This window comes from Aythya fuligula, chromosome 2, assembly GCF_009819795.1.
Source record: "Aythya fuligula isolate bAytFul2 chromosome 2, bAytFul2.pri, whole genome shotgun sequence".
In the NCBI taxonomy this organism is placed as follows: Eukaryota; Metazoa; Chordata; class Aves; order Anseriformes; family Anatidae; genus Aythya; species Aythya fuligula.
Genome location: NC_045560.1, coordinates 99,205,621 through 99,349,799, shown reverse-complemented (window position 1 = coordinate 99,349,799; position 144,179 = coordinate 99,205,621).

The window sequence follows — 144,179 nt, the reverse complement described above, 5'->3', positions numbered from 1 at the left end:
GTATAGCTCTACAGATAGACAGTACAGATGTAATACAAAGGAGTGCTAGATAATAAGATCAGACTGAGCATAATCCTACAAAAACAGTGGAAAACAAGCCCCCATTTGAGACTGTAGCTAGGAGGATAAATGATTGTTTAGTGTATAAATGAGGAGAATGATACATGGAGGAAAGAGGTGGCATTGACTATTAACATATCAATATATTATGCACCTCATACTTCCATCTGTGAGATTCTGCAATGAAGAGTAAATTTCTTGGGTCCACTTCAGCAAGAAACTTTATAAGCTTCTGCAGTTAAGCCCTCTTGCCTTTGCAAAGAAGCCGCTGTTCCCAAGGATAAGATTCCTGCTTATCAGCTATGACTGCAATCAGAAGGGAAGACCAACTCAAGTCTGGTCACTTACTGTTGGTGTTTTTCTTGCTACTTCAACAAGGTTAAGTACGATTAGTTGGATGACAAAAAAAAAAAAAAAAAATAGTATGAATATGTAGAGAAATTTAGTTGTGAAAGTCAAAAACATTTGGAAAGTGCTGATTAAAGTGTTTTGCTGTTGTTCAGATGTAAATGCAGTGCCATTTGTATTACCACCACAGGAATATTTAAACATGACAGGCTCCAGAAAAATCAACAGACAGTAGAGACAGTAGTGAAGTGTAAAGGCAAAGAGGTAGCTGAAGAGAGTCTTACTTCATGCTCTAAATTTTTCATTTGCAAGGTCTTCTGCATTTCTGAATGCTTTTTTCTGAGAGAGAGAGGAAGAGAGAGAAAGAGAAAGCCAAAATAGTATGTTATTTCCTTGCATTTTTGTAAATACACTGGCTTGCATGGAAACAAGGAAGATTTCTTTCAGTTATATTTCAAGGAAACAAGGATGGTAACAGTTTCCCAGCTAATCGAAATCACTGCAGCATGCCACTAGAAACTCACTATTGTTATAAATGAAGTCTCAACTCAATCTGAATTTAGGAATATTTATAAAATAAATATTTATAAAAGGTATAAAAGGCAAGTAAACAGCGCTGGGTGTGCGGGGACTCTACACTCCACCAAACATGCACGTACGAACATCAAACATTCTAAATATACAGAACATTGCTTTTACGTACTAAACCCGAGTATGCCTATACATACGTACAATCAGGAAAGGTAACAAGCAATCCTTTAAGTTCCATGACTTAAAAGTTTCCATTTTCCATTCCTCTTCTTGATTACAAACAAGTCTCCATTTTTCATTCCTTTTGAACATTATGTCTCGCTCTAAGTTGTCAAGCAACTCAGTCTTCAGGCCTTATGTATCCCGTTCTTCCTGGATCGAAGAAAAGCTTCTTCTCACAGAAGCCACCCCTATGGCCCCCTGCTACCAAAACCTTGCCACGTAAACCCACCAGAGCAACTCTTTCGGTGAAGAAATGTTTTGTAATAACCAACCTAAACCTCCCCTGGTGCAACTCAAGGGATTTTGCTCTTGTCTTGTCACTTGGGGCTTGGGAGAAGAGAATGATCCCCACCTCTCTGGAGCCTCCTTTAAGCTTATTGTAGAGCACAGGAAGGTCTCCCCTGAGCCTCCTTTTCTTCAGGCTGAACAACCCCAGCTCCTTCAGCCGCTCCTCACCAGACTTGTTCTCTAGACCCTTAACAAGCTTCAGAGCCCTTCTCCGGATACGCTCCAGCACCTCGAGGTCTTCGCTGAACACAGTGCTCGAGGTGCGGCCTCACCAGAGCCGAGCACAGAGGGACAACCGCTTCCCTAGTCCTGATGGCCACTCTATTTCTGATGCAAGCCAGCTGTAGAGATATTTAGATACATACATATGCAGCACTAGTACATGTTCCTTGGAGAACAGGTCAAACTCTCTTCAAACCCCGTAAATTGATGGTTTCCTCTAACTGGCACTGATGCTTTAGCTGGATCCTCTAAATCCCATTTTACTGCTTCTGCTTCCTGATCAGGTGACAGAAACTCCTAACCGGAGAGCAGAGAGAGCAGAGGAGTTGTAGTTCTGTATACAGGCAATATCTGGAAGTTTGGAAGATGCTTCCCTTGCTCAGCTGCCATCCCGATGTTAATCAATCACCCGATCTTTTGCCTTCCAGCAAAAGTCTCGATGCAGTTCTTAAGGAAAGTTATTTCTGAAAAGCCTCAGCCACCTCTGTGCACGCCAAACCTTTCACGGCACTGTGCAAGGCGCGGATGGCAGCGATAAATCAGGTTGTGGAATGAATGGCAACGTGTGGGGAAGGAATTTGCAGGTGGCGTGGCGCTGCTTCGCAGGTGCCTGAGTTAGAGGTAATGAGGAAACAAGCGGTAGAAACAAAAACTTGAGCAAGGCTGAGATCAAGAATTGGCTACAGTGTTAAAGAGGACCTTTGGGCAGTGGGCAATTGCTGGCTGGCTCCAGGCACGTGCCTGAGGGTCTCTGACCAACTGTGGGATAGATTCGGGTGCATGGACAGCACGTGGGTCTACGCGGAGAGGATATGTAGGAGTGAAAAAGGGCAATAAACACCTCCTGTTCAAGAGCCATCAGGAGTCCGTGTCTTGCATCCCTTCAGCAACACAAATATTTGGCTCCAGATCCAAAATGTCATGTATTTGGCAATTTTATTTATGGTAGCACTCCCCACCCCTCCCATCCCCTCTTTTCCCTTCCCTCCACTCCCCTCCCCTATGCTCCCTGTCCCTACACTCTGCTACACTCCCCGCCACTATACTACCCTACACACCCCTATACTCCCCTCCCCTACACTACCCGACACTCCCCTTCGCTACATTCCCTTCGCTACACTACCCTACATTATCCTATGCTCCCCTCCCCTATGCTCCCCTACACTCCCCTCCCCTATCCTACCCTACACACCCCTATACTCCCCTCCCCTACACTACCCTACACTCCCCTTCGCTACATTCCCTTTGCTACACTACCTTACGTTATCCTATGCTCCCCTCCCCTACACTCCCCTCCCCTATACTCCCCTAAACTCCGCTCCCCTACACTACCCTATACTTTCCTACGCTCCCCTCCCCTCTACTACGCTACGCTACCCTATCCTATCCTATCCTATCCTATCCTGCCCTGCCCTACACTGCCCTCCCCTCCAATCCCATCCCCTCCCATCCCCTCCCATCCCTTCCTTTAATTCCCTCCCCTCCCCTCCCCTCCCCTCCCCTCCCCTCCCCTCTTGTCTTCTTTTCTCCTCTCTTCTTTCTTTCAGGTATCTTCAGATCCCTTAAGTCATTCTCATAGCTCCTATCCCTGGCTGATTCACAGGAACCCATCAGCAGCAACCAGAAGTGCTCCAGCTGCTGTGTCACTGGTCGAGCAACAGTCTCCAACTGGGAATCGCTGACTTCGTTCTGTGGCTCAGACAGGTGCCTTTCAGTTCTACCCTGGCCTGGATGTGTCCTCTTGCTGTGTCCCCACCTACATTGCAGTTCTGCTTAGAAGCGGCAGCAGGGTTTTGAAGTAGTCCCACTACTTCCATTTTCAGTGGTTTAGCTTGGCTAGCTGGGTGGTGTCTTCAATAGAAGACAACAAAGAGATTTGGGTTAGAAACAGCTAACTGAGTAGTTCCTTTCCACAAGGGCAAGGAATATTTACCCCTTCCTAATGGAGACTGCAGTGTCAGAGATAATGATAGGTCCTTCAGAGAGCTTTGAAATATCCCTTGGAGATGCTGAGTCCAGAGTACCAGAGGAAATCTGTCTAAAGTACACCGTGGAATCACTCTGGATTACTTCCTAGCAGAAGCATGTGTCCAATACGGCTTCAGCTGGCTGCAGTGTTGTTCTTCACCTAATACCTAAAGTAAGATAAGAGGTCTCAATGCAGATGGAAAGATTGAGAAATGTAGAAATCACTGATGCGCTTTGAGAGAACTTCTAAGAACTGAGAACTAAATAAATCCAATGTTGTAACATTAAGGATTGGTTAGAAAAGTAAACGTTACAAACAAGTAAAGGAGAAGAACAAGTAAGCTTTCTTAAAGTACCTATTATATTTAAAGGATCTTTAAATAAGTAAATAAGTAATGAAATATATATGCAGAGAGATAGATAGATAGATATACAGAAACCTAAGTAACTGCTGCACAGGTTAGCTTCTTGCTCTCTTTTCTCAAAGTGCTAGTGAATACAGCATCTGTGTGCGTTACAAGCATTACCCTCAGTCCACCACGGGTACACACGAGAGGACAGCCTGCAGGTTCCGGAGGCAAAGAAACTGCTCTGGCTGGATGTGAAGAGCCAAGACAGAAGTTGTTGTCAGGGAAAAGATGCACAGAGGGGATGAAAAACACAGAGTGCGCTTCCGACCTTCACAACTTCTCAGCAAGTGGAGATGAGGGTGTGGAAGAACCAAATGAGCTGTTGATCGAGAAGCAGCCTGAAGATTGTCCTTAACCAGGGCCTTGCATTCTTTGTTTTTATAGCATTGCTTGCCTTCAAGTGCACGATCACGATTTTATTAACTTTTATTAACTTTTATTAACTTCTACCACTACAGAAATGCAACAGATTCTTCCACAATACTTACGGGTGGTAATTGGAAATATTGGTCTGCATTCTCTATTTCCTTCTTCATCTCAATTCTCTTTTGGCCTGTGAAGCTTTTCGGATCAGAGGAGAAGATCCGCTGAAATACGGAGTTTTGGATACTGCAAAGGAAACGAAGAATCGTACTGACAACTCTTGTCAACCTCACCTGCAACCATCACAGAAAAGAATACCGAAAGAACACCGCTTTATCATGGGAAGCATAAATTTGAGCATAGGTGTCCTATAGCCGAAGCGAGGTTAAGCAGGTTCCAAACAAGGTGAAGGAGCACACCCAGAAGCATTTCCATAAAGCTGTGTTTTCAAACAAATGGTTTAAAGACTTAGATTTTCTTACAAGTGAAGAATGAAACAATAGATAAACGAAAATTACCTGGACATCCAGTTTTCCTCTAGCTTGCTTTGCTTCTTTCAGAATCTGAGTCTGGAGTGACAGTCAGGGAGCAGCATTGTGCAGAAATGCCAAAGCCTCCCCAGCTTGTTGTACCTTCATCAACAAGGGCTTTGATACTGCTGCCTCCTCAGCAACATCAGCAATTTCCTAGGAAAGCTGGTGTCCACCAGGTCAAATAGGAATGGGAAACCCCTCTTGCCACAGCTTCACACTCACACCAGAGTTGGCAGGACAGGCCGATGGACAGAGAAGTGTCTGTAAGAATGTTAGAAAACAGACTTGAAACAGATTTCCGTCAACCCAGGACAAATTACTTGCTCATCTCTTCAAACTGAACTCAAAGTAGAAGTAGGTGATCCCAAGCTGCACTCCTGACATCTACGCTGCAAAGTCATCGAATGTGACATGTTACTGTACCAGCCTGTTACGAACAGAAACAGGACTTTGAAGGTTATGCTGTCCACCAGCTTGAATGAACTCGGTCATAGGCGCAGTTGTGTCCAAGCCATTCTGTTGCTAGACGTGTTGTGAAAACAGACAGCTAAGTAGTGGGGAGAGGACGTGCTGCTGTCTGCAGTGTGACCTCAGCGCTTACCAAACAGTAGGGAATACACAGAGAAGGGCGTTAGGAAAACTTCAAGCACCAGATACATTTTATGTGGAAACTATGTTTCCCAAAATAACACTGGACACAACTCCATAATCAAAATGTATTCATTTCTTGGTTCATCCAGCTCCTAGGTTTTAGGTTTAAAAAGTTTCTGTCTTGGCTTAAAGCACTCTTCCAATCTCTATTTCCAGTTACTATGATTTCCTGAAATAGCTAATCCCACTTTTTCTTTTTACAATCTCACAGTCTCTTCTTTTTTACCTCTCCCCAAGAAACTTAGAACTGCTCTCTTCATACTTGACAACTAGATATGGAGCTGTATCAGCCAGAAGGAAGTTTTCTTCACACTTTCTGCTTCTTACGGTATCTGGGCTCTCACCTGTACTCTTACTCGCCCTTCCTACATTAGCACAAAGAAAGCTGCTTTGGAGATCTGATGTCTTGTTTTCCAGAAGCTACCCTGAATCACCTTTACAAGAGCTGTCCCATGCTGCGAGCATAAGTCTTGCAGTTTGGCCAGATATTTGCCTTCCAAGTCAATAACCAAATCTGTCAAGTTAAGAACATGTAATTAATGGAAAGGAAATCCTTTTATTTTTTTTTTTATTATTATTATTTTTTATTTTTCCTAGACCAAGAAGGAATGAATTGTGGGGAACAAACAAAACTCATGTGAAAAATGAAATGAAAAATGTTAAGGTCAGGCAGCTTGCCCACTGCAATTGCTACCCTGAAAGCAGATGGAGTGCATCTTCATACACCACAGCCTGAGACACTACTCGACAGGCCAGCCCATGTGATGAAGTCCATTGCTGTCCTGAATTTTAACGTGACAGGGGTACTCCCAAGCCTCTTGTTTATGCTTTAGTACTTGAGGTCTATGGGAGGACCACAGCACACTCTTCTCTGTCTACCTTTATTTCTTGATCACCTGTAGGAAGAAGAGAATGTGCAGAGGCCCTCACCCGTACATTGGGTCTGTTCTCACTCTGTGCAGCTACATCATTGAGCAAAGTGCCAAGCTTGATGCTTCTGTAAGGACTTTACACAAACTACAGAATACTAAAATGAAGCATTCGCAACAAAACCACATTTTTTTCCTCAGCCAAGCATCAAAATACTTACAGAAGGGCATGGGCCCTCTCTGTGCACCTCAAGGTGGGATCCACAAATCCTCACGTGGTTTCATCACATCCAGCACCCTTCTCTGTCCCTCCCAGCTAAACGTGCACAGAGGTAGCTGTTCCCAAAGTGCTGTGGTGACATAATTCAATTCTGTTTCTGAAGTCATCACCGCAGGCGCCTCGCAATGACAGCACAACACTCCCTGTAGCTAATGTGTATGTCTCAGAAACAGCTAGAGAAGTACCACTATGTCCAAACTGACTTTAATTAGAGTAGTTCCCAAATTATTCTCTGCTCCCCTACATCTGTGGAAGGTGTGGGATAAATCTGTTCCTTGAGAAAGGATTACAGACAAAAAGAGCTTGATTCTGATACGTTGCCCATACTTGTAGAGCAGTTCACCTTTGATTTCCATGTAAGAAAAAAGAAGGGGAAATCAACAATTCTCTTCCTCCGAGCTGGCAATATGAAATAACCCCAATTCTCCAGGAAGCCTTGACAAGGGAACTATGCATTTCCCTGTTAAACATCTTGTTTCTTCAGAAAACTTTTCCAGTCCTTTGCAACTGCGGTGGTCTGAATCGGGTGGGCAGCCGAGTTCCACCACGGCCGTTCTCTCACTCCCCCTCCTCAAAGGGAAAGGGGGAGAAAATACGGTGCAAAGGGCTCAAGGGCTGAGATAAGGACGGGGAGATCGCTCAACAATTATCGTGACAGGCAAAGCAGACTCAGCATAGGGAGATAGTAAGAGTTATTGCCTACTACCAAAAACTAGACACGTGAGAAACAAAGGAAAGAAACCAAAAACGCCTTCTCCCCATGTGCCCTCTTCCACCTCCTCCCCCTTAGCAGCACAGGGAAATGGGGGAATGGGGGCTGCGGTCAGTCCCTGATGCTTTGTCCCCGCCGCTCCCTCAGGGTCCCTCCCTGCCCCTGCTCCCCGTGGGGTCCCTCCCACGGGATGCCGTCCTTCCCCAGCTGATCCCACATGGGCTGCCCACAGGCAGCAGCTCTTCAAGCACTGCTCCCACATGGCTCCATACCACGGGGTCCATCCATCCACCCCCCAGGAGCAAACTGCTCCAGCACGGGTCCCCCTAGGGGCCCCCTAGGGGGCAGCTCCCCCTAGACCCTCTGCTCCTGCGGGGGCTCTCCATGGGCCGCAGCCTTCTCCAGGCCACATCCACCTGCTCCACCGGGGGCTCCTCCATCCACAGGGGGGCTGCAGCGTGGAGATCTGCTCCATGTGGCACCCATGGGCTGCAGGGGGACAGCCTGCTCCACCAGGGGCCTCTCCACAGTGTTATAAATGAAGTCTCAACTCAATCTGAATTTTGTAATATTTAGACTTATATATGATTCCCCATAATGCGCAGCTGCTTAGCAGCGAAGGGCAGTTGTGTGCATGGGTACACTTCTCTCAGCTCGAGCTTCTCTCCAGCTCCAGTGCACCCATTTCCAGTGACTTTCTGGATGAGCTTCTCTGAGCGGTTTGCTGAGTCTGGCTGAAACTATCTTCATGAGGTGATCAATGTGCCTGTTCTCGTTCTGGTCTCCGTTCTGCTAGCCTGTTCCTTTTCATTCCTTCTTTCTGCTTCTTTATTGATGACATAACTTCAACACATCGTGTTGCCTTTCTTTTTTTTTTCTTTTCTTGAGGGCAGGCTCCCCTCTTCTATCCTTCTCTCCACAGCAGTTCTTTTCAAAACAACTTTTCATTGGTCAAACAACTTTGAATATAACAACAACAGCAAACACCCAGAAACTTCCATGCCTTAAGGGCTGGAGAACAAGAAACCAGAGACTGCATGGAGTCTCCTGAATCACCCTTCTTTGTTCCCTCTAAACTCTTTTATATTCCTGATGGCCTCGTCCTTAAGAGTCTAATGTTATCTCAACCACGGGGCTTTCCAACCCCCATGGCCACATTCCCAAATCTCCCCCTTCTTTATTAATATCAACCATTTTCTCGACACGAATTACCACTCCATATATAACACTACGTACTTTGGTTCAAAATTTATCAGCCAAGATAAATCAGGAATTAATGTGAACCCGGAGTAACATAAGCCAGATAAATTATTCATTTAAAAAGAACAGGTAAATAGATAAAAAAATGGTTTAAACAATTACAAAAAAAAATTAACCTCATGTCAAATGCTAAGGAGTTTTAGATTGAGTAAAGTAAAGGTTGGTAAGGCATAAAAATGCTTTAATGAGTTAAGCTAGTTCAACTGACAGAAAATATAACTCAATCCATTATAATAAAAACCATTATCAATACTATGATAGAAATCATAGTTTTGCAGACATTTATTTATGCATTGTACAGAAGATGTTCAACAGGTAAGAACGTTGACCTGGACTGACATTCCTATTCAGAGACATTGCAGCTATAGAGAAAATGATCTTTCAGAGCAATGAGAAAAAAGATGCATTTTGCCATTTAGGACCCATGTGTTTCAGAAGCAGAAGAAACATTCAAGCTGGACAAGTTCACTCTTTGAATCCATCTGAGTCTGATTGAACTGACAAAATCAGATTCTGAGATGTATTTGCTGGTTGTGTTCTGACCTACATGTTATTTTTCACTTTTAGCAGCTTACTCTCAGATGCTTTTATTTGAAGTGTTAAACCCTGAGAAAGGTTCTAATAATGATGACTTTATCTGCTTAAAGCTCACTGTTATTTTTTCTTCCATGGCAAAAGCACCACTTCTTAAAAATAAGCCAAATTAACAGCTTATTGGAACTCCTGAGGAACTTAGATAATCAGAGTACTGCAGTTAATAGAAGTATCATTATGCAAAAGAATAAATTGAGATGGTTAATCTAATGTACCTACCTAAGGGATTAGGCTTCAGATACAGCAAAGCATTTAAATATACCTTACAAGATAGTTTTAAATGTCATCCCATCACCAGCAAGTCTTTAGATGCTCTGGAGAAATCAGGCTGAGATAAAGGATGTAGGTAAATGAAGCGGTTTGACAAACTGAAGCAAATAAAGACACAGTGTCTGACAAGACAACAGTACACAGAAGAACATGTAGCACACAGATTGGTACATGCTGACTTGTCAGTATACATGAGCAAAATGTAGGTGAGTTTTCATACTCATACATTTATAGTCTTTGGAAACACAATGAACAAAAGCACACCAGTACATCTGCATTTTCACAGCCTGACTCAGAAATTTTGTTGCCATCATTATGTAACTGTATGGGTATGACATAACATATAGGAAATACCTACCTATACACGAAACAAGTAGTTGTCAGTGGTAAAATGAAGTCACACCTTGTACATTGCAAGAACAGTACACATACAGCCCCTTTCGTCTCCTGGTCTGATCTGTACTCACAACCCTCTTGAAACCAGTAAGATAACTTGATCATACAAATGACAAATATATTGCCAAAAATACCAAAAACATCTTATTTGCAAAGCACATAGAGAAAGCCTTATTACCTTGAGCAGCAAAAGACCTCAGAAGTAACCCTACTTTACAATTTTAAAGATGTCTTTCAGCCAGTGCAGCTCTCTGAGCTGCCCAAAACAGCTCCTTGTTTACCTGCCATCTTGTGGGTGGCATTTCTTCCTGTTTCCAGCTCAGACACCTACAAACACCCTCAGCACCAGTCACTCAAGTAGTTGAACCCATTTAGTATTTGGAGAGTCCCACTCGGGAGCAGTGGGAGGGCACCACCATGCAGTGTGCAGGATCCAGGCTGAAGGGAGATGGCTGCTGGGCAGGCCCAGCCATGGTGACCAATATGCAAGGGGCCAGCCTCAGCTTGAGCCATGGCAGCCATTTGGTAAGGCAAGGCCAGGGTAGAGAGGGACAGCACAGGCCAAAAGCCCCCATACAGCCTCTCAATGACCCATGCTTACACTGAGCTGCTTGCCTGGCAGTGTGGCACCTTGAGGCACTGTGTTCAGCATAGAGGAGCCCCAGGGGCCCCAGCAAAGACCAGGAAGAGGCCACAGCGTCTGCTGGAGCCCTCTCCCACTGTGCTTTCAGCTTTGCTCACCTCAGGTGTTTGCCTGCGTGTTTTGGTATTGTAGAAACAATACCTTGGTTGATCAAATGCTTGCATAAGAATGTTAAAATTTTGTTTTCATCTCTCGTGTGTCTTCCATCTCTTAGAAAGAAGACAGCAGCAGCTGTCAGGTGATCAGTCTAAGTCAGGTGCATTCTCTTTTCATTTGGAACTGTCCCTCTCCCGGGGGCTGGGGGAGAAAATAAAGGTGAAGAGAATAGAATACGGAACTTGAGTCCGTGTTCTTGTGCCGACAGGGAGACCAACATAGGGTGGAGAATTCCAGGTTCTGGTTCATGCTTACAGGACAATCTCCAGGTTCTTCTCAGTGGCCACTGAACCTAAAATCTGTAAATTGTTGTGAAAGTGGGACTAGAAAATGAGATTCCCTTCCTTCACCACCCCTCAAGGTATAATTCTTAATTGCTGGACTACAGAGCATTTCTTAATTTCCTCTGGCCTTCACTGACTGCAGATCATTAGGCAAAACAGGTTACTTGGAGACTGTTCCATTGCATATTTTGACAGAAAGAAGACCTGCTCTGTTCTTTCACAACAAACACCAATGTGTATCTGTCATGGGAAGGCTTTTAGTCCCCACACCTGTAAGCAGAACAGTTTCTAGCATCTGGAAGGAGCAAGATTTGAGACAGACTCTTGTGCTTTGCATCTTCTCTGGCTTTTTGCCTAACATTCATGGTTTTCTACTTGCTTTTCAGCAGGGAACATCCGAGTGTGGGCAACATCCAACTTATTGTAATTTTCGCCATTTTTAAATTTCTCAATCCTAACAATCGTCTGTCTCCAAGTCTCTTATTCCTTATGCATTTTGTATTGCCATCAGTTTTAGCAAGGTCTTAGACTGTAGATGAAAGTCACTCACATTTTATGTCCTAATAAAGTGTATGCCTTTTTCACTATGCAAAGGATTGAAATGATCACCAGTAGCAAAATAAAAGAAAAAATAATAGAATTGGACAAACATTGCAAATAATATCCATGATAATTTTTTGCCTCTTATGGGATTCTGATGTCATTTTTTAGCAAACAAAGTCAAAGTGAATTTACTAAATGTCCGAATGGACTGTTTGGCATATATATAGTATTTACTATACAGCTGAACAATAAAGCAAAAAGTCCCATTTTCTTTAAATGGGACTTTTCTCTATAAACAGCTGATGCCACCTAAGTCCATCTTTTCATATATTATCAAATATATCCTGCCTGACATACAGTGCTCTCTTATCATGCCAAAATAGTCTCCAGTATCAATACTATATAGGCTATAAACTGACTGGCAGGAGAATCACACTGATGACTATTTCCTCAGGAAAAGGCAATTCTCAAGCATCCACTCTGTGTGAAAACAGAGAACTAATGATGGGAATCTGCAGTATTCTCTGCTTGCAAAACAGCTGTTCATATATTTGTAAACAATGTTTTGCACTCTCCTTCTTTCTTCTATTTAACTCTAATGTCTTATTTGTAAGATAACGAGAGACATCAAGAATATTGTGTTTTTATCTCCATGACAAGCATAACTTGGAGGGGAATAATAAATCTAATTTAATTTGGTTTAACTACAAATGGAAATACTCCCTCTGTAGTTCGTCATTACACCTTCATATATATCCACTCTTTCCTGTACAGGTTCATAAAAAAAAAAAAAAGATCTGCAGCTACTAAAACTATCACAGATCACGTCACCCACAGTACCGTCATACTACCAGCAAGAGAAGCTTTGACAGCATTGAAACACACAAACAGTAACTACCAAAAAACACAGATTCTCAGATTCTAGTTTTTGGCATTACTATTGCCTCAGACTGTCACAGGGAGAGAAGTTAACACGAGCTGTGTCTTCTCTGAGGTGCTAAGCATTCCCCAGAATGTATATGAAGCTGAGACAGTCCAGTTGTCTATCTGCAGGGGCACTCCTGGGTGCTTTCACACATCTGTTGGATAGTTATTTTTGAGCCTTCTTTCATGATGTGAAATGCAAACTGACAAAGCAAATAGGTCTGAACCATTGTCACAATATCTCTTAAACCACGGAGATCATCCTAAAATCAGTATTTCTATTTTTTCGGGAACAAACAACTCCTAGCCTTATAAAAAGAAATAACACCAGGAGGTTACAGGTCACTTTCTCTTCCTGAAAAGGAATTAACAATGGGTTAGAAAATGCACTAGGAGAAAGAAAAAAAAAAAAAAAAAAAAAAAAAAAAAAAAAAGGGCACAAATGTTCATTTTGTTTAAAAGAAGAAAAAAATCAATTTAACTTGGTTGATAAATCAGCCTCAGAAACTGTCAGATTGCAGTCAAAACATATCAGTTTCCGAAATCAGAATCCAGTGGATTTCTAAATGGATTTCTTATTTCTAAGCAAATTTAATTCAATTATCTGACAGGTGAGAAACTACCACCCTTAATTGCATGCATTTAGTTGCTTCTAAATAGAACACTGATGTAAACATAAAAGAGAATAAAGATACTGATATGAAGGAAACTGAAAAAGCTAGAATGTTAGAAATGCAGTGAGGAAATAGGAAAGTGAAATGTCATTGGGAAATGAAACTCAATGCAAAACTGTGCAGTGAAAGGAGAAGAAAAGCTGAGAAGAAAGAGCGTTGACAGTAATTTATACATATTTAGAATTCAACATAATGAGGAAGCTAGAGGAAGGAAATGCAGGTGTAAACTGTTATCTAAAAGACATTGCATGTCAGAATCAAAGGGAAGGAAAGCCTTTTAATAGGTAGCAGTAAATGCTGCCCAAGAAGGTGACATAACAAAGACAGTTAGGAAAAGCAACATGTTATTACTGGTAGAGGAAAGTCTCCTCCTGCTGTTAATCTATGTTACTTTTGCTTTCTCCATCACCCAGCCAACCCATTGACTGTTGAACTTCTGTTTACTATGCCTTTTTGAACAAGGATTTTTAGGCTGGCTGGGAAAAGCTGCTGTTTTCATACCTCATCAGCTAGGGAAACACACATTGGGCAGTTACTATGCATTAAGCATGGCCCCTGGGTGTGCATTTCCATTCATAATGTGAAGACTGAACCAGAGATAAAACAAAAAGAAAGAACAAAAAAGATCCAAATCAGTGGAGAACTTTAAGACAAGTGCTTGTTTTTAAGGTGTAATGATCAAGGAGGAGGAGATCACTTGATTACAAGTACAGGAATGTAAATCACAGAAATTTCCTAGATGACAGGTAATTAAAACTAGATTTATTAGAAAAGAAAATCAATATAATATGTGCTTTATAGTAGTACAGTATAAATTTCAGAAATGTTCATAGTATGTTCGCTGAGGAAAACAAAACAATTGGAAAATTCAATCTTGGCAATGTATAGGTGTAGTCCAAACAACTTTTCTCTTTCTAAATCATAATTTTCAGAGTTATACAAGCCCTGCTTTAGCAATATTCTTCCTCTGATGCTTTGCAATATAAAGGCAGACATCTCTGGTTATCTTCAGAGCGGATATGAGTACTGTGCACAGTGAAATAGACAATGTTCAACTTCTTTAATTAGATCCTTCTGTATTTAGTTTGTGGATGATGCTAAGAATGGTTCTGTGACCTTCTCATTTTGAAGGTTAAAGAATTCACTTGTAAAGCTTTTTTTGGCAAACAGTGTTTTGTGCAATTTCTATCAGGACATTTATGCACCACTGACAAAGCAGATACTAACAACAAAGAGGAGAAACGGGAGCAGCAGTGTATCTTCCCATCATCTCCTGCTAGTACTGACAGCTTTTGCTGTGATGGAAAATGTAATGGGATATACAGGTAATACTGGCTTTCTTGTTTAGATTTTACATCTTTTACTTGTTCAGTCAAGTGCACTGAAGCCAAGATGAAACAAAATGACTGATCCAGAGAGTTCCAATTTATATTTTTTTCCCCTCAAAGTCCTGATTTCTCCCAAATATCTATGAGAAAAGAGTGGAGCAGAAAAGGAAAATAAAACAATGTTATTTCTTTGCCAACAGCCAGTCCCTAGATCACAGAATTCTTCTTTAGAAGACAATATTGCTATATTTTATATAGGGTGCAATAAGAAAAGCAATTTCTGTAGGCACTTTCATGGATTCAGGTTGAGCTTTGAAATTTCCACTTATGTGAATAGAAGTCATGCCAGTAAATCCTAATAATGTCCACTGGAAAACAGGAAAGAAAACAATAAAAGAGAGTTGAATGGGAGTGAAACAAAACAACTACTCTGAATTCCTGCTCCAACTAACTGAAATACTACTGCTTCTCCTGCTTCTTCTGTGACACAAGGCATATGGGTCACAGAACCCACATGAAACCACAACCCCTATCACGCCTCTTTTGTCCAAAGCTCTAAATCATGAAAGAGATTGGGGGGGGAAAGGGTGGGGTGTTAAGGAGGAGGAAGACATAAAAAGCAAGGTTGGATAGCCCTGTGGAAAAGAGGCAAGTAGTTTAAAGAAACAGATATGTTTATCTAAGTCATCCCTGGCTAAGTTCAGGCACTCAGTGTACCCCCTGCCCATTGCCCAGTTGATATAATTAACCAAAGCAGCAGAAAACTCATTTGCCCAAAGACAAAGGAATATATGTCCAAATGGGGCAGCAAGTGGAACTGGTTCAGAGAAGAGCCCACTGCATTGTCACTGGGGAAGGAGTGTGGCTGACCCTTCTGGCAGCAAAGAACCCTTAGCCTAACTCAGCTGTGCATACCTTCACGGGACAGTGAACTCACCAGTGATACCCCTAGTAGAGAATGTGTTCTCTAAGGGCCTTTTCATTTATCTTAAGGCTCTGTTACATGGAGAAATGCAGGAGAAGCTGTAAGTCAAATCGAAGTCAGAGATTGTACAAACTGTATTCAAAGCACAGTAACAAAGGCAACTATTTTGTGTCTAGCTCAGAACACCCTAGGAAATTGGTAGAGCACAGCTACTGAAGTAAGGACTGAAAAATACGCTTAAGCCCTCTTTACCATGAAATGGGACATCAGTTCTGCATCTCCCCATCTGTATTTAGTAAGCTCTGCACTACAGAGCAAGGTAGGTGTCTCTATGTCTTTCTAATGTAATAATGTTGTATATAATAACAATAATGTCTTTATAATGTAGTAATGTCTTTATAATGTATAATGTTGTAATACAACTCAATTGTATTAAACATTTAAGTAAAATTCCTAAAACAGCCTGGGAGCAACAACCAAAAAGACAAAAGAGATGAAACTTTAAAACAAAACAACAAAACTCATTTAAGAAAAAAAAAAAAAAAAGTATACATATAATTAATACGTTATTAAAATTATACAAAATATACATTAGTACATATAATAATATACAGTGATTGCATAATATATAATGTAACAGTGTGGTTGAAAAAAATCAGGGAAGGAAAAGAGGAAACTTCAAAATATTACTGGTATTACAGAAATCATTAAAGGCTCTTTGAGATGTTTCTTTTATCACTATTTAAGGATCCTTTCTAGAACACAACATAATTTTATTCTATGAGAAGAAATTATTTATTAATTATTTTATTTTTACAGGTCATGGAAATCCTAAAATCTCTTAGATAAGATCACATTAATAAAATTGTTTAAAAACAGATACACTGTGTCATCACCACGTTAAATTCTGGCAACCAAGACAAGATTTTTTCTAAGAACTGTGCAGAGAATTTGGAGCCATTTGAATATAAACGTTATAAACCATACTAATTCAAAGATCAGAGAGATTCCTATATGCAAATATTGTCAATGAGTATGTAGGAACAAAGTCTGAACACTTGCTGAACTAAAGGATAAAGAAACACACAGATGTAAAGTTCAAGGATGAAGGATGACATCCCAAGTGACTCACTTGAATACATCAAAGCCCAGCCCCCTAAAGCATCTACATTTTCATTTACATCAATGGAGCAGTAATTCTTTCTATATTGTTAGCGAAGCATATAGCAGTTAGTTGAATGCACCAGTTGCACCATTGCCATTTTCTTGTATGTTTCTGTTTCATGAAATAGTTTGCTTTCATTCCTACTCATTCCAGCACTTAAGCATGTATACTGAGTTCAGCTAATGCTAAAATATTCTCTTGAATTGAAATCTGAAATCACTTTCCTGTCATTCTGTTAAAATCATTACAGCAAACTAAGCAAGATTTCAGCACAATGATTTCATACATTTTTATGTATGTATATACATACATAAATATTTCATTTATTTAAAAACTAGATACATTTCATTGAGGCAACACCCATGGATACTAAAAGCCATGCACACACGTGGTCAAATGGAGAATGCACAAATTCACTCCACCAGACAAGGGAGTGGAATCACCAGAGAAAGCTGCCGTAAGAATTACCTTGCCATTGCTCTTAAAAGTCATGCTCCAAATGGCCTATGACAGCTGCAGGGAGGTAAGCCTATTATTCAATCGAAAATAAGTTGCTCCTGTTACTGTGAGGAATACTTTACATAAGAAAGGTTTGTGAGAATGGTAAGTAAAATGCAGAATGGCCTTGGAAAGTATCAGCAGAGTTACAGCCTACCATGAGGGAAATGGCTCTGAATGCAGAGACTTTAGATTCTGCAGTATTCAAATATAGCTCCTCACTATTCCTCCTCACACAGCACTATTGCTGTCAAGGTCCAATCAATTAATGGATGAAGAACATTCGTTTGAAGGACAAGAGGAAAGTTTTGCCACTAGACAGAGAAAAATGCTTGCTGTAGCACTTTCAGACCTCATGAAGTTTACTGTAGTCGAACCGAACTCCAAATCTGGAGTTTAGAAGTGTTCCTGGATTCCCCTCCCACACTAAGCTAACACATCCCCCAGATATGCTTTCTGCTATATTTGACTGGCTGAAAAATCCATCCCATACAACTTCTCAGTCTTTAACCATGTGATGACAGACGTGTTTTCCTGCTTGGCTTTAGAAATGAATCAATATCACAAAAAGTTGGAGGTGTTCATCTACAGGAGCTAAAAGTTGTGCAGGAGGCATGGAGACAAGAAAGAAGTGGAAGGTAAAGGAGCCTCAGGTTTTCCCTGCTGAATAGAAATGTTGTCACGGTGGGTTTGTGTGCATAAGCCTAGAGGAAAGCCTTGGTTTGTATTCCAGCATCACCTGTTTAAGAGCTGTGAAGCTGCAAAGAGGCAGGGTCTTGGCAAACTAGAGTTAACAGTCGAAGGAAAACCATACTACTGCCCCAGTCACTTATGTGAAGTGGGATAAGAAAGAGTGATTTAGGAAGCCAATCATTATTGCCTGTAAATTTTTAGCTGCTGCTTTTCAGATCCTCTCTTTCTCCAAGTTGTGTTTCTGAGTAATAGCAGACTTGTGCCATTCACACAATAGCTGCCTTTTCCCTCTAGACCTCTGGGCCCTAGCACTTCAAAGCTGTACAATGGAATGAAAGATTAGTATACCAAGATGCATATATTTTTATGTGACACCAATGCTTTTAAACATTCACAACAGTACTGAAGTCCCCTTTCAGCTGCTGATTGCGTATTTATGATCATAAAGACATGTCATTGTGGTTTTAGTTGTAGCATGTACCTCAAAGATATAGCATGTTTTGTTATAAATCTGCTTACACTATACTGTAGACAATTTATATCATTTATCTTTTGGCAAATTTACACAAGGTGCTACTGTGAAAAACAAGCTCACTGAGTAGACCAGTGTCCATGACCCTTTTATATAAGACCATTTTTATCCTTCCACAAAGCTTCTAATTTAATATCAGAAAAAAAAAATATATATATATACATATATATATATATGCAGCTGCCATTGTCCAGATAAGGCAATGTTTTCCTGACGCTCAAAGTCATAGTTTGTTTGATAGGTTAACATTTCAATCTAAAACATTTTTTCTCTGTGCTGGCCTGAAAAGATATTTGATACAGAATTGAACAGGCAACACATCTTGTCTTTATCCTCATGAAATTTTCTTATACAATCTCCAAACTTCTAATCTAAGGTTCTATTCAAATACTGTAGGTGATATAGATGAAACGGCTTATGCTGCTGAATTATGCTTCATAAATGTTTTCTTTGTTATCTTCATACCCACTTCACTTTTGGCTCCATACACCTCAGGATTAGTCAGGCTACATTAATTCCAGATATGGAGACATTAGACTTCCTACTAAGATAGGAAAGTTCTGTGATTACAGTGTAAGAATGTGATCATGAAATCTGCTTCAACAGGCAATGATGCTATAGATTTTCTGTCAATTGCAGTCTAAGCTCTTAAAAGATAAAATCAGAAAGCTGCTTAAAGATAGGTATGTGCTTTAGCATTTTCCTGCAAGAGGCTTCATATCAGTTCTCTTCATCTGTAAAACGGAGGCAACATAATTTCTTCACAGTTACAAGGGTAAATTTGTAGAGTTTTTTTCTCATTTATATGGTTATTTCATGTTTCTTTAGCAAAGTTGAGGGTGTATGTGTTATTCCAATGCCCTTTTCAGACTGCTGCACACTAGTTGTGCATAGTGGTGTGTATTAAGAGGCTATTGTTCTACAGATTAACTGGGTTCTAACAAATATGACCTCATGATACCTTCATAAAGCAAAGTAAATTGTCTCAATCTCCAAGAAATAATATAACATGAGTCTTCAGACTATTAGGCTGATGACTTTTGAAAAGCTATGAGTGGTTGCTCTTTTAAGGCATTTCAGAGTGTCCTCTAAAGTTCTTAAAATCCTAGTATTCCATTAGCCTTGCAGGAGAATTTTAGCACCGAAATGCTTGTGTGTGACATGTTTTTACAACAGGCATGAACATGGACTGCATTTGGATTAGCACCTTTTACACATCTAGAGATATGTTTGCATATACAGATAAATAGAGCATACAGATATGTCAAAGGCATGTGTTCACATAACACACACACAGAATTGTCCCAGTGGGTAAAAAGCCAGGGGGGCTTTTCAGATTTTGATATCAGCTGGAACTGCGAGAAAAATCAGGTCATTCTGAGTTCATTCCTTACCAGTTTACATGCTAACTGTGAGCTAAGGAGATCTTCAGCTACTAAAACATTACCAAGTATATTACAGATTTCATCTGATATTTTGAAAGCATTTCCAGCAACATTATTTAAAAATAAACATTCAAAAAAGTACTTTCCGAATCTTTCTTCTCTTTATAGAGGGACATTATAAGTGAGCACACTTTCTGAAGCAGATTCACATCCGAGCAATACTCATTCTATTTGTTATGGTGTCTGTTGCTTCAAAGCAAAAGCATATAAAGAACACAAGAGAAGACCTGGGCCATCAAGCTCAGTCCTCCAGAATCATAGAATGGTTTGGGTTGGAAGGGACCTTAAAGACCATCTATTTCCAACCTCCCTGCCATGGGCAGGGACACCTCCCACTAGACCAGGTTGCTGAAAGTCCCACCCAACCTGGTCTTGAACACCTCCAGGGATGGGGCAGCCACAACTTATCTGGACAAAAGAAGCTTGAGATCCAGAATCTCATGAAGAGAACCAATTTGTAATACAGAGGCTACAGAGTACCTGTTACACCTCCAGAACACTTTCTATCACTCAAAAACAAACATAAAATTTATAATAGACCATAAACAGACATTTGCTACACCTTTATGCCAGGAAAGATCACAGGCACTGTTGTGTCTTCTGTCCCTGCAACACAGTGTGCAAAACTATGGTCCAAGTGAAGTTAAGGAAAAATCAGATAAATCATTATACATAATGTCACTGTCCGTGAATAATGGCCTGAGAAGGTAATGACATCAGTTTTGCATCATATGATGTATACAGACTCTCAACGTATAACACAATCTATATAAAGACTGTCAGTGTATAACACTGTTATACAGTGATGTGACAAATCTTGGCATTGTCTGCCCTATTTCAGCTGGAAAAGCCCACTTTACTCAAAAAAAAGTTCCGTTGTTTTTTGATCTGTGGACTTTTTTCTATTGCAGAAATATGGATCAGTTTGGACATGTAGAGGGAAGGAGAGAGATATATGCATCGTAATATTATCTAATATCTGACAACCCAACAAATATTATGACTTTAAAAAAAAAAAAAAAATACTTGATCATATAAAATCATGTGTTGATATATAACAGACAAATTATGAAATGCATGAATTAAAGCAGCAAGGAAATGCTGGTTGTGATAGGTTCTAGATAACACAGCTGCTTCACCTCTGTTCTTTAACTTCAGCTGCATTTTTTCACACTACCAAAAAAAACAACATTATTTAAGTTCCTCTTTTTTCACTGTTATTTGCAACCTTATTCCTTAAGTCAGCTCTTGTATCTTTAGATCCAGCAATGTGCACAATCATTATAAGAAAGGCTGAATTTTATCATGACATTATACAAGGCACAAAGTGATATTTTGTAAGAGATAAAGAGAAAAATCACAAATAAGATATACAGAAAGAATATATTCTCCTTTGCAGACAGAGTTCCTGATCAACGATGAAGGATTAAAGTATACTATCTTCAGAAAATGCCAGCTTAAGTAATACTCCCACTGTGCAATAAAGAAAAAATACTGCCTGAAACAGTAATAGTTTATCCTTTTAACTGATATTTGCCTTCTCCTTTTAACTGATATTTGCCATACCACTTCAAAACAAATAAAATAAATACAGGTAAACTGTGCCACTCCAATCAAAATATATTATTAAGATGCACATATACCAAGAAGTGAAGAACAACTTATTTATTGCATGTTGTTGTAGAATACAACGAATGCAGTACTGTAAATGCATTTTAGGGTATTAGGAGGACCTGGTATTGAAAGGGAAAGAAAATATCTTACTAAAAATTTACAAATGCTTTATTTACAATTTATTTACAATGCTTTATTTTCACTTATAAAGATGGATTAAAATACAGCTATAACTGATGTGATATATGCAGAATGTGCAGAATATTCTGGCAAGAGCTACCTGTAATACTACTGCACTGGAATTGAAACCGCGATGAATAAAAGTGGACTAAAATCACCCAAATAATGATTGGAGCGATGAGTGCAACACTGAAATTAAAACAAACCAAAACATACTGTTAATATCTTGGATAGCATTTATTTTCTAGTACACAGGGCAAACATAAAGCATGTGCATTAGGAGACCATGCTATGTGACAAATAAGAAATGGAGACTATTCTGCCATCTTAAGTGCTTTAGAAAGGATAGAATTCTTGGTCTGCCTTACCATCAGAAAACCATACATTAATTTGTTTCAATGCCACTTTCCAAAAATAACAAGAAGAAATGGCACAGCTCACTCAAGGTACTATCCTGAGCTAAGAACTAAGTTGCCCAAGCCAGTGGCAGTTGTTGAGTCCTACAAGCATTAACCTTATTTATTTATTTATTTATTTATTACTGCGAACCTAAGTCACTAAATGTTCCTCACATCTTTTTCTTCTTTCGCTAAAAAAAAATGGTTAAGGGAGAAAAACAGCATTTATCTCAAAAGTTAGTTCTTGCCTTATCTCATTTTCTAGAAACTTCAGGCAAAACCTCTGATTCCAGCCAGTATACTGCATAGGTATACAGAGAAGCACCAGGCCAACCTTTTTACCATCCTTGTTTAGCATTTTTATTTCAAGAATGCTTACATTATGTTGATGAAGCTCATTAACTTTTTCCAATCTTGCAGAAAAAAAAAATAGTAATCCTATTTTTGATGTATTTGATTAGAGCTATCCATTCATTGGGAACATAAATTAAGAAGTAAGGTGAGCCAAATAAACCAGTCAAATCCTATTCTCCTATATCCAGTGAATAGAATACTTCAGTATTACACAGTTACTTTATTTGATCTAAATATATATGTATATATTATCTGGAGTTGCCCCTATAAATTTACCTTTGAACTGCTAATTTAGAGAAGTCAGTTTGAACAGACAAATATTTATACAGGATGAGCATGTTCGAAAACATGTGATTGTCTAAGAGCTCTTTCACGTCCACTGTATACTCAGATGGTGTCTTTTCTTATCTCCTTAACTCTCTTGCTATTTTTCCTTTTTATTCAGATTCTTCACATGTTCTCACTAATAATTACAGTATTAAAACATTACCAGGTCATAAGCAACTTTGTAAGTAGAGTTACTCACTTGTAGGGCAGACTCCAGAGATAAAAATGAGCCAGAAACGTCCCTTGAAGTCATATGAGAGTCTTCAGCTGACAAAAGAATAGATAGTATTTATTAGCACGTGTCCTCCTACAAGCCTCTTTTCTGGAACAGTCAGAAAAGATATGCAAAGGAAGTCCCAAATCATGGATGCCCTGCAGGGACTCATGGACCAGTTTTCAGCATTGTGTTCTCAAACTATTTTTCAATGCTAAACTGAACTGAACTTCTCTATCATAGCATTCACCTTCCCCTGCGGAAGGATGTGTGTTTATATCAAGTATTGCTAAGTAAGAACATGGCCAGTAGAGATCATTCATCCTATTTTACCACAGCAGAGTCCAAATTTCTGTTTGCACAAATTAAAAGCTAGAGTTCTATATACAGTTGGAACCCATTCTCTGTCAAGTGGTAGAGACGAAAAACGATAAAAGATAAAAGAATGTTTTTCCTCAGTTTGAGTAACCAGAAAGTACAATACCAGCATGCAATCAGAGTGAAAGAGAGATGAAAGAGAGCTGCTGGTAGCAATTCAAATACCCTGTATGTTGCTGACATGGGCACCAAGGAGTGCCTGGCAGAAAGCTAAGATGTACTATTTTTTCTTTTCTGGAGAAGTTTTAAAACAACAAATAAATGCTAAAATAATAATAAAAAATAATAATCATAATACAAGCAACAGCATTTATTCACATGGGAAGACTACTGGAGCAGCATTCCTACCCGTTCTTGGTGAATCAAGAGCTGGATTTGATCCTCAGTCCTGAAAGCCCTCCACATACAGAATCTCCATGCATATTAAAAGGTAGTTTGAAAAGACACACAAAGTTTGAAAAAGGAGACTTGAGACTGACTTGTTTATAAAATGACATGCTTCAGAAAAGCCTTCATATAACTGAAGTGGAATTCCTTGGTTGCCGGTGTTTTTCACAAACAGGATGTTACTCAGATACTGCTAAGTGGTAACATTGCAATTCATCAATTAAAAGGAGTCGGTGCCATCAACCTGAGTGTTATTTTGTAATGCGTGAGCAGCCACTCTGCTCTAGTTGATTACAGAATCTGAAGATTTTGCCATAATATTGACTCTCCAATTCCAGCATTTCAGCCTTAAGTGAATATTGAATCATTTCTCAGGAACTACAAGAAACAGCTAAGCAGATGTGTTCAGTCAGCCTTGTCAGCTTTTCCCTCATGCAAATCCAAACGTATCAAAGTTTGATTAGCACTGCAGAGGAAAAAAAAAAAAAAAAAAAAAAAAAAAAAAAACATCTGCTAACAAACCAAATGTATGTTCCATTAAAAAAAAAAACCTGCAGATACCTGCACTGTAAAGGAAATCATAGTTTTATACTTTGTTGTTTCTCCATTAAATAAATGTACACCCTAAATAATATGGAAAGCTGTGAAAACAATGTATCAAAGGTGAAATCACATAATCAGAACACTTTTTCTTACAGCCCACTTTTTCCACATGTAAAAATACAGCAAGCACTGCTGTTGCATCCAGTTTTCAAATCAGATTAAAGAAATCCATTATTCACTGGATAAAATGATCATGATTATTTTTTGTAGTTAATCCTAAACAATTTAGATTAAATTCCTAAGCCTGTGTATCCTTAAATTCCTGTGGAAAGACTTTTGGAACACACTTTATAGCCATCTGCTTAAGTGGATGATGTAAGGTCACATTCAGTAGAAGTCTTCAATGAAAGATAAAAAAAAAAAAAAAAAAAAAAAAGACATTTTCACAAGTCTTGATGCTTTTGAAACGTTGATTTGGGGTTGAGAGGAAAAAGAAAAAGGGGCCCTTGCATCATTTTTTTTTTCTGTTTATTCAGCAGCTATTGCTCCAAAAAGACTGCTAGCAAAACACAGAAGTTCAAGTGATATTTCATTCATGCCTGCAATATCCATTACTTCATGAAATAAATGACCCTGAGAAATGTCAGTTTATACATTTTAAAACAAGTTTTAATTTAGGCCTGTTGTCACAGTACAGAGCAATATCATAATTAATGATGTGAAACTGGTGGCTAAGATGTCATTACACATGAGGATGTCACAGTGAATCAAGTTAAACTAGCTACTAAAAAAATCAGCACTGGAATATTAGTTGTTATACACACAGTATATCAAATAAATCTTTGACAAGCTACAAAAAAGTGTATGGATTAAATATGATATGGGATGAGCAGATTTGGTACAAAGCTGGCCCAGAATCTCAAAATGCCAGCAAATCAAGGCCTGTGGATAAATCAGGCTATTTATTTGCCAGCCTGACCTACTTCTATTACGCTTATCATTCTTTGGAATACCATTCACAAGAGTCTCTCTGTCAGAGCAGAAAACACTCTTAATTCATCAGAGTTCTGATGTAATTTCTAACAAGGCTGCATACCTCCTGGAGATATGTTTATGAGCATTTTTAGGAAGTACACTGAGCTGCTCAAAACACCTTTGTCCTGTTAAAAGACAGCTTTTTCTAGATCAAATTAGCATTTACACCTAGGAAAAGACAGATTTAAAAATACTTGCAGTTGTTATTTTTCATTACAGAAACACGTTAACTGCATGCGTTATTTCTTATCTAAATATCCATGAACAATACTAAGTTTTAAGAGAGCATTGCATAACTTAACCTGTGTGACAGACTGGAGGGATAGGAGGGATAGTACCTGCTGGGCCTGGTTAAGAGCCAGGCAGTCCATTCCTTTGTCATCCTGTGGGTTAGCAGGAGACAATGGGCACACTTAACCAACAGAAAGTCCCAGCCCTAGGGATGGAAGTGGAATTTACACTTGGAATCTGTTACTTCCATAAAAATAATTTGTGGTTTGCTGTTATTCTACTGCATTCAGTTTATCTTCACTCATAATACACATTATTCATTGACTGGCTGGAACAGAAGAAAGCCGTTTAAAAACAAACAACCACAGAACCTCAAAGTCTGCCTTGTTGTACGTGTATTAATTTATGGCAGGAGAAAATTACCTGCCTGCAACTTGCACATTCTAATACACATACCTTTTCTTTTCAAGAAATAAGCACATACGTGAGCTATTATTGCTCTTGTACATATTTTCTGTTCCATTTCATGGATATCTTTTTCTTTAATAATCCTCCATTACTAACCTTCTTAAACTTGATTTCTACTTTTGAATACAATTTTTGCCCCTTCCTAAGGACTGTACTCCTGTGGACAGTTTCAGCAGTCACTCATGCTCAACAGTTCTGTGCCTGATTGCAAGCTGTGGGCATGCCCAAGCTAATTTTAAACTGGCTTGTTCAGACAATAACTTGAGTGAAGATTTGGCACTGAGGGCTTTATCCTGCCTCCCCCCTCCCCCTTGTATTTAGAATCCCACACTGCTGCCATTACAAGCCTCAGACCCTTTAACAAGGGGAAAAACAACAACAACAACAACAACAAAACTATTGGATGCAATGCTATAGATACAAAAGTCACTTCCCCAATATGTATAGATTCATCTTTGGGTAGTGTAACTATTCCCACAGAGTATTTTGGGAACATCCTTATGGATAGTGATTTCCCTGCCTCTCTCTTCACTACCATACATTCCACTTTCCTCTAACTTAGCCTTGGTTATCTGCATCTTACTCCCAGTGTCTATCTTTAATGAACTCTTTTGTACATGCACTCAGCCTGGTGTGCCTCTAAGGAATGTGTTTACTACTCTTTCATTGAGGACTTCTGGCTCAGTGAATACCTGAAAGAGTATCTTGTATACCCTTGTACTGCATGGACATTTGATCCTGTTCTCTCTTTCTACAAGAACTAGTAGTTAAAATCACCTTGGCTCTGACTTTAGGATACTAGCACCAAAAAAAAAAAAAAAAAAAAAAAGAGGGAGGGAGTGTAAGAGATATGGCAACACCTCACCATTAATCCTGTCTGCAAGGAAGACCTGATGAACTATTGTTACCTTGATCTTACCACTACGACTGTAGGAAACATACATTTATAGGAGAAGGGTTTACCCAGACTTACTGGGATGCATTCACAGATAGGAAGCCAGCCTCAGGTGATGTTCCCTCCGTTACTTTATCCTTATTTCCCTCCTCTCTATCATTTCTTGGAGGGAGGGAAGAAGGGGAAGCACATACCACTACTACAATAGCTTTCATGCCTTAAAGGGGTGTTGGATCAGCAAAGCAGGCTTTTAGGATATTTAATAATTCTGTACCTAAAGACTCTCAGTATGGAGCAGGAAAATGCACTCTGACCTCTCTTTACTACATGACTGAAGGCAGAAAAGTAAAAATTTCACTACTGACTGCCATAAAGACAGCAAAGAGAGCCTAACAAATTCAGCAGAGTTTCTAGGGCATTTCAGGAATGAGATCTTAAAAGCATACTATTTATTATGCAGTATACCTTTTTCTCAGGTACCTTAAGGGTGTTGGATATAGCAGAAGGTAAACCAAGGTTCGTTTGGTACAAGTGACTAGATGAAAGTAAGGCATCCAAAGGCATTTATGGTAAAATAGTGGCAATGCAGTTTTGAAGATGAGAGAGGAAAAGGAAGTGAACAAATACCCTTTGAAATTCAATCCTATTAAACTCAAATACACAAGAGAACATGGTCACTGTATAGAGGTCAGCTTTCTGCCAACCATGGCAAACTGCAACTTGTTTAGAGATCAAATCCTTCTTTTTGTATGCTGAGATGCAAAACCTATGAGGAAATATTTAATAGTAACAATATAAGTAAGGTTTGAAATAATATCATCTCAAAATCTCAACTATTTCAAAGTCCAGTTGCTGGCCAAAGAAGTCATGTTTGAATACCAACTTAAAAAAAAAAAAAAAAAAAAAAAAAAACAGCAAATCATGGTAGGAGATAAAGCAAGCACTTAGTAGAGTGTGTGACTGTGTGACAGGTATATTATTGCTGTTCGTAAATAGTACTGTATCCCCAGCAGCATAGTAGGCAGTTTACAGACAGACTGAATAACAAGATCAAGAGCCTCCAGTCTAAGCTGACAGTTACATAAACGGGGAAGAGGAAGTGGAATAACAAGTAGGTGCAAGGATACACATTTGTATGAAGTACCATTTCAAGAAACAGGAGAAGTCCACCTACAGTTCGCTGCTGCTGGAAGTCCTTCTCTAGTCTTTCCCTTTCCTAGCCCCTTGTCTGCCATTCCTGAACCCAGATGTAGCTCCTTCATCAAATTCCTCTCTGCCTCAAAGAATGGTTGAGGCATAGAAGGACCCCTGGAGATCACCTGGTCCAGCCCAGGTGTAAGCCAAACCATGAGCCAATTTGACTTACTAGAACATCTAAAACTTACTAAAAAGACCCTAAACCACTTGGTACTGTCAAATGAGCTAGATCAGGTCCCAAAAGGGGCCAGTGAGATCAGATCTAGCATAAGGGGCAAGATTAATCTCTCTGAGGGCAGCCACTATTTTAGTTTGACTGCACATAGCCATCCCATATTCTCAGCTCCATCGAATATTGCTTTTTTTTTTTTTTTTCCAGTAAACTAGCTGAGTAGGTGCAGGGAGGTAGTCCATTGCATCTCTTTCTGAGAGTGTGCTTTGAGGAGCATTTTTATTCTGCTTTGCCGTAGGAATACTTGTCTGGCAAGTGAAACATCTCAGCTGCATTTACTGAGGTTGCCAAGGGCACTCCAAATGAGAGATTAAAGATCCATGGGATTTATACCCCTAAATCCCATAGGTATTTTCAAAAACTCTGTAGTAGGATTCTCAAGGTTATTTTCTTCTAGTACACATTTTTACATCTAACCTCACTACTCTTTAAGTGACCTCAGCAGAGGAACTTCAAGGAATTCAGCCTGGTGTTGTGCTTCTGATACAGCAAAACCATAAGGGATTTCACTGGGAGCCAAGCCAAAGTAGGTGCTATGGCACTTGAGACTGTATGATTACATGGTCATCTGTGAGGGTTTCTTTTCATTAGTTTGCTTTTACAGATGTGTGAACATTTAGTAGTTTGGTTTGGTTTGGCTTGTTGCTTTTCGGTGCGTGGTTTTTAATCAATTCTCACTACACTCTTTTTTTTTTTTTTCATAACCAAAATATATTTTAAAGGAAGTGGAATTTTAGTCAAATAAATTTTCTTCTGCTTTAGTCTTGATTCAATGTTTATTTATCCCCTTCCATAGCATTGTGTTCTCAATTCCGTTTTCAAGCCAATCTCAGAGAAGTGACAGTTCTTACCCGTCCACAGACCAGCAGGCCAGCAGAGAGATTTTGCAGCATTACTGCTCAACTCATTTAGACTTACACCAAGACTGGGTGATCCCTGAGAGGGGTCTCAACCTCTGTGACCTCCCACTGCACTGTGCTCTGCTGCTAATCACTCTTCCATCAGTCCCTGAAAAGCAGTTTTACATAATCTTCAGCAGGCAAAAGGAATTAAAAGTATTGTGCCTGCTACTCTACTGCTCTCATCAAGTTACAATTCTAACCGAGTATTTGCATCTGCCCTTACATATATATCTATATACGTGCATATCTGCATGTGCATATGGACTGAGAAAGAAACTCAGTTAACAGACTATGGTGCTAGCTACAGAAGCTTAGGCAAAGAATGTTAAAATAACCCAAGACAATCAATATTGTATACTGGAAAGTTCAAGTGTGAGCTGACTATATTCGTTTTTTATCCAACATCGCATATATTAATCTATAACTGTAATAGCACAAGGTAAGAATAGAGCAGTGACTTGGATGGATACTGCACTGACCTCTGACTCCTCTTGTGATAGGTCCCAATTATAAACCAAGCACAGTAATTTCTGCAGGCTTGTTGAAGACATGTGGGCTCCTTCAATCAAAATTATCTTGGGTCCCTTGCAAAAGCAGCAAAAGAGAACACATCAGTGCCTCAGTCACCTCCAGCATCTAGAGCACATTGCCACCTGCAATGCAACCACTGCAGAGTCTAAATTACAGCAAGTGAACACTGGACACACATTACCTCAGCTGCTCCTGCCAGAGAGGCAGTAGCTCGTAGCTGATTTCTCCAACTGCAATAAAACTGACTGTAGCTTTTGATGGCATTACTTTACAGTGGGTGACCACTGATATTCAGGTCTCTCAAATCCATATCTTCAATTAAGAACATCAGTGGATTACATAGAAAATTTTAATGATAAAATACATCACAAACAGCTGCATTTGAGGATACATCCACTTTTCAAATTTAACACAGTGAACTCTTCTCTGCCAGAAAAGCCAAAAGGTCAAACAGGATCAACCCTTCCTCAAAAGCTTCACATGTCTCCCTCGCCCATTACCCTTTAGCAGAGCTGAGCAGTTCTGCACACAGCCATCAGGCTGAAGCTGGGTCTGCCTGGGAAAGGAACGAAGGAAGCAGTGGATATTAGGTGTAGCTTGTAAATGAAAAAGCAAGTGACTGACGAATAAGTGAGAAAGTCAGCAAGGAAGAACAACAAGCTGTCAAAGGATCGTTTTTTGATTGTGAATGCTGGTATTTCCTCCAGCTTCACTGTGATAACTCACAAATGGCAAGTAGGAATGGTTCCCTCTCAGTTGCTGGCACACAAACTCAGGATTCCAACACAGCACTATGGTGAAAAAGCAAGCTCACCCTCAGTCTAAGCATGGCATTCATATTCCAAACACCTCCTTTCACAAAAAAAAACAGGTGTCTGACTTGAGTTCAAGAGTCTGACAGTCAGTTACACTTAAGTGCTTACAAGAAAAGCACTGTGCAGTTAATGCTGGAAAATAAATACTGGGATTATCACTCAATACTGGACCAGCCAGCAGCAGTAGTGAGTGCAAGCAGACTTCCACTGCGGCATTTCACAAACCTAACAGAGAAAGGTGAGGAAGTGAGAGCCTCTCACCTTTTTGGAAAGGCACAACTAGAGAAGAGGTTACCACTCAGGAGAAAGCGATAAAAAACAATATCTTGTAATATATGCTGGTAATTGAGGAGCTACTGCTTAATCCTGTTCATAGGTTTAACAGCTTCTGAGGGAATTTAAATAAGTTAAGGAGGTTTAACATTCCCTTGAGAGATGAGTCCATGTATAACCTTGTATTTCATAATTAAAGATCTCTTTGATCTGTTTGACCCAGAAAATTGATTATAGTAAATTATAATCAGAACAACCACCTACCTGATGCTACGAATAATGCAGGAAAACTTCAGGACCAGCTTTAGTATGTCTGGACAGACTACCAAGGGTGTGGGGCAATAGAGGATTTAGCTGCACAAAAGACAAGCATATGCTTTTTAGCAAGAAGAATAACATCATCACCTGCTTCCCCTCACTCCTCATTAGCACTAGTCATAGAATATGAAAACGCGCATAATTTTAACAGTGATGTAAGGGTATAATAACAAAGAACCCTTAATCCCTGGACTGGGGTGAATATTTAAAAAAAAAAAAAAAATTAAAATTAAAACAAAAACAAAACAAAACTTTATTGTGACCAAGAAATGTAAACTGAGTCAAAGGAAGGGCAATGCAAATAAAATAGCAGCTTGACCTAGGGACAGATTGTCATGAGCTATTATGACTTCTATAAAAAATTGTATAAATTTAATTAGATTAAATATTGGACATGTCAATTTAGTAACAGCTAGACATAAACAAATATAGATGAATACAAATTTAAAGCATATTAATATTTAAAAGTAAAAACCAGAATTATTCCCTTGCCTTAAATCTCCATCTTGCTCTCCCTCATCAACCTGCTTCCAAAAATCATTCCTTTTTCCCAGGAAACTGCATTTGGAATTAGCAAGCAGGAAATTTGATGTTAAGGTCATAAAGACGAAGACCAAAGGCCAACCATGGGAAATAAAGATGAGGAATACAGAAAGGGATTTTTCAAACACAATGGCAATATGGAACTATTTTAAAGCAAGAAATTTCAAAGAAAAGCATTAATTCCTACTTCTCAGACTATTTGAACTCTACCAAGACAATAGCTGTCCTTTACATTCAAATTGTGATCCCACAGACCATACAATATTGTCAGTCTTTTCCCTATAATTGAGCCATTCCAAACCAAAGAGCTATGGCATAATTTGTTCCATATGGGAAAATGATAAAAATAACTTCATTCAGCAATCTTTCAATCCCCAGGTAGTTTTCGTATGAAACCACATGGGAAATGTATGCTACAAATCAAAGTCTTGTGCAAAATTTGTATAGATAATCATTACAAGGTGTGAAAGAAACGCTATCCACAGGAGTCACACCTTTATTAGCTTTGATTAAATTTTTCTTTTTTCCTTAAACAGTTTTTTTTTATTATTATTATTTTATTTAGTAATTCTTCCTCTACAAAGATTAAACCCTTAAAGATGAGCTACTTGATCTTAGATCTAGCTCCTAAGCAGAAAGCTCCTTAAACACCTTGTTCGTGGGTGACAGAAGATCATAAATTGTTGAAATACAGCTTACATTTTGCCAGCAACTGAATGTTGACTGACTTTCAGTTGTAACAGATTGAAAAACTGAAAAGAGCAAGTTACTTCTATAGAAATTCAACTCATTGCCCTATTAATTGCCCATTTATTTGGCATAAAGAATGTAATTAGCATATAATTATTATTTATTGTTGTTGTTGATTTTTGTTTGTTTTGTTTCATTTTCCCCATTTAGATAATATCATACACTTCTGTAACTGCTTAAATAACTTTTGGAGTGTTTCAACTTCACCATTTTCAAAACATATTCCAAAGTATGTACTTAAATTTGGATAATACAGGTCATCCTATTTAGTCCTATTTAGTCCATCCTATTCTTTGGACTAAAGGTGTAATTTTATGCCAGTGTAACTATTAAATGTAAAATTGGTAGGAGACATATGCTAATCTTAACTAGACTAAGATGAAAACTCACCTCATTTTTTCTTCAGTAGGATTTTATACTTGGATAACTATGTTCAACTGTCCCTCTCAAAGGAAACATCCTGTGAGATGTTTCTACTATACTATAGAGTTTCTAACTTCTATAGAGTATATATAGTCTATAAATTAAATACATTCCATAAAATACCTGCAAAAATAAAAATCACTTTCTTAAGACAGTATCACTTCTCAGTGATTAGATATCTTTAACAGATGAAAGGCATACCATTCATGATCCCCCAAAATCATAGGAAGTCTTAACATAGGTGTTAAACAAAACATGGTCACAAAACATCTACTTCAACCAAAATCACCTGGTATCCTATCCTGCAGGTATGTAATCAGCACTAAAACCCATACTGCATTCTAGAAAGAATACAAATATATACTGTAGGTAATTTTGATTGAATCTGATAAAGCATATCCTATATTCACCAATTAGAAGAATTTTCTGTATACTTGGCTGTAACTTCCCATTGTGGGGCAGAGACTTCAAGGTCAAACTTCTTCTGTAGCCCTGCCTTTTCTTTTAAGTATCTGTTGCAGTCATTTGATTGCAGCATACACAGCACACAGCCAAATAAATAAGGAAAACATTAAGCAAAAGCCAGATAAGAGGTGACTGCTGAGAGCTGCGAACTAATGATAATGCTTTTTTTTTTTTTTCCAGTGATGTACTCAGCAGTATACCTGCAATAACTAAAGTAGCAGATAATCCCCCTATCTTCTTGTAGAATCCCAATGATACCAATTATTGTCAGAGGACTACATTTTTAGTCTTACAAATAGCATCCACTGGCTTCAATTTTTCCCTCTTAAGAATGCTCAAAATAGCAGCAGCCCTTTTACGCTTTGGTTGACATTGCAAATCTATGTCTTCTCATACTATATCTATGTGATAGTTCTTCTAATTGGATCTATTTGTGGGAGGAGGAAGGATCCATAGCAGAAAGCCACACAGAGGTATATTTTCAGAGATGAGCTAGGAAAAATATTGAAGCAGAATTTTCATCAGTATGACAGGAGCTCTGCATCTAATTTCCATGAATTTGAAAAATAGAAAACTTTTCCTTACAAACATGATTTTAAAATAGACTAATATTCAAGTAAATCAGATGTTGCCTTTTTTTTTTTTTTTTTTTTTTTTAAGTCAATCTCAAAATATCCATTCAGAATATTTAGGTAAATCTCTGAAATAAATCACCTATAAAAAACAGTGGAGATTCTGAGATACAGTCCTTGATGGACATCAGCAGTGGTGCAGGCAGAGACTGAACTCTTCATAGCCCACAGAGATTACATTACATTTACATTACATTACATTTACATTAGGATAAAAATAAATTACCATTGCAGTGAAAAATATAGTAACCTTGCCATAAAAAGAGCTTCTATGCTGCCTTTTATATCAGATATTTTATGAAGAAAAGCGTTTAACTCCTTAACGTCTTTTAACAGAGTAATGTCAATGGCCTTTTTCTCACATATGGATTCACAGGAGATACAGGTGTTTGGTAAGGAACCACAGCAATTGTTCAGTTCATGACATGAAAACTGTACCACTCATGGACATGGACCTCTGCCAGTACCTTAAAATAAAAAATATAAATAAAAATAAAAATAAAATAAAATAAAATAAAATAAAATAAAATAAAATAAAATAAAATAAAATAAAATAAAATAAAATAAAATAAAATAAAATAAAATAAAATAAAATAAAATAAAATAAAATAAAAGCTTTTTTTTGTTTGTTTGTTTGTTTGTTTTTTGTCTTGTATAGAAAAATGCTAATAGTAGAGGCTGGCAAAAGGGAAGGAGAGGAGGGAAGGGGAGGGGAGTATGAGAGTGAGAAAAGAAAAGAGGAAGGAAAGGGAGAAAGAAAAAGGGAGAGAAGAAAAGAGGGAGAGAAAAGGAAGAAGAAGGAAGGGGGGAGAGAAAAAAAAAAAAGGAGAGAAGGAGTATGGGGCAGGACAGCAAATGTCAAGTCACTTTAAATGGCTTATTTACCCCAGATACATCGCAAGCTTAAAGCTAGAAGAAAAAACAAACAACAACAAGAATTAGGATTGTTCTGCCAAAAGAAGTAGCACTTAATAGCTCAACAGTTATAGCTCTATATGAGAATATAGCAGACCGAGATCCTATTTACTGCTCAGCCTGAGGGAGAAAGGATTCAAAGCTCATACTTTTCATTGTCTAAGAGGTGACTTGGCCATTAGCTAAGGGGGATGAGCTCCACCTCTTGCTGTGAAAGCTAATCCATTTTGTAAAAGCTACAAGTTCAGTGGCAGCAGGAATGGTGCCCAAGTGTCCCAGCTTCCACAGACCTCTCTTACTGGGATATTTTTAGACCACTCTAAACACCTGTCAGATTACATAACACAAATTTTCACAATAAAACCCCACAGTTTTTGGCCTATCATCTTAACAACAGGACTTTGATTAAGTCTTTTAGCACTGGAGAACAAACTGATTGAAGTCAAAGTCTCTCTCCTTTTCCCACCAAACTGTATAAATTAAAAATTTCAAAGCCCACTGTAGTGTACAAACAAGGTCATTTTCATTTTTAATAATATTTTTCGATTTCAAGCATGTTCTTCATCACATTTTGGGGAGGCCTGGAGGCAGGGGACCAAAAAAGCACCAGCACCTAGAAAGGTTAGTCACAAGTTATTAAGAAGTGATTATTTTTGTTTCAGGTGTTTCCAGCACAGACTTTGTAAGGTCAGCATGAGCACAGAGCTATTGTTTAGATGATAATAGCATTGCCATGAGAGTGTCATTCAGATCTCCTGAGTGACTTCCCCCTATCCAGAGGGATATGTTACAATTCTTGCTTCACTGCCTTTAGTTCTGCTTCATGCTAAATTGATCCCATGCTGCGGTATTCTTGCCAATAGCACTTTTTTCTTACAACAAACATTTCTAAACTTAAGAGTTAAAGCCTCTGGTTGCTGCTGCAGTGCTCCCTGAATTTCTGCTTCAGGTAAGAAATTTCTGAATCAGCAAGAGTTTTAGTATGTAACTATCGGCATCAAGTTTCAGGAGAATGTCTGTATTCCCTTTCACAGAATAAGTTTTTGTTGCTTTGATTCTTGCAGTTTATACTTCAAGATGAGGTAATCTTAACATTCAAATTCTCCTCTAGAAACCCCAGAGTATTTTTTTTTAACTGCAAGAATTTCCATTGTTGAACTTTAAACATAAATAAATAAATAAGTCATACTGGTACACCTGTCAACTTACTTTTGTCTCTCTATTCCCACCCCAGTGAAACTGTGCATATCAGTTCACTTCAAGACAGGCATATACCTACATTTCACATCCAACATGGACCACCAAATCTCTCCAGGATGCTTACAAGAGGGCACATTTTGAGAATGATGCTCTCTGCCTTGAAGCAAAGCAGTATAGATGCACACACTGTACTTCTGTCAAACACAAGGGGAGTAAGAAACAGCACTTTATCCCTGGCTTCCAGAGAGGGAAAGCGAGAGTAGTGGTGTGGCAGTTCTTTCCAAAGCCGCCTTCCAAGCTGCATCCTGCAGGCCTTGGGAAACAGTCCAGAGGAGGTTCAGAAAGCAACATAGCCCAAGAGTTCTTTATAAGATTGGCCCAGAAGAATGATATATGGTTAAGAAATAGTGGGTCTTAACTACATTCCTTCTGGCACAAGCTTCTGTATTGTAAAATCTCCCAGGAGATAGCTCCAGAGGGGTAGCTACTGGGGCTCTGACTCCTCCCAGTTGGTGGGACAGAGCAGCAAGCTGGCAAGAGGAAGAAGCTCTCCAAGACGTGGGAGATACATAAGTATCTCATCTTATAGAACCGATCTGTGTCTGTTGTACTGCAGTTAATTAGAGAGAAACTTATTTAGTAAATGAAAATATCCTTTTCTTTTGAATCTGTTTAACAGAATCAAAATAGCATTATAATAGAAAAGCTGTTCCCTTTTTAATCGTTCCATCAGAATGAGCCTGCAACAAACAGTTCATAATTGAATTACTCAAATAAATATAGCAGTGTAAATCCAGATACTTTCCCTTATTAAAGAATTTTGATTATCTTCATTATCTTTAATATGAATTCTGGACAGAAAAAAAGAAATAGAATATGCAAATTAATTACTTGCTTTCTCTTTGTGAAATTAACTATTCATAATATAAATGTTTCAAACATGCAATTATTAAATATCTTGTCTTAAAATAATAATTCCAGGAAAATTCAAACCATTAGAAACTCTTCCATTAACTTCAGTTCACTCAAATACCATTGTAAAAAAATATCTCCTTTTTCTCACTCAGCATAACTTTTTAGAAATGAGTTTCAACAGCAAGATAAATACCTGTGACAGCATCACTGAACATAAATACTTGAGAGAAAAGAGCAAAAGTCTGTATAAATATAACATTTATTTAGGGCTAGACATAGTAGCTCTTTTTGCATACAGCACTGTCGTAAAACCAAAAGAAATGTTTGATCTTGCTATTTGTATGATAGAAAATCTGGGAAGTAGAGAGAAAGTTACCACACAAATAACTGTGAAATTTCTGCTTGGAGTGTTTCACCTGTTCTTTCTCTTTCTATGGATGTTCACACCTCATGTGTAAAATAGTAATGAAACTTGGGGAATTATGTCATGTATCTTACAAAAGGTGCTGCATATTTGTTGTTTCCACCAAAAATCATTTATGTCTTGTTTCCTGGAAGAGCTCAATACATGATCAAACGGTGACATACACTTCATTTTTTTCAGGTCACATTGCTTAAATACATGGTATCTTTTTTCTTCCCAACATTGCAGCACTGATCAACTAGTTAAACATACGGTATTTGATAATTTATGTTGTGTCTAAATGGACTTGTCACGTTGACTTTCAACAGATATTTTATGGAAAGGAAAGGAAAGGAAAGGAAAGGAAAGGAAAGGAAAGGAAAGGAAAGGAAAGGAAAGGAAAGGAAAGGAAAGGAAAGGAAAGGAAAGGAAAGGAAAGGAAAGGAAAGGAAAGGAAAGGAAAGGAAAGGAAAGGAAAGGAAAGGAAAGGAAAGGAAAGGAAAGGAAAGGAAAGGAAAGGAAAGGAAAGGAAAGGAAAGGAAAGGAAAGGAAAGGAAAGGAAAGGAAAGGAAAGGAAAGGAAAGGAAAGGAAAGGAAAGGAAAGGAAAGGAAAGGAAAGGAAAGGAAAGGAAAGGAAAGGAAAGGAAAGGAAAGGAAAGGAAAGGAAAGGAAAGGAAAGGAAAGGAAAGGAAAGGAAAGGAAAGGAAAGGAAAGGAAAGGAAAGGAAAGGAAAGGAAAGGAAAGGCCATTTATAATCCTAGGGATTTCTTTACATAGATTTCTTTTTAAATAATAAAAATGTTTTACATCAATTCCTGAATTAATTACACACATTAACAACAATATTTAATGCCACACACAAGCACATTGTAGTACTCAAGAGAACAGGAAACATTTTACCTTCCATTACATTATTCAGCTTTTGATATATCTCTCATGTTGCATTAAAAAGTGTCATGATTACAATTATAAGGTATGGTATTTGATGTCTATGGTATTTGATGTCATTAGTGAGCTGGATGACACAGGTTCAAGAAAAATAATTTATGGTGGGACCAACTCACTTAAGGTATGCACACACGTGAATTTGAGTTGCCTAAAACTTTAGGAAACAAACTAGTCAAGATACATGTAAAGTGAGCCCTAGTAAAAACGTTGAAAAGACAGCTGTTTCTGAAGATTGCTATAGGATGGTCCAATCTAGTAACATTTTTGCATGTGTCACTGATTGTGCAGAGCTGACCAGCTAATATAATCCTCACTACCTGAGCCAACTCTCACACCCAAATATCAGGTATAAACAGGCAGTGGTAAAATCCCTCCCAATATTCATATACTTATTATAGTCAGAAGAAAGTCTAACATGATGCAAAGCATCAACTGACACTAAAGTGGCTTCTATCTTGTCTCTATCATCAGCTCACAAATCTGCTTTACTGATTATTCTTATTCTCCCGTCTATTGACTGTATTTGTCAAAGTAGATTGTATTTGTCTTCACCTACTGAAAATATTCAGATATCACCTTCTGCAGTTTCCTCAAGGAACTTTTCAGAACAGAATTTAATCTATGCCCAAAACAGCTTAGCATAAGTGTATGGTTTCTGGAGTCTTCGTCCTAGTTGGCATCTCGCTAAAGCACTGGTATCTAAAGATTCTACTTAAAATCTATTGATACTACAGTAACAAATGTCCCTACTGAAAGTATCTCCCTGCTAACGAATACCATACATCTTATCACCCTCTTCTTTACAATGGGATACAGGCAGACAGTATAAGTGAATAGCAGGTATTGTCACATCCCTTTCCAAAGTTATTTCACTTTTTGCATCTTACAGAGTGATAAAAAAAAGGGGGATGTGATCTCTCTCCTCCCACCATTTCCATCACAAGAGGACAAGTATAAAAAATGAGAAAGAAAATACTGATCTAGGAGACCTATAAAGGAGGTCTTTTTTAATATCAGCCTCTTCAATAAAACCAGCACTTCTGAGGAGTTCCAGCCACTGCCTAAAAACTGATCTCTAGATTTTTATTCAAGGAATAGCAACATCTAGGAAAGTCTGAGAAAAAGCCCCAGGATGACAAAGTTCTCTGTTATCTTGCTCCTTTTCCTTTTGCTGTAACTCCAGAAGATTCTTGGAGGAAATCATGATGGCTAACACTGATATAAGAAATGCCATCATTTTTGCTAGTTTTTGTTTTTACTCTGAGTCTGAGAATGCCTTCTGATGGCAGCTTTCCACAGAACTATGCCCTTTCAAGTTCAGCAGTGGGCTGAAGGAGGAACGAGAACAAAGGCACATTTTATTTTAATCCTTTGCTTAATTTGGTTTCTTTCAGGGGCAGGGGAAGTGACGATATGAGCAGTTTGCTTCATTCAAGTGAATTGCCTTTATAATCCAGTATTATAAGTTAATTCCCTTATGACTACAGCAAAATCATTGTCAGTATCACTAGTAATAGGTTTAAATAGTTTTTGAAAGTGTTTCTAAACACTTAAAGATGTCCAGGCTTTATTCCATCAAAGTTTGTAATCCACTGCAATCTCACGCAAATTTGATCTGTGGCTGTCTTTTTCCTCAGCTGCAGCAGATCCTCATTTAAAAAGAAACCTCAAAAAGAAACACAGCATGTCAAAGAGCTAAGTGGAGGAAGCTTTAAAGCCTCCAAATAAAACACCTGCTTCCCACTGCCAGAAGCGGTTACCACTATGCATCTAACAGAACAGGAACAAACCATGTTAACCCTGCAGAATCACTTGCAGAAGTGGTCACCTCACCTGTGTTCCCAACAAGCTCACTTGCTGAAGGACTAGTGATTTCCCTCTTGCACTGTCCACAGACAAGGGGCAAGGATAAAGAATTCTGGTAACTGCCAAGGATATAGGATCACCTGCCTGACAGCCCCAACACCATGCTGATGGGGACCAGCTGCTGATGAGCTGTATCTCTGTGGTTTTTTTTTGTTTTTTTTTTTTTTTGTTTTTTTGTTTTTCTCTTCTGATGATCTCCCATGAACTTGTCAGAAAACCAAACTTTCTGGCATGTTTTGGTTTCATTGCCCCCTAAGCAAAGTTGTGTAAAATGTGTCACACAAACCAGAACAGCAGCAAAGAGATATAAGTAGGCAATGTCTTGACAAATGAAAGAGGGTATTTATGAAAAGTACAAACACAGAGAACCCAGCACAAGAAAAGCAGAAATGTTCCTAAGTTTCAAAAAAGAAAGGGTATGCCTGGGCTAAGAGCAATGATTACTGCAAAAAAAAAAAGTTAAATTTTAAGATCAGACTGAAAAAGCACATATAATTTGGCAAACTTAGTTTAAAGAGAGAGGTAAACCAACAGATTCATATGCACAAATGGAATTTTAAATCATTCTAGTTTGGTCATGTCACATATATTTATGTCTTTTTAATCTGATCTGATAAAGAAATCTCTCTTCATTTTAACACACATCAGACTAATAAATATTTTTCTATTATTTATTTTTCATTAATAGGTTTCAAATTGAGCATTTATCTTATTTTTTGATTTGTCAGAATCACATCCCAGCTATTTAAACACAACTTTATGATGGCTGCTGAGAATGTTTCTGCCTGCGATTCATAATCTCAAGAGGTACGGCACCTTCAGACAAAGAATCATTATAATTAGTTACTATCAACTGTTAGAAACCAATGTGACAGATCAAATTACAATGTTGAGGCAAACTATGTTTACTGATCAGTATAAGTTCAATTGCAATAACCACTGATCCATAGCTGACTTGTAATACAAGCCAGTGTATTTAAAATATAAAATGCCAGCTTTTACCCAAGCTACTAATGCCTGGGAAGTAAAAATGCTTAGCTGCAAGCATCAAGAGAAATAAAAGTTGCTGAGTTAAAAATATCTTCATTTGAGCTCTACAACCTTGGCAATTCTAAAACAAGCAGGGCCCATTTGATATGTCTTATATAGCTTTCAACTACCATCAGTGTTAGGTCAAGTTCTTTAAAATTTCCCAAAGGAACACAACTAAAATCAAAAGACAAGATTTGTAGCCAAGATTTTCAAATACATGTATTTTATTGCATATTATACCACTAAATACATGGCATGTTTTTGTTTATTTTTTTACTTATTTTTTCCCCCCTATTCTTAGGAAGGTACTTATAACCAAGTAAACCCTTTCCTGTAGCAGGCTTCACATTTTAATGCTTTAAAGATCACTTTGATACTAATAAAATATGTTTTCACAAATACATTTTCCCTCGAGATTGTTTTTTTCCACTTCTACCTCATCATCTTTAACTATCTTACCATTCTTGTGCCAACCTACTAGTATTTTCACTGGATATCAGTACTAGTGGAAATGTTTTTGTGTCCCTTACATCCTCTTGCGTATTGATGCACCAATCTGCAGTGGCTGCCTACAAAATGTGTCCATGAAGGAATTTTCACTGCAAGGCCGAAAATAAAAGATATTGTCAAGGCGACAGTTTGGGTAAATCAGGTAATTTCCCACATTCATATTTCTTAAAAACTCTACATCTCCCACTACCCAAATCAGATCATTTAGCATATTACCCAATATGCTGCATGGTCTTTGGTGATACAGATGGAAAACTATACCTAATCTCAACGTTTTGAGAATCTCATGCTTTGACTATAGATCTTATTTTTCTAAATAGAATACTCTATGTTTTCTCGGTAAATATAAGATCAAAACGTCCACGTTTATGAGATTTCTCCCACACAAGATTTGAATCCCCCACATCAGTATTTGATATTCCCATCTTCATTTCAGCAGGATCTAAGAAATAATACGGTAAAAGCAGCAGGCTTTCCCAGTTTGTAGCTTTTACCATTCACCCAGTACAAAGGATTACAAATACTCTTAGTATGACAAATGAAAAATGAAAAAAAAAAAAAATTGAAAAGAATGCTTTGAATCCTATTCACACAGTCTGTTCCAGCCCCTGCAAGGAATGTATGCTCTCATGATTCTTGCTGTGGGCAGTAAAGAAAGTAAGTTTTATGTATTTTTCCTTATCCTTGGCTTCAGTAAGTGTGATTTTTTGTTTGGTAAGTCATCTGATTTTTAAGATGAGTAAACAAGATTATTTTTTTTTCTTCTAAATAAGGAACATGATTCTTGGATCAATTAGCACAATATTAAAAAGGATCATAGAATCATAGATTTATCTAGGTTGCAAAAGACCTTAAAGATCAAGTTCAACCATCATCTTAGGAAGGGAATCCACATACAGGCTCCATGAAGCTCTGTTAATGAAAGTGACCCACAGCCTTTGAAACTTTTGCTGCTATAAAGTAATATGACTATACCTTTGCTCTGCCAAGTTGTTTATGTAACAAATACTTGTGATTGTCTGATAGCTCTATGGCTTCTTACAGCATACTTGACTATCTCTTTCCTACAGAACCACAACTATATCTGATTCTTTATACAAATAAGGGTTGTTTTTTTTGTTGTTTTGATTTTATTCCACAGCTGCTTACTGTAAGCTGAAAAGCAAGTGAAATTCCAGTAATAAAAAGATTAGAAATGTCTAGTAACCTTCATCAGCTTTAATCTCAACATGACCTATCTTATCTTCTAGTGGTTACAGTCATATAGCTTTGGTCTCCTCCTTGATTTTAGTGATTTTTTAAATTACTTGGGATTAAAAAAAAAAAAAGAAAAAAAAAAGAAAAAAAAAAAAAAAAAAAGAGAGAGACTTCTATCTCTCTACCTTCTATCAGGTATCTCTACCTGTTATCTTTTTTTTTTTTTTTTCCTTTAACCTTGAAACTCCAAGGACTTCAAGAGAATACAAAACTCACAGAAATTACATTGTGTAGGAAAAATCCCCAGCTGGCTGAGAAAGAGATGTGGTTTGCTGTTCCCCAATGAAGGGATGGTGAAGTCAGCAGGAAAAAAAAAAAAAAATCTTAACTAACAAATAAACAACATCAAAACAGTCCAGTCAAACATATTTTAAAATATCTTTTTATTCTGGGCTTGTGTATACTAGAAATAGAAATACCACTTTATAAATCTTTTACAGATAATTGGTCATGTTTTCTTTTTTCCTATGAATACCTCAAAATTACTTTTCTTTTCATACATGTTGAGCAGTTCCCAACAAGAACAAGTACTAATATACTCTTTGAGGCATCTTTGGTTCCCTGTAGGAATTCTGTAGCACTCTATCTGCTATCACAGCCCCAAAGTGAAACAATAAGACAAAGACACTAACATTGCACAAAACCTAAACATCACTTCTATCAGCCTTCTCTTTCACTTGGGCTAAGAGACTAACAAGACTCTCTGAGTACCACCTGGAGACTATTTTATAGCTATCAGCACTTTGCTTTTGGTGCACAAATGCTTGGTATTTGTAGTTATGAAACTATTAAAATATCACAGCACACCCATGCTTTAAATTCACGACTCCCAAAGAGTATGCCATTACCTTCAGACGTAAGAAATCATTAACACACTAACAAGGCAGAAAGAATATCACAGGGAAAATAAAATTTGACTTGGTTATTGGCTTCATAAAATGCATCAAAGAGTACAGATAGTATGGCTGTTTCTGTCAGTGCACTTACATGGCACCACTTATTACTCTTTCATATTCTTTCATGTTACATTTCTTATTATGTCATTGACTTAAATCAGAGATCAACAAGCAAAGTATACCCTGAAACTACAAGTTTACTTATCTGGTGATATAAGAACAATACTGTAATGTGTCTGCATGTGGTGTTGTGGCTAAAGCAGTGTTGATAATACATCAATGTTTTGGCAATTGCTAAGCAGAGCCTTGAGGCACAGCCTTGAGGCTTTCTCTTCAGACACCCCTCACCAAAAAACAACAGTCTGGGCAAGAAATCAGGAAAGAACACTGCCAGGATAGCTGATCCAAGCTGACCAAAGGGATATTCTTTATCATACAACATCATGCTCAGTAATAAAAGCTCAGGGAAATGAGGAGGAAGGGGGGACATTTGTGGTTATGTCTTCCTTAAGTAGCTGTTTCCCCAAATAACTCTTAGACATACCAAGGCCCTGCTTCCTGGAAGTAGTTTAAGATGTTAGTTAACACTACCCAAGGCAGGTAGTGAATAAGGTACTTATTTTGCTTTGGTAGCACATGTAGTTTTTTCTTTCCTTATTAAACTCTCTATATGAAGCCACAAAGATTCTCACCTTGCTTCTGTTATCTTCCCATCCCATGGGAGAGGAGAGCGAGCAAGAGGCGGGGTGGGTGTTTGATTACCTGATTACCAGTTAGGGTCAAACCTCCACAGTGGCACCCAACATGGGGTTAGAGGATTCAAGATAACCACAGTAACTGGGAGAGGAAACAGGCAAAATGAACCAGACCTTTGTCAGGGAGTGGAATAATTGCAGGGAATCTTTTTTTCTTTTTTTTTTTTTTTTTTTTTTGCAGTGAAGGGGTGAGGGCTGGAGGTTTATTGTCTGTCTATATTATCCATATTTGTTTGTGTTGTGATGACTTTACTTCGATATTAGTGTTGGAATCTGATTTTTATGCAAACAAATTTCATGAAGAGTTTGTGACAAATGTATACTTAAATGACAGCTCATAAATATGGGTGGAGAGAGGTGTTCTGATTTGAATTTGGTAAAACTCTAATTTAATTGGAAATAAATTAATTTTCCCTAAGTCAGCTCTATTTTGCCTGTGACAGTAACTGGAAAGTGATATTCTGTCTTCATCTTAACCCATGAGCTTTTACACCATATTTTCTCCCTCTGTCCTGTTGAGGAGGTGAAGTTAGAGAGCAGCTGGAAGGGGGAGTCTGGCAACTAGCTGGTGTCAACCCACCACAGCCATTTTAAATATAGGCTTGTTAATCCCAAACTTGCGCTGTGGTCTCCATCAGCACCTTTTATGCACATGTGTCTAAGTACAGCTATGATAAATCTAACAACAAGAAAACATTGCAATTCCACATTTATTTCCCACTCACAGCTTGAATAATCAATTCACTCTGCTATGAACATACTTTTAAAGGTCTAGATGTCATCGGTAAAGCTTCTTCCTTGCAAACACTGATATTGAATTACAATGTTTTTCACTTCATCCATAGAAAGCAATACTTTGTCAGTAATCCAAGCAATTCTAATTGACAAAAAACATGCTCTTAATGTCTGTCATTCAGGCATCATAACTGTAAAAGCAATTTTCACCAGCACTACCAGTACAATATAGTGAATATTATTGCCACTTGAACTCAAGTTCCAGAGAACTGAAAAATTACAAATTGACACAGGTAATGCATGAAGAAAATGAAAATCTTCACAAAGTGTTTTGTGGTGTGCTATATAAAGAAAAAATCACTGAACAAAAGGCACAGAAACGTGTCTCAGATCAAACCATTATATATATTCAAATTGTATTCAAACATATTGGAACGGAGGTAAAATTAGGGTCAGATTAAAGTGTTTTAAAATGTAATCTCACCCTTAAATTGAAAAGGACCTCAAAAGAGAGTTGAGAAATATGTATCGCATATTAACTGATTGATTAAAAAAGAACAAAAAATCCTTCACGATATTATGAATGCAAATTATCATTGCAGAAAGCTAATAAATCCTGCAAATACATGTTTGTGTACTCTAAACAAATGCCTTAGTAAATTAATTAACTGGAAGCTAGAATGAGGTTTTGCGTATCTATAGCCTTGCCCTAGGGCTAATCCTAAATCTTATAACTGCCTAAAATATTGTGCTTGGTTTTAATAGAAAACAGCTGCTTTTGCTCCCTTTAATAGATGGCAGCTCAAAAAGGTTCTTTTATATCTCCTGAAATATCTAAACAGTGACAGTAAAGGAAAGCTCCTTTTATATATCTCCTAGGTGACACTTAATATGAATTCTATTCAGTTATCCTTGATGCCAGTCAAACAGAGGGAAAAAAAAAAAAAAAAAAAAAAGCATCTACATTCCTATACTCGAGTAAAGTTATACTAAAACCTCCAAAAAATCAGTAAGCAGCTTCTTCATATTCCTTTACATTATGGTTAAAGTAAAATTTATATATATATATATATATATATATATATATATATATATGTATTAGATATTTAGATTAACATTTGGGCTTGTGTTTCAATAGCTTATTCTAACTGATCATCGACATATACATCATATGTAAACACAATGCAACTATGAAACATAGCTGTATTGCTAGCTTCTCATTAGTGCCCGGGCAATATTGCCTGGAAAATTACCAGCTGGACAATATCTTCTTTAGTGCAGCCAGTTCTGGCAGTTTATGACTACACTATGCTAAGACTCTTCCTCTTTAAGACCACTTTTAAGATCTCTTCCTTTTTTAAATAGGAAAAGTGCTTCTTCATCCCATTTACTGTTGGCTTAGACATTGTATTGTACATGCATCTACTTTAGAATTCTTTAAGATGTTTAAAAGACAGCTATTCTCTGTCTTCCCAAGTTAAGGTTAATCACTAAAATACAGTATGCATGAGTAGCGTGCATGGAGCAAAAAGACTAATCTAGGAAATAGTTCTCTTTTAATATTCAGTTTTGATACTCAGTTTGGATCTTGAAAATTGAAAGAGTTACTGTAGCCCCATCATAATTTTTTCTCACTCTTTTTGTAAATTTAAAGCCAAAAATGGAATTTTTTTCCAGGACAACCTCTACATGAACACTGCCACATAGTATATTTATCAGTTTTTCACTTGCTTAACTTTGAAGGAACTACAAAAAAATGGAAGCTTTCCTTGCTGATTGAAAATACCTGTTTCTGTAGTCTCTCTTCTTACAAGACCTTTTTGTTCTGTCTTTATTATTTCCCACTGAGAAATGATTCCACATGCTAGTAATTTTGTTGTCCAAAACATATATTTCAAAATAAAGCAGAAAGCTTTATTATTATTAGCTGCAGCTTTGTTTTCAGATATCTTTAGCAATTTTCACTACAATTTTTTCCCAGCACATATACATTCTTGCCCCTCCTCCAAAACCTCAAAACATTACAAGACATAGGAAAAATTGGATGAATTTCAAGGTAAAAATAACTTTGTTTTTTAGTACTAGCTGTATATCAATTTTATATCAATCCTAGATGCACAACTCTTCATGGGCCAAGAATAGAAACTTTATGGAGGATCACTGAATCAAAGCTATAGAACTTATTTTATATCCAATCCAAATATATCCAAATTTTATAAAACGTGTTTATTATTATTAATCCAAAGCATTTAAAACTTCATTAGCTAAGCAGATAAAGCCTTTGATTAAGGTACAATTATTCTTTTTCTCTCTGATTGCTTTACTCTAAGTCCTAGACAACAGTTGGGTCAAGTTTCTCTCAAACAGAAAGACCAGAAACCATTTTGAATTACTAGACCTATGCTTTAGGATACATTTTGGAGGATGTGTATGTCAAGGCACACTTCTGCTCCACTCACACTCTCCTTCAGATGCAATGGGACCCAGTCCTGCTGTAGTAGCGGAGTACCACTTTGCTAAAGCTACAAAATAAATTGAGAATACTAGACTGATATCCAGGTCCTTTGGAACACCAACTGGTGTGACGCTCTCTGCCCAAATACCTGGTTTTAAAGTGTAAAAAAAAAAAAAAAAAAAAGAAAAAGAAAAAAAAAGTCTTTAAATCAAATACTTGAGTTTCTAGTTTAAAATAAACAAGTCTTAATAACAGGTTGCAAACTTCTACACCTCTAAAACCTCATCTCTAAAAATAGATAGAGGAAATGTGTTTTCTACTGATAATCAAATAAGAAATCTCAGATTAATGCAGTACATTAGAAATTCTCTTGCTGCTTTACCACACATCTTTTACCAAGGGATGACAGCTGAGATGAGACCTCAGAGGCTGAGAGTGAAGAAGCATCAGAATCCAAATGAAAACTCCAGCCAGCTTGCTTGAAATCTGGGTGTGCTGACCTACTGAGTAGCTGAAATGTGCTAGAATTAAAGCTTCCAAAAAAAAAAAATTTCAGAAGGAAGTATGTGTAAGGAAAACATTTTAATTTTTCATGACAGATGAAATTACAACATTCTGTTAAAAGCATGTTTTTTCAGTCAATGAAATTCTCTTAAAGGTTTGTTGACAGCTGCACTGAATCAGGATACTAAAACATGCTATAGCCATGTGAGGTCTTAAACTCAGTTCAGTGGGTTATCTTAAATACACATTGGAACTGGAAAATAAGGTTTTTCTCTATTTTTAGCATGCATTTGAGATAACCCTTTTGTTCTGATTACTGGATATTTTTTGTCCTTCTGATGATAATGCAAAATGTTGCATCTTCTTATTGTCATTAATGAACATTGAAATATTTAATCTTCAAGCTCAGAACATGACAAAAATACTCATATAATAATTATAGATAGGGGCATATAATTATATATGCCCCTAATATATGTATTAGACTTAAAAATGTCCATTTCTGTTAAGTTATTTAGCCATCACACTGAATATACTTGCATCAAGTATATTGCAGCAAACTAGGAAACATATTTTCTCCTTCCCCTGCTTTAGCAAAAAGGTGAAAGCCACATTGCTTCCCCTCCATTCCCCGCCCCCCCCCCCAAGAACAGGCTGCTTTTCCTGCCAATCCTATATAGACTTCAGCAAAAAGAAAATGTAACTACACATTCAAAAGAAGAAAAAAACAAGGACAGATTTGTTTTGTATCACTTAATACATGACATGAATAACTGAAGCTTTTTTCTCTTCAATTTCTATGCACAGATGCCATCGTTCAGAGTGAAAACACTGCCCCCACTCAAACTGTTTACAGGTGTTATTAGACACCATAAAATCAAAATCACATGCCTGAAAGTATATTCTGAAAATAGTGAGCTTCTGAAGAGTACATATTAATTATGCAACTTGCCTTGGCCTGAAGTTTTAACTTTCTCCATTAGGGACAATTAAAATTTTTCTTCTGGTCTAAAACTTGGTTAATTTTTTTCATTAATTAGCTATGCTATATAACGCTGATGCACCATAACTGTGTCATGAAACACTGTTGAAGAAAAATGAAGGAACTGCAACATCATATTTTAGCAGTGTGGAGAAGCACACTAAATACAAATTCTGAATGCTTTAGAAATGAACAATTAACAACCTGTAAATGAATGATTTAGAAAGTTTGTTATAGGTATGTTTAATAAAGCACATTTACACCTGTCTAATCAGAAAACTATTGCTTAAAACAGTCCCAAGATGCTGATTACTATCAGTACATGAATAATAAAGAGCTAGGCAGCTTTTCTCATAGCTGGAGTTTTGTACATCAAGAAAGAAAAGCTTTGTAATAAAGTAGCTCTGGTAGCTCTGTCTGATTCAGAATCGCCCTCAACGCTATCCAAAGTGATGGGTCAACCTTCATTACACTAGGAAAATACAACTCATACATAGAATGTTACAGTTTGACATCTTAATGCAACACTCCTACAAAACGCTACAGCTATAGCCCCACAGCAGGAAGTCATCTATTCTTGGCACTGAATGGCTTACTAGGCTGGCACAGCACTGTCCATCTGGAGACACAGGGGCTGGATCAGGGCCCACAGGATGCTCCTGGTTCCCCACAGGACACTGTGGAGAGAAAGCTGAGCAGTGAGGAAGGGGTTGCCACCACAGCCCAGGCCCCCAGCCAGTGGCAGAGCAAGCATTTGGCAGCAGTGGCTGCTGCTTGCATCCCCTTGGCAGTAGCAGACCACCTGTCTGTGCCAGACAGAGCACACTATGATGTTCTCTGGCAGTGGCAAGAGGGTCTGGAGAGAGAGAAAAGAGAAGGGAGTGGTAGGAAAGTGTCCCTAACATTCCTGTAGCAAACTTGGTTGCAACACAGCCTTAAAGTCAGTAAAATCAAGCATGCTGCGTGGATGAAGGCAAGTCCATATCTTCCCTCAGTTACAAAAAAAATATCAGTGGAAAGTGGATTCTTAAGAGCCTGTACATGAAGGCTAGTCTTTGCTGTGAAATTTTCTTGAGGGTGTTCATATTTCTGCAGGAAAAAAATAAATAAATAAAAAACAGATATTTTTTTTTCATCAGTGAAAGAGATCACTGGATGTACTCAAATGCAAATGACCTTTATTAATCCCACTTTATTCCCCTACAATCCTGGCAACTAGCACAGAGCAGGGGTACAACATAACCACTAAAATAAAGTATCAAATGAGTTCACCTGAAGGGGGAAAGAAAGCAAAAAGTGGGAGCAAATCCTGCTAGCATCTTGCCTACTGCCATTTTGCTTGCCCTGACATCTCACCCGAGCCATCACTTCAACCCTTCTTTCCCTTCCTATTCCAAGTAAGACAAGACTTTTTTACTTAATGGTTTGCCATATTCAAGCCCAGGGTAAATAATAATGAGTGAATCTCAAAAGATTTCAAGGTTTAATTCAGAGAAACATCTGAACGGACTTACATCCTCTCAAACTTAATGAGCTGAAGAGCTCATAGGAATCAGGTCTCTGTTGACATTTCCAGTAACCTGTTTTTAACAACAACTGAAACATTACAACAGCCTCTCCTGGTCCTTCATTATTTCTTTATATTTTCCTATGCAAAATCAGACATATTAGAACATGGGGGGAAACAGAGAACAGAATGAAAGAAAAACGCCATTTAAAAGTATTAAAAGTTGTAATAGAGACCAAAGAAACGATCTGACTTTCGATCATAACAATGTCACACTTTTGGCAAAGTGTGAGCTCTTCTTCAGTACAGTTTAATTTGCAATTTGCTTGTTTAGGCTACCAAATTGTGCTAAATGTGGATTATCATTCTTAGATAACATAATCTTTGTCAATAAAGAGTATTCCTTTTCCACAGGTCATTCACTGATACCTAAGATTTACTTTAGTCTTAGCATGGATTTAACACAGAGTAGGCAGCACTGACACTAAATTTGCTGTATGCAGCCTTGAAATTAACTTACAGATAAGGTTTTTAAAATCAGTGAAGCTGATGTCATCAAACTCTGTTCAAATACACAACCTTTCTTAATGTGATGTATATTTTTATTGTGTTATAAGTTTCAGTCTTTCCAAAGTGTCAGGCTGTATGATTTCCAAGTTACGTGATAGGAGTATTCATTACTGAAATACCTGCATCCTTGATAACTCAACCCCCACAGGGTTAACTTCACTTTAATATCCAATTTCAGTCCCATGAATTCTCTGTGCAGAAGCTGTCCCCTACAGCCATGGCACTACGTCACCCTATGGCACCATTAAGGGAAAACTGCATTCTGGAACAGATTGTTCCCTGCTGTAATGCCTTTGAAGCCACTTCAGTTTCATCGAGAATGAACTCAGATCACAGACTTTTAAATTGGACCCCTCAGTATCTATTGAAGGAAATCTAAAGAATGACCCGTTGTTTCAAAAAAATTCTCACGGACCTTTTTCAAGTACTCCTGTGTATTGTTTCTTGACAGGGTCATTTTACGTATGATATTAGTCTAATCTAAAATGTACAATATCTTCTGAATTTTCCAAAACACAATTACCTTTAAAGTATCTGAAATGAAAAGGTCATAGCAAAGATGTTCTGAGTGGATTTAATAAACTGAAAATAGGCCTGGGTCTCCAGTTCTTAAGTAGGGCTTGTCTATGATTGCTAGTATCCCTAGTTTCAAGCATAAAAAAAAATAATAATAAAAAAAAAAAGTTTACAAAAGTTACTTCTTTAGTTGTTAAACTAATTATCCTTACTTTTCTCTTAAGTATAACATTTTTTCCATTCCCTTTCATTTTCCCTTGTATTGGGTCAATCTTTCTGACCTCTGAACAAGGATGTCAGGAGTTTTTCTTATTGTATTTGATTATTCTATGGTCTGGAGGTTCTTCTTCCATGTTTTAACCTGTCTAAAAAGACTGGGAGGTTTTATTAGCCTCAGAGATACAGAAGTAGCTAAACTTTTGCAAGTTTCACATCAACTGCAACAACAACAGAAGAGAAATAGAATTTTATGTGACTTCACCCCAAATAACCATGCCAGTCTGTTTGAACTGGGAGGGGGAAAGTATGCAATTCCATAAAATCAAACAGTCCACAATATGTTCAGTATTTTGATGAACTCACAAGGAGGCTACAGTCACACAAACTGTAACACAGTAATCAGATGATTTTTCTCCATATAAAATGTTAAAATTGCAGAACACATTAAAAAAAAAAAAAAAAAAAAAAAAAAAAAAAACAAACCTACACTATCACAAGGGTATATAAGGCTTGGTTGTTTTGTTTTTGCTGTTATTTCTTCTGTTATTTCTTGAAATCTAGATACTTTATCCCCAGTAATATGAAAATTTTTTTTGAAAACTTAAAAATGACTAAAAATCATGGAACAAGACACTTATCTCTTTCTGATTTACATTCAGATAGAGTTCTGCTGTTGGTTAGAGTAGTAGGAGTTCACTCATTATTTTGAAGCAAAACAGCACCTATCTCACCCATTAAAATAGCGAGAGCTGCACACCATCTTTTCTCCACAGTTATTCCTAATAAAAAGGCACCCACACTGGGTCTGCCAAACCTCTCTCACCTTCTCATACTGCTCCCAGAGCAGCTCATTCCAGGAGACTGATACAAGCATCATGTTAGTGGTACTGATTTTGGCAGAGGAGTGGGAGACTAAGAGGTAAATTTCCTTTTACTGTCTCAGCTAAATCTACATCTGTCAGTCATGTTATAAAGACTGTGAAAGGAGTTGAAAATAGAAGAAACTCCCTACAGATATCCTCTGTTCGTGTACACACCTGGACCTGCACAGAATAATGTTGCTTTGTACAAGAGCTATGCTTGGTCAGAACAAGCTCCATCTCACCCACTTTCTTCTGGCTCTGATGATTAGCAGCAGTGAGCACTTAAGCATAAAAAAAATAAGCAATTATGCAGTAATACTTTTCTTGAATATTCTTCCATCTCTTGACTTCAGACAGAATTTGTCTAGTGAGACAGTGTATCTCATTTCCTAAAAAAAAAAAAAAAAAAAAAAATACTACAAAAGAAATTGTTGGTCTCCAGAATTAGAAACTGTATTATTGGGGTAACAAATTGTAATGGACAATATACTATCCATATCATAAAATCTCTTGCCACATTTTTGCCGTTAGTCATGTAGCTCCTAGATTTCAATATATTATGTTTATGTATAAACAGGGTCCCAGTAGGATTCCACACCCATTGTAATAATTGGTTGCTTTATTTATTATTTCTTTACTTCAATGGAGAAAAAAATATATACTTTTTGGTGCACCTGACCAAGGATAAACAGTGCATCAAAATATATTTTCTACTTATTTTCTCACAACAGTCCATCATTATTAGGACTATTAAGAATACACTATTAGGAATAAATTTGGTTTCTAATTATTTGGTGCAACCTTAAAATTGCTGACTTCTCAGATAGATGTATTCTTCCCAAAGACAAAAATATATGCATCTTAAAAACCCAGCTTGAATTAAGGTTGTACAAGTAATTAAGTATCAGGTTTCTTAACAACACTACCACTTACTATGTATAAATAAAACATGTAGAGTTGGTATGCTTAGCATTATTTGGACATATGCCAAAATTCCTGATTGCAGCTGGCTAATTGCTGTATGGTTTTAGATACTATAGCATCCGTTTTTAATTTTGTCACTTGTCTACTGTGACAAAATTACTAACAAGAGCAGAAGCTACAATTAAAACTTCTGCAATATGCAAAGAGTGGCAAGAATGTGAATAATATCCACGTAACAGAACTTGACTAGGTCAGTCTTTAGCCTACGCTTTTCCTGAATTCAGTTGATCTTTGGCAAAGCTCCATTGCATTCTTCTCACAATATCTAAATGTTGTCACCTGTGGCTGAATGAGCTTATTCCCCGGAACTAGAAAAGAAAGGAAAGAATTAATCCACTGCTGCGTTATAAAACAGTTAAGTTGCTATACACACAAAACATCGCATAAAATCACCAAATAAAGGCAAAGGAAATGCAGAAAGGCTGACAGTTGCCACTGCGTTGTAACGCAATCATTCCACTGCATGCTTTTATACATCTTCCTCTGAGACCTTACCTACTAGGAGTTAAGTGACTATATGAGAACATCATGCCCCATTAATTTCTACAGTCTCTGCCTTCATAGCTGAAAAAACACTTCAAATTACTACAAGAGTACAGCTTGAGAAGTGAAAGTTGGAAACACATGACTCTAAAGTGTAATTTCAGATTTTTAGAATGATCTTGTGACTTGAGAATTCACCATTTTCAAATGCTCAAATGTTACAATGTGACATAAAGCCTTTATTTTGCTTCCTAGACACAAGCTTAATTTCTCCCTTCTGCAGCTACCACACATCAAAGACTTCCACCTTTTCCTCCTTAAACATATCATCTTTCCAGCCACACACATCAGATTATATTCCCAGTTTCTTGAATACTCCTGAATGGACAAGAGAGGCAGTTTACAAAGACAGGAGGGCCAGGATCCTTATGTGATTTCCTCTTACCCAAGTTAATTGTAACCTTGTTCTTGAAAGAAGCTGGAGGACAATATTTATCAACATTTTTATCATCCCACACCTAGATCAAGGCACTCCCAAACACGAATACAGGCTGAGTAATGACTGGATTGAGAGCAGCCCTTTGGAGGACTTTGGGTTGTCGGTGAATGAGCAGCTCAACATTATCCAGCAGTGTGCACTTGCAGCCATCCATATCCTGAGCTGCATCAAAAGTGTGGCCAGCAGGTCAAGGGAGGTGATTCTCCCCCTCTACTCTCTCTCATGAGACCTCACCTGGACTGCTGCATTCCGTTCTGGGGCCCCCAGCACAAGAAGGACATGGACATATTAGAATGAGTCCAGAGGAGGGCCACAAGGATGGCCACAGGGCTGGAGCACCTCTCCTAAGAAGATAGGCTGAGGGAGTCAGGGTTGTTCAGCCTGGAGAAGAGAAGGCTCAAGGAAGACCTTACAGTACCCTTCCAATACCTAATGGGGGCCTACAAGAAAGCTGGGGACTCTGTCAGGGAGTATAGGGTTAGGACAAGGAGTAATGGCTTTAAGCTAAAAGAGGGTAGGTTTAGATTAGATATGAGGAGGAAATTCTTCACTCAGATGGTTGTGAGGCACTGGAACAGGTTGACTAGAGGAGCTGTGGATGCCCCATCCCCAGAAGTGTTCAAGGCCAAGCTGGATGCAGCCTTGGCCAACATGGTCTGGTGGGAGGCATCCCTGCCCATGGCAGGGGGTTGGAACTGGGTGGTCTTTAAGGTCCCTTCCAACCCACATCATTCTGTGACTCTATGATTTGTTATTTATATAAATGAAACATAAACAAAACCAGCATGGGCCAGAATTTTTAACTTGTCTGTTTAAAAAAATAAATTAAAAAAAAAAAAAAAAAAAAAAAAAAAAAAAGGAAAGTCATAGAATCTATCAGTAATCTATCACTATGGAAATTATTTGAGAAGCAAATATTAAGACCACCTTATGCACTCAGGTAGCAATGGGAAATATTTCAAGGATCATCACAGGACTGCCCATAATTTAGTTATATAGAATTCAGGATTACTGTTGGATTTCCTACATGTTTCTTTTCACATTTTAAAGACAGAATAACTGGAAAAGGGAAAGGAAATATCATTATGTTTACTTCCCAGTTAGGATTAGGACACAAATCTATCAAAAAGGCCCTGATGGGGATAGCTGCTACAGATCAACAAGAACTGCATAACTTAATGTTTCTGAGTTTCAATAGTTCAACATTTTAGTATCTAAACATTAATGGTAGAAATACTCATTAGGAGGAAATTGTTCATTTTCTTTTTGGATGATCACTTCATTATATTAGCAGAAAAGCAGATGGTAATACCCCTCAAGAGATCAGTCGTGCTCTTGTTGAAAAAGACTTAAAATAACAGGAGAGAGATCAACACTAAGAAACTGTATGTGCCAAAAGCTAACTTATAGTAGTATATGATTACTATTCTTCACTAGGCTTAGAAGAGAAAATTTCCATTTTCAATTGCTTTTAATGTCAACCATTATCACTTTTGGAGGTGATAATTAGTCAGCTAATGCTACATGAGGAACATAAACTGAACACGTTATATGTCCTTTTCTAACTAAAATAAGAATAATTATTCTCCTATTGCTACAACATCCTAAAGTCAATAAGAGAATAGGTTCTGAAAGCTGAGATAAAATAGGTTAAATAGAAGGCATTCATCAGAAGCAATGTTCTCATTTTAAGTTCTAATTTCCACTAGTGGTTGAATTTCTTCTGAGACATTCAGTTCTACCCACATTCTCCTGTTGAACTCTGTCCCCAACAGGTTCAACACGCTGTTTTGTATAAAAATCCCTTCAGATTATCTCAAAATCACCTCCTCACAATTTAATCATCAAGAATTTAGTTTTACTGTATTTTCAGACTTGCTGTTTTGCCATAATAAAAGTTACATTTTTCATTAGATCCTACTGTATTTTATACTTATTGCACCTTAAAAAACAATAAAATCAGCTTAATTCTCCTTGCTTTAAAACTGAACTCTCTACTAAGCCTATTGCAGACATAATTTGTTAGATTTATAGTGAAGTATGTGCTAAGTTGATCTAATTACAGTGTCTTGAGAATAAAGGTTGCAAGACCTATTCTGATTAAAGCACAAATTTTAGCAATTTATGGTGTGTGTTTTTTTCTGAAACTCACCCCTTTGAGACTGAGGTTGTTCACTGTTTAGTCTCAGATCCATAACTTGGAGGAGAAGGTATTGTATCAATCAGCTATCCTTTTGTTTTTAGAAATTAGTTAGAAGCCTGAAATTTTTGGTGATATTCTAAGTATTCCTAATAATTGTAAGAAATACCAAATACTTCACAGCAATATAGATATGTCTTTTTTAAAGAGACCCTTATTTACTTTTATTTTTAAGAAAGAAATCCCCGTTACATGCCAAAAGTTTTTTTAAAAAACAAATAAACAAACAAACAAACAAACAGTTTGGAAACAAAATGTCCTTTTCTGTTGTTGTTTTAGAGTGGTAACTAAATTGACATGATGCCATATGCCCACGATATATTTGAGATGAGGTGTTTAGCAAAGAGGTGGATGGGGAAAGAGGAAAAGAGGAAGGCTGTTAGGTATCGTATCACTCCAAAGTGGATTATCTTCCCAGGCTTGCAGTGGTACCTCACTTTGCCAGGGACTTAACCCTGCAAGGTGCTGTTTCTTGTGGGTGCTGTTTCAGCAAAAATACACTTAACATCAAATATGTCTTTAAATATGTCTACATAAGATGCCCTGGTGTAATATTCTACAAACCTTTAAACCAGTTGGATCGCAAGGAGCTATCTGCCTACAAAATCATTTTGTTGCATGTAACTTCAGTACAGAAAAGCACCAGACTATAAGTTTATGACACCTGCCATGATATTCAGAAATACACTCTTCAAGACAAATTAGCCTGAATGCTGCCACTCATAACACCACTAGGATGGGTTCAAGTATTTCCAGTTTACACTAGAAGCAAGATGAAGAAGAAGGTAATAATGTTCATAAGGCCCTCCTTCATAAGTAGGGAGAGAAAAACAAGTAAACAAACAAAAACTAGATAGACTTTCAAGTGTGCAAACCAAAACTTTTCTTGGTCTAGATCCTTAGAGCATTATGCTACAAGGACACTCATATTCCAGTGTAAAGAGACTTGTAGTCACATTAAGTGCACCCCTGGGCATTTCAGGATTTCAGTGATCATTAACATCCAACAAACTGTTTCAGCACTCACTCAAAGACCAAAGGCACTAACATGATGCCCAGAATATTAACAAAGTGATGACAATTTACAATATACATTAACTCCAAAACAAGAAGAAAAAAAAGGCAAAACATTTTGTGCTTTCTGTATGAACAGCCACATAAGTCTACTCTACTGGTTGTACCTGCCTTGGTATTTAGTTGGACCAGACACTGTTTTTATTCCTTCAAAAATCAAAAACCTTAGAATCAACTGCTGATATTATGTCTGTCAATATGTAAATGTATCTTGCTTAAATTAGAGGATATATATTCACTTGGAAATGCCAAGACAGAAGATAAATTCATTTCATTTAAAAGTAGGGACAAAGCTAGAAAGCTAGGCATTTGCAATGACGAAAATGTGACTTAAGATTATTTGAAGAAAGAGCAGAACTGAAAAATAATTCTAATGTTTTTCTTTCCTTCTTCTTTTCCTTATAATCAAAAAAAAAATCCCTTAATTCTCCATTCTTACCCCTGTATTTCACTAAGGAATGGATTAAATAGATCAGACTAAATACAGAGAAAATCCATGTTATAAATAAATCACCTTGAAGGATGTAAGCAAGAGGCTACAGTATGAGGCACTGGTATCAGCATCCCAGGGCAGGTTCACTCTTAAAGTGTGCCAGTACTTCTATGGTTTTCACCTTTGGTGAAAATTGGATGTTTTTTTCTTCAAAAATCATAAACAAATCAAATATTTCTGAGGGTTTTTACACTCAGCCTTCCTAATTCTTCAGTAATTAACATTTTAGCTATAAAAAACAGGACTTTTGAGATCACAGATCACTAGGGCAATTCTTTTGTTAGTGTGAAGAAAAAATACCCTTAGCATGAAGATGTTGTTGGAAAAGCTAAAGTACAGAGTACCTGAGTCTAATAGTGGCAAAACTGTGGAGCATTAGCCTTATTACCAGATTCACATACTGTCAGTACCCATAATACAGAGACAGGCATCCCTATCACTATATCATGAATACAACCCTTCAAAACTATCTTTCCATCCACTGTACCAGTTAGTCCTGAGAAATGTTAGCAAAGACAAGAAGTTGATAATCTTCTGTAGTTCACCTTACCCTCCTTTATCAAAGATCCATCTTAAAGAACCTCTTACCTATAAGCTTAAATCATAGAATAATTAGGATTGAAAAAGACCTCCAAGATCATCTAGTCCAATAATCACACTATTACCAATGTCACCCACTCAACCACGTCCCTAAGCACAAGGTCCAACCTTTCCTTGAACATCCCCAAGGACAGTGACTCCACCACTTCCCTAGGCAAGCCGTTCCAATGCTTGGCTACTCTTTCTGAGAAGAAATGTCTCCTAATTTCTAACCTGATGCCGTTCCCTCTAGACCTATTGCTACTCATCTATGAGAAGAGGCTGACCCCCAGCTCCCCACACCTTCCTTTCAGGTGGTTGTAGAGAGCAATAAGGTCTCCCCTGAGCCTCCTCTTCTCCAGACTAAACAACCCCAGTTCCCTCAGCTGCTCCTCACAGGACTTGTGTTCCAGGCCCTGCGTGAGCTTCATAGCCCTTCTCTGGACACGTTGCAGGGCCTCAATGCCCTTCTTGTACTGAGGGACGCAAAGCTGAACACCGTACTCGAAGTGCGGCCACACCAAAGCTGAGTACATGGGAATGATCACCTCCCTGGTCCTGCTTGCAGCGCTATTCCTGATCACAAGAAGTATTTAAGTCTCAATGAATTTCTCATGATTTTATCTGCTTCCCTAATTTAAAAGACCCTTTAGTTGCATAATCCCATAAGGCCCTGGTTGATTGTGACACTGGAACCATGCTTATTATGCTCATGGCATCTCTCTACCACAGCCCAGATGTGCAATTCCAGCTAATGTGGACATACATTACCTTGGTATCTGTTTGAAAGGTCAGCTTGGGTTTCACAGAGCCAGCAGTTTGTCTGAAGTCCTTAGTCAAAATGTCTCCCACAATCCATAATTCTGTGCAGTGCCAAATTGCCTCTTTTAAAGCCAGAGAAGTTATACCTATACAAATTCCAGCCACATCTTGAAACCTGATAGGTGATGTGTTATTTGGAGAACAGATCAGGAGTGTCTCTATTTTGTGCCGTTACAGTAATTCCTACACACCTTAGCTTCATCTAGGGAGTATTTTGATATGAGCACAAAGTAACATTTGAACATTTCTTCACGCACTTTCTGAAGGACATACTTTTGCATTGGATAATACAGATGTAATTCTAACAAGATCTTTCAAGAAATATTCTATTTCAGGTATAAGAAAGACCTACCAAGACAAAGACAGAACACCTCAAATAGTGTAAAGTATTACCATTTTTTATTGTGTTAGATTAATGCCTGCAGCAACTTCTAATACCAAACTGCTCAGCACATACTACACAGCTTCCATTAATGTTGTTTAGATTCATCCAATATTTAAAAAAAACATCCCACATATTACAGGTCTTCATGGGGCAAAGTAAATAAAGATATTAGAAAGATATCTCACAACAGTTTATGAACATGGTTTCTAGAAGAGCTCATGTCAGCTTTACTCACCTTCCCACAATGACAGTAGACCTCAAGGGCAGCCAACATAGATTTATATTTTTAGTATCCTGCATATACATATACGCTTTTATTTTTTTTTATTTTTTTATTTTTTTCTAGAATACAGCTTATAAGAAGACCTAGTAATAAATAGCAGCTTGGAGATGAATTTGCCTCCAGTGAAAAAAAATTATCTGAATACCATGGCCATACAGTGTTTTAGAAATTTGCTTGTATTCATTTTCACATAAGAAACATGCTGTTTTTTAGGACAACAAAGTTCATCCCTATTTTTGTTTTTTATTTTTTAAACAACATAAAATCACAGGGAAGAAAGAAGGGCCTCCTGGAAGACCTCACACTCTGGTACATTAACAGTGAATATGGCTAGTCTTAGTTAGCAACCTCAGTTTGCAACCACCATGTTGGAAAAAGGGTGACATGCTCCACTTTAAGTAGAACTGAGGTACTAATAGGAACAAAATATCATTTTGCTTGAAGAAAAATCATAGGTTCTATTTGCAGTACTCTTTTGAATCACCAGTCAAACCCACTCTAATGAAAAGGTGAGTTTAGACCCTGATTGATTTCTAGGTGCTCTGCTGAAGAGAGAGCTTAGGAGCACAGTCCACCCACAATGCACTTAAAGTAATTCAGAACTGACAGGCAATAAAAGAAATATTGTTCCTCCTCTCATTTAGTAGAACAAGAATAGCTGTATGCAATTGCATTTCTGAATTTGATAAGTGAAAAATGACTCATTTTATTAGACAAAGACCATTTAAAATGTTAAAAAAGCCTGCTGTTATAATTTGCATATTTTAAAATGAAATTGGTTCATCACAGAATGCTTAAATATAGTATTACAAGATATGCAAAAGCCTGTAGGTATAAAAAAAAAAAAAAAAAAAAAAAAAAAAAGTCAGTTTTATCATAATACTTTGCAGTTTGGTGCTATGGTAATTGTCATAAAAAGTACACAATAAAAATGGTATGTAGCTGTTCAAATGCCATTAAGCTTGTTGGACAAGCTTCAAGGTAGGCATGCCTGGAAGACCCAATCCAATTGCTTTGAAAAACAAAAGGTACCAGGATGCCTGCCTGACACACAGAAAAAAAAAGAAAGAAAAAAATAATTAATTAATTAAAAAAGGACTAAAACAGGGATCCTGATTTAAGTTGTATGGCTCTTTCCTGCATTTACGAATGGATGTGCCCATCAAAACTGCAACTGCAAATCAGATTATCACACATGAAGAGTGTACATGTTGAGAGGTTGCACATAAATGCATGTGTTTTCTCTCTCTTACAGAAATACATACAGTTTTAACATGTGTTGGTATAGCTGCCTTTCTTCTCTCTGTCCTTTTCACATCTGCTATCAAAGTAGAGTAAGTAAAGTGAATGCAAAATATGGTCACACACACAAGCAGAAAGCAGTTCGGCGAGGTTGTTTGTGTAGATGTTAATATGTAGCATAAAACCTCAAGACAATTTTTTTTAAAATTGTTGGCACCATTGCAAACTCACAATTGGATTACCACTTATAGTCAAAATATATGTTTCCAGTTCCCTAATATAAAATAAATAATAATAATAAATACACTACACACCTTAATTTGAGAGGAATACTGGAAAAAACTCTAGGAGTCAGAATAGATGACTTAGTAGTCATCCAGCCACTGGACTGGAATTCAGGACACAAGGTTCAACCAAGTTCACTACAGACTTTAGGTAATTTAAAAACCATCTAGGATGTAAAGGACTATCCTTTACTGTTGTTCTTTTAAATGAGAAAAGTGATGCATCAAAATCATCATCAGGACACTGCTTGTGATGGGGCCTATAATAAGAGATATAGTAAAGAGATAATTTTTTGTCTACAGAACCTATAATGTGTGGGCTACTGTGCATATGTTAAATACAGAACCTGACCTCATCTGTGTGTCAGTGTACAAATTTACACCTAACTTTTAGAATTTCGGATTTTATAACAAAAGTGGTAATAATAAACACCACAAACAAAAGTCTTAAGCAACAAATTATCTGATACCTTGTATTCTCTAGGTTTTTCTTGGTCTGTGATCTCTTTATTTCTGTCATGTTTCTTGCTGAAACTCCTGGAACAAGGAGTTCAAGTAGATCATCCTTTGCAAGGAAAAAAAAAAAAAAAAAAGATTCAGTGCAGCTATCTCCATTTCTTGTCAGGAGTGGAAGGAAGAGGGGGAACTGTAATCAGAACTGTTACAGCAGTTTTGCATTTTCTTTTAATTTTACATTTCTTTTTAAGTAAAAAATCATTTCAATGCTATTTATCTTAGCTGACAAGAAGTTAGAACTAGTGCAAAAGTAGAAATGGAGAAAATGAGCAAACTCAGAAATGAGAAGAGTTGAATATGGAAGAAAAACTTATAAACAAGGTCTGGAATTGATTCATTTTTCAAAGCAACCTCACTTCCCGTTTTTGTATTTTGAATCATTATCACATAATGAATCATTTTCATGTAATATTACATCTCACATGGCTTTTTTACTTGTTAGGTGATGCAGTATTACAAACTTTTATTTATGGAAAACAGAGATTAGTGTTAATAACCTTGCAATGTTAAATCCTTTAGTTAAAGAAGAAACTTGTCATAAGTGTTAATAAGTTTCTCTTTTTCCTTGTTATAATTTGGGAAAAGTTGCATGTATTATACCAGGTCATAGGCAAAAGTGTTTATAAAAGACAAAAGGAAGAAACAAAACTTCAGCACCAAAAGGATCATTTCAGCATTTCCTGACATGGGCAGTAACTTTGGGACCATGTCTATATAAGTTGGAGAACAGAAAATGAATCAATGTGAGGTCTAGTTTTCATTTGTGCCATGAGCGTAGTTTCACATGTGATTACTTACAGCCACATCACGACATATAAAATGTGTAAATTTGTACACTGACACACAGATGAGGTCAGGTTCTGTATTTAACATATGCACAGTAGCCCACACATTATAGGTTCTGTAGACAAAAAATTATCTCTTTACGACATTTACAGAAAGTGCAGCAGATTCAAACCCAGTCACATCCAAATTTGGAACACAAATGTTTGACAGTTTCGGTTTGTGCTCTCTCTATCTAATTACCATTTTAGAGGCTGGAAATGCAGAGAGAGGTTGGGATTGGTACCAATTATTTGAGAAGTATAGCAAGTAATTTTTATTTCAATTTGTCGTTCAGTAGATGGCAACTACTCGAACCATCATGTAAGGATTGCAGGAGGTCAGTAGATAATGAAAGATCCTGTTTACAGAAGCTAAAACATTTAAATCATTTTAATTTCAAGGAAGAGGTCATTACCTTGAATTTAGAAGCAGTGGGGTATTTTTCTTTTACTTTTTGTAATTTTCTAATTTTACTTTTTGTGATAGTCCAGAGAACCGCCTTATGATGCTAGGGATCCAGTTTTGCATCACAGCAGCCTGAAAAGAAAACTGTGCTTTGAGTTACACAGAGAAGAGGTCTGAATGAGGGTTTCCCCCTGCTCACAACGTCTCTATCTACCAAGCCATCTTTTTTGTCTCTTTTACATTAGTATATTCTGATTTTGAGAAAAAATCTGAAAGCTTGGAATGAAAAACATAAGTACTGCAGAGCAAAGCTTAGAGAAAATCCTGAAAATAGCCATCTCATGCATCCCTGCTCTGGGTATTTGAATGCTGTCAATAAAAACTGTAGGCACAGATGAAGACAGTAGCTGCTGAAGGCAGGACACTGCAGATGGCAGCAACAGAGCCATGAGTACCTGTCTAGTCAGCCTGTGCCAGTCCCCCAATATTCCAGGATTGCTATTGCAGTTGTCCAGAAGGTCTTTCCTTTGAAATATATATATATGCCCTTTTTCTTGTTCATTCTTCACCTTAACTGTAGGTTTACATCAAAGGCAAAAGTAGAAGGACAAAATATGTGCTATTCACAGTCAAACCTCCAAAAGCTTATATACATTAGAAAAGCCAATTCTGGATATCCAAAATTGATCCCCAAACTATTATCAACACTTGTGAGTTTGGCAGATGTTCAAATAACTGACTTGAACATAAAAAATAGCATTTATGTTTATATATCAATATATATCAAGAGCACACATACTCTTCTTATACATTGGCAAGATACTTTTGAATCTCTGCTTTCTGTGGAAACTTCTCTATCAAATGGTATCTAATTTTAAATTAAACTTACCTTTATTAAATCAAGTCCTGTTAAGCACAAATTGTTCACTATTGACCCAATTATCTAACTTGTATATGTACTTACCTGCCTACATGTACTCTGGCAAATGCTATAATTACCCTCAATGAATCACAAACAAAATTATCATTTTACCTTGCAAGTACAGGAAAGCAGTGGTGAGAGAATGACTTGATTATATAAAAGCTACCTTATTTCCTGGAATGACGAAAAAGCTGGTAAAAAATCTTGTTAAATATAGTTCTAAATGAGCCACTCTGTTCAGTAGATAGATAGAAAACAATCAGAAAAACAGTGAAAAAAATAACAAAAGAGGAAAGACCTGAAAACATCACCAGTCTGCTGTAAAAGCTGAAAGGCAGGAAAAAAAAAAAAAAAAACAACACAAAAAAAAAAAAAAAAAAAAAAACACCTTAACAATATGTTTATATTAAAAGCATTCATAGAAATGATTTTAAAGTGGAAAGACAGAAAATACATTTTATAACATAATGCTCAAAATGCAGGAAGCACGCAGCTGTGATCCTTCTCCTGCAGTTTCCTAATGTATTTAAAGCTACTTATTTCCACATAGACAGTATCTAGGAAGCTGCTGAAGAGACACAGCTCCCAATGTTTATTGTAATTTACATTTAGCACATTATTTCCACATTTTTCTTTGCCTTTTACCTGAATACATCTTCAGAAGGGCACTTATTTTAAATGCCCTGTAATCAGAGGATACAAACATTTAGAGATATGTAATGCTATGGAGAAGACCAGCCACATTCTGCCTTCAGATAACTATTTAACTCAAAAAAAAAAAAAAAAAAAAAAAAAAAAAAAAAAAAAAAAAAAAAAGGGAGAAGGATGTGGGAACTGTGGGAACATTTACAAGGCTGTGAAGAGAGCTAGATGAGGGCGGCCTTGAGTTCTGCACAATAGGACCAAGAGCTTTGCTTTGCTTTGTTTTACTTTTTAAAAAACAACATTAGAAAATATTCCCAATATTTGCTTAAAAATTGATTGGTGAACTTCCAGCTGTAGCTACATCTCCACAGAGTAGCATTGCAATTTATGAGGTCACCAGAAAAATATTTAAGTTAATACTTCATAGAAGTTTTCTTGGGAGATAACTGGTGCCTTCTGAAATACCTATTGATGATTATAACTTTTAATCTGAAGGTTATTAGGTTACCAATCAAAATCAGTTTGTTTGATTGTTTTTATTTAAATTTGCATTTTATAAACTTCAAAAATTATCCAGAAGATAAAAATACTATCTGAGTATAATTTCAGTTCTAATGCATGGGACTGAATTTGATGTTCTGTTTCTCCTTTTTAAATGTCATCCTCATTAGAAATTATTAGAAGGGAGATTTTTTTTTTCCTTTTATATTTTTAGGGGAAAATACCCTTTTTCCTGGGATAAACATAAGAATACCCCAGAACAAATGCAAAAACAGTTTCTAAGCAGCTGAAAGTTTAAAAAAATAATAAATAAAAAGATTAGAGAATCAACCGAGATGAGTTTGATGAGAACAAAGCTTGTTAAGCCCATCTAAGTGCCTTTATGGCAGGGTAACAGCCCTTATGAGCAGAGGAGCTTTACCTCTGACATTGTTTAATGTGACATTTTCAAAGCAAGCTAGAGCAAATAACTCTAGCTGAAATAGCTGTTAGGTGGGTGCAGAGAAAAAATGACTTACTGAATATCAGCAGTTCACAGTAACACTGTGATGAAAGAAGGAAGTATTAGGTTCTAGTGCTCTCTCCAGGATCTGGTGCTGTTAGTACTGTTCTGCAATAATAAGGACGATGGTAAAGGCTTATGAGATTGAAAGAAAATATGAAGCTGAAACAGGCTGCAAGTACTCTCAGGGAAAGATTACAACTTCAAAAAAATTAGAAAAATGAGAGAAGAGAAGGGGGAGAGCGAGAGGAAAATCATTAAAGATAAAAGCTCAAGGGAATAACCCAACTCACACAAATAGAAGATGGCAAAGCTGACCTAGTATGTAGGCCTAGTATGTGAATCATAGCCTGAACACAGTCAACATAGTGCTGTAAAAATTGAAATAGTACCGCAAAATGCCATGCAGAATGCATTAACAAGAATATAATGGGCATCTTTTCAGCCCATACTGACATCTCACTCCATTTGGGGATTCACAAGTCAGGAAGGGTACAATCAACTGCAAACAATCCAGGAAATGATCGGACATCTCAGAAACCCATCTTATGAGAAAAGACTACTAGGAATGCTGAAAACTTCTGGGTTATTCTTGCTTCAGAAAGTTCTTCAAAAATAGTAGTAGAAATGTTCTCTATTTTCTTAATAGATACTGTTCATATTTGACCGATAACAACAACTTGCCAATTCAACTTTGTGGAGGAAACATATGAAGTAGATCAATTTCAAAACTTTTTCTTCAAGATATTATCAAACTTGTAAAGTACAAATGGCTCTGAGTACAAATTATCAAATATCTCACATCTAAGAGATAATTAAGACATCAAAACTAAGTACTGCTAACAAAAAGCTTTCATTTACTAGGCCATTTAAGGAACCTTGTTTAATGTGAACAAAGCTCTGTAATGCCTTTCAAGTATAGGTCATAACACCATCTTGTTCTACGTAAGTATGGTTGTTTTTTTGGTTGGTTGGTTGTTGTGATTTTGTGTGTGGTTTTTTGTTTGTTTTTACATCCCCCACTAACCTTTTGAAATATTAAGAAATACAACTGCCAACTACACTATTTAAATACATCCATTTATTTTAAAAGATGTTAACCATCATTATGGAAAGGCTTGATTGCTAGTAACATGACAGTCACTTCTTACATCTCCGCATTAGTAAGTTCAAAGTCACTAATTCCCTTGGACACAATATTAATAATGCTCTAACTTTTGCATGTGCTCAGACTATGAAACTAAATGGATGGCATAGGAAAAGACAACTGTGCTCTGCCAAATCCATTCCAAATAAAGAGGTACATTACATACTTCCTACAGGCATTTTAGCTGTGATACGTTACCAGAGCAGGACATTCCCAGTAGGCAAGAGCAGAATTCGTTCATTTTCATTATATTGGACATTGAAAGAGAAATTCAAAAAAATATGGCTTTGGAAAAACTTTCTCCAACTTCTTTCAATTCTGTATCTTTGGTTTATGCAGTTTGAAGGTGAAAAATTTATGTTCCTAGACAAATCATTTTGCACATTATTTCAAATCACTTCTAGGACCATGATGCCCGTGGATCTAGAGTAGGTACAACAGGTAAACTGCAATGAACAACTCCAAATTATCAAAGCTGTTCATTCTGTATCAGAAAAATAATTTTGTCTGTAATTGTTACTGTTTAGGCCTAAACTTCTCGAAGTATTTAGCTATTAACAAGGATCGGCCTTTAAATCAATTATACACTCTCATATCCAGTCCTAGATTCACACAAGAATAGACACAGCCTGCTTTGGGAAACACATGCTATTATGTCTGCAATTCTAAGATATTCCCATAAATATGTAAAACCTTATGCCTTTCTTACCTTTACTAAATTGTCTCCTGAAAGCTGATAAGATGTTTTACAACAGGATTCTTCCCAATCCCACTGTACAATTATTTTCTCCTCACTTGTAGTATCATCACTTTTTGAAAGGAAAATGTTTTTGACTGTATGCATTAGAAAAATCCAACACTTGCTAAATGCAAAAGAAACTCAACAGTCTCCTGTTGAGAGAAAGAGAAAAACAACACTTCTGGTTGATTGAAAGCATTTATCCACAAACTATAACAGAAAAGATCAGCTAAATGTTAAATATATATATATACATACATACATATATAAATCAGATTGCTAACAATGAGAACAATACATATAAAGTGAAAAATCCAAACTTCTGATGCTCATTACATTGAAAATACAGCCAAATGTCCTAAGTTTGGAAAGTGTTTTCTTAGAGTCGAAACCAATGAAATGTTACATCATCATCTGATGTTAATTAATGCCTTTGTGTTTACCTGAGTGAGCACAGGTGTTTTGCAAGGTATGCTCTGTTAAAAGCTATTGATAGGCTAACCACTTTGTAGTAACTAGCTCTGTCTTCCTCCTCCTTGCACTTCTCATGCTGTGAACTAATTAAAACTAGGAATGATTACTAGTATTTAATGAAATACTAGTATTTCATTAAATTCATTTCATTTAATGAAATACTAGTAATTTAAAGAAAAAGGCAATCTTCACCCTTGCTGAAATTGTTTTGACTTGGTACAACACATTTTCCAAGCAAAGCTGTAGGCTACACACTAAAGAGCATTGGATGTAAAGAAGGTTAAAATGTCAAATCCAGAGTGAAGAGTCAAGATGCAATCATTCAAGAGTAACACAAAGTGGCTGTGGGAAGTGGAATTAACTTACTTATTAGGCAATGTTATTAATTTGGCAGCTCATAGAAAGCAATGTTTTGCTGAAGCAAGATATTGCTTTACTGATAATATGTAAGCAAACATCTGAACAGGCAGAGAGCATCACATCCTTCCTGGCACATGTTTGAGTATGATTCCAGGAACTGCCTTATCCCTGAGCCTAGGCTGTTGTATATCGGCATGTGCACCCCTCTGTTTTGAGATGTCTACCATGTAAGGCCAAGGTTAATACTCAGTCTCATGTTCTGTCTGTGACACATTAATAAGCTACAAAGAGTCTAAGCTGACACATTTTTAGACTAACCAAAAAGCGCACAAGACCCTCCACAGCCTTGACATTACATGAAGAGTTGGGTCTTCCTCCATGTCCTCTCATAAATCATGATCTGCAATGCACAACAGCCCCAGCAGAAGTAGCTGGGTGAGAAAAGAAGAACATTCAGACTCAGTATAGCTAATCATTGTTTTTTGTCAACTGAAGCCAACAAATTTTACAAGCTTTTCATTACCCTCCACATTTCCAGTCAATAAAATCTCCGTTGCAGGTCTGCAGCAACTGGAATTCAGTGGTACCAAGCACCCACTGATGTGGAGATGCAGAAGCAGTTCTGTAGTCATGTTTGGAGATAAATCCAGAAGGACTTGTGTAACCCTGTAGTACTCCTCCCAAGGCCTCCAACCTTTACATCAATCTCAGAGCTCTTTGTGACCATCCTCCCCATCTCTCTGCAGCACAACTGATTGAGTGAAAGGAGTGCACCGCTTTCAATACAAAGTTCAGCACCCTGCTTAAGACTACTACTACAGCAGCAATGACTCAGTAGTGGTCTTCTCCCAGAAGCAGCTGAGGTACAAATATGTTTCGTTTTGTTGACTTTGCAGTGATAGCAATTACTTCAGGCAGGAAGATGGTAACCCGCCACTGGTGAGGACAATGAAGTCTTAAAATGCTGCAGCTGCATGCTGAGGGAATGCAAACAAAATTGCAACTGAACATCCAGGCCGTGTCTATCCTAGTCAATTAAAACTGCCAGGAACATGCCATTCTTAGAGGCCAACTGGCAAGGATCAGTCTTCATTTATGCTGATAGTCTTTTAGCCTCTGACACAAACTCTCTCCATGCTAACAGCAATTAGGATCAGACCCTGAAACAGTTTTAACTCTATTCACACCCAAGTAATGTTGCAGTGTGATGCATTCATGTGCCTGGCAACCTTTCTGGGGAATACGTAAATTAAAAGTACAGCTGTGTATTCAGTATCACTCCTGGTATTGTCAATATCCAGCTTGCAGATGCACAGGTTGGTGTTCTGACTGTGCTACATTGGGAGAGATATTTTCTTTTTCTCGCACCATTAAGGTATCAAAGTGCAAGAGATTTCTGCCAGCAGTGTATCCTAATACCTTTTCTGGATAGGATTTTTTAAATTTTTCATAATATTCTATCCTTTTGGTCTTTTTCCTTCTTAAGCTTGTAAGTCCAAATATTGAAGCCATAAAATAAGACAAAATTCATTCAGCTTCCTAAAAAGCAAACAAACTAGGATTTGCCATTTAAGACAAACTTCAAAATGTCAGACTTTCTTTACATACACTTTTCTTTCTAGCTCAAGTTTATTTATACTTGTAAAAAATACTTAGATCAAGTGGTGTTATATCAAAGCAGAAAAGTCAGGTAAACCAAAAACAGGTCAAAGGACTAATGCTGTTTTCCCCTCAGTGGAGCTACAGCAGAACATACCCACCTGCTGTCATAGAGCACTTCTTGGAATCTAATCAAAGAAAGGCTGAAAATGCCACAAACCCGGCCTACTCAAAAACAAGAGACACTGGAAATTTCCAGAGAGACATGTCCATGAGTTTTCTGTCTGATTTTTTTTTTTCTGATTACATTTTGATCCTCAGCTAGAGTGAATCTCTGAAGATGCTGCACTGTGCCCACAGTTGTGGACAGCTTAATAACACCTGTATTTATGCCAGCATTGTTTTCAAACTACAGCCAGGTTTGGCAGTCAGGCAGCAGAACCAGATGCTCTAATGCAATTTCTGGACACAGAATGTAAAAATATGATGATTCAAAATCCTGACAGGGAAGAACTAGTCCTCAAAAACAACTTATCTGATCTCCAGAGTACACAGAGCAGGAAGATTCCAGGTTTGGAGGCTATGCGTATTGTGGCAGACGCCCCTGAATTTACCCCAGGTACAAGCAGATCAGGCATAGCAGCATGGACTCAATTCAGCACATGCTGTATCTGCTGATTTTTTCCAGTTCCCAGCAAGTTCCACAAACTGTGCTGAGCTCCTTGCTGCTGAAGCTATATTGCTATTAGTCCCTCCATTAGATAACATAAAGCCTATCTCAGCTGCATATAAATTACACCGAAGCCCTGACGCTTTTTTTTTTTTTCTCCCCACAGAATAAGCATTGCTATATTCTATCACAACTATGTTTTTCTAAGGAAGATACAGAGATCTAGCTTCATAAACTTTTTTTCTTTTTTTTTTTTTTTGTTCTTTTGCAGCTGTTTTGTATCATAATGAATTGCACTGTTTTACTCACTATGATAACATACTTCTGTCTATGTTAAATGAGACTTTTAACAATGTGCAGGACAACTTTAAAAAATAAAACAAGTGATTAGTGTTTCTGCATTTTATTTTTACAAATGGTTTCAGTACCTCAAATACAGAAAAATATCCTATATCGGGTAGAAGGCAAATGCTGTTGTGTGGACTTTTTTAACATGGGATTTACCTTTTTTATTCCCATGAGGAAAAAATATATCATTGGTACTCTTGCTTCTCCTTGCTACCAAGAAGTTGTCCAGAAGTTTTGTGATATTCTCCAGAGGTTAACTTCAGCTTGGAGGAAGAAGTCTGGGAATATTTCAGTGTAACTAGACTCCTTTACATACCTAGTTTCTACTCATGGAACAGAAATAATCCTCTTGCACTTCACCCAGGGATCTCTACCAAAAGCCGTGGCTCAAGAAGGGTGAACTTTCCAATGCCCATATCGAACTGTGAAGATACAGTGAATACCTCTAAACAACCTTTCCTATCAAAGCCTCCACCACCACCAAATCACAGTATCTGAGTTCTCAGCACCAAGCAGATGGGGTTAGCATTAATACTTTAAAGCATGATGGTTTTTCCTTTTTCAAAACTTTTTCAAAACACAGTGATCTTCAGCCAAGTATTAAACCATTTGACTGTTGTAAATATATGCATCTTGATGAAATCTAACACCAAAGTTACTGAAAAATATTTTTAAGAGAAAACCTGGGTCTATGGGTAGGGTAAACTGCAACAAATTAAATGAAACTCATTATGCAGCACAAGCTAGATACCTACAGACTCAGGATGGAGTTTACAGATTTGCTTTAGGGAGAGGTTTTGTTTTTTAAACTCAGTAACATATCAGTAATCCTGTTTGTGGTAAGAGTCCACACATTGCTGCATCTGCACAGCTGCAAAGGTAATGAACCACAGCAAAGAAACAAGCCTCTGGGAAAAGAGGAAGATTGTACAGATGAAAACCGGCTCATCACGAGGCTATACCCTGGCATTTCTTCTTCCCATTTGCCTTTGAGACACCTTGTTAAAAATATGCATACAAAAGATTTATCTTTCTGCAATAAGCTAAAATAAAATGCCATTCCTTTTCCAGACATCAATGTATATTTACACTCATTACACATTAAACAGGCTCCCATCAGAGTTGGTAGAAAGTCTTCTTGTAATGCTAATGAGCTTTGTATCAAAACCAATAGAGGTTCCTGTCATCATTACCTTGTATTAGAGGTTCCTGTCATCATTACCTTGTATTTAGAAAGCTACAGTCATACATTTATAATACAAGTGTAATTACTTGTTGGACTTGCTTATGATCACTTTTAGAAAGCGATAAGAAATATGATTTGATTCATTTGCTTGGTATTTTATTTTACCTCTTCCTTATTTTTGCTCCTTTTTCTTTGTTTTTCATTCATTTAATCAAATGCATATAATTAAGATTTATATAGAAATGCTAAGGATTTTGTATAGTACCATGTGTACCAGTGGCCCTACAAGAAAAGGGTGTTGATTTCACTGTGTTGTTTTTACCCAATCTCTCAGGAATAGATAGCAATTTCATTCATTGCTGCCTTTACCTGAATAACCAGCTTGATAACAACAGTACTTCTGCTGAAGAAAGAATGGGAGAATTAGCAATTCACCTGCACAGCTTCAGTGCAAACGTTGCTTCTCTGGGGAATCTTATATCCACGCCCTTAGCATAGTTAGACAGAAAAGCAAGCATCCAGCAGAACAAATTTTTGCAAAAGGCACTGGCTACCAAAACCAGAACTAACGTAACAAACGTAGTTTAAATCATCTTTTCAGAAGTGTAGGTGGCTTTGGTTTGTTGGGGATTTTGTGTGTGTGTGTACATGAGGTGTTTTTTTTGTTGTTTGTTTGTTTGTTTGGGAGGGTGGGGGAGCTTAGATCAACTCAACTATAGAGAAGAAGAAAAAAGTGCAGGATGGCAAAGCATTCTGTCAAATGTCAGATATCAAATAAGAATTTTTTACCCACTTCTGAGACTGTGGCCATGGGCAAACCTCACCAGAGCAAGGGCATTCTTGAGAGACTGCAGCCATGAGAATAAACAGAGAGAAACACCCATACCCCAGCCTCCTACACTGTTTCTCCAGCAGGGTTGGGAGTCACTTAGTCTTTCCCAAGACATTTGACTGTTTTTTTTTTTCTTAAATCCTGAATCAGAGATGAAAAGTTTGTTTTAATTAGCAATAGTTGGCATAATTAAGTAAAACCCCAATCTGAGGCAGTTTTGCCTGCAGCAGTGGCCGTTACAGACATACTGCCTATACCTAGCTATTAGCCAAGTACCGCTAAGTACTGATCCTATACAGTTTTCATAACTTTTAGTGTGTGAGAATTTTTTGTTGCAGTTCCTACCCATTTTTCATCACCACCATTATTAACCAAAAGGCACCTGACTTCTGTTCATGTTTCACTTGAATAAAGAAGAACTGAAAGTACCAAAATCAAGATAACTGTAAAGAGCAGGCTACGGGGCTCTTAAATTACAGTTTCCATCACATGAATGTATATGAAAAGGAAAGTCACCCCCAAAAATCTGAAAATTTATAGAAACAATAAACTGCCATTTTAACAGGGTGCTTTGCTGATGAATACAGGACTAAAGTATTACATATAAATCCTAAGTGGGGAAGAAGCTACAAATCTTATTTACACATTTTTTGACAAAAGGACTGTTCCATATAATCCTTAAGCCCCTGATACTACAGTCTTTTGATATATGTGTATTTATGTATTTTTTAATCTTATAGCATGAGTCTGTGTGTGAATGCTCATTTGTTTTAAATATATTAGAATGCCAACATGCAAAGATAATAACGGATGCCAACACTCAGGATTTTACATTAAATGAAATACATCACCATACCTCTCAGAAATTGTATTTTCACTTGATTTTCTGGGCTTAGATTTTTGTCATATATTTGAGTCTAAAAATATGAGATTGTAACTATAATATGAAAACAATGAAAACTGCTGAAACTTGAAAGCAGAATAGCATTAACTGTCAATAAGAACCCAAACCCAAGTGTTTGATTTTGCTCTTCTGTAAAATTTTTGGTTCAGAAGTCAAGTTTCATACTTTTACTAGCACAATAACCATTAGGAATTTAAAAGGATTCTGTAATGCACTTGTATATTTGTTTTGTGATTCCTCTCACCCACCTTCTGCTGTCAGCCAACAGGTACCTGTAATTGAAATTATACACAGCTACAGAATGCCTTTGTGTGCCTAAGTGTCAACTGCTGTGAGGGATTCACCTTGCTCTGCCTCCTGAAAGTTAAGGATCTGTTCAATGTATATTTACTACAAGTAGTAAAGCTGTGTGGTAAGTATTCAGGAATGATCCCTAAGCCACTGTACGCACGATCAAACTCAGTTTGCAACTATTGTGTATTGAAGCTGCATTTAGACAAAGTCTGTTTCATTCCCTAAGGTTCACTATGGGTTTTACTTTTATTTTAGAAACAGCTCCTTCCTCTCGCATGGTGGTTGGTACCCAAAACGTATTCACAAAAAAAAAAAAAAAAAAAAAAAAAAAAAAAAAAAAAGAACACTGCCACATCAGATAAGGGATAATGAAAACTCTGTAACACGTTGCTAATGAATTAATTCACATAAAAATATTTCCTGATATTGAGTTAAAGTCAGTTTCACACAACTGGTATTTTGGTTAGTTCCTTTTACAAAAATTAAACCACTCTGACCTCTTCCTACCCACCCAATCCCCCAAGCCCTTTGGAAACTGTTTAAAATTACAGCACATCTAGTCTAAGAAATTAGCATTATATTGAAACTCATATTTTAGGTAAAATCTAGAAACAAAGCTGAAATAACAGGCCAGCAGAGATGAAGCAACTATAATGAAAACACAAAACTGTAAAAATTGGAGTCTTTTCATCTTGGATGAAGAAATGATGATTCTTTGATTTTTGTCACAGGCAAGGGAATAACAGGAGGCAAAGTACTTTGATACCAGCTAAATTTAGTGCCAGATTCAGAAGTCATAACGATAATATTGCTGCAATTGAAAAGATGAAAATTTCAGATTCATACACCACAACACTGATATTCAATATTACAGCTGACTTAACATTAAATATATTTTTATCCTCATCATACCTTATTATATCCTTGCCATAGTCACTCTCTTTTTAATTAAAAAATGAGGCTCTTCACTACCACTTCTAAAAATTATCAGTGATTGAAAAACAGGCTTTGAAAATTGAATTTGCATGATAACAGTTAGCTGAATGTTTAAAAGGACTATCCTGGTAACTTCAGCTATAAAGATATGACATTTTTAAGGGTTATTCTGCTAAAATCAAAAGATAAAATTGAAAAAAAAAAAAAAAAAAAAAAAAAAAAAAAAAAAAAAAAAAAAAAGACTTAAGAACCATTTGTTAACATGGCTTGGGAAAAAAAAAAAAATGCTTCAAGACAAAACTGCAGTACACCTGGAAATAAATACCAAAACCAAATATGATCAACAAGGGCCTAGGGGAACCTTCAGTTAGTGCAATGCCATGGCCACTATTTGGGAATCACCAGAAGAGTTAGCGTTAAGTTTAGGGAAGAGATAAAAGAAAGAGATTGAGGTGCAGCTGGATTGGAAAGGGGATACCAGAACTAAGTGGGGGCAGCTGCAAAGTGATATGGCCTAGAAAAATGTTTGCATCAGGATAATTCCTCATGCTTTTCAGGTTCAGAATGAAGATTAGCATTATGGTTATGACAGAGAAAAGACTAGACCTTCCATCTGCACTGGGGATGAAAGAGGTAGACAGAGCAAAGTGTGGGCAGCAAAGGTACCTAGCCTGGGAGAAGCCGTGTATCTCAGCAATATCTGAGTGAATTCAGGGGGATCACTAGAAAAAAAAAAAAAATGGGGTAAGGAATTAAGGAGTTAAGGTTGGGCAGAGCTCCAACTGCAGTAGAGCTGAAAAAGGACTGCAAGTGTTCCTAAGGCAAGTGTTCCTAAGGCAAGTGTTCCATGCAAAAAGATCTGGCCTGGAAGAAGTTTTTAATCAGGACAAAGCTTGGAGGTGTTACTTGATTTTTTTTGTTGCTGATGTTTAAGGTTCAGCACAAACACTGCACTTACTGTTAATGAAGAAAAGAAAAAGCTTTGATCTCCAGGTGTAGTGGGGCTGGGAAGCAGCTGCCAAGGTAATAACCAGTCTGCAAAGGGACCCTTCCTGGGAGTTTTGCATCAGGACCATGTCTCCAGGACCCTGCAGATATTTTTAGGATTAGCTTTAGAATCCTAAAAGGACTCTAAAAAAGGATTCTACCTGTCTGTTAAGGAAAAGAGAAAGTCTAGATGTTTTTGTGTCAGTCAAGCCCCTGTTCTCCTATGTGTATGCTACCATTATTTCTGGACTGGGAAAACTTTTCTTCACTCACTGAAGTGTGTGCATGTGTATGCGTGCTGTGGGGGTGATGTCCAGATTTTCAGATTTTTATTTTTTATTTTTTATTTTTTTTAAGGCAAGGTCTTTCTCTTACTATGTTTCATCAGCTTGAGCTCAGCTATGCTAGATGTATTCTCAGGACAGCCTGGTCATCACTCTCAATGAACTTGACTTCTCCTTCCAACACTGTTTCATATCAATGTTCACCCGTGAACAACAAAAAAGCCACTGGCCATTTGACATAATATCCTTTCATCTATTTCACATTTTTAGTTTTTTCATTCATTGGTCATTGTGGTCATTTTGTTCTATAAATTTTGTCCTAGGAAGGAAACAGAGTGGGGGTTAAGGAGCTCAATTTGTGCTTTGTGGTTAAATTCTCATTTTACTTACAGTGGCATCAGTCTGGTCTGTTAAGTGAAACAGTGAGGTTATACAATGAGTTATGGGTGAAAACTATCCTATGTCCCCTGAATCATAGAAAACGGCAGTGTTTGCAGCAGTTCTTAAATCAACTCTTCCCTTTCCCAGGAAGCATCTTAATTTTTACCACTATCACACTACCTATTAATTGGTTCAGTATCATTAAGAAACAGTGCTATTGGAAGATCTCCAGGCATTATTAATCTAAGAGCAATCACGCTTGTTACAGCCTGCCTCTTCTTGACTCCATGGTTCCCTTTGTGCCTGTTGTAGGGGTTCATCTTACCCTGAGCTGGATGTTACACAAGCACTTCCTTCATGGTAACCATGGGAACTGAACTGAGAATGTGATCTGCAAAGTGAATGCTTGGCCAATGTTTTTAACTTACAGTAATGTTTTAAGGACACAGACATACCAATATAAAAATTTTTAGAGATTAGAGCTTTTCCTACCCAAAAAATACACTGAAGATCAGTTGTTGAAAAACATTAATTCTGTATTTCAAGCAGAGATTCATAGTTCTGCGTAGAAAACTATCCTTTCCAGTGAATAACTGCAGTAATAAGAAAATAAAACCATCTATCAAACACATGCATTCTTAGTCATCCCATGACCAATTTAAGCAATGCACCCATAAATCTGGAAGTCTCGAGTTCTCTTTCTGTGTAACCCACAGGCAGTTAACCTTGTTCCAGTCAGTCAAACCACCTATGCCTCAGTCTATCTCTGTGTATCAAGTACCTAAATATTTGCTTCTTGAGTAATTTCTTACATTCAAGTTCATTAGACAAATTTCTCAGACAGCAGTAGTACAGAAAATCTTAACCTTAAAAGTTAGGACAGTTTGTAGGGAGATGGCACAGCCACCACAATTGATCATAAGAAAACCATAACCTACAAAGCCTACTGAGCAGACATAACCGAACCACATAATCTACAAAAAACATTGTCTCATCTGAGATTTCTTCTATATTCTTTGTTTTGTTTGAAGCATAAACATTTCAAATACAATGTATATATTGATAAATATATATAATATATATATATATATATAATAAATGTGTATAATATACATATTGATAAATACATCTAGAACTGAGAAAGGGAGAGAGAGAGAGAGAGAGGGATAAGGAAAAAAATTTCAAAAAGTTTCATATAGGTTCTTTTTTTTTTTTTTTTTTTTTTTGAGAACGATTTAAGACTAATGACTAGGCTGCAATTTAGTTGCTGACCCATCCTTAATACAATGATGTAACCTTCTTTCTGTTTGTATGGGATGGAATGGAATAGTTCAGTTGGAAGGGAGCTACAAAGATCATTGAGGCCAAATGCCTGACCAAAATCAAAAGTTAAAGCACATTACTGAGATCATTATCCAAATGCCTCTAGACAGGCATGTGGCACCAACCACCTGTTCCAATGTTTGACTGCCTTCACTGTAAATAGTTGTTTGCTGATGTTCAGCCTGAACATCCCTGGCACAGCTTTGTGCTGTTCCATCACATTCTAAATCTTAGCCTCGACCCTCTATCCATCCTCCCTTTCCTCACTACTCAACAACTGCTCTCAGATCTGCACAGAACAACACAGTATGTACTCCCAGTGGTGCCAATACTGTCTGAAGAGGCAGTCTAAAGCTTAGACAGATAGAAATATGCCTTATTAATAGCACACCAAATTCACATAAATTCATATTTTAACTGCAATAGGTTTTTGCTAATAGAAATATAACAGCTTATCTGACTGCTCTGCTTTCCCATGTTCCCTACCCCCAGTTCCAACTTTCCTTGCCATACAAATTTCTACTGTTTTCATCTTTGAACCTTTCAGATGTCCTTTATCCATTATTTGTAACAGTAATCCCAGATTCCTTTTTCCTCAGACAGTACTGCATACAAGTCTGACAGGATATTCAAAGCATCTGCTAAATAAAATTAAATAAAATGATACTTCCTAGACTCAGATCCCACAGGCAGAATACCTTCACCCCCACACCTCTGCCTTCATTAAAAAGAGACATATTAAGGAACATGCTATTAGACACATGTTATGGAATCATGTACCACAGCCCCCCCAACAAGGTCCTAATCTTTGGCTAGATACGTGAACCAACATAAAGACAATCATGTTATATGCCTTGTTTTTTTCTCCAAAAGATAACCAAGCAGGAAAGAAGCCATACTGCTTTTTCACAATTATTCCAGTCTAAGTGACAGGGGTTTGTACCTGTTTGTAGGCAGAGCTGGCCAGGGTTAGCTTCTCAGGAAGCAATGTTGACACGTCCTGTAATGACAGAGTATCAAGGTCAATAAAGGTATTTGATTTCTTTATTTAACATGTTCCCTTCCCCACACAGAGCTATATTCCTCCACCAATATTGTTACCAACCTTGTCTCCTAGTCAGACATCCTTTGCTTTTGTATTTTTTTTTTATTCATTCAAACATGATCAATTTTATTTTTATTTTTTTTCAGGATAGGATTTCTCTGAGCATCTTTGCTACAGATCCTATATTCAGCATCTGGATACCCAAAGACAGGCTCTGAAAAACTCTGAGTCCAAAGCAGCTCATGCAAATGACAGATCACTTTTCTATGAATTGCATAAGTCTCTACAGAAAATACAGCCGGTTCACTTAGATATTTTTCCATACCTACCTATAAAAAAATAGATATTTGACTGCAACAAATCTTGTGTCTTCTGTGTGCTTTTCTTTCTCTGTCAACAACTTACTTATACTCCACACATTTCATCTGTTCACAATTCACCTCCAAGCAATACTTAACACAACCCATGAGAACAGTTTACAACCAAACACAAGGTCAGCAACAAAAGCTCTGATTGTAAAGCAGCACTTTTAGGGAATAACATTTATCCCATTTGTCTTTTGTTTATTACCATCATTTAAGCCATTTTCTTTTCCGAGGTGTTCTCCAAAGGAACCATTTTCCTCCGCACAGTATTATTCAACGTCTGCTGCTCTCATCATATCTGTACATTCTCTTCTGTGTGTTAGTCACCTCTTATTATGAGCAGTTTCAAGTAACCCCCCTGTGAAAAGCAGTTTTCTTACATACTTGCTTTAGATTTATTAGCTTAGCATGAATGTCACTAGAAAAAAATATTTCTAAAATAAGAGGTAAAAATAATGTAAATGCAATAAAAACAGCCTATCATTCAATCTGCAATAAAATATTGATTTCAAATTATAAATATATTTATTTTATTTACTGTCATTTACTATATGTTTACTATAGCATTCAAACTGCATTCTAAGATCCCTCAATTATTATGAATTCACAATAATGGTACATGTAGATATTCAATCCCACATAGTACCATATGGAAACTTTAAACATCAGAGTATACATGCTTAGTCACACAAAATGCATCACAGCAACACATACACTGCCATTTTGTTGGCTTGATTTAATGAATATTGTGCTACTATGAGTAGAACTTCTAGTTAGGAGGGTAGCTTACTCAAAATCACATAACTTTTTTTTTTGATACTGTAAAACAAAACAAAACAAAACAAACAAAAAAAACCAAACCACCGGTATGTTAGAGAGGAGAGGGACGACTCCCCACACACCAGCCCCCACCAGACATCTAAAAAGTCCTATAATTGTCACACACACATTCACAATAAATAAATAAATAAATAATCCAAAACTCTTTCCTTACTTGAATATTACTCTAAAACATGAACCCAGTCTCATCTTCAAAAACTATTTACACTAAATACTCATGATCATGTCTCATTCCATTTATTTTCATAATAGCCTATACAAACAACTATACACATAACTAAAGAATTACAGAATGGTTTGGTTGGAAGGAACTTTAAAGATCATCTAGCCATGGGCAGGGACACCTCCCACTAGACCAGGTTGCCCAAAGCCCCATCCTGAGTGGCCTTGAGCACCTCCAGGGATGGGGCATCCACAGCTGCTCCGGGTCAACCTGTGCCAGTGCCTCACCATCCACTGAGTAAAGAGCTTCTTCCTAATATCTAATGTAAACCTACCCTCTTTTAGTTTAAAACCATTACTCCTTGTCCTATCCCTACACTCCCTGACAAAGAGTCCCTCCCCAGCTTTCTTGTAGGCCTCCTTCAGGTACTGGATGGCTGCTGTAAGATTTCCCCAGATCCTTCTCCAGTCTGAACAACCCCAATTCTCTCAGCCATTTTTCATAGTAGAGATGCTCCAGCCCCTTGATCATCTTCATGGTGCTTCTCTGCACTCGTTCTAATACTTCTGTGTCCTTGTGCTGGGGGCTCCAGAGCTGAACGCAGTACTCCAGGTAGGGTCTCACAAGAGCAGAGCAGAGGAGGAGAATCACCTCCCTTGACCTGCTGGCCACACTTTTTTTGATGCAGCCCAGGATACAGTTGGCTTTCTGGGCTGCAAGTGCACATTGCCAGCTCATGTTGATCTTCTCATTCACCAACACCCCCTCCCAAAGTCCTCCTCAGGGCTGCTCTCAGTCCATTCTCTGCCCAGCCTGTGAGTGTGCCTGGCATTGCCCCGACACAGATTGAGGACTTTGCTCTTGGCCTTTTTGAACTTCATGAGGTTCACATGGGCCCACCTCTTAAGCTGTCAAGGTCCCTCTGAATGGCATCCCTTCCCTCCAGTGAGTAAATAATACATGCAAAGCACACATTTGCACTGAAATATTCTAAAGCTGTGTGAAAAATGGTCAATATTTACTGATGAATTATGTATTTAAAATCGATGCAAGACTTTAATTGTTTCACAGGCTTCAAATTCCTTTCACTGAAGACAGGTGTGTGATGATCAATATGCTTACTTACCTCAGACTTTGCATTTTAAACCTGATTTAGCTGAAAGACTTGTAGAAGTTCATTTTAGTAATCTAGCTTTCAGTTGCTTTCATAACTAATATGCAAGTTGTAGATTTTGAAAGACTTCCATTACTACAGTTAACAAAATCACTCATTACTCAAACCCCAATTTATTTTCAGTTTCTGGTATTTAAAATGCCCCCCCAAAGTAGGGGAGGTCTTTTGAAATCCGGCATGTATACCAATATCAATGAAATGTCAGGTATAATTGTTCCAAATTGTATTAAATATCATACTTTTTATTTTTTTTAAGGCTATGCAGCACTGACAACACAGAGAACTGAAGCTGAATTTCTATATTTAATACACAATTCAGACAGTGGTCGAGTGTCAAAATATACCTGCTTACAAAGCTATAAATACACACAGTAAAAGAAGTATCATAAATTAATCCACCTAAAAATTTGTAGTTTCTGCAAGGCTAGTACAAATTATGTTGGGTTTTTTGTTTGTTTGTTTTTTTAAGATGGGTAGTGTAGCAGAAGACCAGCATTTGAACGCATGAGCTAAGTCTGAAATAGAAGCAATGAAGTCAAAAAAACAAATATGAACTGACCATTCTTCTTAATTTCACCTGAGTCATAGTTAAACCACCTTAGAGAAAAGCAAGTTGGTCACGGTGAATAAGAGGAATGCCAACAGAGAGAGATCATGGTTGGTTAATTTCTAAAAGACACCACAGGACACACAAAAGATGATAGGTGAAGACAATTATACTGTGTCACAAGAACGTAGTGTCCATCAGAATCAGGAATTTCAGATCCTATGCTTGTTTTTGCATGGCATTCAGCCTTTGAGGATCAAGACAAAGAGACCATTTGCTCTGTGAAAGATTCACCCTCTAGTAACTGCTCTTGGTCTTTTCTGTTTATGTGTTTGTGAAAAAGTATTTGAAAATGTAAGCAATATTCCACAGTACAGAGTTGCTTTAAATTTCCTTTTAAGAACCAAGACCTTACCGAGATAATCAAAACCAGCTAAACAATGATTACAGAAGAGAAAAGAGATTACGGTCTATTAGTACTGCTATTTTTCAGGTACACAGCTAGAGAGTTTTGTAGTATGTTGCATATGTCCTTTGCTACTTACTAACAACAAAATTAGCCAGAACAACCTGCAAATCAACAGGAATTGTCCCTGTGACTTCCAGCAGGACAAACAGACTCTTTCCCCTAACCCAAAAACAAATTAGAGGAAAAGGGAATTTGGACTCCACAGACAGCTTCACAAAATAAATGGTCAGAAGGAAAAAGGCTAAGCCTTGATTACAAGAAAGGCAGGGGAGGAAAAAAAAAAAAAAAAAAGCTTTCCCAACTCGATGCTGCAGTCACCTTCCTCTCAAGGGAATTTGTACCCCAATTAGATTAAAACCTTGGCAGCAAGCCTTGTATCAAACATCCCAGCAGTTAAACTTGATAAAAGTTCCTGGTGTCAGACCCATATCTAAAAAGAATAAATCTGGCCCAAGCTGCATGTTTAGCTTGGGTACTGCAAAATATTTTTAATTTCCATGTAATAGATATCTCTTTGCTCTATCCCTTCTTGCACTGACCAGCAAGTTCCATAGTAAGGAAAAATCTGTTTCCAGTATGGATTGGAATTACACTATAGTCCTGTAACATGCCAGATGTGTTAAGTACTATATCACCAAAACAAACAAACAAACAAACAAACAAAAAAAACACACAGTAATTCTAAAGGAAATATCACTGGTCAGCACAGGGCTTCATTTATTCAGTTTTTGAGTTTTTCACTGTTTACAAAACAGAAGCAGGGCTTTTTGTTTTCCAAAGAAGAAAATAGATTTGTGTGAAAATTAAACTGCCATCTTTTAGCAGATGCCATGTTAGTTTGATATACCCTGGTCATAAAGACAACAAAATAAATGACTGCCTATAAACAGTCCTCACACTGCTAAAAGTCTGCAGAAAAATGTGCGCACACCAAATGATTCAGCACATTTGTTGCCAGCTTTTTAAATAGCTTTACATAACTTAATGAAATTTAAATACAGTGAAAGGATAAGCTTTGATGCCTAAATGCCAATTTCTATATTTTCTTTCTCATGAAGCAAGGAAAAAAAAAACCAACAGAGCAGCTTTGATTAGCTTTGTCCTGATCAGATTTAGAAATTAGACAAACAGATGTCCAAGAATGCATCCACTTCATTTTGCGTAGAAAGAATTCCTGAGAGAACTTGCGACTTCAGTATTTCCTTTAATGGAATATAATAAGTAATAATAAATAATGAAGTCTGAGTGGGAGGACACCTTACACCAAAATAATTTGCTAAAGATTACCGTAGCTGAAATGTTTAGGGTTTTAGAACTTTCTCACATCCTACATCATCTTTTTTTTCCACATTTAAGCGAGTCAAGTAATGCAGATCTCATATCAAATGGTGCCAAACAAATTCGGTTCTTTTTAAAAACACTATTTGCATAAGCCCATTTATGTACTTGAGTTTCTTTCCCTGAGGAGCTCTCCAGCTCCATGCTGTGATGCCTTTTTAAGGGGAAACTTGAACGTTAGGCAAACCTGAGGCAGGAAAACACATTTTTACGTCCAATTTAAAACTCTAAATAGCACAAAGCTACAATTCTGATGAAAGTACTTAAAATTGGCAAATGACTCCATGTTTGCTCCTATTTTAGGAAAAGAAGCAATGGCTCTGCCCATCTCAGTACAAGCAAAAGACATTAACAACTTTGAAAATTTTCTAAGTAAAATCTGTCTCCAGCTTGATGTTGCATGCTCCTGGTGACGTTTCCACAGTACGTTCCCTATTCAGATGTACCAGCAACACATTTTGTAGTCTGCCTCTTTAGTGTCCTTCCTCAGAACAGGCTCAAACTGTTATCAATGCTAGCACAACTGTAGCTGCTACTGAAGTGGTTAGGGAATGCACAGATGCAGAGTATAGCATGCCCAGGCTTCAGCACTATTGAAACAATTCAATTCACTTTAAGTGCATTTGAGTTATCAGTATCAATTTTAGCTAATGAATTTAGGTATTTCCTTTCTTAAGCTCTTCAGGGCACCTCATGCATCTGTTCCCATCTGAGCTGCTGAGCTCTTCGGGCATATGGATTGACTATATAGTGCTTTTTGTACAGTTCTAACAGTGATTTTAATATTTTTCTGTACAGGGTCAGTAGTTAACAGGTGTGATCATACAAGCCTTGATCCAGAAAATCACCTAATCATGTCTGTAACTCCAATTTCTTGAGCTGACCATTTAATCTGACAAGACGAGGCACATGCTTGAAGTTAAAGACGTCCCAATGCTCTGCTATTTATCAGTGAGAACGTTTAGCACTATGCAAGGAGAAACAACTTGGTAAAAACGTTATCCCTGCTTTGAGTGAAAAAAACAATGTTCTCATAATTAAACATTGGAGAATGCATGATTCCACTTACATTAACATTTCCCCTGAAGATACGCTTCAGGACAGGTCTTACTCTCAACTACACTATGAAAAAAATCAAGGCACGGGTTTCTTCAGACAGCTACCCATAGTCACTTCTTTTTATACAAAGTACATAGGACCCAGCAGATTCACTTCAATCAAATGTTCTCTTTTAACCTGAAATCCACTAATGTCATGCTTCTGCCTCTCACTTTCAGCAGCAATTTTGTTCCACATCTCATTATGCTAATAAAAGGGAAAACTTGATTAATCAGAAGGTGTGAGAAGAATTTAGACTTACCAAAAAATCACCTCAGCTCTAAGAAAATTGGTACTACAATGAAAACACTTGAAAAACTCTACCAGAGGTTTAACAAAACAGCACCAGATACAAAACTAGACTTTGATATCAGAAGGAAAATGCCTACAGCTTACAAAGCCTCTAACCATTAAATCATATTTCTCTGGTTGCTACACTATTAACCCCTAACTCTTCTTGTGAAAAAGCTACTCATATGGAAGATTTATGCAAGGAACATTATGTAAACAGCCAAAAAAATTATTTTCAGAAACAATTGGTATTTATTAGTAAGGCACATTTATGTAATTCTCAAAATTAGACACAGATACACTGCACATGCAGTTCAAAAAAGATGTCAGATAGATACTACAGGCTAGAATGGAACATAAGAAAATCCAGTAAAGAATCAAGAAAGTGATAATGGAATTCCCGAGGAAATGATAGACAGCTTGTCCAACTATGACAAGTGCCAAATATCACAATTTCACAGACAACTAGTAACCAGCTTGGTAACTGTTGTATATTCAGATAAATAGGTAATTTTGAAATATCTGCAAACAACCTGACACATCTGGTAATGCTTTTGGTTTTGTGTTTTGTTTTGTGTTTGTTTTTTTTTTTTTTTTTTTTTTTGCCCATCTCCTGCCTTTTTCATCATAGTTATGCACGATGGATTCTGGCTAATAAAGGCAATAATACTTTAATAATCTTATTACTGAAAAAAAAAAAAAAAAAAAAAAAAAAAAAGTAGTTTTAAATTAGACAGTGCCAACTCAACAAGACAAAATGTGTAATGTCTGTATGCTTTTTAGGAACAGCCAACACCGATTTCCAGCCACTATCTTAACAGAGTAATAAAAAGTGTAAGTGGCAGTATAAGGTTCCTTCTCTATAATTATACGGGTGTGTCACAATCCTGTTTTTTTAAATATTCACCTCTTACAATGAGCAGATCACTCTTTTCTCTGCACTGTTCACTGTGTGGTCACTGTACTGACTATGTTGATAAAAACAGAAACATACAGACTGAGACCATCGGGTAGATTCACATAGGTCACTGTGAAGAGATTTGGTCAACTTCAGCTAAAGAATAACCTGTCTAATAAATTTATATTTCCATCCTTATCCCATCAATAGGATACTTCTGTGGAAGATATTTGGCTAGACTTTGCATATTCAGTTTATGTAAATAGATTCAGATGGAGAGGAACATGCCAGGATGAGAGCTCAAAGAAACTAGTATAATTTTAAAAGTGAAGCTGGTTATACCCTTTTGTAGTTGTTTTCACACTTACCAGCTTTAGAAAAAAATACAAGAAAGCAGAACACAGAGCAGTTCAGTACAGAGCTCCAAGAGTTGTATCCAGTCACTGGTGGCTCTGGGAACAAGAGGCCAGCAGCAGCCTCTACCTTGTGCTGCCTACAACACAAGGACCCAGAACTCAGGGAGGAGGAGATCAAGTGCAGCAGCTAACCTCCAGCTAAAGTAAAATTAAGAGATTAAAACTAGATAACCATTTGACTCCTCACACCTAGAAAATTCACCAGTTTTCACTAACTGTAGGGGCTGTTAGTTCACTGGAAGTCTTTTTTTTTTTTTTTTTTTTTTTAAGGATTTAAAGTTGCTCAGGGTGATTTAAGATTATTATTGTTGTTTTCTCTTTTCCCCTGACTGAAAACTTCACCATTTTGTGAGACAGTATACATTCAGGGAAATTACAAAAACCTATTTTGTTTGCTTTTGGGTTTTCTATCTAAAGTATATAACACCCCATGAAAAGAGGTTATCACTTTGTCTCCCTAACATATGGCTTTTAAAGTGATTACAGACAGAAATTGTCTATGAAAAAATGTAGACAATTGTATACTTTGGAGTAAAGATAGCATATACTTTTAAGTTATTGTACTTTAAAAGCATCACTCTAATTACCTGTTTTGGGGGAGTTGTACCAGTGCCAGCTGGAAAAAGCACTCTTATCGAGCCATCAGCTACAAAGAAGGAAAACAAAGTGCAAGAATTATTGAGCTTTTGGAGTTAGGAATGATTGAGACCTAGTTAAAAGAAACTTACGCTTCTTTGATTACATAGCAGCGTCTACTCTAGAAGTAAAAACAGCAGTACAGACTATGTTAATTGTATAACAATACTTAAATAAAGATACAAGATACTTAGTAACATAATATTAAACATGATGGAACAGTGAAATTGTGTGAATAAAATTCACACTTAAACCACTTCAATTTCTAGTCCAATGAGTGGATGCTGCTTACTCCAAATAAGAATTTACTGAGTATAATACAAGCCTTCAAACAATACACTGACAAATTAAATACGTCTCTGCATCCTGCTTGGTTTGGGGGGTTTTGCTGTCATACAACAATACCCTGTGCCTTCTAGAATTATGCATATTGAACTCAATTTGAAAATTCAAGTCACACTATAGCTAAGAAAGTAAGGGCTTTAGTATACAAGCAGCAGCAAATTCCCATGCAGCAAATTACAGAAAATTTGAAGTGGGTTTTAGATTACATATTAACATTAGTAACTTTAGTAAGAGTATACATCCAAGTGAACAATCCACAAAATTTTGCTTAATTTCTTAGCCAGTTCAGGTAAAGGGTGTCTGTGATCACATTTAACCCATGCAAGGAGCACGCAGACACCCAGAACACCACTGCACTGTTATATTCTACTTGCAGAACACCAAAACACAGGTTCAGGTCTTGTTATAGCCCAGCTGAAGCTATGCTGCTTTCATTTCTGACAAGTACTAATACACCAGTACAGATACAAGTCAGACATGCTCCGCTTGGATCAGTCAGAAAGGTTAGTTAGAAATCTACAGTACTGCTACCAAACTGCCATCACACCAAGGACACTGTAGAGTTCACAAAGTATCTAAGGTCCCTTAATTAATTTGCATCTATTGTCAGCCTTTTAAAGAACCAACATGTTCAAATAAATGTTTCCTACATCCCATGTGCCCTAGTAATTAAGCAATTAAATGCTATGAGAATATCTCCAACTTTAGTTTTCCTGTGCCTTTGAGTTTTGTAGTAAACTCAAAACTATGTTAAAACAATAAAAAAAAAAAAAAAAAAAAAAAAAACAAAGGAATACAACACTCAAGCCTGCTGTTGCACTTGCTATATTGTGGGAATACATCTCATTTCTCATCTCAACTCGCATTAACTGGGGAAGGCCCAAGCTCCCCACTTCAGTTAAGGCTGCCTTGAGCATTCCTCCACGCAACAGGCAGGGTTTTACAAATCCTATTTCTACATCCATTTTGTACAACAGACAAGTTACATCCTAGAAATTCTGTATCCTGAGCATGAAGATGCATTACAGCTGAAATCCTACTTTAAGTTGCTAGCCTTTCTTTCATGTGGCGGGCAAGTCAGGTATGGCAACACACAGATGACAGCTGCATCATCACTGATACCAGACCTTTACACTGCCAGACCAGCCAAAAGTATCAATCCAATCTGGGTTTGGAAAAAACATAAAAAATTGCCTTCATGGTAAGGCTGCTATACCCCATGATTTTAGTTCACTGAAGTTTCATGCTTTCTTTTGTTATTTACAGAAAAAATGAGGATACCTGACACATTGTAAAGACAGAATGGCATGGCAAAAATGATAGCAGATCCTTCAGTACCTAGTTAGCTCATGTAAGTGTTTTTCACATATGTGAACCAGCACAGTAAACTCATCAGCTTTTCAGCACTTTGCCTCATACAGTCATGGTTTTTGTGATGTGATTGATCAGAGAAGCCTTTAAGCCCAATGCACTTCATGGTCAGGCCACAGCCTCACCATCACCATTTTAACTCCTTGGATCCAGGCCTAATTGGCTGAAGAAGCATTAATAAACAAAGAATCTTGTAATTGCAAGAGGTATAAGGTTTTGCTATGCCTAACTTAGAAAACCTGCTCTCCTAGCAGATCCTCAAAGCTCCTTTTATTATCATTACACACATGCAGGGTAATTTTTATAATTCTGCTAATTAGTCAGTATGGATAAAACTGTGGCCAACCTCCAGTTTCCCAGCATTTTTCCTATTATAAGCTCTTAGAAACTCCAGAAAAAAAGACTCAACAACTCTTAGTAAATTTTGTTCCTATTTGGACTTGATCCAAGACATCCTACACAATTCCATTAAAGCACAGCAAACAAGACTAGGCATTAATGCATATCTGAAGAAGGCTTTATGCTGTCAACATGAATCAGATTCAGACTGGCTCCATTCCAGAATTATGCTTTTAAAAGCTTATTTAGTAACAAATTACACAGAAGATAAACAAGCAATTAACCAATCTCCCAAGAAGCTAACAATCAAAATACTCTGTGCTGAAGTATTAAACATATCAGGTTGTTGCCCTCATCTATCATTTGGTTTGGCAGTATCTATGCTACTATGCTATGTGACTTTCAGCCACAGCAAGGTCATAGTTAATTGACATAAGTGCATTCCACCATTTCTTAATTATAAATTCCATGTTTTAACTACACAGCAATATGCTGAAAGTTAGATGGAATACAGATCAAGGAATGAAAATGTACAGACTCCAGATGTATGTTGTGATTTCCACAGTACTCAGTAAGTGGATTTACAGCTGTGTGATATGAATGACTTCCAGTAACACTACCTATATCTGTCCCTTCATAGTGATGCTAGTTCTCATTATTTCAAAATTTATATGGAGACAAATCCTAGTCATTTTATTCACACAGTTCGTTAAAATCAAAGAGACAATGAAATTCTGAGTTCAGTTACATCTCTGCACATTGTATTGAGTTATATCCTGTACGTTTTCATTAGATCAGACAGATAGCTTGGAGCTTAGTTTCTTTTTTCTGCTGAAGTTTAGGAATGAAACAGATAGAGTTTAAGACAATCACTTCTGAGTATGCCCAGGAACAGGGCTATAAATCCAAGGTCATTCAGAAAATCTGAAGCAACTATTCAAAGTCCTTACTTTGCATGCTTCTAAGGTTACCAAAGATCCAATTAGGAAAGGTAATTATAGACAAGAGTCAGAATAAGCGGCATAACTCTGGATTTATGTCTCTGCAAGCTCACATAAGAAAGATTTCACTACTTTGGAATCAGCTGTTTCAGGTTAAGATTACCAGGTAACTGCCTTGTCAGAAAACATACCTGTCACATAGCGTTCAGGAGGTGATGTGTTACACTTCTCTGACTTTCCTTACAAAGGATCAGCTAGCTTAGATCCCCTCAAGGCATTTTGTACTTCTGCCTCCTTCTACTAGACATCTCACTTCCTATTTTCCAAAGCTATATTATGACTGAATAAAAACTTTTTCAAAAATCCCTCGCATCTCATTTCTTCCTATTTTCTCCTCCTGTTTCAAAGTCAAATGGTATTGAGTTATCTGAATTATTATGATATGCATTTGCCTACCTCCTTGATCAAGCTGTTTTTCACAGGTGCATGCTATTATAGCTCTCAATTGTCAACTTATTAACAAATTTCTAAAGAAACTAAAAACACCCTCCCCTCATCCACTCTCTTCTACACCCTTCCCCCCCAAGCGGCACAGAGGAATTGGGAATGGGGGCTGCATTCAATCCCTAACACTTCATCTCAACCGTTTCTTCACAGTCACTCTCTGCCCCTGCTCCAATGTGAGGTCCCTCCCACGGCATGCCGTCCTTCCCAAATTGATCCTGTGAGGGCTTGCCACAGGCAGCAGCTCTTCAAGAACTGCTCCCACACGGCTCCATACCACAGGGTTCATCCCCCAGGAGCAAACTGCTCCAGCACGGGTCCCCCATGTGTGGGCAGCAGCTCCCCCGAGATCCCCTGCTCCTGCGTGGGCTCCTCTCCACAGGCTGCAGCTCCAGCCCAGGGCCTGCTCCTGTGGGGGCTCTCCATGGGCTGCAGCCTCCTCCAGCCCACATCCACCTTCTCCAGCTCCACGTGGGCTCCATGGGCTGCAGCATGGAGATCTGCTCCATGTGGGACCCACGGGCCACAGGGGGACAGCCTGCTCCATCAGGGGCTTCTCCACAAGGGAACTTCTGCTCTGGCACCTGGAGCACCTCCTGTCCTCCTTCTGCACTGCCCTTGGGGTCTGCAGGGCTGTTCTTATTCCTTGCTCTCCCAGCTACTGTTGTGCTGCAGGTTTTTCCCTTTTTAAATCTGCTCTCACAGAAGTACAAAGAACATTGCCTATTGGCTCAGCTCTGGGCAGTGGTGGGTCCCTTTTGGAGCCAGCTGAAACTGGCCCTTACCTAACATGGGGCAATTTTTGGTCTCTTCTCACAGAGGCCACCCCTGCAGCCCCTCACTACCAAAACCCTTCCTCATAAATGCAATACAGCTGGGAAGGTGATGATCTATTTTTAACATTGTCCTATTCTTTCCCATCTGTAAAATCCTTAGAAGGCAAACAGTAGCACCATGAACACACTGCAGTTATTAGGAATAGTCCAGCTATTCAGTTTATATACTGGAATGGCTGAGGGTAGAAGGGACTGTTCACTCAGGTGGGATGATTTCATCTCCCTGTTCAGCCAGAGTTCACCCATGCCCCAGGCCAACACAGAAATTCTGAAAGTGGGACTACATCCATCTGCAAAGTCAGACTAGTAATACTTCTGTGGGGGTATTACAACCTTAATAGTCTAATCAATATGCAGAACAAATCAAATCAAGGTTATCATAACTTAAAGGGAAGGCACTGCGTGTATTCATTCATACATATCCAAATGAGTAGCAGTATAATTGGTTCAGTAACTTTATAGCAGTGTCTTTTCCCCTTGTTTTCCCTGCACTTCCCATATCATTCCCTGACATGCACAAAATTAGAGCAGTAGCCTAAGTGCTGCAGATGCACAGGAACATCCCTGAGAAGCTCAAAAGCTACAACACAGCAACTCTGTGGTAGTCATTCAACGACCTGTCATACTTGCTCTTCTCCATTTCTTCTGCCAAGTAACAGCAGAAGCACACAGAAGCACAATTAGGCCAATCTGTGGATGTGCCCTTATCATGACCACTTGGAGTCAGTACATAAGAAGTGTTCTTCTACTCTCCCTACTAAGTATTACTGAGCTCTCTATGAAAAATAAATAAATAAATAAATAAATAAATAAATATGCATCATGCCTGCATGTCAGAATTCAATGGGATAACACTAGCAAGAACAACGAAAACTTTGAAACTTTACAGATGTATGAACATTTGCTGCATACTAATATTGGCCTTAGCAACAGTAAGGAAGCAATTTTTACATAGTAATGAACTGTTCCTCTGATACACAGCACAAAGTTCTCTCCTTCAAAATCAGGCATGTAAGTCATCTTCATCTCATTAACCTTTTCCTCAGGAAAATGTACACTGTAGTCTATAACTTAATAACTAAAAAATTCTGAATTCATGCTGCTATTACATTTCATTCCTTACTTCATAACCCAGCACAGCACTACAGTGCCTTATGCAAATCTGTTTCTCTCCTGTTATGAAGTAAAGTGGCAAAGAACACTTGGTCAAGTTTCCATGTATAAAATGAGACTTGCTGAATGTGCCCACAAGTAGTTGTTGTGTACCAGCTTCCCATTCTCAGGACAGAAGGACAAACGGTCTGCAGGAAAGCATAGTTAACCAGGATCACCAAATCCTAAACTATAAATAGGGCTTGCATTTGCACATTGCAGTGGCATAAATAGGTGTTCTAACATCAGTCTACCTTCTATTAATAGGAGGCTGTACTTGTCATTACCAAGTACATAACAGAATAACATCATGTATTCTTGCAGAACAGTTTCAAAGATGAAAAGCCTACTCCTTCATCCTTGTAGCTGTATATCATTAGATTCTGCTATACAGTGGTCATATTTCTACAGGTCCCAAATTGGAGCGATAGAAATTTCTCAAAAATGTGTCAAAACATTTTTTCTTAATGCTTCTTCGCGCACCTGTTTAGCCATCTTTCAAACAGCTCTACCACATTCCACTGTACAAACAGAATTAAGATATGGACCAGATCCTGCAACTCTTACTTGTTTGTATAATCCCTCAGACTGTCACTGTATAGAAACCAATGAACTTCTAATAATAATAATTTTTAAAAAGCACATTAATATAATAAGCACGTGTGAAAAATACAGGATTTTCTATATAATATTTGTACTGAATTCTATACACACTTATCAATATCAAGACCTGAATCCTTACATCTGACTTTATTTCATCCTAAAAATCTTCTGTGTATTTTACATATCAATTATCCTGATATTTAATCTCCTCTAAAGACAGAGGAATTCACTATGTTTCTGTGTTTAGTTTTACAGGAGAGAAATAACCAATATAATTACCTATTTTCCTGTTAGCAGTTATCACTATTCCATGTTGTGAGAATATAGCCACCTTTAACAGAGCTCTTACCACAACAGTTGTGTGAAATTGTCCTTTGTTGATTAAGGAAGGGACCAAATACAGTGCACATTCAGAGTCAACGCTTGCATATGTTTCACTAATATAATTAACTTATTCTGGACTTAATTACAAAAAAAAGAAAAAAAAATCTGAAAAATAATTTCTAAAGTTTTGGATATTACTTTCACCAGGATAGGAATGTTACAAAAATAAGTTTATATACAGAAGGTTTAGATAAGCAAGCCTGTATAAAACCACTAGAAAGCAACCATTTTGTAGGAGAGAAATATCAGTCTGTCCCAGAACACAGGAACAGAGTGGCTTATTAATTTGTTGGGGTTTTTCTGCCAATTGCATACAAAATCTATAAAATTATCATGTCACTGCACACAAATAATTATGTATATGGAAATGACATTACTTCTTAAAAAAATCAGAATTTTGCTTTCAGATATGACTATGCAAATGGTTGTATAGTTTAGAGGTCACATCACAAGAGCTTGGCTAAGCAGCAATATCGCTATAGATTGACTATTACTACCTTTCAAGCAGATAAGCAGAGTTTTTCACCTTCTACTAATTTACTGTAGCAAGTACTTTAATTTTTCTGCTCTGCTACACCATTATGCCTAGAAGTTGCTCTCAGTTGTTAATTATTTTTTTAAAAAACAAAAATACTAAAATATATTGTTTATACTTTCAAATTCCCCATACTACCAAACAATGTATTTCTAGAATATATGGTATAAAAAAAGAAACAAATAATGCTGACAAATTCTTCCTGTATTCCTGAACATTAAACTGAGATTTTAGGCAGTGTCCCTCTATTGTAAGAAAATGTAGAAAATAAATCATGAAACCTTTTAAAATATTTTAAGCTTATGTTGTGTATTGCATGTTCAGCTTCCGTTATCCATGGACTTTCAGAACTCCTAGGAATCTACAGAGAAAATGCTGAAGTGGCAAAGCAGTTTCTGCAGAAAATGCTCTTTCCTTGGTATGCAAGGATAAACTGTTATTCCTAATAAGAGAGAGCCTGATCTACCATATCTTCTAACAAGCAAAGCCAAGCCTTTCCCTGCCTCCTCTCACCCGCAATTTAAAGATACTTTGATCTTAAAGCTGGGAAGACACTGACTTCATTCTCCTGCTCCCAAGAACATCTTCTCTCCTAGATTCCCCATTATGTTCATATCCAATGTCAGCAATGATGTTGACACCCCAATTTCATAGGAAACTTCTAGGAATGTGGGAAGGCAACCACGTGATATTCTGTCCCACTCTCTCTATCACACAACCACTACCCCCTTATCTTGTGTGTGTAGCTGATGGGAACACTCCTGTGCAATTCCCACATTCTCCAGCGCTATCATCTCACCCATCAATAGGAAAAAGTAAGTTCAAGCACAGGTTGCAGCATGAGTGAAGTCATTGTTTAATAGGGATATTTTTCTTCAATTTAGTGACATCGCCAAAGACCAAAATTTAAGGACTGCCAAATGCCTACTGATTTTGAGACTTAGTTTGCTTTCCTTTTGCACTCACACACACTTGCATTTTTTTCATAGGTGGAAACACCGGTCTCTGTAATAGACTTCTATGGGTGATGGGAGACATTGTCTATTGACTCCACTGTATCAAAACAAACAAAGTTTATATATGTGTAGTTCAATAAAAAGCAGTTACAACGCAATTAGTAGAAAAAATGTAGATACTCCTTATGGCAGTAAAAACATTGCTTGCTTGGTCCTACACCTTAAATTGGAAGTAGAACTTCCACTTTCAGTGAGGTATTTGTTAGAATCAAGTGAAACCACCCTGCTGAGAATATGGTTGAAGAAACAGCACTTTTCATCCTAAGAAAGGCCTTCAACAGAAAACAAAGTGTAATGCCAAGACTAAAACACTCGCCACTTTTGGACAATTCTCTTTGGATAGGAAGAGGATCAAGCATTTAACTACACACAGAAACTTTTCTGCTCTGCTCTACTTGAGTTAAAGAGTAATTCAGCAAAGAATAACCTAGCAAAACAGCAATGTAACTCCCCCCATCCCCTCAAAAAATAATAAAATAATATATATATATATATATAAGGACTGACACTTTATTTTTAGCCTGTTTTCAATAGATTCTGAAATGCTCTTAAGTATTAAAAATACTGTTTTCTTGGTTGAAAATGAAATTTTCTGAACTTCTTACCATCTTATCACTTATTTCTATGAAAAAGAACTAAATGTTTCATATATTGTTGCTCAGAGATAGGTGCCTAATTCCATAATTTAAATTGTGAAATTCAATAAAGAAATGGTCTAAATCCTAAAAAGTGGTTTGTTTGTTTCAGTCTAGTAACCTAGCAATTGGACAAGTGTCTTCCCATCTCAGTCTTGAACTCTAAATATTAAGACCCAATTTGCAGAATCATTAAAAATTTACAACTGTTACGGAAGTAAAATTTAGGATCTCTAGGAAAAAACAAACAAACAAACAAACAAAAAGCTGCTCTATTATAGTAAGTTATCAGACTTGGCTCCCTCTCCCTGTAGAGTGAGCCTAACATACTTCATTTTAAAGATGAGTGATAAGTTTGGAAAAGCAGAGGGGAAAAAAAAAAAAAAAAAGATCCACAGTTCTTTTCCTCATGACAACTCTTGAAATATGTTTTGTATTTGAACAGAAAAGATGGCCTCATGCACTCATAAGATGACTTTTGAATCCTGCATTACCAGTACTAACAATACATAGCTCTTATCCAGTAGCATCAGCTCAAGAAGAAACAAGGTTTAAATTTTTCATTTGGTATGTTCCTGAAGATTTGTCAGACAATTATCATTTTTCAGTATAACTTGAATTATATACAATATATACATTTTAAAAAAATGCAACCATCCAACAAACCTTTAAGACCTGTCCCATCTCTCTCTAAATTACAATAGAGCTGTTAGGGTATTCTATCACTTCATTTAATGTAATCCCTGCTTTTGCATGCATATTGAGGAATGCTTCTCAGCCAGAGATGCAGCAGACAGTCACTTGCTACTGCTATGGCATGTTTCTTTGCTAAATTATAACAGAATAATCAGCATAGAACTGCTGCCATTAAGATAGGAAAGTTCATTAAGACAGGAGCTCAGTTTCCTAGAAAGTTGTCTAGAAGCATCTTGCTGGTTCAGCTGGAGTAAGCATTATAATCCTTCTAGAGATGTATTAATTCAGAAAAATAACTGGCCAGAACACCTACATTGATTTTAACCCAAAAATGACAAATAAAGCCCAGTTTAAAAGTAGTAGACTTTATTTTGCAACTAGTTAACATCTTACCTGACAGTAAATTCACGCAAAGATTGTTCAAGTCATCTGCCTGACTTCCTGCAACAATTACAACAATTATTGCAACAGAAAACACTTTGAAAAATAAATAAATAAATAAAGAGAACATACGAGCAGAGATATGGGAATCTTATTAAAAACCTATTGTAAAAATTTTTATTCCAAGGTCTCCCTACAAAGCAGAATATCAATCTGCTTTTCTCAATCTCGAGCTAAAAAATCTGCTGCAGTTATGCAGTTATTCTCTGTTTTACTATTTTTGGTATCACATCACTGAATTCTTTGGAGAAACAATTCTTTGGAGATCCCACTACAGGCACAGAATCACCAGTACAAATTAAACACCAAGGATTTTATTTTTCAGTTTAATGAAAACCCTAAGTATTAAAAATATAAAATTTAAGCCTAATTATGCACTTGTGTGTGTCGTGTATTAAATAATGCAGATAAAATTCTGGATATGGCCAAAACAGCCATATCAGAGCTACTGAAGGCAAGACTCCAGATAATCTATTTCTATCACGCAGAACTAGTTTTAGCAACTCAGTTCTGTGCAAATACATCCAGCTGAAAAACCCACCATTGAAACCATGCCAGAAATTGACAGGACTAAAGAGAAGCAGAATTACAAGCTCTAATAGGAAGCCAATGAGGTAGGAAGGCTTTAATGTGTTCCATTTGTTAGAGGTTTGTTCTGCTGCAGATGCTGAGCTATGTCTGCTTGTAAGTCAAGCAAACTGCAGAGGTGATAAGGTATATTCTCAAAATCTACTGATTAGTGATTTCATATTTGAAGGTAATGCTGCATGCCAGCTTGGTTCTGCATTATTTTTCTTATTAATGATATTGACAAGAAAAACTGCTCATAGCTGTGCAACTTCAGAGGCAGTTTTCTGAACTTTCATTTTAGTGATGGGTTATGATCATGGCCAATTCAAAGTTCATTATGGGAGAAGTCAGCCACTGCTAAAAATGGTAACAGCTCTTGCCTAAGTGCAAATACTAACTTAAAAAAGGAACAAACTTCACAAAGAGCTTTGTAGTCTGAACCCAAACATTGACTGATGTTGTCCGTCTCATCATTTCAGTCTCATCAGAGTTCAGTCTGTATGGCCTGGCACATGTGCATTATTGTATTATTGTAAAAGGCACTGGAGGTGCCTTTTCATAAAGATGGGGCTATGCAAGGATAGGGAAAAGAGGATTAATAGCAGCAAGGAATCAAGAGTCTTTTAAAGAATCAAATAAGGAATTATTTTTAAATAAAATTAGTCTCAGTCCTAGCCAAGTTTAAAAGCAAAAAGACATAGTCCAAAGTAAAAATGCTTTGAAAATCTGAGTATTATCTTAGCACTGCTATGTTATCTTTCTACATACAATTTATTAAACATTTACACAAAAGCTGTAAGAAATATTTTTGTTTTATAATTTAATTCTAAAAAGCTTTTAAAAGGCTTGTAGAGAAAATCCTGTAACACGCAAAGTTAATGCTACACTATTAAACAAAGCAGGCCACAGACTCCTCTTGCCTTAGGAACCAAGCAGCACAGCACAGCTCGGTTCACACCCATGTGTCTGCAGTGACTTCCTCTACTCAAAATAACCCCGATACATCCCAGCTTCCCGCCAGGAACAAATCCCTCATGGTCAACAAATCCCTCATGCCCAGCCAACAGCTGAGAGATGGTTCATCAGCAGGAACCAAAGTACGTGTTGCTGAACAGTGTAAATGCTGGTACTCAAAGACTGTGTCTTGGACTCTTCTTTAATAGCAAAGTCATAATTAAAGATTCTTTGCATCATTCAGTATTAATGCAAGACTCAGAATAATACTAATATGTCTCAATCACTCACAATCAATGCAATGAGTCTAGAATAATGTCCATTACCAGATTATCCATCTGTTTATTTTTTTGAAAATACTTGATTTTTTTTTTTTATAACGTTACACTTCACTAGGTCTGTTGGATTTTATTTATTTATTTATTTATTTTTGCACAGCGAATATACAGATGATGATATATTTTATTTTCATGTACTTGTTTCACGAAGGGTTTTTTTAATCTTTTTCAGGATTTAAGCAGTCATTCTACATTATCCTCTCCAGTTCACTTTTTTTAATCCTTGATTAGCATGGAATAATCTCTCCATAAGTGAAAATAAATTCAATCAAAATGAAGAGTTCCTTCAGTGGGAGAGATTTTAATAGTGTTCAGGGAACTCAGACAACTGGCACTGCATTATTTCCTGGCAGTCTCTTTCGCTAAGCCTAGAACACTGCCATAGGGAAAGTGTTTGCATATTTCTGGGATTAACTGGAGGTGGGAGAGAAAGGGACAAGGGGACCAGTAGCAAACCAGAACATGCCAAATTCTTCGTAATAGAAAAAAAAATCACTCAGCAACATGCCATTGCTATGCTTGTTTCAGATGACTTCACTGGTATTTTTGAGTATTCCCATCTACAACTGAAAAATAAAATAACATTAAACAAGTGGTGGACAAGCTAATTTTATTTTATTTTTTTCCTCCATGAAGAGCAGCCATTTGAAAATACTAAGCAGCACTGACAGCATTAATTTTTAGTGTGTCACAACAAGGTCAATATGTTACTTACTTTACAATTCTTTAGATAATAGATGAGATATGTTGAAGCAGCTTTTGGTTCATTTGGTATTAGCCTCATTATGGCTTTAGCTGGCACATGGGATCAATATTTCTGAACATTACATTATTCCCAAATAGTCGGAAGGGCATATTGTTTATTTGGCTGCCTAGTGCTTTCTCACACAGGAGCCTATCAATTACATTACGGCACGAAAACCATTGCCAACTAAAAGGACTCCTAACAGCTCCGGTGGTGTGGTTGCTTCAGAGTTGATTATTCAAGAGCAATCAAAATATTAAACCTAGTAAATAATATTTATTGTGGGGTTGGTTACTATTGCAATCTCTTTTTCAGCTTTGCAAGTCTACTTGCCATTGACTTTAAATATTTATTTTTATGAGGTATTGCAGGATTCCCTAGAATCTACTTGATTTCTGTTGCCAACAGTTAAAGCCTTTGGCAGAAATTATCCATTTAAGCAAATACAGCAGCTAGGCAGGAGATGGAATTACATTACTTTCTTTCAGCTAGTTATGTTCTTGCCCAGTGTGTCCATTATTGTCCAGAAGCTTTTATAAGCACCATTACCCTAGACCCTTTAGAAACTGTCTGCATTGCAAGGTTAAATCTCTCAGCTGCACTAAATCTCATTTCAAACAACCTCATTGTTATTACATATGCATCACTATTACAGACACTCATTGTGCATCTATAGTTAAAGCTGAGTTGTGGTTCCATAACAAATATCAGCAGCAGAAATTTGATCTGCATTCAGAAATGTCTCCCTTCATCTCTCCATTTAGGTTTGTAATAGACTTTTTCTTTTTCCTTCTTAATGAATCATTTTAAACAAAGAAAAACTTTCCCGAGTTTAGAATTTATTTCAACTATAGTATGAGAACCTGAAGAAGCCAATGGATGCCATAGTGCTTTCATACATAACGAGTCACAGAACCACAGAACCATCTAAGTTGGAAAAGAGCTTCAAGGTCATCATGTCCGACCATCAACCTGACCTACTGAGTCCCATTATCCCCACATGCCCCTTAGTGCAACATCCACACTTCTCTTAAATACTTCCAGGGATCCATATCCCACTTCCCTCAGCAATCCATTCTGATAATACCCAACCTAAACCTGGCCTGACACAACTTGAGATCATTTCCTTGTGTCCTATCACTTGTCACCTGAGAAAAGAGACTGACAACCTCCTCACGGCGACTTTCTATCAATTAGTTTTAGAAAGCAATGATGTCTCCCCTCAGCCTCCTTTTCTGAAGACTGAACCACCCCAATTCCATCAGCCACTCCTCATAACCTTTGTTGTTTAAACACACACACACACACGCACAATACACATCTTTGCATTTTCTATTTTGAAAATGGAACAGAGAAGATTCAAGTATATCTTACCAGCTGAATGATCCTGTTACTAATAAACTGACTACAGTATTAAACCTTGCTAGGTTGGCACTACTGAACTGCCATTGAGGGAAACCTCTTCAGAGCAACAGCCATTCCATGGGATAGCAAAGTCAAATGACCATTAAAGGTTAAATAACAACATACTCCAGTGTAGCTGTATTTCTTGCAAAAAAGCAAACTTCTGTTCATATGAACTTCCCATGAATAGCTCTAAACAGATGTTTTTTGAATGAAAGAACTCCTTTTTGAGCTACAGAGTATCACCACAACCACAGTGGAGATTTTGGCTACAAAGCCCCGCTCTGTGTCACCTCCCAAAGTGGACAAAGTCTTTCCATTTGTAAATCAAGTCTACACATGAGAAAGCTATCTCTTCTTGTGGTCCACAATCACTTTTCATTTTTTTATTTTATTTTATTTTTCATAACACAGCAAGACATTTAACACAGTGAATTCCTCCTCCTGTCAGGGTAGGTAATCACACACACAGGTAACAAATGGCATCTACAAGACCTTTCCCTTTCAGCCACAGCCACTGATACTACAAGCAAAGATTGTCATCAGCTTAGGCAAAATCCCTAGGAGCTTTTGGTCTTTCTGCAGCTACCCCTACCATCAGGGTTGGAAGGCCTCACTGCTTTCCTTAAAAAGGGTGTTAAACATGAAGGTAAGTAGCATAGTCAGGATGAAAGGAAGAATAGACAGAATATGTTTACCACAGAGGTATCATGACATAGCCTCCATGGATAGGCCTGAGACAAGGCAAACCTTTAGACAACCTGGAAAATGCAAAGTGTATGCAGACAGCACATAAAAATCCAAGGCATCTTTGTCAGGTATAATCTGACAGATAACTGAAATGACAGAGCCATGAAGATAGAATCAAAGAGAAATGAAATTTGTTAAGAGAAACTATTCAGAACAATAGTGAAGAAATTCTTCTCTTGCTACAGTGAAAACCAATAATTACACAAGGAAGGCCAGCTTAGGGGAAGAATAATCAAGTAATTTGTTCCTGTGAATCAGTGTGGTTACTTTGACTTCAGCAACAAAATGAACTTTAAATACAGAGATAAAAAGACTTTTGCATATACTGCAAAAGTTTGGCCTAGTTGTCTGCTAAGTAATGTGTATAGATGAAGTATGAGGGAATGTTTCTACTGCTTTAACAAGTCCTTCTAAGGAAATCTCTCATTTAAATCAGCCTGGAAGTTTCAAGGCTTGCCTTAATCAACAGTTTTAGTGCAAGTGTGAAAGCTTGAAAAACACCTGTTACATTTAAAGAGACAGAAAAAGTCTGCATTCAAATGTATTATAGGGCTATTCAAAAACTAACAAGCAAATAAACAAAACAAAAAAACAACTTACCCTGGAAAACACCTAGGTCACTCTCCTGCCCTGAAGCAGAACCAATTATCCCTAAAGAGAGAATTTGTCTTGAATATTTTTCTTATAGTTTTTCAGAAACCAAACCCCACACTAGTCGTCATGTATACCATTATTTTGCCATCCCTTTAATTTTTATTTTTTTTTTTTTCTGTCTGCTGTGTACCAGGAATCATCCTAGTTATCCCTTTGACCTTCCAAGATGGAAGTATGCATTTCTTCCCTTCTTTGAATGAGGCCCCAAGTTGGGTATCAACATTTTTAATCATTATTAATGCAACTCTGACAGTTTGGCACACCTTGCTCTTGCCTTCAGAGTCCGTGACCAGTGACAACAGTCTTTCCAAACCAAAATACCCTTTAAACACATAAACAAAGAATGATTTAAAGAAAATTTGAAAAATTAACAATGATAAAAAAAAAAAAAAAAAAAAGAAAGTTTGAAAATGAAAATGTTAGTACTTCTAACAACATCTTTTAAAATGTTACTAACGAGATGTTTATGTTAAGGTTGAAGTGAGTTGCAGTTCTTGGGAGCTACAGGGCAGCTTGCAGCTGGGCAGGAGGTAGAAAGCACAGAATTAATGAAGCAGGAATATGGTCTCATCTGCTTTTAATATCTCTAGTAGTTGGTGTTTTCTGTAATTATTTTCCATTCTTGTTAGTTTACAAATAGACTTAAATCAATACCTAAGTCAATGTTATCCTTATAGCTGATATTAGATCTTATACAGTCTCAGAGTAATTTCCCTTATTTAAGAATGTTACTTGGTTATGATAGGCCTGCCTCACTTCTGCAGCATCATTACCAAGGAACAGCAATAACAAATCTTAAAAAAAAAAAAAAAAAAAAGCATTTAATTCACTCCTCTACTTTCCAGTCTCTAAAGTTGCACATAATACACACAGTGCCGAGTGGTTTTCTAAATGGTTGACTGCCAGTAAAAGATACTCTCATCATCAGAAAGGAAAAGTTACTAAATTAATTGCTGATTCAATTTACTTCTGTATTTACCATTCTTGGTATTTTTTAATTTTTTTTTTTTTTTTTTTTTTTTAGAAAAGAGGATGTGAACATTCTGCACATCACCATCTCAATTCAACCTAAGAATTAAAAAAAGATACTCCACAACTACACCAATATCAAACTATATTTCCACAATCAGACTTATTCTTCTTTCTAGAATTACTCTTCTCCTCTGCCCTCCTTTTATCTCTCCATCCTTCCCTACCAGCACACTGAAATGCACATAACCTCCCAAGGATAATGGCTCTGTTCCACATCAAACACAATATCACTTCTGCCAGTGGTTATCATGAAGAGAAGCTGGCCTGTTCAGCCTTGCAATATTATCAAGATTTAACAGACTATGTACAAACACTTTTCCTCCTACCTCTGCCAAGATTATTAAAAAAATAATTGTACTTTACTTCCCTGTCAAAAAGAAATTGGTAGTCACTTGCGAGACTTTTTTTTTTTTTTTTTTGTCTCCCTTCCTTTACTATGGACCACAAGTGTCTCCTCCTGGAGTAACATGGGTTTAAAGTCTATGTTAACAACATATACTCATGGTAGGTTATGATGAGGTAAATGACCATTACCAGTAGGTTTTTCAGTCTTTTTTCACAACTTCGTTCTGCTTCTCCTTGGTTTTATTTTACTTGTCCCAAGCCAAGGGAGGGAAACAACGCTTTCTGAGGTCTCCCCAGCTGCCCACTTCTATGATTCTACAGAGGCAATTATGCTCTTAGGAAATGGTCCAAAGCCAATTATAAAGCAAATAATCTCTAGCAATTTTATGGGTTTTATTACAGTACATCATTTTACATAACAAAGTGGTCTTGACTTAACTTACTGTGTACTTGACTGAAGCAGTAAAAATAGTATGGACATAGTATTGTTATTGATAATTCCTCACTATAACAATAATATTTATGTCAAGATATTGAAAACCATTTCATTTTGCTATGAAAACAATGCAATAACTTTCATTAATAGACATGAACATGCCCCTTTTTCACTCCTTCTTGGACACACATAAGTACCATTTCACACAACAATTTTTAGAAGGTAGGCATTTACTCCAACAAATTCCATTGTTAAAATTACATTAGTTTCAAACCCTCATTGGAGTTAGGAGCACTCAAAAAGCAGTATATGAGGGAACCTAAACACTGTATCAGAAAAGGGACAAAACCACAGTTTCAATTTAGACAACTCAGCCCAACCAATATGAGATGGCCAATCATCCTGCATTTACATGACTGATTTACAAGGGAATTATCATGCTACTTTTCACATTACAGTATTTCTTATCCACCTGTTCTGGTCCTTTCCAGCCTACTGACAAAAAGGTATAAAAAAAAAAAAAAAAAGTTTACATTAGCCTTACAAAAACACCCTAAAAACAACTCCCAGTCCAGTGGCTTTCTCAAGACACAAATGAACAATAAATTTGTATGACTGAATGGTCATAGAGTCCTTCCCAGAATCTATTAAGACAACATCTGTTTACTTATAGGATGTAATTAAGCAGTTTGAGAGGTCTAAACTTTCCTCCTTTCAGAACTGGAGTAGAGATAACTGAACAATGACACACCACAAACCCTTCAGGACATCACTTCCCCAACGTGCTCAAAGTCCATTTGAAAATTGCAGTCTTCCAGTACCTGTCTGCCTGTATCTACAAAAGACAGAAGTAAAATATTGTAATGAAGTTCATAATCTTAAACTATTTTTTTCTATCTCTTCACTTGTTTTTCAAAAATCTTATTTGACTTTTACCCTACCTCTATCTCAACAAGACTAAAAACAAAACAGCAATACAACTGTGAAAAAATTTCTTCTGGACACCAAAACATAATCCATACCAGTTCATGACACATACACCAGGTCATACTCAATGCATACTCCGCTGCATACTCAAAACACAAGTCACCATCTGCAGCACTAAAGAGAGAACAGATGGATGTATTAAGATACTTCTGCAGCACAGAGGAAAAAAATGGTAAATTATTCAGGGAGAAAAGCCATAAGGTACTGCATTCCCCTGGATGCCTACTGAGCTAGTTTCTCAGCACGGGCTCTGCCTTTCTATTGGGATTAGCTGGATTCTTCTATCCAGTCAGGAGTAGTCACAACAACATATTAAAATGAAAGGACCTTTTGCAAGCACATGCTTTTCCCTCCTGCCACATGTCTTGCAATCAAAACCATGTTTGCTTGCCAGCTGAGATGCAGAGAACATTTTGAAGCCAGTTACAAAAGAAACCTTGGCTGCATATGGGGTAATAGAGATGAGATTGGATGAAACAGCATAATCCGTGTCATATACTGCTAGAAATGAGGCATCTTTAGAGATGGCCATCTGTATTACAATACTTCACTTAATATCAAGGTTTTTCTCTACATCTCATGTGACATTTGAAGAGTTTTTAACACTCTAATGATATATGAGTTATATGTTGTGCATTTTAATAAATGCTATAAAAGACAAATAAAGCTTCCTATATATGGAAAAACTGTAACCTTTATTTAAGACATCTGCCTTTAGAGTATAGAAACACCAGTGAGGAATCAATAAAATGGACAGCATCTGTTTTCTTTCTCAGCTTGAAACTACTATTCCCTCAAAATGGGACTGACAAGCTCACAAAGACTCCTCTGGAAGGAGGAGCTGATTACGTCTGCTCTAGAGAGTACACTGAAGGATAACAGCTTTTTAGCTCAGAATAAGGCATGCAGAGTTTGATAGAAAGAGGCAGAAAATGAGACCAAACAGGGAAAAAGCCCTCTGCATAGTAAAGAGATTCAGATGTTTCTGAGAGGAACAGGAATGAAACACACAACCAGGCCTTCTTGGTGGACTACACAAAAGAAGAGCACACAGGCTTGCTGCAACACAAAAGACATTAAACCTCACAGGTAGGTCCAGACAAAGGAGATGGGACAGAATAAAAGTTATTTAACAAACCCATTGGCTTTTCTTATCTACTCTTTCTAAGGATCTTTTAAACAAAAAGTTAAATAGTTAAGTTTTGCTCTTAATAAAACCTTTTCTAAAAATAATTTTTAGAATTATACAGTTCAGGTTGAAAAGGCCACAGGAGATCCCTTGTTCAGTCTCCTGCTCAAAGTAGGCTTAACACTGAATTCAAGCCAGGCTGTTGAAGGATATTGTCCTTTGAGTGTTCTTTGAGACACTCACTGTAACAAAAAATAGATTCACCTCAGATCAATGTGTAAAGGTAATAAATACCGTTCATAGGTACAGTTTCCTTATTTTGAAATAGGGATTTTTTTTTCTCATCTCAATGCACCACACTTTTTTCTTTTTTTCTTTTTTTTTTTTTATATATATATATCACCTATGACCTATCATATCTGTGATATATAACTTAACACTAAAAATCCTCCTGTTTCTGTCTGAGGACTCTCCATTTTACCATGATTCTTACCAAACCAACCAGAGAAGTGGCCTCTACTGTTTCACTATAATTTTGTGGATGCAACAATATACTTTACAGCTCTTTTTTTGTTGTTTTTGTTGTTTTGTTTTTTGCTGTTATTGTTGTTATTATTGTTTGATTGTGTTGTTGTTGTTTTTAACAGAAACTCGTTGGAACACACCACTTTGGCCAGAACTGTCAGATTCATTCTTTCAACAATAAAAGCAAGCTTTTGGAAAGGTTAGAAGAAACTGGTCAAGGGACTTTCAGATTAAAGGCAATTTAAAGACTGCTCTGATTTAAAATGTGTTGCAAGATGTTCCTTTTTACCTGTACCCAGAAATCAAGTGTTATTAAATCAAATGTTCATCAAATGCTTGAATGAATCTTCAAAGTATTTTAAGATAAAGGTCATTATGCATTCCTCAATATACCATACCAATCACTGCTGCAAGTTAGAAAAGGGAAAGATCACTAAATAAGTAATGGGGACAAGTTTTCCAGATGTGCTACCATCTGTACTACCATCACATTCATCAGTGTGTATCTATACTATTAAGAAATAGCACTTATCAAATCTTGTTTGGTTTTAGTCATTATGTGGTATGAATCAAAAAATATCGAATAAGAGCTGTCTTCACTCCCATTCTTCTGTCAACAGTGACAGCTAACCAGGTGCAAAAAAACTCCTTGAGAGCTATTGCATCTGCATGTCCCAGACTCACAGCAGGAGTATTTGTTAGGTTGATTGCCTTTCAAAACAATGACTTCAGACAACTGGTCTGTCACTTCGCTTGCATTAGACGGGCAACTAATAGGGCTGCCAAATAAGCTAGAATACACAGCTCTTGCAGGACCAAGTTCAAGCTTTAAGTTTTCTTAGTTTCTAAACAGGGTTCATAAAATAAATAAATAAATAAATACACTCTTTAGTTTACCACAATACATTTTGATTAGTTTATGAACCAACATGAGTACATAAAACTACAGAGAGAAAATTTGTTGTTTTATTTTCTCATGTAGTAGTTCACTGAATAAATGTTCCTTCTCCCAGTTGAAGTGTTCATGTAGTAAAATGAAACACATAGTAAGAGTCACAGAATTTATTTGTTGGTGACCAAAATACAACAGCATTCTTCGAAATGCTTCAAAATTGTCTGGTCATTTCTGAATGGTAGGTTTTATGGATTTGCTAATTGTCTCCATGATGGCTTCACTTATGGTTTCCACAGCCTTATTTCTTTTTCTTGCCAGGAAGTCTATTCTGTTGATTTCTAGATAAGCTCTATTTTTTCCTGTCACACATCTTAAGGACTGAAGAAGCAGAACAGCTGGGATATTAAGGGAGCACTAAGCAGAACAGTAGGAAGGTAAATGGAAGAGCAGCAGCCAGCAAACAACCAAAAACAGATGAAAAAACTTGGTGAATCACTTCTTTCTTAACTCAGCACTGACCTACATGATGTTGAACTGCATAATATGTATATTTATATTTATATATATAAATAAGTACTGATTTATAAAAATATACATGAGATACTGGATCTAGGAGCTAAACAGGCTCTTAGATTTCTTAAAGACATACTGTATAGACCAAGAGTATCAATAAAATTTGTCTGTGCTTTAGAGTTTACTGCAGGATGGTCAGGAACCAGAAAAAAGAAATCACCGCCCACATCCGTACTTCATAGGGTCTCTATCATAATATAGAAAGTGTCCCCTGTTTCTCTTTTCCCAAGGTATAAGCTAAGGATTATTTCAAGGGACAAAAACCTCACCAAACAGCAGAGCCAAATACATAACTTGCAACAAGTTGCAGCATTCATTGCATATACATTTGTAGTCACTTTTAACAGAAACACCAACAGTGTTAAAATTAAGTAGTTTTAGGTAAAATATTGTTCTTCCACATTTAACTGTAGCAATAGATTTTAGCTTTTTTGATATTGTCAGAATGTTTGAAAATGATAGGTAGGTTTGTTCTATTTTTACCATTTCCTCTGGACATTACACTAACCTTGAGGGTTTTAAAAATAAACACAAGGTTTACTACTAAAACCTTTAAGTTCCTGTATAAAAATGCTACTGTATTCTTTTTATGCATCGTTACATGCCATAACCTCTTTAGACTGCACCAGCAGAGATTATTGCTACCCACCTGATGGATACCTTTCTTTCTCCTCGTTTTCTACTTTCAAAGAGAAAAATGCATCTGAAGTTTTCCAGGTGCTGCTTTTGTTAGCTTTTTTTTTACCTTTATGTGTGCAGTGAATAGCATTGAAACATGCAAAGCTCAACTAACAAATTACACTTTGGTGCAAGATTATTCAGGATAGCAGATTATATACAGAAGGTTTTAATTTAAGAGACATTCCACTCACACACTAGTTTTCTAATAGCCAAATACTCAGAAGATCCCAATAGTCCATGCAGGATGGCTTGTGGTGTGTGACATGCAGTTTCATGGAACAGCAGCTACTGAATTCTTACTGGGTCCTTCATGGACTGGCAACCTGGTAGGTTTTGGATGAAACTTTTATATAGCTTATCACTTCATAGTGACCGAGAACTTTTGCCTCATAATCCTGTGCCACCTCTGAGTCACTGAACCATATACTGCTTATGTCTTCACCCTTTGTGTTTCCTCAGCTAGCTCTAGGCTGCCCTTCGTTTTAGGCTGTCTTGTGTGTCCCTAAATTGAATGTTACTGAAAAATTGCATGTAGATGTTCTTTGATCTTATAAAAATACTGATCTAAATCCCATTGATACATCTCATTCTTTTATCCATCCCTTCTTTCACTGTTCATTCTGGTGCTTTCACACTCAAACATTCCCATTCATACTTCCTTTATACCAACAGCAACATTTCTGTTGCATATTTCTACAACCTTTTCACTTCATGTAATGCTTCAGTCATATGTGTCTACTAAGAATCAGTGTCATTCTTTCCAGACTGGAGTCCTGAAACAAAGAATTAAAAAGTGTCTATCGTACATAGAAGCAAATATGAAATATCCAGAGACTCAGAATGATGCTAAACCTAGCTATAGTTCTTAACAAAATCACCTCTTTCAAGACCATAAATTTATATATGCAAACAAAGGTTACGGTAAATATAATCTCCTGGTCATGTGATTACCCCAATACCTTGATTATCACTAGGTAAGCCTTTTTATCTTTTAAATCACAAGTAAATCACTCAGATGTCCTCAAGGTTATCAGAGGATCAAAGGAAAATAAATGTTTGATGAGAGTTCTGAGTTTTATTTGTATTTTGTGTGGATTACTGATTTTTCAATAGCTTAAAAAAAAAAAATCACCCAAAAAAATCACAAAAAAAGTCACCAAACAAGTGCAATACATTCTCTAGGGCCTCACTATGATGCTGTGACAGTGATAAGTTTGAAGACAGCTTTGCTGTCCCCAATCACCCCCAATCCTGTGTATATTCAAAATAATTTGCCCCTTGTTTGGACCAGTGAGAGATCGTATCATGCATAGATGTTTTAAGATAATATATTGGCCTACGGAGTTAATAAAATCACCTGAGTCAAGTAGTAATGCAGTGTACTTTGTATGCTTTAATTTTCAAAATAATTTTAAATTATTATTAAATAAATAATTTTAAATAATTGCAAAATATTATAGTAACTTTACTCAAGTTATTTTCATGTACACGTTCAAAAGACACAACCCAAAATAACCTCAGACTTAGTTTCTAAGTGGCTCATTATTTAAAAAGAAAGAAAAAAAAAAAAACCTTCTACAGGCACTACATAATCCTATCATCAAGCTGGCAATCCTCAAATCTGAAGTTTGAGGCCATTGTACAACCTCTTTATTGACAACCTCTGTGACAGGACAGAAAGCACCTTCAACAAGCTTGTGAATGATACTAAATAGATGGCAGCAGTCAATATACTGAAAGGTGGGGTTACCTTTCAGGGACCCTGAATATCCTGCACATTGAAAAAAAAAAATTCTACGTGTTTTGTGTAGCAAATGTGATGCTATAGAAACTTCACGAAGTTCAACATAGGCAAGTGCAAAATTGTGCATCTGGAAGCAACAGAACAGGCTGAGGATGTCTGTCTGGGCAGCATCTTTGAAGAAAAGGACCTAGGTGTCTTGGTGGACAAGAAGTTTAGCACGAATCTATTCCATGGATTTGCAGCTAAGAGGACTAACCACATACTGAACGGCCTTAGCAAGAATATAGCCAGCAGATCAAGGGAATTACTCTTGATTAAGCAATTGTGAGACAGCATCTAGAGCACCATGTCTACTTTTGGCCCTCCTGGTCATGAAAGACATAGGTGTACTATAGCAGGTCCAGCAGAGGTCCATCAACATGGTTAGGAGTCTGGACCATGATTAGGAGTCTATTTGTGAGAAGACTCTGAGAGAGCTGGGTTAGTTCAGACTGAAATAGAGATTGCTAGAGGTGTGGGGTGAAGTTTATACATGTGTCTCTCTTCTCTCTTCAAATAAACCCTACCAAAAAGTAGAGCATAAGATGGATGGAGCAAACTCCCCTCAGGCATGCACGGTGACAGAATTAGAGTCAATACATACAAGTTGCAACACGGAAAATTTCAGTTAAGTAAAAAAAAAAAAAAATTAAAGACCTACATACACACTCTGTCCCTTCCAACCTAAATGATCCTATGAATATAAAAGAACTCTATGCAATCATATCATTCTCTCTTCATCTGAATATAATCTGGCATAAGAATACAGGCAGAAAGCTTTAGTTGAGAACAATAATAATTTGGATTTAATTTGGATTTTTTAAAAAGTTACCTAATTTATGTCAAACACATTTGGATTCATAGCCATACTTCTTTTGCAGTAGCTTAGTTCTTTCCCAGATATTTTTCAAAGCCCACATTTCTATTATTGAGAAAATGTATGCCTATATACAGCAGAAATTTTCTATATGTGTTCCTTAATCCAATTCTCCCAAAAGCCTAAGGCTTGAAGACCTTTAAAAACACCAGAAAATACCATGCTGAGAATACAACCAACGCTGACAAGAGCAAATGCAAACAAAACATGATGTACCATCAACAGTCTACATACTCTTACTATTGCCCATATAATGCTGGTCCTATATAGCAATATCTATTCTTTATTAAATACCTATGCTGTTTAATATTTAATCAGTTGTGGAAAGTTTTATTTGAATAACAACCTAAAACTGTATGAGAATTGTATTTCTAAATCCTTCTAAATGTTCAGGCATTAACTTAAAGGGAAGTTAAAATACTTTAAGTAAAAGTCTTAAGAATTTTAAAAAGCAGTACTTGTAACTAAAATTCACTGAAGTTGGAAACCTCCTTACCAACCCTTTGGAAAAAACAAATTTGTAGGCCCCAATACAGGCACTCAATTTCCACAAGAACTTAGTGACAAAGTCAGCCTTCATGGAAGTGAAAACTGTACTGGGTCTGGCTGGAATGTTAACTTTCCCAGCAGCAGCAAGTGCTGAGCTCTGCACTTGTAGCTGGAACAGCAGTGGTATCACACCAGTGTTGTGTCTACTGCTGAGCAGCAGTGGCACAGCGTTGGGACTCTCTCTAACCCTCCTAGGGGGTGGGCAAAAAGTGAGAAGAGAAACATCACTAGGGCAGCTGACCTAAACCAACCAAAGGGATATTCCACACCATGTGATGTCACACTCAGCAATAAAAGGTGGAAACAGGAAGAAGAGGGGAGGGGTGGGCTCTCGTTGTGAAAACGTCAGTCCTCCTTCCGAACTCCGGCTACGTGCGTTGAAGCCCCGCTTCAAGGACGTGGTCAAGCATCACTCATTTGTGGGAAGTAGAGAGTAATTTCTTTCCTCTGCACTTCCACATAGCCTTCATTTGTTTTATTTGTTTGTTTTCCTCCCTTTTTTTCCTTTTCACCTCCCTTTTCCCCTTTCCCTTTTTTTTTTCCCTTTAGTTAAATTGTTTAGTTCATAATAATCTTTCTTTAATTATTATTATTATTATTTCCCTTTAATTAAATTATCCTTATCTCAACCCATGACTTGTTCTTTGCTTTACTTCTTCCCCTCCTCATCTAAGGAGGGGGAGTGAGAGAGTGGTTGTGGTGTTTAGCTGCCCAGCACGGTAAAACCACCACAAAACAACTACAGTCTACTTTCAAAATTGAGGATATTAAGTTAAAAAATAAAAAATTAAAAAGTCAAAGTCCAAATCAGAATTCTTTCTAATTTTAGGACTAACCCAAATGCCACTTCCATTATGCTGCCCATATGCATCTGGCACAGATTTATAGAACAGTAGGAAAAGTCTATCTGAAGACATGCCAAGACCAAATTTAGTCTTAAAAAATCTTTAATAATTTTAAAATTTAGGTGTAAGCCTTCTGTCTTTATATTTTAACACACCTAAAATCTCTATAAAAATAAATCTAAAATTAAACAAACAAACAAAAAATATCCAGTTTCTTTTCCCCCATACTTCCCCTTGTTTTATTTGCTGGCTTGTCTGATTTATGGGAGATTTTTCGGCTGCTGTTACTGTGTTCTGACTCTTAGGCTCTATAAAGGGCTGACATCCAACTCTCTCAGCAAAGGTCACTCTGAGGCAGGGATTGGGAAGTATTAGAGAGCTTACTAGGAGAAAGAGATAATGACAAAATCCAGCATTTTAAGCCCCCTGCCATACCCCTCCCACAAGATCCTCAATGCCACAAGGGTGTTTTGTTTTGTTTTGTTTTAACCATTTGTTTTTCAACCAATAAAATGTTTTATATAATGTATAAAACAAATTATATGTTTTGCCAACGGCTCTTCATAGCTGGGTTCAGCCTTCTGGATTTCAGCTAACAAAGTACAAAACAGATTTAAAAATAATAAATAAATAAATAAACAAGCAAACCTCAGCCTGTAAAATAATTTCTACATAAGCCACTTGGTTTACAAACATCTTTTATTCTCAGAATGCAAAGTCACAGGTCAATAGTAAATTATCATGTTTTAACTTATTAGCATCTCAACACATCTAATGTCCAAAGGAGTATCGAATGTGCCTACCAGATATATGTCTAGATCTACAGTTAAAACAAACTTCTCTCCATGCGTTTCAACAAGTACACTTAATGGCTTTGAAACAGGGGAAAAAGTAAAGCAATAGCAACTGAAGATGCAAAAGCCAAATTCCAAATGATAAACCTTCACAATTCAAAGTGCTAGAAAACAAACCGCAGCAGCATTTGATAAGCTACTTGTCTGAGTCAACAGATCATTTATTTTGGAAAATATTCAGGTCACATGCAGATAATTTGACATGTTTCCCAACTATAATGTACTATTTCTCTGAAGTCTCTATAGTTATTATACTAGTGACATATTTATTTTTTTTTTAATTACTGCATATGGCTAGCTGTACAGGGTATTACAGAGTTCCAGTCAACAAAATTGCCTTTGGGGATTTTAAAAGGAAGAAATTGCTAGCTCATTTTGGTGAAGATAATAACAATAAGCAGTAACACAGTGTAGTGCTGAAACCTCCAAAATTCCAGATGGGAGTCTGTCTGCACTGTCAACCAAAAAAAAAAAAATAATAAATCCCTGGTGTGTTAGTATGGGTCAGAGGGCTAGTGTGCATTCCACATCCAGTTACTGGCAGGAAAACATGTTTTTAGAAATGCAAAGTGTGAAAGAGCAATGGGCCAGGCTTCATTGCTTCTGGGATCTTTTCAAAAGACATTCTCAAACTCTGCTACTTCCTACTTGACCAGAGAGTGTACCAGTAGAGATAACATCCAAAGAAAACACTTCTCCATCTCACATCAATATTTAATTGATGTTAATCAACATAAACAATAATGTTTAATGACATCAAACAAGATTACAACAGGAAGCCAACTCATTTTAAAATCCATTTCAACATAACCTCAGGTTATACTTATCAAAATGCCTTAATTTAAATTGTGTTGCTATTATATTGCAAAATTAAGCAAGTGTGAATTTTTTATATATCAGAAACTTGGATCTTTAACGCTTCAGTTTTTCTTTTGCCATTTTAGAGTTAACGTTCCATTTTTTGCACTTTTAATTGATTTCTTTAAAGTCAAATCAAAAGACTCATTCTTACTTTCAAAATGTTGAAATGTGCTTTTATCTATAGCTATTTAGTCATATGTCTGCATGATAAGATTTCATATCAGGTTATCATCAGTTAGAATAAAAGCAAAATTCTGATATCATTAAAGCTATAGATTTTCCTGCATACCTTACTAGGCAGAAGCTGGCACAGGCAAATATTTCACAGGAACTTTTTTCTCCTAAATCTCCATCTCTCTTCTCTCTTCAAAGAGGTTCCCCTGAGAAAACCAAAAGCATCAGTGAAAGCTTTTACCTCAGTTAGAATTTTCAGTTTCTCCTTAAATTGTAATGCCATTGTATGCCAAGCACATTGGGGTATATTTGATCTATGATCTCAGCAGTAGTATTCAAATTAAGGCCTCTGCACAGAGCAAGAAAATATTTATTGAATATTCAGTCATATATTTTAGTGATAATGTTTGTAGCTCTTATATTTTGCTTTTTTCATAAATAAATTAGCAGTGACTTTGCAAATATAAATGCTCATAAAATCAGTATTTATTTGTTTAAAAAGAAAAACGTGTAAAGGAAGTGATTCCCCAACCATTCTTGAATACTTTTTGCAAAATTCAGCACTTACAGTATGCACTGCATCAGTCCACTACCTCATATTTCATTCATCCTCAGTGGATGAGTTCTAAAGCCAGTTAACATAGCATGAGAGGCAATTATTGTCAGCTAACCTGCCTGCCACGTTAATTTAGTTATGTGAGTCATCAATTATGCTCATATAATGCAGTGTATTATTTAATCTACTGCCCCACACAAGGTCCTCATTTTGTTTCTGCCTACAGCTATCAAACCCTCAATACCACATTCCTAAAATTTAGCCAAACCAGAGTTCTACAGTGTAGTGAGTTTACATGGCAAACTTTTGGTAGTGGGGGGGCATAGGTGTGACTTCTGAAAGAAGAAAGAAGCAGCTGCCCCATGAGGCCCCATAAGAGGGCCCTGCTGCAGTCCGGAGCCAAAGCAATAAGCGATGTTGTTTGTGCCTCTGTGAGAGCATATTTAGGACAAGGAAAAGAAAAAAGAAAAATAATAAAACAAACAAACAAACAAAAAAAAACTGCAGGACGCAGCAGCTGGGAGAGTGAGGAGTGAGAACCAACACTGCAGCCCCAAGGTCATTGTAGTAGGAGGGCAGGAGATGCTCCAGGCACAGAGCAGAAGATCCCCTGCAGCCTGTGGAGAGGCCCCTGGTGGAGCAGGCTGTCCCCCTGTGGCCCGTGGGTCCCACATGGAGCAGATCTCCATGCTGCAGCCCATGGAGCCCACGTGGAGCTGGAGAAGGTGGATGTGGGCTGGAGGAGGCTGCAGCCCATGGAGAGCCCCCGCAGGAGCAGGCCCTGGGCTGGAGCTGCAGCCTGTGGAGAGGAGCCCACGCAGGAGCAGGGGATCTCGGGGGAGCTGCTGCCCACACATGGGGGACCCGTGCTGGAGCAGTTTGCTCCTGGGGGATGGACCCCGTGGCACAGAGCCATGTGGGAGCAGTTCTTGAAGAGCTGCTGCCTGTGGGAAGCCCATACAGGATCAATTTTGGAAGGACAGCGTCCCGTGGGAAGGACCCCACGTGGAGCACAGGCAGAGAGTGACCGAGGAGTGGTGGAGACAGTGCTATAGACTGACCACAGCCCCATTACCTGTTTCTATGCCGCTCAGGGGAAGGAGGTGGAAGAAGGTGGATGTCAGGAAGGTGGTTTTAGTTTCTTTCCTTTGTTTCTCACTTCTCTAGCTTGTTAGTAATAGGTAATACATTTTACTAAGCTCCCTCTTCTGAGTCTGTTTTGCCCATCATGATAATTGAGTGATCATGATAGTTGAGTGATCTCCCTGCCCTTATCTCAACCCTTGAGCCCTTTTCATTGTATTTTTCTCCCCCTTTCCCTTTGAGGAGGGGAGTGAGAGAGCTGTTGCGGTGGAGCTTAGCTGTCGACCTGAGCAAAATCACCACATACAGCTGACTGAAGGAAAGGGGGTAGATGAAATGAAGTGTGGCAAGGTCAACTGAAGGTTTATGGATTACTTACCAACACAATTACAGCGCTGACAGTAGTTCAAGGCTATTTTTAACACAATTTGAAAAATTCAGGAAAAGGAGAGAAAATGAGACTATTAAACCAAAACAACAAAGGAGAGCCATAAGAACATCCTCAGCTCTCATATTCAGATGCTACTGAATGCATTCACACCAGGAATAGAACTAATAGCACTCTTGGGTTCCAAGAGACAGCAAAAGTCAAGATGGCTCACAAGCAACATGGTTGTCTCCTTGAGAAGTTCTGAGGTAGTACTACTACTGGCAGTAGCAACTACCCAGGCTCTCTGATATGTTAGTGGATTACTGAAAATGGAAGAAAAGTATTCCAGATTAGGGATGCATCATCTCGTTCTAGCAAATTGTTTAAATAATGATAATTTAGCTGATCTGCAGATTTTCATTCAAAATATTTTTATCAATTTAATCCTACTATATGATTCGATTTCCACAAAGTTACATACCTCACTATAACATAGTCAACATGAAAACAACTTTATAATATATGGTGGCATTAAGACATTTTCATCAAAAAGTGTAAATCCCTGAGTACAAAAATAGCTTTCTCTAGGTAAAAGCAACAGCCAGTTTTACATGTTAATAAAATCCCAAATGACAAGATTATTAAGAAATGTCTATAATTTGAGGAGCCTCTTTCAAGATGTTGTTGATGTAAAACATATTTCTACCAGTTCCACCTCACTATTCTACCAATACTTTTTCCAGTAACAGGTGAAAGCTTTTATACGTGCCAACTGAAACTTCTTATTTTCAGATGCAATGCGTAACACTGACCTCTCTGCCAAAACCAGCCTGCTCACGCAGGCCCTTTTTTCAATAAATGCAAAAGATACTTGCAGATTATTTCACAAGCATTTATCCAGTGGTGAGCCATTGCTGCCAACTAGGTGCACCATAATTCTCAGAGGAACACACAACAGCATTGTTGTGGTAGGCTGAAGAGAAAAGACTTAATTTCATTACAAAACCTTTTTTCCCTTTCACTCTGTGGAAATGTATAGTTTAATATTAACACAGAATGCATTTTTCCACTGACCATCTTTTCTTGCCTCCAGATTAACACCACAGACATTTTTTCCTGCTTGTAATATCAATTAGCTTTCACACGTTAGCTGGTTCTTCCATTTATTACATACTCCACATACAATTCTTACAATCATTTTGTTAGAAGAAAAATAAATTCATGCAAACATATCTTCCAGTAAACTATTTCAATCTTAGATCAGAATGGTTATACACGGGTTATTTTAGGTTAAAAAATATTTATATTGATTTTTTAAATTGGCTGCTAAAAGGAAAAAGAGCATTAGACAGATGATCTTATCTTGGCTTCCAGAGACTTGCTATACAAGCAGATTTTCTCCTTGATGGCTAAAAAAAACAATCTATAGTTAATTGTTGCCAATTGAGACAGTCCATAGCTAGTGATTCACAAGTATTTACTTTAACCCTATAGTCCAAGTGAAAACACGTATTATATGATTGTTTTTTTTTTTTACCTACAGATGTATGTCTACATTTATTTACCTACACAGAGCAAAGGAGATGTCTTACACTAGGTGTCAAGTCTGGTAAGAAATTAATAGAAGATAGAACATTAAAGAAAATAGTAAAATTAAATTAAAAATATTGCCATGAAATAAATAAATTTCAAAACTGTGATTACACTCTCAAGTGCACTTTCCCTGCCAAGAAGGTACAATATACATATTAGCACATCATGAAATACTTTGCACATACAGAATCAGAAAGATGTTAATGCCTAATGCTCACAAATTTGAAAATTTTGTCTTTACAATATATGTCAAAATGCTTAAAAATTACGTCAAAGAACAAGTTATATGAAAGTCATCTGAGATGTTCTTCGCAGCTGACCGTTGAAGTGGGAGAGGTTTTCAACACTTATATCAATACCAGATTGTGCTAAGTATACCATTCTCTTCACATGCACTGGCACTGTGCAGTCACACAAAATCATTCTTCAGGGAAAATTTTGCATACCTGTCCTAGTATGCACACACCTACATCTACCTAATCATCCATGCACCTATAAATAGTGAAAAGTTAGTCTTCAATGCATTGGGTTTAACTTAATCACTTAACACTTAACCCACAGACCTCTGAAGAATGCTTCCTTTGAGTTTTGAAGGCTTTACATTAACTAATTGCATAAAAGTTTTCCACACGCCTTCTACAGAAGCACAAAATATTGCCAAAACAGACCTACAGGCACTATGGCAGCTGGGGATCTAAACATACTTCCAAATGAAAAGTGTGTTAAAGTTGATATTAACTGTACACATTAAATAAGAGTAAGGTATTTTTTAGAGTATTAATTTCTGTAAAGAAGTGCTAAATTTGCTGGATTCTAGACATGTTAGTTGGGAAAGTGCATCGTTAACGCACCTGTACATCGCGGTGTTGTCTCTCTCTGAAATTCCTATGACAGAGTACTCTCTTCCTCTATCAAGGACAATTCATCAGTTATAGAGAAGAATTTTTAAAAATATAGCATTATTACTCTATAAAAAGCAATAATTTGCAAATGCAACTGAACAAATATCTGTGTGAATTTTAAAAGTTCCTGATATTCCATTAAGATCACCAGGACATAAAAATGGCCTGAAAAATACTAATGTTCTAAAAGGAACTGTGTTTAAATTGATTTTAAGTCAAAATAATAAATGGATTTCCTTGCACATTCTAAGAAAGCTCCTTGTGCATCTGAGAGTGGGTACGTGATCTTGTGTAAGAAATAGTACAGTTTTTGAATGTGAAGAAACTGAACCCCTGCTTGAAATAGTCTACTCCAGCCAAATTTAACACTACGAACAACATAATTTATTTTTGTTTTACGTTCTTTTCTCAAAATTATGGTAATGCCAAGTTCTGTTTCAAAGTTACAGAATGTATCTAGACAATAGAGAACTACAAAAATGAAAGCAGAAAAGAAGAAAGAAAGGACCAAATCCTGTTACTTTACAGTTCTTCATCCAGAAGAAAAAAAATGCTATGTGTCTAGATTTTTATGGCTGTTGTCAATGTAATTTCTGAGCTTCTTACATATATTAATGGATTTGTTCTCCACAAAAAGCTCCAGAACAGAAAAATAAACTGCCGATTTACAGGGAAAGAGCCACATCCGAGATGAAGTGACTCACCCAAGATCACACAAAAATACTTTGGGCAACACTGGAAACTGAATCTGCATTCAGATGTACACATCTTATTTATGAAGTCTGTTTCCCTTTCTGTTAAGAATGGAGACAACAGTAGCTCATGCAATACCCGAATAGTTTCCGTGTATTAAATCTCAGCAATAACCAAGGAACAACCCCAGGACAGATCTAATCCATACCCAGCCAGGCACTCCCATCAGCAGTAGAACTGGAAACAACCATCCTGAACTTGCATCTGTATCAGAAAAGCATTAAAGCATTTACAAAATTACTACATTTACATATTTTGCAGTATAATTTGGCCAGAAAAAAAAAAAAATGGGGGGAGGGGATATGTATAGCAAGAAAGACATTTTACTTCGTTTTGAAATAGGGGATTAGACTAAAATAAGTAAAGTAGATGGAGGGGACAGCCATGCCATTTGTGTGTCCCTTCAAACATAGATTTCTGCTCTTGCAGACTCAGGAAGTTTACAAAAGATAAGCCCAGAAAACAATGTATTCTGCATACATGCCACTTTTTTTTCCTGCTGGTTAACACCCTTAAAATGCCTATCCTCCTGAACTTAAGAAATTCTAACAGCAACAAATGCTGTTCAAGAACAGAAAATATTCTGGTATTGTTGCTGCTGTGAGCAGCAGCAATGCCTGCTCTTGAGAAATATCCTTTTAACCTTGAAAAGGATTGATGTCTTCATGCAGTGATGTATGGGGATATCCGCTCAATAGTTATGAGCAATTGCTTCACCTTGCAGGCTATTGCTACCAGTAGAGACGTATGCAGTTTCAGAACCTAGTTAATCACTGTGTAGTATGGGCATGGGCTGGATTTATAACCACGGCTCTAATAGTGCAGTTGAGTACAGTTTTATTATTTGGGGAAACTGTATCAAAACTGTGTCAAAATTAGAAGTTTTCAGGAAAAATTAAAAAAAAAAAAAAAAACACGATGAGGTTCATTTATGGACTTCTGAAGCCTATAATTTAGAATTTTGTTGCATGTAATTTTAATCCAAGCAAACTTAAAAGCTACTACCATAAGACTGAAAAATAAGCATCCTGACAAACTGTTATATCCATGACTTAGGCGTAAACATCAGACTAACCACCCACCCAGCAGTGCCCCAAAGTCCTCACAATGTCAGTTTGACTCCTCTTTAGTAGCGTGTTACTTTTCCATGTAACCTAATAATCAGCTGCTCAGGACAGCAAGAAGGTGGCTCAAGGAGCGTAACAGAAGCGTGAATACAGAAGCTAGCAATGAAAAAGGCAATGAAAATTATATTAGTACCCTAAGATGTCAGAGAACAGCATATATTTCAGCCTTCGCTCAGAACATCAAATATTTAACTCCTTAAACTGCTGAAGGTCCTCAAGTTTTTCAGCCAACTATCTGGGAAATGTTCTTATAAAATGAAAACCATTACAAACAAGAAAAACAAACAGGCAAAAAAAAAGAAATCAACAGATAGGGTCAAGCTAGTTAATGTTCCATTTCTTGTATGCTGATACAAGAATTCCCTACTCCTCTACCCTACTAAGCCATGAGCTATGGATAGAATCACCTTTGTTCTCTATTCTTATTCAGCAGCCTTAAAGCCTGCTGCTTTAGAATTTCCTGGCCGTATCTTCTTTTGCTACTTGGACATTTTTGCTTTTTATACTACCATGTACACGTCTGGTGCATCTGAAACATGACAGAGTCATTGCACACCATAAAAATATGGCTGTGTGTGTACTTCTGACTAAGAAATTCTGAAGAACAAGGTGCCATTGTAGGGAGTTAAGAATTGCCCAAGATTTTTCTTTCTACAAAACACTGTGGTTATAGAGCAACGCATTACATTTAATGTCAAAATAACAGCAGCAGGCAACTGAACCATTCTCAAGCAATTCTCCAGACTGTTGTTCAACTCTCTACCTAGGTGGCCTTCACAAGAGAGCACAGATATAGATTGCGCTGACTGTTAACGCTCTAAGTAACAGGCAGGATGGGGTAAGTGGAAGGGGCAGGAAGGAATATGTGGATGCCAGTTCAGCAATGCATAAGTAGACTGTGTCCATATGTTTGTATGTATTTGTCTCTGCATTGCGCATAAACCTCTCTCTCATGAAAGTAGTAATAACTCTGCAAGCCTAAGGAAGATCAGTCAAAAAATAAATGAAAGACAAATGCTTTTCCCCGCTATAGATGGCACTATCAGCTTTAAATTAAGCAGGAAAGGAATATTTTTTTTCATTACCACCATGGACTCCCAACTTTCCTCTGACTCTTTATGGTCAGCAATTGCCTTAATGTCAGGGCTCAAAGAGCAGAAGAGAAGCTGCAGAGCTGTTGAAAATACATGAGCCAGAGACAGGGACTAAATGAATGAGTCCCATGTATAATGCATGAGATTTGACAGATCTGTGGGATCTGTTCCTAAATGATTCACAGCCCTAAGAAAACCAAGCATATGGTTCTTCAGATACCTGCTCTTGAAGGGTTCTTGCAATCACTTCTTGTCTCAGGGTGGAAACCAGGAGAGGGGGAAGGAAAAAAAAAAAAAAAAAAAAAAAAGGAAGAATTAAAAATTCGTTCATTCCAGTTTACCCTAAAACAGAACACACACATACAAGAATCCAAGCTCATCTTGCTTTCAGAAATGCGCATGAAAATATGTACTGAAATATGTATTTGAAATTTAGATTACCTCTCCTCCCTGCAGGAGCCAAGCCTTAATTCAGCATTAGATTTGATGCATTTCTATAACCCCTTATTGTTTTGGGATCAATCTCTCATTGCTTTGCTAACCAAACATCCAACCTACTTTTCAGTGTCATCTTCCTATCACAATTCAACTGATAAGTACAAAGCTGCATTCAAATTTGATGGACTTCCCAGATAAACACTTGCTTGAAGACTTATTTGGAGACCTTGGGAAATTATACTAATTATATTCAAAGTGACCACTTCTTCCCATCTGCAAATTTAAGGAGAACAGTTTAACATTTTCATTAAAAAGGAGAAAACATGGTAAGTAAGCAGAATAATGAGTATTAATTCTTAAAGTGTAACTAAAGCCATAAAATTTCAGAGTCTTTCCCTCTGGGGAAGCAACTGTTCAGCCAGCTGGTTGCTTTCCCTTCATTCCAGTAACAATCATTCACAGTTTGAGGCTTAAGTCTTCTAGATAGCAAGGCCTGGTGTGGGCTGCACTGATCTCTGGTGCAATGCATGTCAGCCAGGTGCCTGTCAGTCTGCAAGCCATGCCTCATGCTGCCTTTCCCATCAACAGCTCCCACCAGCCATGCTTTACACCAAAGCTCATCTAATTTTTTGCTTTACCTGCAATTTTTTGTTTTATTTCTTAAAACATGCATATTATGTCAAGAAAAAAATAATCTCTCAGGTCACCAGAAACTTTGGCAACATCTTCTGCCTCATACATTACAGAAGAGACTGACTTGTGCCTTTTGCGCTTTTGATGAGTGACCTACAACTTTTTTTCCCCTTTTTATTATGCATCTTAAACATACCACATCTTGAGAAACACAATTAAGTTTAAGGTTTCTGTGAATTTTTAGAATTGGTCATACAGCAGTAAGTCCCAGGTATGCTGTGAATAGGATAACAAGATTTTTAATCAAGCAAACTGTGTACTAACCAACAATATGCTTGCAAGGCAAAAGTTATATACTGATTTATTTTAAGTTGCTGAAACAGGATCAATGGGATGGAGTAAAGAACAAAGAAGCAGAAGCCAAAAGCAGAAAGTTAAGCCAAGAAGCAAGCCCTGAGGGGAAACAAAGGTAAGATCATATTTATCTATACAGCTGTAAGAAAGCAAACCTGCTTAGCTGTTGACCCTATGATGATATGGAATAGCCCATATGGCAAACAGTATTTGATATTTACCAGCAGACTCTCAAAGGAAAATCTCTAGGGGTATTTGAATCTGCCTTTTCTTTTCCTTGACTTGTCAGAGAAGAAAGATGTCTCTTGCTTTTCGCCACCATCAACACAAAAGAATAAAACTGAATCCACCTAACTCACTCCTAGTGAAAGCAATCTTAAAGAACAAATGTTCCACTTTTCCCATGCACACACACATAACCCTGATGACAGCAATACAGAAAAAAATTGAGCATGCTTAGGTACCCAAGAAGAACAGAGGGTTTAGTAAGCAAGATTAAAGGTCACCTAATGTGCAACAACAGTCTTACCTGGATAACAAAAGCCAGCTTTCATTCATGAGCCTGATGAATTAAAAAAAAAAAAAAAAAAAAAAAGACAAAACCAAACAAAACCAAATGAACAGAACAGAACTACCTATGTATAATATGCTTAAGTCTCCAAATTTAGGTATGCATAGGAACACTAGTTAACTGTGTTTTTAAGTACATGTCTTTACATTTGGAAGTTTTTTCAGAGCTTTTTTTTTTTTTTTTTCCATTTAAACATAGTATTCGACTATGGCATTGGTTTGATAACAAGAACTACTGTTAGTCATATCTTGCATAATGAAGTTATGGCTAATATAAAACACCAATTTAACAGGCTGAAAAGGGCATAAAAAGTCTAATTTTATTCTGCTACAATTTAGTATGTGTTAAAGGGAAAAATATGTAAAGGAATAAGGGAATATACTTATCTGCTAGTATTGCCGAAGGAAAAAGTATTGACTTTAAAAAAAATAAAATAAAATAACTAATAGTGGTCATTCCTTTTTGCTACATAGTAACAGAATTTCAAACTTTTAGTACTATATGAAGTTTAGGAAGTAACTGCCCCTAACTTCATATATCCCGGAGTAGAAAAGTATGACAATAAAGCCAAATATCATAAAAGTGGAAATTTTTAAATCAGAAATTTGAGCTGTATAGTTTTTAATAAAAAATCTGATGTGCTAAAAGATATCTTTTATTAATTTACATATTGACATTAAAATATTTTTGTTGTAAAATCGAAAGACTGAAAAAAAGGTTTCTTTTATATTTCTCCAACTGGCGAATTACAAGCAAAATATAGGAGCATATACGTGAAAGGGTAGCTTCAAATTATTACATTTTCTAGTTCAGTTTACACAAATTGTGCACAAACCTCTCTCTCGCACTCTTATTCTCTCATATTTCCTACACATGCTCACATACACCATGTTTAAAACAATACCCTTGGTCTCGCAGGTTAAATCCTGACTGATTTCCTAGGCTATTTATCCAGGGAGCTGGGCTGGATCCTTACTTCCATGTAAAACTTCTTAATACATGAAGGAAGAGTTGAGGCAATCCCAAGCATTCAAGACTGAGCAAAGAATGGACCGAGAGCAACCCTGATGTTAAAGACCTGAGGGTGCTGGTGGATGAAAAGCTTAATTTGAGCCAGAAATGTGCACTTGCATCCCAGAAAGACATATGTATACTGGGCTGCATCAAAAGAGGAGCAGCCAACATGTCAAAGGAAGTGATTCTCCTCCTTTGTTCTGCTCTCATGAGACCCCACCAGAAGCCCTGCGTTCAGCTCTGGGACCCCCAGCACAACAAGGACGTGGACGTATTATAAGGAATCTAAAGGAGGGCCATGAAGAGGATCAAAGGGCCTCATTTCTATGAAGATGGGCTGAGGGAGCTGGGGTTGTTCAGCCTGGGGAAGAGTAGACCCCGAGGAGACTTTATAGTGGCCTTCCAGTGCCTAAAGGGGACTACAGGAAAGCTGAGGGGGAATCTTTGTCAGGGAGTATAGGGATAGGACAAAGGGCAATGGCTTTAAGCTAAAAGCGGGTAGGTTTAGATTAGATATTATAAAGAAATTCTTTACTCAGAGGGTGGTGAGGCACTGGCACAGGTTGCCCAGAGACAGGTTGCCTGTGGATGCCCCATCCCTGGAAGTGTTCAAGGGCAGGCTAAAGGGGGCTTTGGGCAACCTGGTCTAGTGGGAGGTGTCCCTGCTCATGGCAGGTCAGGGTGGGATTAGATGGTCTTTAAGGTTCCACACAACCCAAAATTCTTCGATGCTGTGAAGGATCAGGTGGTGGTAACCCTTTGGGTGAGTTACTCCCACACCTTACAGAAATGTGTTAGAAGAACTTTATAAATGATGTTGTGACATAAATTATGCATATCATCCTGGGTTTAGTGCTTCTCAACTAATGTTAAGAAACATGAGCACAGAGGCTGGGGTTTGGGCAGATTTGTGTAGCTCACCACAGTTCCAGCATTCTACCCTAATTAGAATTCAGAGGCATGCACAAAGCACACTTCCTATATTAGGCATTTTAAAACAATACAATGACAAACATTTCATCTTCACAGTGGCTACAGTACTTCTTTTATCCAAAAGCTCAGTGGGTAAAACAGTTGTGTTGGAAAACACTATGCAATGGAGTCTACTTATTTCCCCACAGGAAGAATATCCTAGCCTACAGAGGCTGTCTGGTCTGAGATAATTTACCTTCTCATTGAAGCTGTGCCACTTTGCATGTTGTGTTCCATGATTTACTGGACCAGGAAGAGAACTGACTCACTGCATGAGTTTGACCCTCTCCTCTGGGGTTATACACATTCCCTTGAGAGAATACTTCAATCCCTTTACCCTACCTGCAAAATCTCATTCTACTGAATGAGCACATGATGGTCTTCTGTCAACAAATACTTGACCTTACTTACGCCTATATGAGGCTGAGAGCTAGCTGAGCTTGACCTTAGAAGTCAAAACATAAGTTGAGCCTGTAACACTACAGTTATGAGAAAGCCACTGTCATGCATCTAGTACCTATGGGAGGCCAGGGATGTGGAATGGCTGAGCACACATGGGTTATCCTGCCACTACCACAGCAGCCCACTGAGGGCAGATGAAAATTCTTCACTTTCTATATGTCTGCAATGAATTAATTAAAAAAAAAAAAAAAAAAAAAAAAAAGCATTATATCTAAACTGTAGATGAATACTTGAGAGGGACATTAGATATTATGGTAGGAACAACAAAGATCTCATTCTGAAACAAATCAATACCTATAACAAAAATTACTCCTCATCTCCAAACTTCATGAGATTTTGCAGTTAGAGGCAAATATTAGACCTCGCAACATCTGACTAATTATTTATACTTTGCTCAAAGATCTTGGTAACTGAAGCTATACAACTGCAAAACATTACTTGGTCATTACGTGATTACACAAATGTCAAAAACAGTCACAGCTTAACAACAGCAATACAAAGCTGTCAGCACAGGCTGCAGACCGAATGCTCTCTCCAGGTTAATTCCTTTAGTGGCATTTTGGCACCGCAAGCTGGCTACATCTGATCTGGTAGTGTTTCACAGTTGGAACAATCCAGCCAGAAAACAAAAAAACCCTCCTCTTAGACCTCCAGGAAGGAGGACATCACGTTGTTGCACTTCTGTGCTATAGCCAACCTCTACTTGTTCTACCAGCCCTTTGTAGGTTTTACCATCTGAGTGAGAGGCACCGCAGCCCATATCACATTTATTTACACTGGTAGCTTACCATGACTGCAGTGAGCTGCTGGCAAGCATGGCATAGATCCACTTTTTGCCTGTCTGGCCCTGGGCAAATCGGGCCTGGATCAGGCCTACAAGTGCTCTCTGACTCCGTAAATAACAAACTTATTTTCAGTTCTTGCCAATCAAAAGAATGAGGAAGATGGAAGACTGAAGTTAAAACTAAGCCTGGTGCACTTCTACAGAAGAGACTTCTCCTTTCAACTTAACGCTCTGACCCACATTCCAGTATCTTTTTTTATATTGCATTACATAGCCTGTGCCCAATATGATGGTGCTCTCCTGTTCAGGTCAATTTGAATTTTTCAAGTACGATTTCCTGAGACATACTACCATGCATTTCAAGATCTGTAGAGGATGCTTCCATTATTCATTGTGTAGTGCCGTAAGTAAAAACAAATAATTCTAGAAAAACAATTGCTACCTCTATTATAGCTCATATTGATTAAATATGTGATTTAGAAAATTAATGGACAATAAAACAATAAATAGCTCTTTTCTAGGATGACATATTTTCAATAGGCAAGGTTATTCTATCTTGATTTAAATTACTTACAACTCCCTACAACAAAAATTTGCAGTTTTACTGGATTAGTATGCCCTTTAGTGAAGACATTTTATTTTTATTAGTTATGAGATGTGACTATGGACACAAGGTATGGTGAACAGTATTGATGCCATTGTAACGCCCTCTGTGACATGATATGTTCCTAGCTGAAAGAAGTTGGATTAATATTAAAAACTATTAATCTTTCAGAATACAGGAGCCAGACTGAACTGACTTTCCCAAGCAGGGGGAAGTTACATACTACTGTCTAGACCCACCTCCCTGCCTTTCTGTGGTTGTATTTGCATACCAGGTGTCCAATTCTCTCCTATGCTGCACGTTTTATAAAGTAAATATAAGATGCCAGTACGTAGCATACAGTAGGAGAGGACAGATCCAGTTGTGACAGTGCTCAGCTAGCACAGGAGTTATGACAGCATTTGGGCATTTAGTCTTTTTTACACTTCTCACCTCGAAGCACTACATAAAGCATACTCCACAGCCACCATATGTAGGGCCAGATTCCCCACTCCATTTCAGGTGTCATGATTGCATAGTGGAAATCAATGAAGTTACACAGCCAGAAAATTAGTGAAACACAGATCGGCCCCCATGCCCCATAGGGACTTTAGTTCACTGGTGGGAGAAGCAATCCTTCTAACATACATTTGTCAATCTGACTCCATTTATGTCAATTTTAAGTATTGCTTTTGACTTCGAGGGAGTAGCCACACATATGTCCCGTTTGTAAAGTGCTCTGAAAACTCTTTCAGAAATCTATTTTAATCAGATAGAGATTAAAAACCTCTATACACAATGAATGGTATTTAAATGAAGTTAGCAGTATTTTTTAAATGTGAAGACGAGGTATTTAAATGTTATAATGAAAAGCAGCAATTTTCTGAGCAACACAAATTAAGCTACTACTGTTAGTCCTCTACATCTGAGAAATAAGATCCTTAATTCAGGCAAATTTAATTTAAGGTTGACAATTTATACAAGGTAAATTTTAAGTTGTGTGCAAATTTACACAGTCCCTTGTAGAAAAATTCATTAATTCACATGAAGCAGAAGATACCATGCAGTGAACTACAATTTACCAGTAGAGAGTAGGGGACACATAACTAAATGATGGCTAGTCAATCACACTGTGAACTTAATATATATTCTCACCAAAGAATCACTACTTATGTCCACTAAATAAAGCACAGGTTGATAGCATGATACACTCTAGGCAAGATAATAACCTGTCCCTTCATCCAGTTAATGTTTTTTTCAAGTCTTTGAGACTGATCCAATCAAAAAGTTGAATAAACAGTAGGCAATTTTTACCATACAAAATAGGAAAGATTATTTAACACAAATAAAGAAATGGATTCTAAATGTTGTTTCTTGACACTTTGCTTTAAAAGAGAGATCAAGAGACATTACCAGACATGTAGTTCAACCTACTTGGTCAGATAACTGAGGAACATAGCACAAAAGTAAACTAAAAATACATAGTGCATTTCACACACACACCAAGAAATATTTTTAAGCAAAAATAAAAGCTAAAATAGAGAGGTGGGTGTACAATGAGATTAAGCTCTATATTTTGAAAGAGCACAAGAAATTACGCAATAGTTAGGGCACACACTGCTTTTATATAATGAAAATAAAATAGAACTAAAGAACAAAACCTGCATTTTTCATGATGTCATTATTTCAGATTCTTCCTAAAGAAGACTCAGTCCCGCCAAAAGAAATACTTTTTTCTTCTGCTAAATCTGTTACAATAGTAACTCTTTTAAGTATAGAAACATGCTAATTAGGATGTGTGCTAACTATGCAAAAAAAAGCTTTCTGTAAGTTCCAGAAATAATTATTTCACTAGCACAGAGAGCTTTTAAGTGAATCTAGGTACTGGAGAATTCTGGTTCTGAAGTAATAGGAAACCTTGTCCATCAAAATAACAGAGCTTTGATAGGCACCATTTTAACTTTACAAAGCATTAGTGGTATGAGCGTGTAGTTCTTCAGTATATTAAACAACAGTTTAAATTTATACTTGTATAGAAAACCACAAGGTGTTTTGTTTTTTTTTTTTTTTTTTTTTTTTTTTTTTTTTTACAGCCACCTCATTCGATGATGTGATTTAAAAAGATCTCTCCTCGCTGAAACCCTCAGAATATCATTTTTCAAAGGTGCCTAAGGTTGGAAAGATCACTTCAATAGAAAATCACTGCTCAGACACCTGCCTGATCAAGTTCAATCCTGTTAGCCATATCCAGCCTGAAGCAACATTAGACCTATGATGATATCTTGAAAAATTAAAATGGTTTTTGAATGGGAAATGAATTTTTTATATAAATATTTATATATATTTGGCAAGAGCCTGAGATATTGCAGAAGTTACTAAAAACAAACATTTAACAGCTATAATCATTAACCACAACAATTTGTTTACACTTTTCAGGAGGACAGAGTAACTGCTGTGCACTACAAGTAGTTTCCAGCAAGCGTGCTGAAAATACACCAGAGAGTAACACACACAGAGAGAAGCCACGTCCACCTATGCAAATTATCATGTATTACTGCTAGATTTTTTTTTTCCTGTAGGACTCCAGTCAGCATAGCAGCATACTTTCACTGGGGTGCCAAGCCCCCTGTTTCCCCCAGCTTGAACAGTGGTGACACACACTCCACATCCTGAAGGAGAGTTCAGCACAGATCCGAGTGCTTAGTGAATTACTGGCTTCATCTAACAAAGCACAGCCGTTTCACGTTCTGTTTATAGATGCATCACGGTGATGCATGGACCTTGCCAAAGGGAGAATTATACAGCAACACTCTTTACAGCTAGGGAATCTTAGCCAAAAATAGAGGCTTATAGCAAATTGGTCTCCTGTTTCCTTGTGATTCTTCCACTAACTGATTCCACTACCTGCCTAAAATATATTTACTAAAAATAATGCATTATTAAATGAGATATAGGGTGGCTCTTTAAAAATACCTTTACACACCTCTTGTCTATTCAGCTTCAAAAAGGAATGAGTAGATTTTGTTTGATTTTAGTAGGTACAGTTCGATGACATACCTTCTCACCTGCATCACACAGGAAGGATTACAAACAGGTTGTGGCTGAGCCTGCACTGTAACCTCCAGCCCTCATGCAACCACCCCAGGGAATTGTTCATCATTACAACCTCTGCCTTCCTTTGAGTATGAAGGGAGATCAGGGCTAGCACACCACAGGGAGCCTTCTCTGATGATCAACAAACTCAAAATGGTTCAAGTCAGACACATGAAAGAAGGGAAATGGATGAAAAACAGCTTGATCTCCTCAGTATCCAGAGGGAGACCAAGAAGCTGCATGCTTCAGTGCACAGGCAGTACTATGGTATGGATACTGCCATGAATCTGCACAGTTGCTGGCACAGACACAAGCTGAATTCTGATGCAGTCTTTCAATATATCTAGAAAAGAAAAAGCAGATATGAGTTAAGTAATATTTTCCTTCTTATTTTGACAAGGCAAAGAGTACAGACCACTTTTACTCTTGATGCTATGCTATTAACTGAAAGGATAATATGTTGTATAGGATTTAGTGCCAGTTTTTATGAAGCAAAGGCATTCAAATTTCACTGTAATTGAGCACAAGTTGTTTTGTTAGGAAAGTTTAAAATGTGCTAATGATCTGATGAAATCCTTCATTTGTGCCAGAATATGCACCCTTGTCAAAGCTGGAACTTTCACATCAACACATTGATTCCACTAAAGTTTTGAGCAAGACAAGCTCTGTGCACTGGGGTCTGCTTCACACATGACAGAAAACTAAATTAAAAATGTAGCATTCTGATACAATTCACAGAGCATTTGAAAGCTCTTCCTAACTCCACCGTGTAAGAAAACCAAATTTAAAACCCATGAAAGTGATCAGAACTTGGAGTATTGCCAAAATGCCCACCACTAAATTCCATGATGTGGTTCAAAGTTTTGGAAACACATATGCACCTCAGCTTCCTTTCTCTACAAGTTTTCAATTGTTGTTTCAAAGATTGTCATGGAACAATCCCTTTCTTTCCTTCTAAATAGAGCATTTCTATTCAAAACACTGATTAACAACTCTCCTTTGAAACAATAAAATACCACTCGACCATGAAGTCATGCCATGTTTTATGTTGCAGGCCTATCAGCCACCTCATTCTTTGAGCTTCATTGCTTTGAGGCAGTTTCAGGCTAAAGTACTGAGATAAAAGACTGCACGAGTATAATGATGGGAATGCAATAAACGGCAGGCAGGCAATAGCAGCACCTGAGCACCAAGCACCAGTATGGTTGGAAGCACCATGCTGCACTGTTATGAGGATGCTTATGTCACAGAAGATGCTTTCATGAACTGAAGTTTCTGAAGGTTTACAGGACTGAAAATCCTATGACAACATTGCCAAGAGGAAATGTGCTTCATTAACATGCGATTACAACTATCTTTCTATTCTCTTTCTTCCCATGCATCCTCACAATCTGTTTTGTCTCACCCCATCCATGGGGTAGGGCCTGGCGCTGACTCAGTGGGAATTACTGTCCTGACTGCCCCACTGTACATCAGCTATGCTAACTTTTCCTTAGGATGCTCCCAATGAGGTCCTGCTGCTTTAATACTTCAACTTAGATCATGCTGTTTTAGAATTCAGATAGTAAAACCAAACCCTTTTGTTTGCTCTTTTGGATATGTTTTAGAGCCATACTTATAGGCAGCATTTACTTTTATTGAAATCATTCATGCTTTAAGTTTTACTTCACCTGAGCGTAAAGGAACATAACATCTCTAGAGTGCCAAAATAATTTTTTCTACACAGAAAAAGAAGTGCTAATCCACCATACAATAAGGGCATAGTATTTCAGTGTGTGTTTTTGTTGTTGTTTTGTGGTTTTGTTGTTGTTTTTTAATTTTCCCTCAATATTATATTATCTCTCTTTCTTGAGGTTCAGTGTTTATCTGTTTTTGTTTGTTTGTTTTCCAGAACTCAAGCCTTATTCAAGCACACAGATGAATCTTACCCAAGAAATCTGTAAGAATCCTTCACTTAAAATAGAAGATTTGACTTGCTCAGCTTCTTTTTACGGGTACTAGACTCTTGTATCCAGTTTCAAGGACAGCCATCGCTAAAATGAGTTAGGAGCTGGGGAAAAAACAAATAAACAAACAAACAAAAAACACAGTATTATCACATATCTTCTGTTCTTCACAGCACTTTAGACAATCCGTTTTATATCCTAAACATTTTGATCCACAGCCTACTGCAGGTCAGCTCAACATTTACCAAGGTCTGCAAGGGAAATGTCCTGGCTCTGCCTCTGCTGGTCCATCCAGGCACAGCTGGGACCACAAAGCCCAGCTACAGCTGGCCCCAGGAATCCGGTGCTGCATCTCGCTGTACTTCTACTGCCATTCAATTCTCTGCCAACAAAAAGCCAGTTAAGGAAACGCCTTCTGCTATTTCTGGCACAGGGAAGGACTGCAAGGCATTGCTGCATCCATCTGCATTTTCAGCACTGAACAGCCTGTTATTTATTTTGTGTCAAGCATCAGATTTCCCCATATGAAAAGCAAAAATACATGTATAGCCACAGAGAGCCTTTTAGATTAAAGAAAGTAAAACAAAAAATGTGACAATAAGAACTCCAAGAGGAATCATGCTGGAACATGTTTCATACAGATGTCTACAGTGAGCTAATTATAGAGTGGCTGCATGTCTGCCGACAGCAGGATGACCATGGAAAACTTTATAAAATCACAGATACTAAACAACAATTACAGCAACTGATAAATGCATTACCCCTTATCTATGCATTATACCCACGGAGCACTGAGGTACTTGATGAAGACACTGCTACTGCCAGAAAGATCTTCTAACCTGAAATAAAGCATGAATTAATAGAATTCAAGCAATATGACACAAAATACTAAAGTTTGTCTAGCACTAGCATTGCTTTGTCTAACTCATAACTCCACTGAATTTACTACCGTATTTCAGCTCCCAGATTTCATTCCTGTTAATTTCTGAGTTACTGAGCAAGCATCTGCTTCTCACTTTTATAATATTAACATATTTTGAAAAACATGATTTTCCAAAACCCAAGCTTCTACTTAAAAATTGATTTAGGGGCACTTACATGAAATTAGTCTTCCTAATCTGTAGTTAGTAGATCTTACCCTACAGGTTCAAAATTAAACATGCAATGTTTATTCTAGTCCCCTGCATATGATACCAGAAAGAGATCCTTGTGGATTCTGAGTACCCAATGCTCCACTTGGAATATGAAGGAGCTGATGTTTAGCATCTCCACATATCATACATACGCAATGCATGTTTACTGCTTCTGTTCGCATATGCACACACAGCATACCATTGCAGAAAAAAAAAAAAAAAAAAAAAAAAAAAAAAGAAAGAAAAAGTCAGCTCAAAGCACAAACTGCTCATATATAGAAGTATAATTTATTGTCGCTTTCCATGTATTAAACCATCTTCATGAAACTCCAGAGCCTAAAAAGAGCTAGGCTGGCCCTCATGCAGAGATAGCAGAGCCAAAATATATTCAAACACTTCACCCCTCTCACTTCTCCTTTCATTGGCATTCACTGACACGTAAGCAGAGAGGATGTATCCAAGCAAAGTGGCTTATTACTAATTGCACCAGCTTCATTAATACTGCATTGTGTGTCTCTTGGCTATAGAGGGCTGGTAATGCAAAATATATCAAAAGCTTATCAAAATGTACGTATAAATATTTGGTCCAATATTCTACATGAATATATTAGCAGTTTCTCCTTCAACAGGCCAAACAGGAAAAAGGGTAGTTTATCAGCTGTTCACCAGAAACAAAGGGGAAATAGCTATAATTTCCCAAACACTCAGAGCTATTTACATCATTCCTATGCCCTTTACGTAATTAGGCATCACTTCAGAATGAGAAATTCTCAATGTGGTGCAAAGTTATCTGGCTGCAAACAGGGCTATCTATGGTGCTTTCATTTGTAGAAAAATCCTAACAACAAAAATGTAGATAAGGAAAGGTCTTTATCGGAGGCATCCAGAACCTGAAGGAAATCACTCCATAAGGACCACAGCTACTTCAAACTCAAGAGAAAGAATTTTAGACAAGAAGTACCAAAACAAAGGCATAGGCATCTTTTTGCTCAAGTGCAAGACAAGGACTGCTTCTTGCAACTGTTTACAAGTGTCTAACCAAAAATCTCCATGCTGGTTTGCTAAACAAATGACTATCACTCTCCACCTCTGAGAAAAGCCTTATGTTTTGAGTAATGGATATCTTATGGCCAGCAGTTTAGTAATTAAAGTGAGCATGGAATTTGGAGATGAACAAGTAGATTTTTTTTTTTTCTTTTTCACTTAATATCTGATGGTCATCCTTTATACTGTTAAAATGCAATCATATAGACACATGAAATTAAAAAAAAATAAAAATAAAAAAAAATCCTGAAATTGCTTTGTTTTCACTGGGTCTACCAGGGATGGAGTTAACTTTCTTCACAGCAGCTGATATAGCACTGAGCTCTGCATTTCTGTCTAAAGGAGCGATGGTTTCAGCAGTCACTGAGCAGCACTGGCACAGCCTTGAGGCCTGCTCTCCAGCCACCCCCTGCCCTGCATGCACACACTAAGGCCAGCAGGCTGGGTAAGAGGCTGGGAGAAGGCCCTGCCAAGGCAGCTGATCCAAATTGACCAAAGGGATACGCCATATTATACGACATTGTGCTCAGCAATACAAGCACAGGGTGCAGGACATTCATAGCTACGTTATTTGTCCTCACAAGCATTTGTTACAGGAGCTGAGGCCCTGCTTCCCGGGAAGCAGGTAGACACTTACCTGCCAATGGGATGCAGTAAATGCATTCCTTATTTTACTTTACTTGTGTATGCTGCTTTTTCTTTCCTCATTAACTTGTCTTTATGTTGACCCATGAGCCTTTTTGCATTTCTTCTGTTTTCTCCCCATCCCACAGCAAAGGGCAGTAAGTGAAAGGTAGGGTGGGTGTTAGGCCGCTGGCTGGCGTCAAGCCACCACACCGAGTTTTGTGACTATTTTTTGTAGTTGACCATCCCCCTTGCCTTCTGTGGATTTCATTCAAATTCTTCTGTGGAATTCATTCGAATTGTCTCAAGTGGTCTAACAAAAGCAATTTCCCACATAGCTTCTCCAGCCAAAACTAGGCTACCTCTATTTTCAAGATGATTCTGTTAACAAAACAGTCACCAAAATCTCAGAATAAAAAATAAGCAAATAATTTAAGCAAAGAGTTAATTTGATATACACATATAGCTGTTTTTCAAATATTGTGTTTTGAAGGTTATTTAAAAAAAAAAAAGAGAGAGAGAAATCAGGTATGTCTATTGTGGGGATCAATATCACCCTCCAGGTTTGGTCCAAATTGATGAACTACTGAACAATTTCAAGAAACCGTTCTTTTATATAGACAAGGCTTTTGCAGTATAACTGTTTAATGTTCCAAAACTAAACATGCAGCGTTAATTCTGTTTAAACATTTACATAAGAGAGGCCCCAGCTCCATCAGAGCCCCCTGTGCTAGGAAATACTCAAAGTTTCATGAATGATAATGGCCTGCTGCTGCCCCACACCAGCCAGCAGTGGCACAGTGACACCTCCTTTCTTTACTGATAAGGCACCAACACAGCTTGGCAAGAACTCGAGTCCCAGTGCCCAGTTTACTCTTCCAACCTTGCAAATTTGATAGACAGACTGTAAAGAGGGAGCAGCCAATTTCCATGGGTACACAAGCAAACACAGGGGAAGAGAACAGCCTGTCCATATCTAAGCAGAATTTACCAAATACTGAGATAACACTAATTGAAGGCAATTCTTAAAATGCTTTGAAATTCCAAGTGTCCTACCTTCACATCTGAAAATAACCTGTTATCTCCAAGTCACAGAGTGACCCACAGACAAAATACTGGGGTCAATAACTGCATGCATAGTAGCTACAAACACGTATGCATTTGAAACAAACCATGCCTATGTTTCTGTAAGGATTTGTAACTTTGGCTATAGAAAGACAAGGGCATTATTACCAAGTTCTCATGGAATGGAAATATTTGGCTTTAAAACTATTTAAGAACCAAACATGCAACTTTTTTTTTTTTTTAAAGGAAAACTGAAAACATGAGAAACATTCCTTTGAAAACAAACAGAGGTATTGGAAAGGGAGCGGCGCAAAACAAATGAAGTCAATAACATTCTGATTTGTTCAATCTTTGCCATGGTGTTGCAGTTTTGATGCTTTATATTTCAAGTCTCAAGGCCATATAGAAAGATTAAGTAAATCCACCTTATGTGTGCCCACCAGAGAAAAGGCTAGAGCAGCTACAGAAATACTGTGAATTGTATTGCCCTTTATCGTTGCTTAACTATCTGTATGTAGAATGCCATACTAAATCCAATATCCAAAGAAGAATAAAGGAAATTTGTTTTACACGTAAAAAAGCAATTGATTATGCTGACTATAAACTGTATGAGTTAGGGAAGGAAAGCAATAGACAAGCATAGTAATTTGGTTATATGCACAGGTTTAACTGCTGAAAAAAAACAGGCATACTCTTCAAAGTCAGGAGTAGGAAAGGCTTCTGAGAAGCTTTTAAATGCTTTGTTTTAGTGGTTAATAACAATCAAACCAATGAAGACTGTCTGGCTACATATGCAATATAAAGTAGCAACTTGCAAACATTAACCATTTCAAGAACAACTAAAATGTTTTCAGCATCTCAACTAGCAAAGTGCACAGAAAATTAAAATGACAAAGATATTCACATAACTGGATTATACTATGTTTGATGATGACAGCTTTCACCTTTACCGTATTTTCAACACTTCTCTGAAGCAGGAAGCTTCTGCTAAGAGGCAGTGGTGGCATAACTCACTGTACAGGGGACAAACAACACATGCTTGTCTTTTACATCCATTTATTGCCACAGTAATGTAAAAGAGAATACAACAATAACATTGCAAGGTCTTTTCCCAGGAAAAATAAATAAATAATGCCCCAGGGAAGCTCATTTACAACATATAATTCACAGCATAGTTACTCTTAAAGGCTCTAACCACTACCTGCTAAGGCACTGCAGAAGTGCACAGCTGGGTTAATTCAGCTGGTGAATGGAGTGAAGGGAATATTAATAAGTATATATATATTTTTTTTTCTCCAGTAAAAAAAAGTTTCTTCATCCTAAAAATTTCCCAAAATAATCCACTCCCTTCCAGCAGATCCACTCCCACTTAGATAGAGAAAGGATTTTAAACTGAAACATCTGCAGTCTAAATAGCATCTCACCTTCTGCCTTAGCCTTACAAGGATAGCTACAACAGAGATGAAGACAACAGACCATAGGAAGAAAAGGAGGGAAGGAGGGAAACTATGCTTTTATCAAATATCACTCCTTCTCTTCCATCATATTTTAAGTGAAAAATACTTGAAAGCTCATTCTACTAAAGAGTAATCTTTTTTTTTTTTTTTGAAAGTAAGGGGCTGATGGCTTAGCTTCCTCCCTGAGGTTTGCCTCCAGGACATTAATAGGGCCTCCTTACTAAGAAACAGTCATAGTTTTGCAAACAAATACAACAAAAAGTTCACTTTTGAGGGTGGTCACTTTTGGAAAAAAAAAAACTTATTTTCCAACAAGAAAATTCAACATCTCATTCACATTTGTTTTGTGTTTAATACTGACATAGCTTCACTCCTATTAAAATCTGAATAAAATCGTATTATATGAACAAGTGGAGCTGGCTTTCAGTTCAACAAAAACACTTAGAAAGTGACAAAGTCATGCAGAACAGCTGTAGGTAGAAAAGTTTGCAGTAATAAATAATATCACCATGTTTTCAATTTGGGGGGCTGTGGGTGTTCCCACACAAATGGCTAAGAACATGTGAGTGCCTTGGCCATACCAATGGGACTTTAAGCTAAATTGGTTTGAGTATAAACCCTGACTTTGCTCTTCCTTCTTACAGTCCTTGCATTTAATTCTTTGCACATTGTGTCTTTACTGACTCAGATTTGCTGAGTTTTTTGCTGTTCTGGTTTTAAAAGAGTCTGAAGTTGGAACAAGATCTAATTAGAACATTTCCAGTGAAACGGGTCAAAAGTTTTCACGTGGAAGATATCCAAGAAGTGTCAGGATCAGGTTCTACCTGAAGAGAACAAAATTAAAATCTTGAGCTTTTAAAATGGAAAATGGTCAACTTCAGTGCAATTCTGTTGTGCAGTGTCATCAAAACATTCCAGTTTTGTTCTTACGTGGGTAAAGAGCCAAAGCCCAAAGCCTCAAAACACTGAGAAACAGAACTGTTCTCTCTGGTCATTTATAGCAAGTATTTCCATTCACAGAATTAGGGACATTAATAACAAATCTAATTCTCAAAAATACTCAAAGATGCTTAATACCGTGAAGTATACATGGACGTTTGAACTACTTTTTCATAATCATATTTTTGGGAAAAAAATAAGGAATCTACTAAACCGTTACTTTGCAACATATTTTTCACTACAAGTATGGTAATTTAAAACTATTTTCAATAGTTCTTACCTTATTAGAGCTTAGATCACATTTTGAAGAATAACCTAGAAGCCTGCATTACATGATCTCATTTGAAAGCTTCACTCATTTGTTCTGAGGACATAGAAATAAAGATGAGCTCATACTAGCACATGTGCTCTTAAGAGACATCACTGGGCTCCTGTGCTGTAACAAAATAAGGATAAAAGGAAGTGTTAGCCTGGGATCTTCCTTTGTTTTCTCCTGCTTTACCAATTTATATTCCTTTAAAATTAATTATGGGCTTCTCAAAGTTAAAGGTTATGAATCAGATCTTATGGGTTTTGCCACATACATGTATCCATTTTTTCAGATTTCGAGCCTAACTCCACATTAGTTCAGTCACCGCTTTAACATAATCACCTAATTATCTAAAATGGTATCAATCATATGCAATAAAATCACAAAAATAAGAAATACTATGCCACTCTAAACAAAAAAACAAGTGCTGAAAGTGTCTGAATAAGAGAAGGATAAATTCCTTAAGAAGTGCTGCTGTAATTTAATAAATCTTCTAGATGTATTTCACAGACCTTGTCTGTCTCTAATCGCTCTTTTATATTCCTTTATGTAACACTGCCAGATACTGAAAGCTTTCTTCACAGCTTACAGTGCAGACAGTGGTGTGGTTTTGTACATAAAGTACCAAACCACTTTCCCATAAGAGATCTGAAAATCTTACAGAAGGGTTCACATTTGAAAACCAAACTCTCAAAGTATGGAGAATAAAATAAGCAATGAGCACATATGACAGTCTCTTTGCAACATATAGTGATTTTATCATATTCTGTGAAGAAAAAAAAATAAAAATGGTGTAATCTGACACATAACGTGGGTATTTCACAGCACATCACACACAGCAAATGGCTTACGGAGCTGCATTTAGAAAAACCCCACAGATTCTGCCAGCAAAACTGTAACTTTTCTGAGTTGATCCTGCTTCTTGAATTTCTTTATAAACATGGTATATATAGGTAGTACCATCTACATGGATGGAAATATAAATTACAACACCTAGCCCCTCTAGTCAGACAATAAAGCACAACAGTCATTCAGTCAAGAAGATTGCTTTGCCTACTCTACACATGCTCGCACAGAACAACCACACAAAAAACTTGCTCAAACCTTGCAACATACTTGAGACTTACAATAAAAAGGTTCAAAACCAAACTTGACACAGGAAAAATGAAAAAATAACTAGCATTGCCAAGGTCTTGGCTCCCTGGGAGTTCAAAGAACCTGTTACTGGAGATTCCCAGGTGATCCCAATAAGTTAACATGCATTACTTCATGAGATAAAACTTCCCCTTGGCCTCTTCCAGATCTGGCAAATAGAAGGAAAGCAAAAAAAGATTTTACTTCCAGAACCACAGATCTGGCACAACAGGTGAACACACCAGTGCACACCAGCCAGCCCCACAGGTGCACCAATGCACCAAGCAACCCACTGTCTTTATTAGTAGACAAGTTTGAAGCTTCAGGAAAGCAAACAAACAAACAAACCAAAACAACTTTCTAAACTCCACCATCACTATGCCTGAAGCCAGGGGATATCTGCTCTGTCTTGATATGGGCTTTAGGATCCATCCCAAGACTCCCTTTGTTCCATTACTGAACTTACATATGACGAACACACAGACAAAACAGAGCTGAGGTGAGGATTTGACTGCTCTTCACATCTCATTCCCCTTCAACCCCCAACCTTCTCAGAATATTGTCACTGCTGGCAACCCTCTTGTTTTGCAGTTTCTACTAGACATACATATTTCATTAGACGTTTTACATTCTCAGACCTGCATTCACCCTTTTGCAATTACTGATTTCAACCCCTCTCCACTATTATTGTCTTCACAACTGTTATCTGTTGTGAAGTATTTTAAGCTCATCTGTATGAAACAGCCATGAACAAAACAAACTGCATTTCTCTAAATGTTTCCTTAAAAGTTCAATATAGTCAGATTAATTTTCTGCAAAATAAAATACGAAAGGCCTCCACTACAAATATAACTCCTCTGAAAAGTCATCTTATTCCACTGAAAATACCATACTCAAAAATAGAGACTCTTTCAAGAAAAATAGTGGGGGTAAAATGTCCCCGTCTCTTTTGTATTTGTGAAGTTTAAACTTTCTGTGTAGGTTTAAATCTCTTTCCACCTCCTCTCTTCTTTGTCAGCCAGAAGACTAACAGCACTGGGGTCCCAGTGATGAGAAATGACTCACCCACAAGTGCTGAGTCACAGTCACACTGAACACACTCTTACATCTTGATGGAGCATCAAATGCAATAGCTTCGCTTAGTCCTTTGAGTTTGCTGTAATTCCTATGATTCACTCAATACCAAAACTTTGATTTCAAATGTCTTATTTTTACTCTCAATATATATGCAGTTGTATAATGCTTATACAACTCTTCAGACCAATTTTTTTGCATTTTTTCCATTAATTTCAAGTTATATCCCAAGCTTCAGAGACAAGGCATGTCACTTAACAGGCCTAAAAGGCCTATGCAGTGCACATTGGCTCTGTTTGGAAATGCTGATCTTCCATTCTCTTGACACCTAAAAAGATTTCCAGCTGACATTTGAAGACACGTGCATTAGGACTTCATCCAGCCCTGACTCACATCAGCACCAACCTACTGCTGGCGTAGAGGTGGTGCCTTTCTTTAGAAGGGCCCCTCATTCTCACAAGGTCAGACATGCAGAAGCGAGTGCTCAGTGCTGGTCAAACACATTATACCCTCCGTACAAAATGCTGAACAAGTCAATGCCAGAGTGACAGATTTCCAATTCTGTAGTCACTTTGGTTTGTTACCTTTTGTCCTATCTGAAAGCAGATAAAGCAAAATTATTTTGCTCAACTGTTTATCGAATTCTTTATATATAGAAGAAGCTACATTTGGCCAGAGCTCAGCTAAGGTAATTAACTGATGTATTTCTTTCCACAGGAATTTACAGCAACGCTTTGTCTAATTACTCCTACCATTTCAGCCATAATCCTGAGAACTTTTCTAAAAGGTTGCAGGCAGGCCAGTACAGGGGGATGAAGGAGACTCATCGCTGACAGAGGGAAAGGAAGACACAAATTTCTGATGACTACCACAAGGCCATACCTACTGGAGGTAATTATCACCATACTGTTATTTATTTTTCTGTCTTCAGGCACAGTCTTTGTGTTTCCTCACTGTCCTTTTCTGTAACAGCTACACTTAACC